Source organism: Lygodium microphyllum, chromosome 8, assembly GCF_053477565.2.
Source record: "Lygodium microphyllum isolate KBCC chromosome 8, Lygodium_microphyllum_v1.1.10, whole genome shotgun sequence".
In the NCBI taxonomy this organism is placed as follows: Eukaryota; Viridiplantae; Streptophyta; class Polypodiopsida; order Schizaeales; family Lygodiaceae; genus Lygodium; species Lygodium microphyllum.
Window position 1 is genome coordinate 66065568 of NC_141142.1, and position 144179 is coordinate 66209746.

The 144179-nt window shown below is 39.4% G+C and overlaps 1 protein-coding gene across 3 annotated transcripts; it reads left to right on the plus strand.

Moving 5' to 3' along the window:
* The first annotated feature begins 50073 nt into the window (after window positions 1-50073).
* On the plus strand, window positions 50074-90387 carry SRX (sulfiredoxin). 3 transcript variants are annotated; one of them, XM_087683054.1, is made up of 5 exons: window positions 50074-50295; window positions 50404-50488; window positions 69456-69489; window positions 89942-90058; window positions 90153-90387. In XM_087683054.1, the coding sequence occupies exons 1-5, from the start codon at window positions 50171-50173 to the stop codon at window positions 90218-90220; spliced, it is 429 nt and encodes a 142-aa protein (XP_087539180.1). In that variant the 5' UTR covers window positions 50074-50170; the 3' UTR covers window positions 90221-90387. The 3 variants fall into 3 exon arrangements, with proteins under 3 accessions (XP_087539180.1, XP_087539179.1, XP_087539181.1); XM_087683053.1 differs by having other exon boundaries at window positions 50098-50258; window positions 50334-50488; XM_087683055.1 differs by having other exon boundaries at window positions 50100-50258; window positions 50334-50488; window positions 89942-90035.
* The last annotated feature ends 53792 nt before the right edge of the window (window positions 90388-144179 follow it).

The window sequence follows — 144179 nt, forward strand, 5'->3', positions numbered from 1 at the left end:
ATTTTTGATTGACTGTGAGGGGGGGAGAGAAGCAATCTTCAAGAATTCTAAGAAATCAAGAAGAGTCTTGATTCCACAAGGGAATAGGATAGAAAGGACATAGGAATTGAATTTGAGAGCTCACAGAGTATCCTCCTTGTCTTCTTGATGAGAAATTCCCGTACTGCTCGCACTTCTCTTGCCCCACTCCCTCTTGCTCTATAATCCTGAGAAGGCCTCTCCTCTCTTGATCTGACTACCCTCAACGGCTCCCCATGCCTCATATTTATAGCTAAATTGGAGAAAGGGAATAGGATAGAAAGGACATAGGAATTGAATTTGAGAGCTCACAGAGTATCCTCCTTGTCTTCTTGATGAGAAATTCCCGTACTGCTCGCACTTCTCTTGCCCCACTCCCTCTTGCTCTATAATCCTGAGAAGGCCTCTCCTCTCTTGATCTGACTACCCTCAACGGCTCCCCATGCCTCATATTTATAGCTAAATTGGAGAAGAAGGGTTTTGGCTAAGAAGAAAAGCTCTTTATGGAAGGGATCTTGGAAAAATCAGCAATTTGAAGCTTTCAAGATACAATCTGATGGTTTCGTCGGCTCTGAAAGGGAGGTAAAACCCCAAGACACCTCTCAAATTTCTTCTAGATCACTCCTTCTTCTTCTTCCCGTTCGGAGTGTTGTTTGTTGCTTGTAAACTGTGATCGTGATGTGCACGATTTTGCCAATCCTTCTTTTTGCATGAAATCTCCAAAACTGGCTAAAAAAGCCACTTGCTTTTTTACATGACATCCTATTCTAAAAGTTTTCGTAGCTTTTTAGGATATTTACAATAAATGATATCCAAAATATCAAAAATATGCTAGTTTTGTCCAAAAATCTAGTATTTTTGGACCTTACATACTATAGACACTAACACTAATGACTAATGTGGCTCATAATTTTCGTTCATGTGGTAGCTTCTGTGACAGGTGGCTACTGTCCTTGTCAATCTGAGAAAATGTTGGATTACAATCCTCTGGTCTTTTTGCTTGAGATCTTCTTTATTTAATGTTTTTAGAGTTCTTCAAGTCTATTCTGATGAGAAGTCGAGAAGATTTTAAATCAAAGTCGAGATATCATACATTTGGTGAATTGAGTGTAGAATAAACCAATTTTTAGTTGTTTGATGATTATGCCTTTGGTGAAACTTAACCCACACACCAATCACTATGCTAGGAACCCATTGACTAGAAGTTTTTTTTTTTAAGAAATGGAAGGATTAAAGTATTTAAACTTAGGGATTGAAGTACCATGACCCCCTACTGAGGCCTGTTGTAACTAATTGTGGACATAGCAGGGCTGCAAGGGAGGGGTCGAGGTCAAGACTCAATATCTCTCTTTCTCTCTCTCTCCTCATCGCTTCCATAGTAGAAACTGCCATCTCTCTCTCTGTGGCAATGGAGCATCCTAGTTACAATGCTTTCCAAGCTTCAATGACTCTAAGCCAATGCACCCAGTGGATGTTGGTCCAAGAACCAGCAATGCAATGGTGTAAAGAGCTACGGCGAGCAAAGAAGCAAAGAAAGGGATCATGGAACCATTGCAAGATCACCAAAAACAAAGACACGGGAGGAGATTTTCTCAGCATTGGCATGGTGCTAGCATAAGCAAACTCAAGTTCTCCCAGGGAGCAAGCAAAAGGATCTACTTCGGCTACAATTACACAAACAACCTCCCAACTCTACAATGGATGTGCATTAGGAGAGTGTACCTCTAGGATATTTAGTTAGATAGAAATGCTTTGGTCTTTTCAAGATATTGCAAATCTCTATCGCATCTAACATTTGATTTTACTTTACAAGGATTATATTTGTTTTTAGTTTTATCCTTTGGTTCTCTTTCACAAACTTGGAGGGAGTTTTGTATCTCTTTTTATGCCTTCAAAGAAACCTACAAAATACAAAGTTCAAATTAAAATGGTATATAGAAAATCAAAAGAAGTAAAGCGTGAACATAGTGACCACACAATTAGATTGCCATGCGATGATAGGGCTTTGAATCTCACATGGAGATATGGCTAGCCAAGCAATTAGACCATCGTATGTTCATGCAATGATTGGACCTCCTGCAGTTCTTATTCTTTTAAGTGTGTTCTCCTTGCTCAGTGAGGACTATTGTGCAAAGGGTTTTGCTTCCTAGCATCCTTTGTGTCTGTTGAAGGTGCGAAGCTTCAAGCTTTCAAGGTTCCCTTTTTTATGGCTTTTATGAGACCAACAGCATGCAAATGCGCACCGATGCGCCGAGCCCAGCAATCATCAGTATAGAAATAGGTCGTCAATGAGGATGAGGGATAAGTAGTCCCATTGTTGCTTGCATGATCACATATAGTTAGTTATAAGATGAATTTTGAATGCTATGTAGCAACTAGCCAGATATAGTTGTTCATTGTAGGAAAAACAAAAAGGATGAGTACCCAAAACTCAAAAAATTTTGCTTTATAGTACTAAATGAGGAGTATAGCTTGAACCGTGAGGGAAATGTCACTCGAGACTTGACCAATATTGATCTCCTCAATGAACAATGGTTCATAATGTTCAAGCTTGAGCATTGAAAGAATGCCAAGATATACCTAAACCATCTACAACCTAAATTTTTGGAGGACTACAAACTACTCTTCCACAATGTTCATCAGGGCCCCCATCATGTGGGGAGATCATGGTAAAGTTTGCCAGGTGCTACATATTTGAGAGGTATAGTGCTGCAAAAGAGGATCCTTCTACACATAAGATTGCATGGGCAAAGATCAAGACAATCGTGCTAACCATATGCAAGAGCAAGCCTAGATGGCTAGAAAAGAAGTTGGATAACTAGAGGAGGACAAATCATGTATTTCAAGGTGGCCTACATGGTTGAACAGAAAGATTGACTACACACAGGGTGCAAGCAACATGTACACTGAGGAGGATAAAGTTTTCAAGTCAGGACCTTCTGAACTAGATTACATTTTTTATTTACAGGGCATTGCTAAGAGGGTCTTGACAAGATGCATATAGAAGTTGAGTAGGGTACATGAGTTCCTGGTGAGTCCACCTTATAGAACATGTAAGACACCACGTGAGTTCAAAAGAAAGAGTATTATATTTAGTAAAATTTATAGGATTATATTCACAAAAGGGGCTTTTTAAGTATAATTTGAAAAAAAATCCATAAGTTTTGTAAAGTTAAAGGGGTCATTGTAAAGAAAGGGTATTTCTTAATATCCTTTGAATGCACGTTATATAGATGATTTCTTATAGGTGGACTCCCAGGGCATGAGTTGAGGGCGTTTTTCCAATGAAAGAAGGAGATCTTATTGAGGATTGAGGGTGACAATGCCATGGCAAAGATAATTAAGGATGACATTACCATGTTTGAGCAACGCCTAGAGGAGCTACACTAGCAAGACCTACCTGATGCTGGAGAGCTAAATAAAGTGGAGGCCAATCCGAATGCGTCAAAGTGCATCCTCCATCGACTTGGAATCACTAAGGATTTGTAGCTTCTTGCCCAAGAGGTGGAAGCTCAGAAAATACTTTTGCCTTACCTTTTGACCTCATCCTTTTCTTTTGGTAGCTACTATAATCCATTGGCCTAGTATTGTATTTATTTTGGCATCTTTTGAAAACTTTGGATTATATTAGAACATTTTGATGCTTTTTGTACATTTTCATCAAACCAATTTCACACATTTTGGTATTTAGGCTTGGTGTTGATCCTCATGTGCATTAAACATTGTTTGGATCACCACCAAGCAAGGGAGGCCCCTCACTGTGGTGGAGGGCAGGCATCCACATTGCTTGGTAGCAATTCCCATATGCATTGAATGCCCTATGAGGCACCACCTGACCCCCTCATGTACACTAATCATTGTATGGGTCACCACCAACAAGTGAGGAAGGCCTCTCATTGTAGCAAAGGACCCCCCATCATTTGGCATATGGGTCACCACCAAGTGAGGGAGGCTCTTCACTGTAGTAGAGGGCCCCCCATTGCTTAGTACTTTTTGGTATTTTTGGAAATGTTTGGTACTTTTTATTTTTGAATATCAAATATTGTTTAGTAATTTTTATCCCTTGGTGGAGGACTCCCTGTTTCTTGAGGAATGACCCCCCATCCCTTGGCACAGAGCAATTATTAATACACCCTCATGTGAACCTTTTCGAAGGGGTCCCCCGTCGCTTGGTGGTAACCCTCATGTGAACTTTTTCAGAGGGCCCCCTATTGCCCGAGGACCTCCCACCGCTTGGTACTTATTCCATATTTTTGCTATAGTTTGGTACATTTTATTTTTAAATAGCAAATATTATTTTGGTACTCCCCATCCCTTGGTAGAGAACCCCCCATCGCTTGGAGGAGTGTTCAAGATGCAAAGGGAGAGAGAAAGACATGGAATGAGGCAATCTCACATAGAGAAGATAGATGTGTATCTTCTTCATTATTCATTGTACTGGAGTAATACACCAAAGCCAAAGTACACTAACCATAGTGTAAACACCTAACCTAGCAACTAACTCTAATTAGGTCATCCTAACTCATTTATTAGCACACAGGAGGTATAGCTAACCTACAATTGTAAAAGTTGACTAAGATTGATGTTGTAACACTCCCTCTCAAGCTCAAGTCACTTGTTGTATCCTAAGTAGCAACCTAAAATGAGTAAACTTATCTCTACGAAGTGATTTGTAAAGATGTCCACTACTTGGTCTTCTGTCTTCACATGGATAAGATTTATCTTGCCTCCAAGTATCATTTCCCTGATGAAATGGTATGCAATTTTTCATGCTTCAATATTGCATGATAAACAAGATTACTTGCAAGAAGCACACTACACATGTTGTCACAGTATAGCTTGACTAGTTTATCCACACAAATGCCCAAGTCATCCAACATCTTAACCAGCCAAACAACTTTGTATGCAGCTAAGGCTACACCTCTGTATTCTGCTTCAGTACTGGACATAGCCACAGTGGGTTGCTTTTTACTACTCCAACTAGCCATGTTGCTACCAAGACTAAATGCATACGCACTTGTTGATCTATTGTGATAGGGATATCCATCCCAATCTGTGTCACTATAACATGTCATTTCAAGAGTCTTACCATACTCATAGAATAGTCCATAGTGTAATGTAGCCTTCACATACCTCATAATCCTTCTCACTGCATCTAAATGAGGTTTCCTTGGCTGTTGCATGAACTTACTGATCAACCCAATTGAATAATTGAGATCCAATCTAGTGATGGTAAGATAAATCAAGCCAACAATCTTTTGTTTGTACATGGTTACATTCTCAATCTCATTTCCTATATCAACTGTTAACTCGGCATTCTATTCCAATACATTATACATGGGCTTGCACTCCAATATATCATACTTCTCCAGCATATTACGAGCATATTTCTTTTGTAACATCAAAATTCCTTGAGGTGTGCATATGACTTCAATTCCAAGGAAAAGTTTTAGCTCTCCCAAATCTTTGATTTGAAACTCTTTCTGCAACATAGACTTAATCTCTTCAATCCCCTACGAATCATCACTTGTAATGACCAACTCATCTACATACAACACCAAAATCACATACACTTTCTCTATCTTCTTGGTAAACAAAATATGATCTACTTTGCAAACTTGAAATCTGACACTCTGTAAATACGAGCTGATTTTTGCATTCTATGCCCATGGTGCCTATTTCAATCCATATAATACTTTCTTCAATCTACAAACATAAGATGAATATTTAGGATGTACATATCGTTCCAGATTATCCATGTAGACTTCTTCCATCAAATCACCATTCAGAAAATCATGCTTTATGTCCATCCGATACAAGTTCCAACTTGGATGTAGCTAATGCAATGACAATCTATAGAGTTGTCATCTTTACAACATGGCTAAGTCTCTTCATAGTCTAGTCCATATTGTTGAGCATAACCCTTCACAACTAACCTAGCTTTATATCTCTCCAGTGAGCCATCTAAGTTGCATTTGACTTTATAAACCCACTTGCATCCAATAGACCTCTTGCCTTGAGGCAGCTGAACCAAATCCCAAGTTCAATTTTCCATCAAAGCATCATACTCTTCATCCATGGCTTTACACCAATTCTCATCTTTGACTACTTCTGTAAATGATGTGGGCTCTTTGTAACTCATAACTTTTGTCATGTATGCATAGTGCTTAGCTCAATATCCACTATAAGTAAATATGTCAACTAGCTTTCTTTCTCTGTGTGATCTCCATAACTGTGGTGCACTATGAAATTCTATTCTCTCATGAGGCAATATATACTCTGCTGAACATCAGGTTTAACAACTGCACGTATTCCAAACTCATTGTCCAAACTATCAATGGAATCATATCTCGATCTCAATGGACCTGTTACATCATCAAGTGCCTTATCTTTTCCTTTATCCATATCCAATCTCCCCCTCATTGACATATATGTGTCAGTTGAATGCAATCCATGACTTTGTAATCATCCTATCCAAGGCCTCACACTAGCAGTTGCATTTGGTGTAGGTCCAGTACTAGTAGTAGTGTCCTATACTACATTTTTAGCATATGTACTTTGTAAAGTATCATCATGAATTGTTACCTGCTTAGAACAATACCATGATGTTAGCTCATCAAATACCACATCACAACTAATTAAGGTCTCATGAGTAGATGAAACATAGCACTTATAAGCCTTCCAATCCAGTGAATAATCAATAAAGACACATTTCATTGCCTTTGGATCAAGCTTTTTCCATTTCTCATCAAGTACATGGACATATGCAATGTTTCCAAATACTTTCAAGTGTCTAATGTCTGGCTTATATCCATAAAGCTGCTCATATGGTGTATCCTCATGTATACTAGTTGTGGATGTCCAATTCATGACATAAAGAGCAATAAGTGCTTCAGCCTAGTAGGAAAGAGGCGTATCATTCTCATTCAGCATTGCGCTAGCTACTTCCATAATAACCCTATTTTTCCTTTTAGCCACTCCATTTTACTAGTTATAAATGCATGTCAACTTCCTTCTAATCCCATGCTTAGAGAAACTCGTTTGACACATATTCACCACCACCACCAAACCATATGCATGAGACATAAGAGTTGAACTCTTTCTCTGCATGAGATTTTGTCAAGAATCATGTGATGAGATTTTGTCAAGAATCGTGCGCCAAACACACATTGTATACACAAGAGAAAGCTCACTTAAGAACACAAGAAGAGAGATGGAAGCCAAAATGTTTTCTTCCTGGTTTCTTCTTCTTCTTCCACACACTATACAATGTACAAAAAGTATAGATAAGATACAACATAAAGGAAAGTGGCCTTCTAAGTCAAATAGTGCATAACTGACTACACTAATCGACTGGCGTTATATCTTTGCTAGCTATAGGTAGGTGTAACAAACGAAATATAATAGGTGATAAGTCAATGGCCATGTGAGTATCATAATGACCACCAATGTGCTAAGTGTAGACGTGCGAACTCATCTAGCCAGGTGGTCCATCATCAATGTCCGCATGTGTTGAGCTTGTCATCTCAACACTCCCCCTCAAGCTCAATTCTATCTCTACAACTCCAAGTAAGCTTCGAAACTTTCAAAGCTTCTCTACACCCAATGCCTTTGTGAAAATGTCAATTATCTGATCCTGTGTGTTGACACATACCAAGTCAATCTCTCCTGCAAGTACCTTCTCTCACACAAAGTGGTAGTGCACCTCAATGTGTTTTGTCCTAGCATGGAACACTGGATTCCTAGCTAGCTGTATGCTGCTCATGTTGTCACAATAAATGACAACTGGACCATCTCCTTGCATGTCCAAATCACCTAATAACTTTTGCAGCCATGCCACCTCACATGCTGCCATAGCAGCACTTCTATACTCAGTCTCTGTACTCAATAAAGCAACTGTATGTTGCTTTTTGCTGCTCCATGTAACTGCTACACTACCAAGGGAGAACATGAATCCACTTGTAGATCTTCTGTCTGGCATGCTACTAGCCCAATCTGCATCTGTGTATCCAAAGACCTGTACGTCCTTACATGCCTCATAAAAAAGCCCATAATGTAAAGTGGAATTCACATACCTCAATATACGTCTAACTACGTCCAAATGAGGCTTTCTAGGCATCTGCATAAACTGACTAACAAGGCCAACAGTATAGCTCAAGTCTTGGCCTTGTGATAGCCATGTAAATCAAACTCCCTACTATCCTCCTGAACATAGTAGGGTCTTCTATCTCATCCCCAACGTCAGCACTAAACTTCACATTTTGCTCCAATGGTACTGAGAGAGGCTTACAAGCTATCATACCATACTTGGATAACATATCCAAGCCATACTGCCTTTGGGATAGCCATATACCATCATCACATCTGATCACCTCAATACCAAGAAAGTAGCTCAGCTCACCCAAATCTTTCATCTCAAACTTCTTCTTCAAGAAGTCATTACCTTCATCAATCCCATTATCGCTGTCACCTGTAATAATCAAGTCATCCACATAGATGACTATGATGACCAAACCTGCATCTCCCTTTCTCGCATAAAGTGAGTGATCAGCATCAGAAATACAAAATCCAATATTGACAAGATACTCTCCAATCTTGTCAGACCATGCTCTAGGTGCTTGCTTTAGCCCATAGAGCACCTTCTTTAACCTGCACACATATGTGGGATGCTCTAAATCCTCATAACCTTCTGGCTGCTCCATATACACTTCTTCTTGCAATTCACCATGCAAGAAAGCATTCTTAACATCCATTTTCTACAAACTCCAACCTTTGGCTACTGCCAAGGCAATCACACACCTAACAGTTGCCATCCTAGCAACTGGACTGAATGTCTCTTCATAATCTATGCCATATGTTTGAGCATAGCCTTTTGCAACCAGCCTAGCCTTATACCTACTAACTGGACTATCTACATTATGCTTGACTTTGTAAACCCACTTATAGCCAATAGCTTTCTTACCCTTAGGTAAGGGTACCAAATCCCAAGTCTTATTGGCTTCTAATGCATCCATCTCCTCATCCATTGATGCATCCCAATGAGCATGACCAACAGCATCCTCAAAACAAGTGGGCTCAATATCCTCAACTAATTTCACCATATAAGCATAATGGTGAGCTGCATAACCTTCAAAATCAAATCTTTTAACAGGGTATTTGACCCAGCTAGATCTGCGTACCACCGGATCACTCAATGGAGCCTTTACATTACTATGAGCTCTCTGTACACCTGGTGTCCTGACTGAAGGAATGCCAAGCTCATCATCCAAACTCTCTGAACCACTAGAATCTCCATCAAATCCCAAATGACTAGTAGATGCATTATTAACATCCAGCACTTTCTTCTTTCCTTTGTCCTTCCTTGCAACACTTATAGATCCACCTGAAGATGTGGGGTTACTCCTTAGTCTCCCAGACCAAGGGCTCACTATAGGTGTAGTACCTGATGATGTTTTTGGTCCACTAAGACTTTGTGATTCTTGTTTATCTTTCTGCACATAGCTGTCTTGATCATTATCATCATCCAAAACATCACCAGCACATGTATACCAACTTCCCATCTCATCAAAGATAACATCCCTACTCACTCTGAACTCACCTGTGACAGGGTTATAACAGCAATACCCTTTCTGCTCTAAAGAGTATCCAATAAAAACACATTTTTCTACCTTTGGATCAAGCTTCTTCCATAGCTCATCTGGCACATGAATGTATGCAACACAACCAAATAGCCTTCAAGTGCGAACATCAGGCTTCTTGCAAGTAAAGCATTCTTCAGGAGTCTTCCCATGAACTGCAGTTGTGGGAGTTCTGTTCATAATGTAGACAGCAGTATGGACAGCCTCAGACCAAAAATGTTTGGGCATATTCTTTTCAGCCTTAATGCCCGTGCAACTTCTACAATATGCCTGTTTTTTCTTTTTGCAACACCATTTTGCTGTGGGGTATACTTGTAAGTAAATTGCCTCTTTATCCCATGAGTCCTCAAGAAGCAACTAAACTCATTAGAGGGGTACTCTCCCCCTCCATTTGATCTCAAGCACTTCACTTTTAAGCATGTTTCTGTTTCAACAGCTGCCTTAAAAGATTTGAAGTGCTCAAACACATCACTCTTTTTCTTTATGAAGTATACCCATAGCTTCCTTGAACAGTCATCAATAAATGTGAAAAAGTATTTGCTGCCACCAAGAGATACATTCTGTGTAGATCCCCAAACATTTGTATGTACTACATCAAGTATATTTCTACTCACTTCTCTATCATGCGAGAAGGGTTGTCTCGCCTACTTACCAAACTGGCATGCTTCACAGACTTTGTGCAATTCTACAACTCTAAAAGAAGGCAACCCTGTAACCAATCCTCTGGACTGCATTAATTTCAACCTTTGCACATTTGCATATCCAATACGTTCATACCATATTTCAATATCTGCAACTAATCCTTTTCCTTTAGCATACATAGCAGCATCCATTGTAGGAATTCCAACATCTAAAGTGATCATTCGGCCAACTCTACTTTCTTTTGCGACCAACCTGCACTTATCATTAAAGTCTTCTACAAAATAACCTTTTGAATTGAATCTGACCTGCAACCCCTGCTCTACCATTTGGCCAATAGACACTAGATTCTTTGTAATTGATGGCATATGTAATACATATGTCAGACAATTTGTCTGGCCATCATACAAGGACAAGCGAACCTCTCCAATGTGTGAAATTGGGTGGCATGAATCATCACCCATCTGCACATAACCTGGTTTTTGTAAGTTATGCATCTCTCCAAACCATTGGACATGACTGGTCATATGATTAGATGCACCTGAATCGACATATCGTACATCATCATGTGTCCCCTTGTAACTGCATTCATCATATGTTGCATAACAAATAAACACTCATTTTTGTATTCATTCTGTCGTGAAGACGATGTATAGTTTCCTTCTTGCAATTTACCACTGCGAATATTATCCTTCTTTGCATAGCAATGGGCTGCAATATGGCCTGTTTTGCCACAATAATGGCAAACAATAGCAGAATTTCCAGAATCTCTATTCTGCCATCCACCTCTTCCTCTAGAGCTTCCCCTGCCTCTAAAGTTTACTCTGCCTCTAGAAACCTGCATTTCACCAAACTGTTGATTGAACCTGTTTTGCTGGTTATCGCCAGCACGTTCCATACCACGGCCTCTCGAAGAGGATCTACCACGTCCCCTTCCTGAACTCGTGTAAAATGCTTGGACCTATTCACCATTTCTTTCAGACGAATCACCCTGCATATTGATCTCTTCAGTAATCATGAGACATCAATTCATCAAAATCTGGAAATGGCTTCCGTACATATACTGAAGTAACAAATGATTTCCATGTCTTCTCATTGTTAAGGCCACTCAGAGTGGATGAACCAAATCATCATCATCCGACATTGCATCAATCGCTGCTAAAGCATCTGCAATGCTCCTCACCTTCAACGCATACTCATTGACAGACATTTTTCCTTTCTTCAAGGCATTCAACTCTTGCTTGAGTTGAATCTTTCGTGCCTTTATATTTACTGAAAACATGCTCTCAAAAATTGTCCAAGCTGTATGTGAAGTTTCTGCATTCTTGATATGTCCCAGCATAGTATTATCAATGACTGCATATAGCCAATACATCACCTTTTTGTCTTTCTCATTCCACTCTTTCCATGCTTTTAACTCATCTGCAATCGAAGGGATACCTAGCTCAAGCTCCTTTTCTTCACCTGAAATAAACTCATAAAGGCCCTTTCCAATGAGGAAGTTTGTCACACGAAACTTCCATGAAGGGTAGTTATTCTTATCGAGATTCTCAATAACGAGATTTCCACTATTCTATGCCATTATCACAAACAAGGATGCAACACAACAAGCTAGTCTTCTGCAATCTTTCACAACACGTGCACAACAATACACCAAGCAACCTTTTTCACTAATTGCTCAATAGTACATGTAATCTGCAACTTGTTTGCAAATAAACCTTATTTTTGCTTCTTGCAAACACCTTAAAAATTACAGATTCACAATTTGTAACCTGTGCACTCACTTTCAATCAATACAGCCGAAATCACAATGTACCCTGAAACTATTGTCTGCAACCTTGCGGCTCTAAAACGGGGCCTGAAACGGCCTCAAACACCCAAAATAATTGTAGGCAAGCCCTAAAGGGCTTGTCTGCAGAATATACAGTGATCTGCTCACACACCATATCTCACAGCAATCTGAGATTTTTACTTGACCCTGCTTCCAGTGCCTCCACAAGCACTATCCAAGAGAGAGAGTGAAAGAATGGGAGAGCTTCTTACCCATTGCTTGCTTGCTTGAACCTTGCTTCTTATCCTTCACTTCAGCCTTCGAAATCAGCCTCTCTCAGTGGTGCGGCTCTAATACCATGTCAATAATCGTGTGATGGGGGGATGTGCTTGAGCTGTTGCGCCAAACACACACTGTTTACACAAGAGGAAGCTCACTCAAGAACACAAGAAGAGAGATGGAGGCCAAAACGTTTTCTTGCTAGTTTCTTCTTCTTCTTCCACACACTACACAATGTACACAAAGTATAGATAAGATACAACATAAAGGAAAGTAGTCTTCTAAGTCAAACAGTGCATAACTGACTACACTAATCGACTGGTGTTATATCTTTGCCAGTTGTAGGTAGGTGTAACAAACTAAATATAATAGGTGATAAGTCAGTGGCCTGAGTATCATAATGACCACCAACATGCTAAGTGTAGGCATGTGGACTCATTTAGCTAGGCGGTCCATCATCAATGTATGCATGTGTTGAGCTTGCCATCTCAACAGATTTGAAATCCATAAAGCTGTCCAGAACCTCATTTTTATGTTTCAGAATGTATATCCAAGTATACCTATTGAAATCATTCACAAAAGTCACATAATACCTAGACCCTCCAAGAGATACATTACATGTGGATCCCCATACATCCGAATGAATAAGCTACAAGGATCTATTGTTGTTCCATGTATGTTTGACAAATGGAAAGTAGGCTTGTTTGCCAAATTGACAAGTTGAACATATGTGTCCCAAATCAACAAATTTAAACTTTGGCAACCCTGAAACAATATATGTTTGTTACATATTTTTCATCCTCTTAACATTGATGTGTCCAATGCATATATGCCAGACATCTATGTCTTTGACACTTGTATCATCATGAGCAAACATTGCAACTTTTAGCTCAAGGATATTTGCATCTGATGTAAACTTTCTTTTATATCTTTTGCCCTTTGAAATCAGCTTGTAACCTCTACCATATTCCTCAATAAAAAACCATCATTGTTAAACTGTACATGTAGGTTTTGTTCAGCAATCTAGACAATAGATAACAGATTCTTCTTGATGGATGGAAAATGCAAGACATCATATAATTTGTTCTTCCTGCCATCAAGCATAACCAACATAACAAGTCCTATATGAGTTATGTCATGTTGGGTGCCATCTCTAGTGCATACATGACCATTTGTACATGCTTTCATTTCATCAAACCACTCACCATGTGGTGTTATATGATTTTATGTTCCTAACTTAACATACCAACTGTCATCTAATTTTTGTTCTCATGCTTTGCATCATTAGATGAAACATGGCATCCTTGTTGCCTGCCTCTTTGATTCACTTACTTCTTTCAACACTCTTTAGCAATGTGTCCATATTTCCCATAGTAGTGATAGTCCTTGTCCTTGTTGGCATCATCATGCATAGTCTATGATTGCCATGATCCTCTGCCTAGAATTAGATCACCCCCTCGCTCAAGAGTATGCACCACCTCTAGCATGATGACCTTGCTAATTTTGCATATTCTAAGATGCATGTTGCTAAGTCCCTCTACCATGGAGGGACCCTCCACCACAGCTTCCACCATGGCCTCTCTAATTTGAGTAAAACACTGCATCTTTGTAGTTCAAGCTACTAGAGTTGGTAGTTAAACCTAGTTTCACCTCTTTATGAATAAGCAATGCAACTAGCTCATTAAAGTCTGGCATTTCAAATCTCACTGATATAGGTGTGTCAAATGACTTGTATTCAGGTCCAAGACCATTCAAGTTCATAGCAACCAAATCATAATCTTCTACTTCTATTCCTATAGTTTCCAACTAATTTGCAATGGTTTTTATCTCTGTTACATAATCATGTATGGACTATCCTTCCCTCTCCATGGTGTTGAACTTTTGTTTTAGCTGAATTTTGCATGCACTAGTGCTAGTGCCATAGTACTTTATCAAGGTTTCCCGAGCATCTTTAAGAGACTTGTAGTTCATTATATGCATGACCATTGCATTCATAATACATATAAGTGAGAGCGAGTGCAAGACTTTACGAGCATGTTTAAGCCAAGCATGGTGTGCCTTCTACTGTTTAAGAGTTGGATCTTTGTCTGGAAGCTTACGTTCAACTTCATCACCTGTCACAAGATCCCCATAGCATTTTTTGATGAGAAAGTTCTCCATATAGAATTTCCACATAGCATAATTGTTATTGTCTAGCTTCTCACCCACCACTGTCTGAGTGATATTGTCAGTCTTTTCAACATTTGCCATGATTATAGCTCTATGTATTACTACGGTCCTTAACTGTCGGTACCTGACTCCCTGCAAACCAAGTTTATCTTTCATTGATCACAATGCTTGTATAACATCGAAGCAACATAGATGTACTTGCAACTATTTCAACTCATTCCTACTTAATCCATACATGTAGCAGACATTCGTTTTCAAATGAGAATCCCAAAACCTTCAGTCAAGTTGCATAGAGAAGTCACTACTCAAACAAGGCAGTTTCATTCCTAAAAGTTATGACAATGAATTTCCTACAATAACCAGGATTTCTAGGGTCAATATCATGCCAAACATCTCCAGACATATGTCATAACTTCTTTGTGTAGTAGTATTCCAAGTTGAGTTCATTTACTGCATATAGTTCATGTAGGTGTCTTCCAAAAGCTTATGTGAATAACCAGTAGTAAATTCCATGTGCAAATTGAAGTATTCTCAACTCAAAACAGCCCTATAACATCTCCGATATGTATTATAATCCCTAGGGGTTCAATGTAGCTACATACAAGCATCAACAACGATTCATATGACCAATAGCAATGCCAAACAAGTTTATGCCTCAAGATCCCACAATGTGTGCACAAGCATTAGATGATCGATGCTCTCCAAATCTCCTGACATTGACGAGGGTTGTGATCTAACACAAGCATTAGATGATTGATGCTCTCTAGATCTATTGACATTAATGAGATTTTGCACAATTTTCTCAGGTCACATGTCAAACTGAATGGTGCATCTTGAATGAATCCACTTTGGTTTAGATGGTGGGACAATGAGTATACATGCTACCAAGAAGCACTTCATAGTGCTTAATGAAAGCTACACACAAATGACCACTAATTGATGGATCTCCATTATATCTACTATCATATTTTTTCTCCAAAAAACATGTGCAAATTGCTCTAAATATGTGGCTAGACAGCTGCAAATGTTGGCCACAAATGGCTTTACAAGCCTCTAAACTCTCCTAACAAGTCTCTTCAAGCTCTAATAGATGCAAGCTTCAACACTATACCTTTTGAGTGTATGCTACAACTTCCTTGTCGTGCAAATCCACTTTAGTCTTCTCTTCAAGCTCCAGCCCCCCATGACTCCAGTCCCAAGCTCACAAGCTTAGGGTCTCATGGCACTCTGATACCATGTTCAAGATGCAAAGGGAGAGAGAGACACACAAAGTGAGGCAATCTCATAGAGCAGACAACTGTGTATCTTCTTCACTATTCATTGTACTAGAGTAATACACCAAAGCCAAAGTACACTAACCATAGTCTAAACACCCTAACCTATTAGCTAATCTAGTTAGGTCATCACGACTCATTTATTATCACACATGAGGTACATCTAGCCTACAATTGTACAAGTCGGCTGAGCTTGACCTTCTAACAAGGAGAACCCCCATCACTTGGTACTTTTTAGGTATTTTTGGTATTGTTTGATACTTTTTGATATTTTTAATATCAAAAAATATTTGTACTCCCCATCGCTTGGTGAAGGGCTCCCCATCCCTTGGTAGAGGGCCCCCCATCACTTGGTTATGATCCTCATGTGAACTTTTTTGGAGGGGTCCCCATCGCTTTGCAAAAGACCCCCCATCACTTGGTACTTTCTGGTATTTTTAATACTGTTTGGCTCTTTTTATTTTTAAATATCAAATATTGATTGGTACTCCATAGTACTATTTGGTATTTTTTGCACACTTTTATTATTTACATTATAATGCATTTTGCACCCAACTATTTGTGCATTTTGATACCTTCTAAAACATCTTGGTATATTTTTTATGTATTTTGATAAATTGTGGTTTGCCTTTTGGGTGCTTTTTGATAATATTGGTATTGTTTGGTACTCTTTATTAATGATAATTTCATGTTTGTTCTATAGATGGAATGTGATTTGCTTATGGCCAAGAATCACTAGCCTTAGGCTCGCATTGTTTCCCAGACCCCAAGTTGTGGATGAAGGCAACACAACCCATGTTTTGGGGACTTGCATTACTTGTGGGGAGTCTTTAAACTCCATCTATGTGGTGGGTTCTTTCATGCTAGCTTGCAAGCATTAGTACCACCCTCTATGTTTTGCTGCTACTCTCATGGCAAACAACACGTGTGAAAGCTGGATGCAATCATCAAATCCCAGAAGTAGTTAAGCATTGGGCTCACAAGGGATATATTTAAGAGAGTAAGTAACTATTTGCTTCTTTTTCATATTGTCTACCTTATTATTCTTTTCCATATTTGTTATGGGTTATCTTGCTAAACTTTGTAGATCATGGGGATAATATGAAGTATGCAAACAACTATGCTATAGACAAGGACCCAAAGGGTCTTAGACATGACTCTAGTGATTTCAAGGAAGAGGTGCTAGGGGACCCTAAACCCAATAATCAATGGGGTGATGCACAAACACACATGAAAACACACGCTAAGCATGCAATCTATGAAGAGCAAAAGGGGGAGTTGAAGGGAGAGGAGGACCCCACTACAATTCTTATCTCTAGAGAGTAGAAGGGGGAGCTAGAGGGATAAGGGGAGCCCACTATGGTTCCTAAAAATGAGCAAAGACCAAGTGAAGATAATATGTAACTTAGTCACTTTTGAGTTTAATTCTCCTGCACACACCTAATTTGTTAACTTATTTTGTAGCCCCAATATCCTAGTGGCTTGAAGAAGAGTGCCATGGAAAGTAAGCTTCCAAGTTATTGCAACCAAGGGTAAATTGATAATCATTGATTTCAATGTGGTGCTCTTGAAGGAATCAAAGGAACCTTTTAAATAGGACTGGCTATTGGAGGGGTCCAAACTAGTCTAGATTAGTGAGGATTATTATTGTATGGTGAGAGGCCTAAAGCCAAAGTTAAGGAGATGCCTCCCAATGGTATTATGGCCCATTATCATTGGTGGTGTCTTACATGTGGTGTCAACCTCACATGGCTCACCACCAAGTGAGAGAGCCCATCCCAATGGTAGAGTTCCCTCCTATTGCTTGGTGGTGGCCCTCGCGGGTGGCAAGGTTAAGAACCACACAGTGCCAAGTGTAGTTATAGTAATGTTCTATCTTGGTATTAGATAGTAGCCCTCTATTATAGAATCCAGCATAACTTTGGTAATCTTTTCTAAAATTGAATATCTATTCCACGATCAAGAAGAGTGTACAAGGAAAATAGGGAACACTGCTTGGGTTTTAAAACAGAAGGTGATGGAAGGAGACAAAAAAAAAACCCATTTGCATTACATTAATGATAACATTTATGCACTAGCTATAGTTTGCAAGCACAAGGCTTGTTACAACAACCACAAGGGTGCTTCTTTCCTACCTTAGAAAAGAGCTCCAACAAGGTGCAATCACCTAGAGATTTTGCAGTCGCACCAGCCATCTCTGGATTAGCATCTACCTTGGCAACTCCTATAGTATGACCATGTAGGCTATCAATTGCACCCTCGGATGTTCTTATGTCTGCACATGCTCTCTAAGCAATCTCTTCACACACCTCTAATCCCACAGCCTCATCCACTAACTTTCTACAACTATCAGGAACCATGCCCTCCTTTGCATATTTTGCCTTCTTGTCAACCCTTTTTGCCCCCCTTCAATCTATCATCAACAGCCCCCTCCCCACTTTTGGTATCAATAGCATCCAAATCTCCCTTGGCCCTAATGGCATGTAGCACTGCCTCATCAATTGAAGAGTCTTTCTCAACCCTAGTGTGCTCCACATATGGCATGTCATCCTTAATGTTCTTAGGTTCAACAACACCAACTCTCGAATCCAAGTCTTGTGGGACATCTCTCACCTGCTTTGTACTATAGAACTCCTTGAACATGGGGCTTGCACCACATTTTTCTAGGCCTATCCCATTGTATTTCACATTAACTATAGTCTTCCCATCTTTGATGACCTTAGCCACATGTTTCTCATCTATGCAATCACCACAGGAAATCCCAAACCCATGAGCACACTGAAACATCATTGTAATCCATATGTAAAATAATTGTGTCAACTTACTCTTCACACTATATGGCCAGTGATCCATGCCTTTGCCACCACAAGTACTTCAATGTTGCACCCTTCTTTCATGCAAAATCCATTGCTATATAGAATTGTACTGAAGCAAAGGGAGTGGTATTGATGTCAGCACTCAAGCATGAAGTTGCCCATGACATGTGCCACTTCCAGTGACTCCCCACTCGCAACACAAATGCCAAACCCATGGATGAGTCTACATTATGTGGCCTGGGAAGAGGGTGAACCTCTTTCCCTTCTTTACGTTAGTGATTATCTAGTCCATGTGGACTTGTCCTTCCTTGCAAGAAGCCTCTAGCTTGTCATATTGTGATTGTCTGAAAGAAATAAAGAGGATTAAACTTATTAAAACAAAACAGCACAGGAACCAAGTAGCAAGTACCAAAACTTCAAACCATAATACAATTACCAACCATTATAGCAATGACAACCAATGTACCAAATGTATCAAAGAGCACTAAATGTCCACCAAAAGATACCAATAATAGCTACAAGCAATACCAAAGAAAAGCTTTATACCAAAAATAGCACAAGGAAGTACCAATAAACACCAAAGGTACTAAAGAGAACAAGAAAACACTTGGTACCAAAGGAACCAAATGGTACCAAATTTTCCAAATTCAATAGCATGCTGCATGTACCATAGAGCTTTAAGTACACCAAGTACAAGAACCACCAAAATATACCTAAAAGAGATAGAGGCAATACCAATTAGCTTTTTAGTAATGAAAATAGTCAGAGAGTACCTAGAATCTCCAAATGGTACTAAAATAGTTTCAAAAGTAACAAATATATTATCGGGACCTAAAATGGGCCTGACATTGGCTCTAAGGCTCTAGTCGAGCCTCTATGCTTAACCAAAACACCCCACGGCCTCTTAGCCAAGAGCGTCCGGAGGCTACACAACACTGATCTAACTTCTAATTTAGATATTTGTATTTGTATGGCTCATAGTCCAGTGGATAATCATTCCCAAACTCCTCATAGGGAGCCCCTACACATATTGGTATTATACACCACATAAAACAGACACAGGGAGCACCCCTCGGCTAATTGCCACAGACCCACTACAACTCTCCTACACTTAAGGATTGGCTTCGAGATGCATCGTGAACACATAAAGCATGTACGATACATAGTCTACTCTTTTAAACAATCATTCTAGGATATAAAATATAATCCTCACTGCACACTTCCTAAAGGAAACGAATAACTAGCCCTATGGCTTAGGATACCTTACTCTCAGCATGGGGTCAATAATTATGAAGACAATTGCCATGCATTCAAGATGATACCATATGGAGAATGCAATGTAAATGTAAATGATTCATAGTGCTTAACCATTTTGATTCATTTAGAACTACATTGTGACAGTGCAAAACCATTTCTTTCCATGCTTTCATTCTAAACATAATTGTTGTGTTGCATAGGGTCAGCAGCTAAAGCCTTAAATTCTCAAAATACACAAATCATATATGCAACATGCATTTTTAAAAAAAAGACTTGCATGTAATCATCACTTATTACCCTCTCCTCTCCCTATCGTTTAAGGTCATGCATTCGATGTGGTAGGTGTAGAGAGCAGTTTGATGTATTTTTCTTCATAAAGAGCAATAAATACACACTTTAACATAAAGATAGAGCTAAAATAAGGCTAAACCTCATGCTTCATCCATACCATACATCCACAAACACATATATTATTTTTTTCTATTTTTAAAATATTTTAAAAAACTTTTTTTTCATTTTCTCTATTTATTTATTAATAAATACTGATATTTATTCATTTTCTAATGTGACCTAATTAGAGTTGCTAAAAATTATTTTCATCCCATGTGAACACTATTGACACATCAAAACCCCCAAAATCCATGATTTACCCTAAACCCGCAATTTTATGGGTTTTACGTATTTATAGAAAATTTAATAAATGATTGATTCTTGTTGATTTTCTTAATGTTTCTCATAAAACATATCATTGGCAATCAAGAACAACCATTTGCAACCAAGATTTATCATAAAACAATAAAATTTATTACTTACTCATAAAATGGCACTTCATCCCACATGCATCTCGTATTCGGAAGGCCGTTGATGCTCATTAATAGCCGGTAATGCTCCTCCAAATATCAATCTAGGCTCCATCATGTCTTAGCATCATCTTCCAATCGAAATCTCTCAAATTAGCCCACCCCCTTCTCTCATAGACTAAGATATAGAGATATGTCTCAAGAGGAAAGACTGAATTCAGAGATTTTCATTCCCTTCATCATATTGCATGTGCATACATTTAGATTGAAGCCCTTGATGCGTAGATTAGAGGGTTGTCTTTCATCTCTGACTGATTATGCCGGCGCGAGAAACCATCATCATGCCAATTGATAAGGCGCCAAAGAATATGTCTCCCTCCCTCCTCCATGCTAATTTTTTTGAGTTTTTTATGTTTCTAAAGTTTAAACATTAACCTTTGGACTTAACTAATTCAAGTCCTACGCATTCACACTTCCCGGAATAAGTGGTTTTGGCTCCATTGACCAGGCAAACGATCTTAAAATCACGATCTGATTGGACGTCTAGCGTTGTAGCATCGAAATCTATCAATCTGGCCTCCATCGTGCTTTTTTTAGCTCCCATATCCTATAGTTGCTTTATAACATGAAATCTTGTAGGAATTAAATGGGGGGTCAAATAGACTCCAATCAATGAATATAGACTTGCGTTGGGTTCCTAGCATCAAAATCTATCTAGAAAAACTCTATCTCATCAATCTACAATCATTTCATTTTCCATGAAATTTTGCTCTTTTATGCCTCCCATGCCACTTTTTGCATATTAAAGTGTTTTTCTAAAAATGCAAAACCCCTAGTTAAGGTTTGATTTCTACTAGCTTAGTTGTTTGCGTGACTGATTACTTGTTGTTTTATAGTTGGATTTTTTGTGTTTGTCTAGTGTAGGATTTTATTTTGTCATTTTGTTTGGTTTGTTGAGTGTGGAAACTTGATAGACTTGGTCGAGTTTGATATCTTTTTGGACAAATTGGAGCTAGATTTTGCAAGGAGTTGCCAAACATTGTGAAACATGTTCGTTTTCTTAGCGAAACTTTTACACATCACAAGGGATTATGGGTTCACGAGCATTTCACGTTGCACTTGTTGATGCACTACACTCAAGGGTCGTCTCTTGATTTTCTCAAATACTTCCATGCCATGGGTTGGGTTGATGCACTTTTTGGACCATCATTGAGCACTAGCACAACATGAGGCCAGTTGCAGCTATATGCAATAAATCTTAGTTGCACATGCACCTGAGAGAGCACCTGGCATTGAGAGCACACATTGTTTCTAGCACGCACGATATTTGGGATATTCATCACCAAGTTAGCAACCCCTGGTTGAGTCCGAAAGGTGGTTGGGTGAGTTTGAGGGTTGCGAAGGATGCCGACAATTATGAGATAGGTTGTTTCTTGGTCAACATCTTGAGGACCATCATTTTTCTTGAGTGAGTGTGAGATTATGGATGGATGGAGCAGAGTGCATTATTTTCTTGATGAGAGTTGAGAGGTGAAGATAAGGATTAAATAATCAAGGAACTATGTTGGCATGATGCACGAGCACATGTAGTTAGGCTAGGTATATTTTTTTCCAATTGTTAACCTCAGCACAAGAAGAAAGTGAAAAAAGTAGAAAAGCGCAAGTCGGGACCTAAGGGAGATGGCCCAGGAGGAAATCAGACACAACAAAAGAGACAAGAAGGTAGACCCGTGGAAATGCGCTCTTCCATATTTAAAAAAGTGCCTCCTTTATTCAAACTGTCACTAAAAGAATAAAGAATAAAGTGACATGACGGGCACCCGCCACCTGCAGTGTGCAGTGGCGGGTACTGTCAGTGTAGTAATACACGGGGCGGCACGGCGGAGGCGCCTTTATCCCCAACAACCTCCCACTTAAAGGCGAATCTGCCCTAGTGAGAGAGAAAAGAAAAAGAAAAGAAAGTACAAATGTACATAGGTACAAGGGATGAGGAAAGGCGACATCTCATCCAACGCCCATCAACCTCCTGAGGAAGGCAAAGTGCTCAGTAGTGAGGCTCTTCGTGAGCAGATCTGCAGGATTCTCGTCAGTGGAGATCTTGACAAGGTCAACAGACCTATCCTCCACAACACCATGTATGAAGTGATACCTCACCTCAATGTGTTTCGTCTTCGCATGGAAGACCGGATTCTTAGCCAACTGAATGGCACTCATAGAATCCGAATGCAGTGTAGGTGTAGCATCAATCCCAAGGTCAGCAACTAGATGGCCTAACCATATGGCCTCCTTGCAAACCTCAGTGGCTGCAACATACTCGGCCTCAGTGGTAGACAAAGCCGTACACTTCTGAACCCTGGACATCCAAGAGACAGCCCCTCCAGCATAGGTGAATACATAGCCAAAAGTGGACTTTCTACTATCTGCATGTCCTACATAATCGAAGTCAGTGTACCCCACGACTCCTGTATCCTGGCTACCATAGCAAATACACATATCTGATGTGCCCTTCAGGTACCTCATGATACCCTCACGGCATCCCGATGTCTGCTGCCAGGTGTAGCCATATAGCGTGCCACAACACCAACTGCATGTGCAATATCTGGACGAGTGGCTATCATGGCATACATCAAACTGCCCACGGCTGATGCATAAGGGATCTTGGCCATCTCGGCCCTCTGCTCATCTGTCTGCGGACAATCGGCATGTGATACCTTCACATAAGAAGGTAATGGACAGCCAATCGGCTTTACGTCCTGCATGCGGAAGTGCTCAAGGACTTTATGAATGTACTCCCGCTGTGAGAGATACAAAAGCCCCTGATACCTATCGCGCTTAATGCGCATCCCAAGTATATGTGAGGCCTGTCCCAAATCCTTCATCTCAAAGCTCTTCTTCAGCTGAGATTTAAGAGCATCTAGCTCATCATGAGCTTTCCCTGCTATCAGCATATCATCAACATAGAGTACCAAGATAAGCAAACTGCCATCACGGGCTTTCTTCGTGTAAAGACACGGATCCATAGCACTCCTGCTGTAGCCCTGTGACTGCATAAAGGCATCAAACTTATGATACCATTCCCTAGGTGCCTGCTTCAAGCCATACAAGCTCTTCTTCAACTTGCACACTAGGTGCTCCCTGCCAGGTTCTGCAAAGCCCTTAGGCTGATCCATATAGATCTCATCATGCAAGTCCCCATGTAGAAAAGTCGTCTTGACATCCATCTGATATAGATCTAAGTCAAGCTGTGCAACCAAAGCCAAGACTAAGCGCAGGGTGGTCATCTTAACCACAGGAGAGAAGACCTCATCAAATTCCACACCATGTTCCTGCTTAAAACCCTTTGCTACCAATCTAGCCTTGTATGCCGGCTTGGGGTGTCCAGGGGTACTTTTCTGCTTGTACACCCACTTGCATGGCAAAGCCTTATTGCCCTTAGGCAAGGCAACCAAATCCCAAGTCTCATTCTTATGCAGGGAGTCTATCTCAGACTACATAGCCCTCTCCCAGGAGTGACTGTCACCCCTGCGCATAGCCTCATCATAAGTGAAAGGCTCTCCTGCATCTGTAACCAAAACATAATGCATAGAGGGCTGAAATCTGTCAGGTGGACGTCTGTCTCTAGCAAACCGTCTCACCGCAGGCTCTGCTGCCTGTCCAACACCCTGGCCCTGTGGAGGAACTGCTGCAGGCTGTACTACTGGCTGTGCTGGAGCTCTAGGCTCCTCCTGAAAGATCACTCTACGGATCTCAACCACCTTCTCAGGCTGCCTATGCATCTTGTCTTCATGGAAGATGACATCATGGGGCTGCGTACTATTTTCCGCACCTGCGGATCCCATAGGCGATAGCCCATCTCTCCTAACTCACCATAGCCAAGGAATATGCATTTAATGCTCTTTGGATCCAATTTACTCCTCTTGTCCTTGGGCACATGGCAGAATGCCTCACATCCAAAGACACGGAGATGCACATAAGAGGGTGGCTTACCAGCCCAAACTTCCTCTGCAACCTGGAAATCCAATCCACTGGAAGGCGATCGGTTTATGGCATGCACTGCCGTACTAACTGCCTCAGCCCAAAAACTCTGGGGTAGGTCTGCATGGCTAAGCATAGAGTGCACACTCTCCTGAATAGTCCTGTTCATGCGCTCAGCCAAACCATTATGGGGTGGGGTGTAAGGGGCGGTCAACTGACGCTTAATACCCCTATCATCACAAAACTGCTCAAAAGCACGTGAGACATATTCTCCCCCATTGTCAGTCCTAAGGCATTTCAGCCTATACCCAGTCTGGTTCTCAACAAGAGCAAGCCAACACTGAAAGACTTACAAGACATCGGACTTTTGCTTTATGGGATAAGCCCACACTTTCCTAGAAAAATCATCAATGAAGGTAACAAAGTACTTCGCGCCACCCATAGACATACACGGCATGGGCCCACAAACATCGGAATGCACCAATGCCAAGGGCTCACTCATGCATGGCCTACCCGATTTCTTATGCGTAGACCTATTCTGCTTACCATAAAGACAATGATCACACGAGTCAAAACGTGCATAGTCCAAAGGCGGAAGATACTGCAAACCAGATAACATTTTCATTCCCTTCAAAGACATATGCCCCAAACGGGCATGCCAAAGTGATACATGTGGGATAGAGCCCACTGCCAAAACATGGTCTACAGAAGATCCAGATACAACAAGAGGATAGAGGCTGCCAGCCTTGGCGCCTCTAGCAAGCACAAGTCTGCCACGAGTAATCTTCCAAGCAGAATCCCCAAAACATACATGAAATCCTGCATCATCCAGCTGTCCTTCAGACATAAGACTACGCGTAAGCGCAGGTACATGACGTACATCCCTGAGCAAAAAGAAACTGCCAGTGGAAAACTGCAACTAAATATCTCCACAGCCCACAATATCAAGAGACCTGTCATCTCCAAGTCTGACTGATCCAGATACAGTACGGTAAGAGTGAAACCACTCACGGTAAGGCGTCACATGGAAGGACGCACCTGAATCCAATAACCAGCACTGTGCATACATACTAGATGTCTCAGTCAAGTGTGAAGCATCAGAAGAACTAGCTGCAAGTATAAACTCATCACCACCATCGGACTCAGTCTGCGTGACATTAATTTCCTCAATCTTGACGTTAGACTTCGCAGGTACTATGCTGTGATCAGAGGACTTCTCCTGCACTTTATCTTTCCCCTTATCCTTGCGCTTCTCATTGCGCAACTCATGACACTGTGGTCTAATATGGCCCTTTTTCCCACAATGATAACAAGTGACATTTGCATTGCGCCCACACGACTTACTACGCGACTTGCCACGAGATTTAGACCGACCCTTCTGCGAGTCACGGCCTTGGCCATTACTACGGTCATACCTATCATTCCTGCCTCTAACTGTCAAAGCATGACTACCACGAGAGGCATCCAAGTTTTTGCGATTCACCTCTTCTTGAAGAAGAGCACTCTCAACATCTGCCAATTTTAGAGTAGCACTAGAGGCACAAAGAGCAGTGCAGAATACATCCCATGACTCATTCAGATTCCCAAGCAAGAAAAGAGGAGTTACTTCCTCTCCAAAGGTGATATCCTGCGAAGTCAGGTTCTTCAGTATAGCATGGAACTGGCTCAAGTGAGCAGACATAGTCGCATTATCCTTCATGCGCAGATCCATAAGCTGCTTCAACCAGTACATCTGACTCGCCGGACTTTTCTTATCATAAAGATTCTTGATCTTATTCCATAGATCCCATGCACTCTGTGCTTCCTCAAATACATTATAATGTACATGTTCAGTGAGAGGCAATACAATCGTGGACTTGCATAGCTCATCAAGTTCAAGCCAGTCGTCATTGTCCATAGTTTCAGGCTGCTCCTCGCTCAACCGAAGTGGCTTAATCTGAGATTTCTGCACCAAAACCTGCCATATTTGACTCTTCCAGTAAGAGTAGTTGGTACCATCCAACTTTGTAATGTTAAAGATGGCACTATCATGCGAAGATGACGCCATTATGCAGGCTGGAAATGCCCAAACAGTCCAAAACTGCTTGCTGTTTTACTGCAAAAACTGCCCAAAAATGACCAAAACGGGGTCCAAAGGGCGAGCAAAGTGTGCCAAAAGTGGCTGCCCACTTAGTACTAGGTGCGGTACACCAAATCAGGATATTTCAGCATGAAAAGTACACCTCAGTCCACCAATAACTGCTTGCTGTAATAAATTGCAGGTATGCAGTCTAGAGAGTAAACTGTCCCAAAATAGGATCCAATGTCAAGCAAACAATGCTAGGTCCAAAGCCGGCATGAAACGGACATAAGCAAGGCCAATGACAGTGAAAAGAACGTGAGCTCAACACCGAAGCATGTCAAAATAACATCTGCCAGTGAAAGGCACACCCCCAGACACTCTAGGCAAAGTGTTCATGTAACTGCCAAAACCTGACACAAATAGGTATCTGCTCAAAGAGAAAGATCCAAATATGAGACTCAGCTCATAAGCATCATGTGAACCAAGAGTACATCAATGCATATCCATAAAGATCGGAGTATGATCCCAAAGTCTCAATGTGTATGTAGCTGCTCAAGACATAAACTGCTCCAAATACATGTAAGTGCTCCAATAGCATGCAACTATCAAAGGTCAAGCAAGCATGTAAAATGCTCCTACTGGCACAAAAGGCGTACAAAGCGAGCTCAGAAGCTCAAACAACCCAAGAGAAAGCACTAGTGATAAGTGACCCTGTCAATGCATCAAGCGCATCCAAGAGAGCATGACGTACATGAAGCATCGGTCGTATTAACCATGAAGCAATACATAAGCCCAAATAAGCTCTCAGTCAACTCAATGACATCCAAATAGCAACCAAGATCAGTGATCAAGTAAGCCGGGAATGCTCAAATACATCCAAATCCAAGCTCCAAATGTCGGTATGGCATACACGAACCAAATAGCATATGTCACGAACCAAAGCATGTAATGCAAAAGCCTAACTGTCAAGCAGAGACATGAGGCATACGCGGTTCACGAGCATGCCAAGTCGGTCCAAATGCCAGTGAAGACGGAGCTAATGCGAAGCTCAAAAGCATCCCATAATCTCATACATATGCTCCAAGTCGTCCCCAAATGTCAGAGACATCATGCCAAAGCTCAAAGCATACATCCGGTATCGGTAGGTAAGTGCCAAAGCCTGTAAAGTACCTTCAGCCCACTGTTATTCCAGCATGTATTTACTATTCTAAATAGTAGATTTCAGCCCTGAATTCAAGCCAAAATCATGGTCAAACCAAATGCATACATCCCCAATACATTCGGATAGGAAGTAGACCGCATACGAGCATCAAATAAGGTAACTGGAGTAGAGTATAAGCATCAAATGCCAATGCCAAGTGTGGCTGCCCTGTTTCCAGCACTGTATAATAGTAAATAACAGTCCCAAATCAGCCAATATTTCAGGCCAAAATCATGGCATAATCATGTGCATACATTCCCAAGGCACTAGGCATCATGTAGACCGCATACGGGCATCAAATAGCACAACCGGAATGGAGTATAAGCAACAAATGCTAATGCCAATGGTGCTGCCCTATTTTCAGCCCGTTATGACAGTTTATGACAGTCCCAAATTTGGAGAGATCAGCCCCGAATGATCAAGACCAATGCCCAAAGCTTGAATGACATCAAACATGAAGTCTATAGCCCTCTTGATCAAGGTAGAGAGCAAGAAGTGATGGCCAAGTGTGGAGCTGAAGTAAATGAGTGCTCACAGCTTGGAAAAAAATGATGCAATCTGCCCTGTTGGTGCTGAACTTGCTGCTGCTCCACATGGGCTGAAAAGGGGGTAATGGGGGGCTCAAGAAGGGCCTATCAAAGGCCTATGACAAGCCTCTTTGAGCCTTGATAGGTGTAAGGCACAATATGAGGGGAATAAGCTTCAAGGGTTTGAAGCCATGGCTGCCCTTGCTGTTTGCAACCTGTAGACTGAAATAAAACCCTGAAAGAATGATCAAATACCTCAGTATCAATGCCTTGAAGGTGCCTCAATAGGCTAGGAAGGTGCTCGGGAAGCCGGGGAGTGACGGGAGCTCAGGGAGATCGGATATAGCTGCCGGGATGGAGACCCAATGCGTGAAGCAAGTCGATGCGAAGGTCGGGAAGCACCGAGTCGAGCTCGAGCAAGAGAATGCCAAGCTCTGATACCAGTTGAAAGGTGAGAAGGATCGAAGCTTGCACGCGAGCTATGGCGGGAGAGCAAGAGCAAGAAAGAGAGAGACAAGAAATGGGAACTCCAACAGTCACAATGTGTGACCAGGCCTTCCTTTATTCAAACTGTCACTAAAAGAATAAAGAATAAAGTGACGTGACGGGCGCCCGCCACCTGCAGTGTGCAGTGGCGGGTACTGTCAGTGTAGTAATACACGGGGCAGCATGGCGGAGGCGCCTTTATCCCCAACACTTTTTGCATATTAAAGTGTTTTGCTAAAAATGCAAAACCCCTAGTTAAGGTTTGATTTCTACTAGCTTAGTTGTTTGCGTGACTGATTACTTGTTGTTTTATAGTTGGATTTTTTGTGTTTGTCTAGTGTAGGATTTTATTTTGTCATTCTGTTTGGTTTGTTGAGTGTGGAAACTTGATAGACTTGGTCGAGTTTGATATCTTTTTGGACAAATTGGAGCTAGATTTTGCAAGGAGTTGCCAAACATTGTGAAACATGTTTGTTTTCTTAGCGAAACTTTTACACATCACAAGGGATTATGGGTTCACGAGCATTTCACGTTGCACTTGTTGATGCACTACACTCAAGGGTCGTCTCTTGATTTTCTCAAATACTTCCATGCCATGGGTTGGGTTGATGCACTTTTTGGACCATCATTGAGCACTAGCACAACATGAGGCCGGTTGCAGCTATATGCAATAAATCTTAGTTGCACATGCACCTGAGAGAGCACCTGGCATTGAGAGCACACATTGTTTCTAGCACGCACGATATTTGGGATATTCATCACCAAGTTAGCAACCCCTGGTTGAGTCCAAAAGGTGGTTGGGTGAGTTTGAGGGTTGCGAAGGATGTCGACAATTATGAGATAGGTTGTCTCTTGGTCAACATCTTGAGGACCATCATTTTTCTTGAGTGAGTGTGAGATTATGGATGGATGGAGCAGAGTGCATTATTTTCTTGATGAGAGTTGAGAGGTGAAGATAAGGATTAAATAATCAAGGAACTATGTTGGCATGATGCACGAGCACATGTAATTAGGCTAGGTATATTTTTTTCCAATTGTTAACCTCAGCACAAGAAGAAAGTGAAAAAAGTGGAAAAGCGCAAGTCGGGACCTAAGGGAGGTGGCCCAGGAGGAAATCAGACACAACGAAAGAGACAAGAAGGTAGACCCGTGGAAATGCACTCTTCCATATTTAAAAAAGTGCCTCCTCTCGTATTTAAAAATGTGCTCCTAAAACTGTGTAAAAGAGCGCCAGGCTCCCTCTTGTGCAAATTGTAAAGGTAGACGGGTGGTAGGAAGGAAGCTAGGAAGATAGGAGGACAATGAAAAAAGGGCATGGTCATGTAAAAAAGGGGATAAGGGGATGACTACCCTAAAGGAATTTAGGGTTTTGTATATAAAGTTGAAAAGTGAATGAAGAGCTCATTCTTTGGTGTGTGGCAAAGTAGACTCTTCTTCTTCTTTCCTTCTCTTCTCTTGCTTACTTGCTTGGGAGTGCTTGAAGGAGGGAGTGTGAGTGAGGGAGGGAGTGAGGGTGCGAGGGTGAGGGATCTTGGAGGTGAAGCCCTCCACCATCTCCTCTCTTCTTCTTCTCTTCTCTTTTCTCATCTCATGCGTGGCTATGGAGAATGGATCTTGGAGGAAGAGGCTTGAGGATGCTTGAGCTTGCATCACGAATCGTGGAGCTAGTAGAGTGCTTGAGAGAGGAAGCAACTCAATCAGGCATCAAGGTAAGCTCACTACACTCGTAGAGAGGGATAGCGCGTCGGCTATGTGAGAGGTAGCCATTAGTGCTCACTTGAAACGCTTGAAGAAATAAGCAGTTCGTGGGTCTTGGCGGTTGAGCGAGAGCTCCCTTTACATTTTGGTTTCGTTGCATGGGACCAACGGATTCAAGCTTGAGTGCTTGCATGCTTCAAATCGAGCATCGAAGTAAGGGTTTCATCCCCAAACCAGAGCTTGAGATAGATAGGAGTTTTTGGGTTTTTAATCCATGCTACAGCTAAGTATTTTTAGTTTTTGATGATTGATTGAGTAGAAGAAATCATTTCAGTACTTTGCTTTTGATTTTTGTTGCATTTAGAGTAGATTAAGATCGAGAAATCGAAGCGAAAAGCTTAGGGTTTGTTGCTATAAAGCCAGCCCAAACATGGCATAAACATGGAAAAAATGAGTGATTAGACGTATTAGAATAGCAAGTGGAGTGATTGGTGAGATTAAGGTTGTGCCTAGCAAGGGTTTAAGACCCCGGGAGGCAAGGGAAAGCCTCATTTGTGACCTGACATTGAGAGAGAGAGAGAGAGAGAGAGAGAGAGAGGTTAGAGGCCCCTACTTGGCAATGGATTGATCGAGCTAGACTGGAGGGTTACATGACATTCAGGTATATGAGACCTTTCCCCCACTTCCCTAGTTGTGTTCTATAAAGTCTAGAGGGCTAGCATTGTGCATATTGGTGACATTTGATCAAATCGCACTCAAGTTGTCATTTCAGCTATCCGATTCTCGGAATTGGACACTCAGACCACCTTGTTCGATTTCTGAAATTGGACACTTAGGATCAGACCTGCCACATCACCACTGGAACAACCACCCCTATCCGATTCTAAGAATCAAACAGAAGGAAATCAGACACACCCTCTCGTCCGATAGGACACACCCCGTTTGATCGTGACAATCGGACCATAAAATCAGACCCAATGACCTGTCTGATCAGACACCTATCCGAATCGGACCAAGTGCCCTTGTCCAATTCCTAGAATCAGACATATTAAAATTGGACCACCCACACTATCCGATCGAACACACCCTGTCCAATCGTGACAATCAGACCCCTATCCAATTCTTAGAATTAGACACAGCTTGAGAGACAAAATCTAGAAATTTGACAAACCCTGACTGACAAAAAGTGTGACCCTCTTCAGGAGAACTCACTAAATGCCTTACAGATAGTTATTCACTGAATGTCCAGGAATCATGCAGCAACACATTTCCACAGACTTGATGTGCTTACTGCTATAGGTTGATTGTAAGATCCCAAATTGACCCTGAACAAGCTAAATGACACAACGAAGACCCTAATAAGCGACAAGGAAGGCTAGGAACCTAGCTTAGAGCCCCATCAGGCCACGAGTTCAAGCAAGAGTGCGAAAGCTAAATAGTTGTCTTATCTTCACACTTGTACTATTTTCAGCACTTGAAGTCCACTTAGTAAGAGCCAAAAGCCTGACAGTGCACAGTGCACGAAAAAGAGTACACCCATGCACACCGAGTGATTATAAGTTGAGAAATGCTTGTAAATAATGAGGAACTCACCCAAACATAACCCAGGAATGAACCCACCAGTAAGAGGCAATATGGAGACATAGTCAGGTGATCAGAACTAGAAGCGTAGCATTGAGCAGAAGACGCAACAGGGAATCCATGAGGAGCAGTCACCATTGGAGGAGTGGATCTAACCGATTTAATCAACCTCATCGACAACTTGGTAAAGAGAGAGACCACATGCATGGCAAAGACAAGCATTCACTAGAACAAGACGAGGAGCTCGATCTAGGAGGTCTCCCAACTGAAATCCAGCAGTTGGTCGCCAATTACGACCTACAAGCCCAGATAGATCACCACGGCAGGACGTCTGAGGATGTCATGGCAGACCTAGGAGAGGAGAGGAGACTAGCGCGTGAAGCTTTGCGAAGCCTAGCGACCTACAATTAGGAACAGCAAGCCAAGAGATTGCGGCAGAACATGAAACTGCATGAAATTCAATGGGTGCTAGAACTAGCAAGCAAAAATAGGACGGGTCTTGATGCCGAGAGGGAAAGAGCGCTAGAGGGAGATCTTGTGTTGGTTACTCAGGGCTCCAAGAGCCATTCTAAAATCCCGATGGTCGCGAAGCAACTAGACAAGTACCAGCCTAACAATGACCCATATAGCTTCATAGAGCAATTTGAGCAAGTCTGCGAGGCCAACGGCCTCATCGATCTTACTTTGTGCTCGCAAGTTTTTGGTCTATGCTTAGGAGATAAGGGTAGGACTTGGTATCCCGTTGCATGTCATGGCCCACACATAGGCAAAGCAGTCTAGCATATCATTGCCAAGGCCTAACAACTTAGATGCAGCCTCAATCAGAAAGAAGAGCCGTAGGAGAAGGAGGAACAAACTGGATGCGAAGAAAGCCTTGGTGGATAGAAATCTGTATGCCCCTTTGGTAGATGACAATGATGAAATTGAGGATGTTTACTCAGATGCTTTTTATGGCCACCAACTCATCTGAGCTCAATATAACTTTTTTGGAACATCCAAGGGCTCTGCTTGGATAGAAGAAAGGCTGCATAAAGACGCATGCTGAGGAGGAGAATACCGAGCATCCTTGCATTATAGGAGATAAAATTGAGCCATGATGATCTAGAAGGATTGAAGGTGGCTAAATATAATATCCTAATGGCAAAGGGAAGAAAGGTTGAGGAGGCACATTAATGCTAGTAAAGGAGGGAATACAAGCTCAACTCATGTGGAAGGAAAGTATTGGTGTAGTTATAGGATTCAAGTTGAATGCAAGGGGGAGCACAATTTATGTATTGTCGATATATGCTCCAAATGCATTAGGCGATTGAGCAAAGTTGTGGGACTCATTGCATATAGAGATTGGACAAAAAGCAAAAATTGTGATAGGAGATTGGAATATGACAACCACACAATTGGATCACTCACCCAACAAGGGGAAAATAATCACACCTAAAAGGAAGAGCTTGCAAGGGTTAAATTAGCATTATGATCTTGTTGATGTCACTCACATGTGTGGACAAAAGGATGATCATCTTCACATGGCATAATAGGCACAAGGATGATTCATGGCATGTGTGGGAAGATTGGATGATGCCTATGCCAATCAAGGTGGATGGTGGATTTTATCCCAACTACAATTTCTTTTGTTGACCGAGGTCATAGATTTTGACCACTACCCAATCCACGTATGCCTTAAATTAGTGGCCTCAAGGAGGCCAAGCAACAACACTCCCCCATTTATGTTCAACAACTCCTTTCTTAAGGATCGGGCTTTTACGTAGAGGTTGAAAGAAAAGCATATTGAAAGTACTACTAACATAGTGGATTCTTTTGGGAGAATAAAGACATGTAATTCAACAATCACAGAAGTCACCAAACTAAATGGTCATGCTAGAGCTAAAGCTAGGAGAAGGGATTTTGATGCAGTTGTCAAATATCAAACATCTCTTCTAGCTATTCTTGCTTGGAACTTGTATAATAAGCATATGGTTAGGGTACTACAAGGAGTTGAGGATTTCATTAAGATGGAGGAAGAGAGGAGAGTTACTGCTATACAGATGCAACCAAAAGGGGAATATTATCTTGAGAAGGATGCCCCTTCACAAAGCTTCTTCAAGTCTCTATAGCTAAAATAAAAGAGGGAAACAATCACTTTGATTGAGGATGCAAAGGGGAGGGTAATGATGATGATGTTTCTATAGCTAATGTGTTTGTTGAGCACCTTGCTAGCATTGTGGGGTCAACACTAGTCCTTGAGGAGAACTATGGGATGAAGCTCAATTAGTTCATGGAATCTGTAGACAAGGTAATAGATTGGGAGACTACAACCATGTTGGCAAGACCATTCCTAGAGGAGGAACTGCTATAACCATGAAGAAGATAATAAGGGAAGATCCCCACGCCTTGATGGCCTATCAACTGAAGTTTATGAGGCATTATGGGACACATGTGGTAGAAACATAACTAGCTTTGCAAATGCATGTATGACGAAAGGGAGCATCCCCAACTTTGCAAACCAAGGAAGGATTAAACGGCTACCCAAAGTGGTGGTGAGGAGCAAGCCATCCCAATGGAGACCGCTAATGATACTTAATGTGATCTACAAGATCATAGTGTGAAAGGGAAGTAGAATCCAGGAGGAAGAAGCCTGGTGGTGAGAGCTATGGTAGATGGAGAGCAAGAGTAAGAGAGAGAGAGAGAGAGAGAGAGAGAGAGAGAGAGAGAGAGAGAGAGAGAGAGAGAGAGAGAGAGAGAGAGAGAGAGAGAGACTCAAAAGTGGAAACTCCAACAACCACAATGTGTGGCTGGGCCTTCCTTTATTCAAACTGTCACTAAAAGAATAAAGAATAAGTGACTATGATGGGCGCCCGCGCCACCTGCAGTGTGCAATGGCGGGTACTATTAGTGTAGTAATACACGGGCGGGTAGGCGGAGGCACCTTTACCCCCAACAACCTCCCACTTAAAGGCGAATCTACCCCAATGAGAGAGAAAAGAAAAGAAAGGGCAGTACAACATGTACACATGTACAACAGGATGAGGAAAAAGACGTCATCTCATCCAACACCCATCAATCTCATGAGGAAGGCAAAGTGCTCTGTAGGGAGGCTCTTCGTGAGCAAGTCTGCAGGATTTTGCTCAGTCAGAATCTTGACAAGGTCAATAGACCTGTCCTCAACGACCTCGCGAATGAAGTGATACTTCACCTCAATATGTTTCGTCTTCGCATGAAAGACCAAATTCTTGGCCAACTGAATGGCACTCATAGAATCCGAATGCAATGTAGGCATAGCATCTGTCATACCAAGGTCGGCAATCAAATGGCCTAACTAGATAGCCTCCTTGTTGCAAGCCTTTGTGGCTGTAATATACTCGGTCTCTGCAGTAGAAAGAGCCATACACTTATGCGCCCTGGACATCCAAGAGATAGCCCCTCCAACATAAGTGAACACATAGCCAGAAGTGGACTTCCTACTATCTGCATGTCTTGCATAATCAAAGTCAGTGTACCCCACGACTCATGTATCCTAGCTGCCATAGCAAATAAACATATCTGTTGTGCCCTTCATGTACCTCACGATACCCTTCACGGCATCCCAATGTTTCTTGCTAGGTGTATCCATATAACGTGCCACAACCCCAATTGCAAAAGCAATATCTAGACGGGTGGCTATCATGGCATACATAAGACTGCTCACTGCTGATGCATAGGGAATCTTGGCCATCTCGGCCCTCTGCTCATCTATTTACAAACAATCAGCCTGTGAAACCTTCACATGAGAAGGTAATGGACATCCAATAGACTTAGCATCCTGCATACGGAAGCTCTCAAGGACTTTATGAATGTACTCCCTTTGTGACAGATAGAGTAGTCCCTGAGATCTGTCGCACGTAATGCGCATACCAAGTATATGAGAGGCCTATCTTAGATCTTTCATCTCAAAGCTCTTCTTGAGCTAAGCCTTAAGAGCATCTAGCTCCTCATGAGTTATTCCTGCTAAAAGCATGTCATCCACATAGAGTACCAAAATCAGTAAAGAACCGTCACGGGCTTTCTTCTGTACAAGCATGCATCCATAGCACTGTGGCTATAGCCCTATGACTGCATGAATGTATCGAATTTATGGTACCATTCCCTAGGTGCTTGCTTCAAGCCATATAGACTCTTCTTTAGTTTGCACACTAGGTGTTCCCTACCAGGGTCTGCAAAGCCCTTAGGCTGCTCCATGTAAATCTCATCATGCAAGTCCCCATGTAAAAAATCCGTATTGACATCCATCTGGTACAAGTCTAGGTCAAGTTGTGCAACCAAAGCCAAGACTAAGCGTAGGGTGGTCATCTTGACCACAGGAGAAAAGACTTCATCAAAGTCAACACCATGCTCCTGCTTAAAGCCCTTACCAACCAATCGAGCCTTGTATGCCGGCTTGGGGTGTCTAGGGGTACTTTTCACCTTGTACACCCACTTACATGGCAAAGCCTTCTTACCGTGAGAAGCAAGGAAACCAAATCCCAAGTCTAATTCTTATGCAAGGAGTCAAGCTCAAATTGCATAGCCCTCTCCCAAGAGCGACAATCATCCCTGTGCATAGCCTCATCATAAGTGAGAGGGTCTCCTGCATCTATAACCAGTACATAATCCATAGAGGGCACAAAATGGTCAGGAGGTCGTCTATCTCTAGTAAAGCGCCTCAACCCAGGCTACGTTGCCTAACCAACATCATGTCTAACATCAGCATGTCTAACATCTGGGCCATGAGCATCAAGTGATGCTGCACGCTGTCTAGCTAGCCGCGGTGCGAGCTGTACGGGAGTAGGTGGCTCCCCCTAAAAGATAACTCTACGTACCTCAACCACTTTCTCGGGCTGTATATGCATTTTGTCCTTAGGAAAGATGACATCATGGTTGTAGATCACTTTCCACGCCTATGGATCCCATAGATGGTAACCCATCTCTCCTGCATCTCCATAGCCAATGAAAATGCATTTGACACTTTTAGGATCCAGCTTATTGCGTTTGTCCTTGGGCACATGGCAGAATGCCTCACATCCAAAGACATGCAAATGATCATAAGAGGAGGGCTTGCCTGCCCATACCTCCTCTGTAATTTGAAAGTCAATGCCACTGCTAGGTGACTTGTTAATGAGATGCACTACAGTAGTAACTGCCTCAGCCCAAAAGTGCTACGATAAGCCAGCTTGGCTAAGCATTCTACGAATCCTTTCCTGAATGGTACTATTCATGCCCTCATCCATACCATTCTAGGGAGGGGTGTAAGGGGCGGTCAACTGACGCTTAATACCCTGCTCATCACAAAACTGCTCAAAAGCATGTGATACATACTCACCCCCATTATTTAGGCATTTCAGCCCATTTCCTGACTAGTCCTCTGCTAATGCAAGCCAACACTGAAATGTGTCTAAGACATCGGATTTTCTCTTTATGGGATAAGCCCAAACCTTACATGAGTAATCATCTATGAAAGTAACAAAATACTTTGCCCCACCTAGTGGCTGACAGGGCATGGGCCCATATACATCTGAGTGCACAAGAGCCAAGGGCTCACCCATGCATTTCTTACCAGACTTTTTATGCGTATTCCTGGTCTACCTATCATACAAACAATGATCACAAGAGTCAAAATGCGAAGAGTCAAAAGGCGGAAGATACTACAAAGCACGGAGCATTTTCATTCCTTTAAGGGACATATGCCCCAAACGAGCATGCCAAAGGGATACATGGGGGATAGAACCCACAGAAAAAACATGATTCAAGGTAGCTCCAAATACAAGTAAGGGATAGAGGCTGCCAGACCTGGCACCTCTTACAAGCACAAGCCTGCCATGAGCAATCTTCCATGTAGAGTCTCTAAAAGACACAAAATACCCTACATCATCAAGCTATCCAGCTGACATAAGGCTGCGAGTCAATGTAGGTACATGGTGTACATCATGGAAAACAAAAGAATTGCCAAAAGGAAACTACAACCTAACATCTCCAATGCCCGTAATGTCAAGAGACCTGTCATCACCAAGTCGCACAGAACTAGAGATGGTACAATAGGTATGAAACCAATCTCTACAAGGTGTCACATGAAATGATGCACCCGAATCCAAATGCCAGCACTGCGCATACATAGAATGTGTCTCAGAAGCTTGTAAGGCATCGCATGAGAAAGCTGCAAGTATGTAATCCTCATCTGAATCAGTGGCCTGCATGACATTAACTTCTATCTTCATACTAGACTTTGCAGGTACAATACTGTGCTCTCAGAAGACTTTTCCTGCACTTTCTCTTTGCCCTTTTCCTTGCACTTATCATCGTGCATCTTATGGCACTATGGTCTAATATGTCCTACTTTCCCACAATAACACTTTCTATTTGCCCTTTTCCTTGCGCTTATCATCGCGTATCTTATGGCACTATGGCCTAAATGTCCTGCTTTCCCACAATAATGACAAGTAAGATCCAACTTTCATCCATGGGACTTATTGTAGTCCTGTGACTTTGACCTAGACTTCTGAGAGTCCTTCCCCTTATGATCATTATCATGCCTACCATGTCTCCCACCTCTAACGGTCAATGCATGTGAAGAGCAGGAAGCATCATTGTTTCTCCTATTGATTTCCTCAGTCAATAAAGCACTCTCAACATCTTTGATTTTCAACCCATCAAGCTTGTTCGTGCATATGGCAGTACGGAAAGACATCCCATGATGCAGGCAAGGTGCCAAGCAGAAACAATAGGTGCAAGTTGTCTTTGAACTCAATACCCTGTGACAACAGATTCTTCATGATAGCATGAAACTGACTGAAATGAGATGATAGGGATGTCCCCTCCTTCATTCGAAGGTCCATTAACTGCTTCAGCCAATACATCTGTGGTGCAGAACTCTGCTGCGCATAAAGCTCCTGAATCTTCTCCCATAAGTCCCATGCACTCTAATTCTCATCTTCAACAACATTATGATGGACCTCTTCTGAGAGTGACAAGATAATGGTAGACTTGCATAGCTCATCAACTTCCATCCAAACATCATCATCCATATCCTCGAGTTTAACACCCTTGAAACATAAGGGTTTAATCAGCAACTTCTGCACCAAAATCTGCCATATCTGGGACTTCCAATACCCATAGTTGGTACCATCCAACTTGGCAATGTTAAAGAGAGCTATGTCTTTCAGATAACTAGCCATACTATCCCAAATCAAAACAAAAATGCAAAATTGCAAGTTGCTATAATTAGCAGAAAATGCAGTAAAACCATTGCTAAAACTGGCTGAAAGGGTGGATATCACCAAGAGAACCACTTGTCCACCAAATATGACCAAGATACCATCAAATAGTAAGCATTACCCTCACACAAGTGCTTGAAATCTGCAGATTTCAGCTTGTTGGAATAAATTACAACAATATCTAAAATTGTCCCAAAGTGAAGCAATCATTGATACAAATGTCCCTGCAACTGCCAGGTAGCAAGATACAACCAACAATGAGTGTCAAGGGGCAAGAAGGTACCAAAAACCGTCAAACCAATAACATGTCAGGCAAGAGATATCTCATAGGTCTAGAACTCATGCATGTAATGGGTCTCAGGGTAAGAGAAGAGACCAAGCACAAGCACAACTAATAGAGCAAGAAGCTAATGCATAACCATCCAAGATGCATACAAAACTAACAAACCTATGACAGAGATAGGTACCTGCCCCAATAGGCATATCAAATCAGCCCACTACAGACTAACTGTAGACATAAAGCTCTCAAGAGAGCAAATGCATGTAACTGTCCCACAAGCTCAAGCTCAAGTGTAAGTAAAACTCTGTGTACATCCGAATACGCCAAAAGGCTCCCACTGGAAGTAAAATCAGATGCAAATAGAGCAAGCAACGCTCAAATACATCGAGTACATAGTATCAGACATTCCAAATCCGAGTAGGGTACATCCGGAGCATAAATCCCAAGCTATCTAAGACCCGTAAAGCATAAGCCTAAAAGCAATCAAATCGCATGTAACTGTCAACCGAATGCAATGCCCAATAGGTCCAAAATGCTCAAATACATCCAAAGACGAAGCTCCAAGTGACTGTCAAGTATGGGCAAACCAGTGGCATCTATATCTGACCGAAGCATAAATGCAAGAAGCCTAAATGTCAAGCAGTGACAATAGGCATAAACCGGTCCAAAGCATACCAACTCAATCCCAATGCCAGTGAATGGCGAGAGAGACTCAAAAGTGGGAACTCCAACAACCATAATGTGTGGCCGGGCCTTCCTTTATTCAAACTATCACTAAAAGAATAAAGAATAAGTGACTGTGACGGGCGCCCGCCACCTGTAGTGTGCAGTAGCGGGTATTGTCAATGTAGTAATACACAAGCGGCTAGGCGGAGGCGCCTTTACCCCCAACATAGTGAAAGCAATAGCTTTGAGGATTAAATTCCTCCTTAGCAACATACTCCATAGGGCTCAATATGGGTTTGAGAGAAAAATTCAAGATGTCATACTAAATCTCCTTGTAGCCATAGAGCATGCAATAAAATCAGGGGATTATTTCATCCTTGTAAAGGTCTATGATAGGCTTAGGTGGGATTTTTTATTGGCTATTATGGAAAAAACTAGATTTGGGAAACCTTTTTAAAGGATGGTGAGCACACTATTCACTAATACAACAGCCAAGGTGGGAGTCAATGGGTTTATGTCAAAACCCTTCAAACTATAGGGGTTAGTTTGGCATGGATGCCCTCTTGCTGTGCTTCTTTTCATAATAGCTACCGATCCTCTATTCAAGGTTGTACAACATAAAGTTGAGAGGGGCCTCATAAAGGGACTTCCCCTCCATGATGGGGCACAAATGTGCACACCTCTTTGCAGATGACAACTCAAACATAATGCAAGCCGAGGAGAAAAAACTCCAATAATTGCTAGAAGTATATGATGATACACTCGAGTCTTAGGTGCCATGATCAACAATCTAAAATTGAGATGTTGTTTCTCAAGCTAGGAGACCACCCAGACCTGGCTGCAAAGGTTTGGGTCCAAGATGATCTAAACGGGTGAAGTTCTTATGTATCTAGGGGCCCCAGTTGGTCTAGCTATGACCATCAAACAAAAGATGGATTGGCTCATCCTAAAGATGGAACAAAAGATATTGAAATACTCCAAAATGGCATTATCATTTGTAGGGAAACTATACCAACAATCATGTTCGTGACTATAGTCACACCCTTCACAAAAATATAGTTGGAAAGAGTACAGAAGATGCTTAGATCCTTCCTATGGGCCTTTGACAAAGCAAAGAAGTGGCATGCCATACCATGGGAGATGGTAATTGAAATCACCTGAAACAAGGGTTAGGCCTTGAAAAGGTGGCAGAGAAAGCCAAGAACACGCCTTCAGTCCAATGCACAGGATAGAGATTGATGAGCCATGGGCAGTCGTTATAAGGGCTGCACTGAAGAAGGGCACTTTGATGGGGGGAAAATAGGACATGTTGAAGTGGGAAGACAAGCTATTGGCATCCTCCATGAAGGTGAAGATGAAGGGATATGATATAATTAGTATGCTAATAGAGAGAGTATATATATACACACTCTCTCTTGTTTATAGAGAGAGAGTATATATATACGAGAGAGAGAGAGAGAGAGAGAGAGAGAGAGAGAGAGAGAGAGAGAGAGAGAGAGAGAGCAAAGGTAATAAAAGACATTGAGAGGAAGAGAAAGATGCAAAGAGATAGAGGGGAGAGAGGTAGAGAGTGAGAGAGAGAGCATGTACATGTGTGTTGACAACACCTAGAAATATGTCATACATTGCAAAAATTTTCAACAACATTGTATACATCTGATACACTATTACCATTGTTTTACATTAATTTAATGCAGATGCGGTGTTCGTTGTTGCTGTCTTTGGAGGCCGTGTCCTTGCAGTCTAGCCAAGAAATGTCGGTACAAAATTTAATCTTTTGGCCTGTGTACAACCACAAGAAACTCTTATATCTCATTTGCAAGGCATAGGCTATGGAGACAAAGACTTAGAGACTATAGGACTTTGCAGAAATGAAGTCCTTTGAGCTTATGCAATCCATATTCTTAGAGTCACTAGAAATCATGTTATTCATGGCAGATTATGTAGTTTTAGGTTATGGTTCAGGTCATGGAGGAAATCGAGGTAGTGAATGTGGTGGTAGTTATTGGGAATTCATTAAGTGGAATGAATATATTTAAAAAGACATAGCTGCAATTGTACATGAAGTACACTGGGCAGCAAGGTTATGGGACTCAAACATTGATTTGCGGAGACCAGTTGGTTCCTTAGGCAACATGTCATGACTTGGAGTGGTGAGCTTGTCGACCACATACCACATGGCTATGGAGTCACCAACTACACAAATGGAGACACATTCGAAGGTTCATATGACATGGGAAAGAAGCATGGGCATGGTGTCTACAAGTTCGCAAATGGGGCAATTTATGATGGAGAACATAGTAACAATCTCAAGGAAGGTCTTGGAGTACAAAAATATCCCGATAATAGCTCATGTGATGGATCTTGGAAAGTTGGTAAAAAAGAAGGCTATGGGATTTATACGTATGCAAATGGTGACATGTATCAAGGTGATTGGTTTGATGATAAAAGACATGGTGTGGGTACATACTATTTCAAAGAGAGCATGAGCCAGTTTTGTGGACCTTGGGCTCTTGGAAATTTTGATAATGGGGAATGGATATTGAGAGATGTGGTAAAAAGAAGGCTTGGGGTGTGTGTTGGGGGAGGGTAGGAACCTTAATGATTGAAAAGAAAGAGATAAGAAAGAAAGAAAGAAAGAAAATAAGAAGAAAGAAAAACGAACGTGATGGGAGAGGGGGCCGTTGGGAGAATGCAAAGGTGGGAGGAGTCGTGAGAATCAAGGGAGGGGACGTGGAGAAGGGGAGAGAGGAGGCATCTATGATCATCGCCTACAATCTGCTCATCTTCTTGATCATCGCCACCTTCTTGACTATCTCCATGTCCTTCGTCATGATCATTGTCCTCATCTTCCACTAAATTATCACCATCTCCCTCATCATTCTTGCGAAACATAATTGTCCCTCTTCCAATCGACATCCCTCTTCCATCATTTCAAGCGCAGATATGGCGGCTCAAATCCATGCATTATTGGCAGCCATTCACGACAGAGAAAGAGATATAACACTCAAGCTCTTTTAAACCTTTAACATTAAAGGTTAATTAAAAGCACTTGGAAGTCCTAGTTCATACGCACAAGGGAGGGGAGTTACTTTGGCAAAGTGCGGGATTAAGTTCGAATGAAGGAAGCAAATAAATATTACTGAGTGAAATATCTGGTAGATTAACATTCCTTGGCTGGACTGCAAGAGGACGCGGACCCCAAAGGCACAACGACAACCCACGGGTTTTCCAAGTACGTATCTAAACCGTTTATAAAAAATAAAGGTTATAGCATAAGAAAATGTTCAATTTAGTATTTTTATAAAATGCTTTGAAACCTATTTTCCTATGTTGAATGGTTGTTTGCATTTATGGGGACCTGTTCCTATTTATTAAAAATAGAAAATAGTCGAAAATGCTCAAAATGACTTAAAAATGACACAAATAATTTTTTATAAAATGGCTGATTGAAAATTTATAAGTTGTGATATTTTTTCTATAAAGTTTATGACTTAGGAAATTTACTAAATTTTTGTCAGAATTTTTAGAGATGGTTTAATATATTTAAAAATTTAAAACTAGTTCATTTTTAAAGCAAAATAGCAGTTTATATTTAAATAAAAATGTTCTCTATCAATAAAAATATGGATCTTTACATGAAAAGCTGAAAAGACAATTCTTGATTGCTAATGAATTTTTGTAAGCTTTAAAATGAAAAGTAACAACAGTTTAATTATATTCTACTGAAAGAACATTTACACGTAAACATGATGTTTTATTTTGAGAAAATAAAATGATACATGATGTACTATTCAATAACACAGGGATGGAAAAAAACAAATGAGAGATACAATAGTATTTTATTGATGCTTGCTGATGATAAGAAAATTATAACCTTAAATTAAATTGCAAATATTTTTTAAAAAAACTTAATAAGATAATCATTTTGATGGCATGAGGGAAAGCCTTAGCATCCGTATTTAGGATCTACACTTTGTGCATATTTATTTTAAAAAAAATCATCTGATGATTGCAAGGAAGAGTGGAAGGCCACTAAGACTAATTTATAAATTAAAAGGGAATATGGGAATTTAAAATAAACTATGTATGTGTTTACGTTAGAGTGCAGAGAGTACCTGGCTTTGTCCTGATTTGTATTTAGTAAAGAAGAAGAAAGAAAAGGATGTTATATTCGCAAAATGGATTAAGTATTTAAACACTAAAGAGCAATGACAAAATTGCAGTATGGAGTTGGGAAACGTTACAAGGAATTAAAGTTATGGGTTTTAGAACTTTAGATTGTTTTGATTTGAATGTTTGTTGTTAATTAAATAAATAAAACGAAATAATTTTAATCAGTTAAAGAAGATAAATATAAAAAGGAATTTAAATGGGGATATTTAAATAGATCCGAGGGATCTATACCTTGAAACAAAATTCTTAAAGTCAAACATCAAAACTTCCTAGATAAACCGCCACTAGTTTGGCAGGAGCAAATTATGAGGAGCTGCCCCTGAGAGATGGGGAGAAGCCTTAGTTTTCCTAGGTTAGTACTCTAGGACCCAACACAGAGGCCTAGTTGTTTAAAGAAATGAAATATGAGGTTAAATAAGCTTACCAAGTTTTGTTCAGATGATTAGTTGGACTATCGCTAATAAGTGTCACGAATAAAAAGGAAGGCTAGACTAAATTGCAAGAATTAATTATCAAGATAATCTGTTTAGTGCAACAACTTTTAGGAGTTGGCTTGACAACCGGGTTAAAAGTGGCTTGGTCTTTGGCCAGTCATGTGTGTTTTCTATAAAGAGAGATAGAGAGAGGGAGATAATAAACATAATAGAGGACATATAGAGAAATAAGATAGGTAGCACACACATGTGCACGCACACACATAGAGGAGGAGGAGGATCTATTGCATGTTGGTGTCTCAAATTTATATTTCCCTCCGTCTTTCAAGTTTGGGAGGTTTTGGCATAGGTATAGAAAGGCTCTAGTGTTTTGGGAATAACCAAAATTATGCACTAGGTATGTTGGCATTTTGAATTCAAATTTCCTCAAAAATTTTGGCTTGGGAGCTTTTAACATAGGCATGGAAGGCTTTGATGGTATAGGGATCACCTCAATCATAGCCAAAATTATATGTTAGTGCGTTGGTGTTACAAATTCAAAATTCTCTTGAGGTTTGATATTTGGGAGCTTTTGACATAGGCTTTGCTGGTGGGGGGATCATCTTAGCCATAATAAAATTTCTATATTTAGTATATGTTAATGAAAGGTTTTGCCCATTGTCACATGCCTAGTATTGAATCCTTCTATAGTAAATATAAATTCGTTTTTGGGCAAGAAAAGTATGCATATCATAGCCAACATATGTGCATGTGTCCACATGTGTGCACATGCACATTACTACCCATCTTACCCCTAAAGCATATATCTCTTTAATGTGCTTTGCCCATATCTATTGGTTCTTGTGGGAGCTTTAGAGGCAAGTAGGGAAAGGATGCACTCTTTGGAGCTCTCTTTAATTCAATATCTTACCCCACTCACACACTTCTCATATGACTCACGTCTATCTATTATTCCTCCTTCTCGATCATCACCATCGCCATCGATGCCTCCTTTTCCATTTGCAAGCAAAGTGGAAATGAAGAGGTGGATGGTCTAGTAGAAAATCAATAATCGATAAGCCCACATACCTTTATTCATCTATCATAGTTATCCAATGTAGTGGAACCTACCACATGGTCACCCAAAAAAACTCAATGTCGAGGACACACATCTAGATGTTGAAAAGGGTCCCATACAACCTTAATAAAAACTTTGATAACAGCGGATAATTACCCTTGGATAGTTGCTTGGTACTACCACATGACTTATGAGGCTACATAGTTGCACCATCATCAACAATAGCATAGCCATCTTGGTTAAGATGCAAACCATACTTTCCATGATTGTGATTTTCCATTTGAAAACATAGGACTCTAGGGGTGAATGACAATTGTGGATGCTATATGGTTATCCTTAATCGTGCTTTAGAATAGTGAACTGCCAAGTTGTTAAATAACCATCCATCTTGATACTCTTCTTAAGCTAATGGAAAATTTGATCCATTGTTTGCAACATGAATATTTTGGCAACAATTTGCCATCACGTGCACAAATTTCCAGGATGTTATTAATGATCATGGAAATGGATGTCAACTCTTCCCTTAAGCCAATCTTTCCATGACTATGAATAAAGAGTAGACTTTGTAATATCTAATCAAGTCATGTTAGCCTTTGAAAACAATCTTGTCCGCTTCAATCATCTAGGTGGGTAGGATAGCCAATCAACTGTGCTACTCGTGTATCACTACCCATCGCACTAGATGAACAATGTGGGCATACCGTATATGGCGAAGTTCATCACCAACTTGGCCCTCGCACTAGGCAGCTTTAAGCCAACATAGTTACTGACTCCTCTTCTCCACTACCTCCTCCTTCTACACTTCCTCCTAAGACAACACCAACAATAATAAATTAGAGCCCTATGATCTCACCCTCATCCCTTTCTTGGTATTCCACATGTCCTCTTTGGCACCCTACTTGATCACAACCTCAACTCTAAGGCATGTTTACCAACACACAATCAACCACTTTCTCCATAGCCAAGTCCACATTCTAGCCTTCTTGTTTTAGAGATAGAAAAATTTGGCATTGATAGGTTGAGAGGAAATACAATGGATTGGAAGATAACAATGAATGCAAGTACAAGAGATAGAATAGGAAAGAATACAAACTCCCTCTTCTATTAAATCAATATAATTGATAGTTGAAGGCTTCGTCCACTTGTGATGCTCTTATGAGCTTCAATGGTAACCTAAACATGTGTTGGATGGAGGACAATAAATGAAGAAGACATGGGTACTCAATAGCTATGTCGTACATGAGTGAAGTAAACACACATGGGTAGTTCACCTTGACTCACTGCCCACATGGTTTGACTTACACATTGGTCACCACCCATGTATATGGTTTATGATAGTCTAGGGATGTAAATGTAGTGCTAGAGGTTGACATGTCATAAACACACATGGGGGGTTCACCTTAACTCATTGCCCGCATGGTTTGGCTAACACATTGGTCACCACCCATGTATATGATTTATGATAGTCTAGGGATGCTCCACAAATATTCCTATCAATTAGGTGGGGGGCTTCTACCCCAAAACCTTCTTAGGGGAGGCCAATGTCATGGCCTTGAACTAGGTTCATCATCCCACACATGCCTTTATTAACTCTCTCCAACTTGACCCAATGGTCAAGGACAACCTGATTGCTACTTAGAAGAAGGCAAACCTCACATATGCCATCTCATAACCTTTTAGTCTTTCAAGGTTAGACCCCTTCTAGTGCCTAAACCCAAGGACCTTGCCAATGCCTAGATGTGATGGCTTCTTCTCATTTGGGGATTGCAATATTTGGCACTCCTTGCATAGGCAAAGTAACTAAGAGATGAGCGTTTGAGTGACCTTCAAGACGACCCCTTAATGTCCACTTTCAAAGTGGACTATCTATTCATGCTAAGTCATTCTTAGTCTCCTAAAATCATTCTTATTCAAGTTGCTTTACAAGTAATAAAGCATTTTGCCTTATACTTAGTCTTTGTTGGGAGATAATGCCAATTTGGGTTGCTTCTTATTTATTTGAGAGAAACCCATGATCCAAGTGAGAAGAAAAATCTAATAATTGATTCTTAGAAATAACATCTCCTATCCAATCTAAATCACAATGTCCAACAAAGGTCTTACCCAATCCATAGGTGGTGCCATAGCTCATCATACCCTTCAAGTACTTTTAGCACTCATATCCTTGCTCTCTTATGGTTCTTCGGGGCTTATTTCAGAACTTGCTTAAAACTCCAATTGCATGACTAAGGTCTACTGGCCTAGTATTGTACAAATAAGATTTCCCATAAGCTTTTGATATTGGATAATATCCGCAATTAGTGATGCATCTTTTGATGAGAGTTTTGCATTTACTTTTGTTGGTGAAACCATCGCCTTACACCTAGTCATCCCAAATGCCTTTAGAGTCTCCCCGATAAACCTTCATTAAAAAATGAAGATTTTGCCATGTTCTTGAAACAATTGAATGCCCAAGCAAAAATTCATAAGCCCTAAGTTGGTCATTTCAAGTTTAAAATTTAGCATCTCCCTATCCTTTTGAAGCATATGTGCACAATCTTCTATGCTGATTAAGTCATCTACATGCAAAAAACCACTACCTAATTGCGGTCTAGCCTAATTACATACACATTAGCATTAGAAGCCCCTCTAACAAACTTAAGGTTGTTGAAAAAACCATATATCCTTTCATGCCACAGTTAGGGTTGTTCAATCCATTTACCTTTCTAAGCTTGCAAATATTACTTTCCTAATCAAGCACATCAGATCTTGGTGGCTAGGCAATGCATATCTCCTCCTTAAGGTGTTAGTTCAAGAATCATGCATATCTCCTCCTTAAGGCGTTAGTTCAAGAATCCACATTGCTCATCCATTTAATAGATTGGCTACTTCTTATGGGCAGCCAAGGTTGTGAATAGTGGTCATCCTATCTATAAGTGCAAATGTTTCTTTTAAACCAAAGTCTTCTATTTGTGAGTAGCCTCAACAAGTCAAGCCTTGTGCCTTTCTAAAGACCCATTTGATTTGTACCAAGTCTACCAAACCCTTTTTGTACTAATCACTTTCTTATGTTCCAATGAATCAACTAAGTTTCAAGCTAATTTTTTATGATAGTGGTAACTTTCTCCTTTGAATCATCCATAATGTCATCCAAACTTGCACACTCCTTTATTTGCATTATCTTAGTCAACAAGGCCATGTTGACAATGTGTTTAAAAGCCCTCTTTGCATCCTCTATCATCTTTGATGTTTGAAGTCCAACAACAAGTGGCTCCTCCTCAACTATAAGAATTGGATTCTCCTCAACAAAGAGTTTCTTTGCCCACTTGGAAAGTGGCCTCCCTTGTGGTACCAAACTAGGCCATTGTGGTCGATGAACTTTATCATTTGACAGTACTCCTCCTGGTTTATCAATACTTCAACATGAGGAGTAGGCACAATGTGGGTTACTTCTTTGATGGTGATAATGTAGAGAACCCTTTCTCCTATATTACACATTGTGCTCCATGAGTACCACATTGTGGCTTGGTCCAAACCTACCATCTAGCTACCTTGCATTGCCTGCCATTGGTTGGGCTTACAAATATAGTAAAACAAGGAGTGAAAAAGTGATTGAAAAACTGATGTTTGGCCTGCTTGGCGAGTCTCTCTTCTTCTTTCTCACACACACACACACACCCCCCCCCCCCCCCCCCCCCCCCCCATAACATCTAGGTTGGTCAGCTTGCTTCAAATTTAAGACAACTTGAAGGCTTCGAGTAAGAAGGCTGGGGTCATTCATGACCTTTGGGCAAGTCTGCTTGCTTGAAGACTTGCCCTCCACGATGAGACTTACACATCTTCTCACCGGCTTCTAGATGGATTCATCCTACTTTCACTTAAGCGTGCCTAAAAACTTACACATGGATGTCGGACTTGTAATGGAGGACTCTTTAAGATGATACTCTATTGACCCCTTTATCCCTCACATGGACTCAAAGACTAGTAGTCGTATAAAAAGATAAGGCATTGCCCAATAATCATTTTAGATGATACTCTATTGGCCCCTCTATCCCTCACATGAACTCAAGACTAGTAGTAGTCTAAAAGGGTGAGGTATTCGCCAACCATCATTTACGTTTTAGTCTCTCGCAAATACTGTGACATTCGGCTCTTCTTCCTTTGTGGAGAATGGTTCCTTTATCAAGTGGCGGCACTATTCATCAGCCCCCTCACGCCTTCGTCCTGCAAGCCTCTTGCACGTCAAAGCGAGGAAACGGTAGAGGTCTCACGGTGTCTTTTCCTGTGTATTACAAGTATGAGCATTCTCATGCCTTCCTTTCCCCTATCTCAGGCGCGCTTACCAACGATGGCTCGGCCAGAGGTCCCATCATCGCTGAAATTCCGTTGAATCAAATTCGCAGACCTCTGTTGAGAACGCGCACCAACGATCCAGAAAAGGTGAAAGCGTTAATGGAGAGCATTGCAGAAATCGGGCTTCAAGAACCTGTACGTGGATTCTTCTTCTCGTGTTACCAAATAACTATCAGATGGATAGAACATTAGGTTTTGCCTCGTGACATTAAGGGCTTTTATGTTATGAAGTTACTCTGAAAAGTCGTGCCTTTTGTTTTATTCGTAACAGAGTCGAGGTAGAGAAACTACAGAAGTTACTGAAGTTTCTAGCTTATTTTTTTGGCAATGAAGGCTGTTCATTGCAACATCAGGACCAGTGTTTAATAATTGATGCTTCAATACGCATCTGCAAGCATTTTGTGGATGATGGAAGTTGAAACCGCACTATATGGCAATAAGCAATCAGTTTCACTCCATGTGTAGCTGAAGAAGAGTATGTCAAGGTGTGTGTAATAAGTGGACTATATGTGTTAACATGGCACTTCTGTATCTACTCACATGACATAAAGGGTTTGCGTAGCAATGCATGCATAGACTTGGACATCATTGGGTGTATTTAGTGTGATTGTCTGTGCTTGTCTTGGGTGGCTAATGGGCCTAGGACTGAAAATATGCTACAAGCATGATGGCAATGCAGGGAATGAAGCCGCTTGCTGTTGAAATGTAAATGTCAGCTATTGGATATGGAGAGAGAGCAGGTTTGAGAATCCCTAATCTTCACCTAATATGCCTAGGCTGAAGGCCATTGCCACAAACAAAGGAACGATGGACATAAGAGTGCCACCAAGGCTTTGAATGTCCTCACTAGACGTCGGCGAAGTCTCACAATCAAGAGATGGACACAGAACAAGACAAGAAATGACATGCTTACTAGTAAGACCCCCACAAAAGGTTCATTGAGATCTAGTAAACTCTACATATGATCGAAAGAGTAGGTATTATTCAACTCCTTAAAATTGTAGTCTAGAGAGGTATCATTCAGCTCCTTAAAATCTTAGTTAATATCTCATGTCCATGTCTATTGGAACTCCTACATTTGAGCCATCTATAAGATGTAATGTCACTTGCACTAGTGTTGCACGAACCTACGATAGAACACTGGCAATCCCAAGTAGGGTGTCATCGAGACATGTATTTTTGATGCTTTGCTTAGCATTTGGCTTAGACATTAATTAGGTTGTATGCATTTGAGGTGCGCATGTGATGTGTAAGTCAATTAAGTCACAATGGTGGGCCAAGGACGCCAAGATGTCGGCAAGTGTCAAAGGCTTAGTTTTGTTGGTTAGGTAGTACGTGATGCTTGGTGACATACTTTTGGCCTTGGGTGTTTATTAGCCTTAATGTTGGTGGTGACATTAGGAACTAGGCATTAATTAATGGCAATTCAGGGGTTGACAAATGCTCAAGATTGCCTGGATGACAAAGTGGCCTAGCGGATCTAATTGTTGATTGGCACAACTAACTTTCCAAGTGAGAATTAATAATCACTTCAATTTTGAGAATCAAAATTCAGAAAACCAATATGTTTGAGATGAAAAATGGATAAGAAAGGTTGCAAGTGGCAAGCCTTTCCCATGCAAGTGAGGAAAGGTGGATTGGGGGACTAGAGAGAGAGAGGGAGGCTAGAATCAATTGTTGATCGGCAGAGAGAAGAGCTTGGACTGCAGAATTGCCTATTTGCTCTGTTTGCAGCCATTGGAGGTGCATTCTGATGCATATGACAACATTTTTTACCCCTGGGAGAGCAGACAATAGCAGTTGCACCACTTTTTGAAGAGGGTGACTACTGCTGGTGTACTTATAGCTATAGACGATTGCTTTTGGGTACTCATTTTTTGTAGGCGACTTCAATAGAGGCCGGAAAATCGAGACAACAATTGATTCCTTTATTTTTTGGCTATAAATCTTTGAATTTTCTCTATAAATCTTTAAACTTTCTCTTTCCTCAGCTTTCTCTCTATTCTCTCTATCAATGGATTAGCTACCTTCTTTACTTCTCTCGAGACCTTTGCATAGGTTGCATCACGTTTTCTATATACTGATAAGCTTCAAAGATCTTCTTTGTGTGCAAAATAGGAAGTACTTTTTTGCCACTTTCCACAATCTCAAATGGTGCTTTACCAATGGAACTATGCATTGTAGTATTTTATGCAAACTCTACCAAAGACAAATTCTGCTCCTACTGTGACTTATGCTCAAATATGTAGCATCTTAAGAGATCAAACATTGTAGAATTTGCCTCTTGTGTTGACCATCTGTTTGTGGATGGAAGGATGTAATTTTTTAAGCATAGTATTCATATTTTCAAACACCACCTTCTAAACAAAAATGGAGCTTCTTATTAAATTTGCAAATAATGGTTCATACCCCATCATTCCTCGTAGGTGTCCTAGGAAGCTCAAAGATAAAGTGCATAGCAATGCTTTGTCAAGGCCTATCTAGAATATGCAAGGGTTGCAATAAACTTGGCATCTTTTGCCTATTATACTTCACTTTGTGACATACGATGCATGTCCTAATAAACTGCTCAATATTATGTCTCCAAGAAGGCCAATAAAAGAAGTGCTCCATTTCTTTATTGTAGTATCAATCTCTCTATGCTTTGCATAAGTAGAAGCATGACTCTCAGTGATCACACCCTAGGTCTCAATTGCTTTGTGACACACAATCATCCGTGTATAATCACAAAACCATCCCTAGGCATAAATTACTTATGCCTTTGGCCATTGCAAAGTTGATCATATATATTTATAAAGTGTGAATAGTAGCATATTGATCCTTCATGGCAGTTTAGTATAATATCCCTAAGCATAAATTGCTTATGCCTTTGTCCAATGCAAAGTTGATCATATATATTCACAAAGTGTGAATAGTAGCATATTGATTCTTCATGGCATTCAATTTAGTATAATATGCCATGATGATAGCTAAAATTGAGGCTAACATGACAATGCATTAGCGACCACATTCTTTTTCCCATCTATGTGCACGATTTGAAAGTGAAACATAGACAAGAAGTTGGCTCATCTCATGTGTTTCTTAGACAACTTAGTTTAAGTTGAGAAATAGCGCAATGTTTAATGGTTCGTTTGCATTGTGAAATCAACCACTAAAAGATAGCGTTTCCATGTTGAAATATAGTCGACAGTTCTTTCTCATAGACTTGCAAATTCCTTGTTGCACCATGGAGAACACGATTTTTATATGCCATAACTTGGCCATCTTGCAATAAAACAACCCCTTTGCTGTTCCCATATACATCACATTGAACAACAAATGATTTTCTTAGATCAAGCAATACAAGCGTAGGATTTAAGTCATCTTTTTCTTTAGTTTTTCGAATGTTGAAATTTCCAATGTTGTCCATTTAAAAGCATATCCTTCTTTTGCAAAGTAGGTAGTGGAGATGCAAATTTAGTGAAATTACACACCTATTTTCTATAGTAGGAATATAGACCCAAGAAACTATGGATCTCGTGCACATTCTTCAAAGTGGCCATGAGCGTAATAACTTAAGCTTTGCTGGGTCCATACAAATGCAATCAGCTGATACAATGTGTTCCAAAAACGAGATCTTATGCAATAAAAACTTACTCTTCTTGTCAGCTATAATTAGCCTCTGCTTACGACATTCATCGAACACAATGTCCAAATGCTTTTTACGCCATCAAAGAAAGTGTCCACAATGTGGCTTGAAGATGCGGTCCATTATTCTATTAAATGTGATAGGAGCATTTGTAAGTTCAAAAGGCATGATAAGAAACTTATACAACACGAAAGATGCCTTGAAAGTTGTCTTAGGCACATTCTTCAAAGCTCGGTCCAATGCGAATTTAATGGTATCCATGTTTTGGGCCTCTTTCCCTTGGGGTCTCCTTGATTTTTTGATTTTCCAACTTGTTGCTTGTTGGGAAAATTCTTAGCCATGTGATCCTTTTGTTCATAAACAAAACATTTATTTGTAGCCCTTAATTCCCTATATTAACCACCATTGCAATGCATTGCCTTTCAAGAAAGTGGTTGCCTTTTGAGTGTTTGAGGATTTACTGAAGTTGCCTCTGAATAGACTGCATCAAACAATTGAATGAAAGTCAAAGCTTTGAGCTTGTCTTGTGCATTGTTGAAGGACTCAAACTTCACCCCTTTCCCATCCCCAACATAATCTTTTGCTGGCCGTTTGGCAGTCAATTTGTCATACATTGTTTATTGCAAAAAGTTTGCATTGGTTGTATTTGCATCATGACCAACACCAGCATTTGCATGACCAGCACTCATTCCTTGAGCCTCATAAGCACCAATGGGTACATATGTATCACCAAACATGTCACTTTGTGCCCTAGGTATCATGCCAATACTGCCATACATGGGGTTATGTATATTACTAGCCGTATTGGGATACATTGGGCCTTACACCATGCATTGGTCGCTGTGTACCATAAGGAGTCGTGGCATACATTCTCGTATACGGTCCTTGATCCACAATGGCATGAAAAATAGTGCCACTACCAAGGTATCTTGGCTGCCCCATCATTGTGTACATGCCCATTTATCCAAAACCCATTGGATTGACACTACCAAGGTGGCCTTACGTTCGGGTATCCAATCCCATTGGTACTATTTTCTTTTTGTAAACGCAAGAAAGAACGTGAGAATGACAATTCTTTGAACTAACCAACTCGATTAATTCTCACTGTGAAATTAGGAGAGAGAGAGAGAGAGAGAGAGAGAGAGAGAGAGAGCGTGTGTGTGTGTGTGAGTTGATACCATGTTGAGAGGGGATCTGGCCCCTCCTTTACAAGAATTTATTGAAAAAAACGATGGGTACTTAGTATCTCAACCATATATCAAAAGTGCCAATTTGTTGCAATTCTGAAAATTAGGATTTTTGAAATCCCCTAATTTCTGTAAACTTTGAGTAGCGAGGTCTTATTAGAACCTTCTCCAAGAGCTTATTTACTTACTTTATAATATTCTCTTGTTATGTTGGACTCAAACAATAGGGTGGTCTATTTAGAGGTGAGCTCCTAGAAATGATATCAATATGATGATCTTTTAGCCTCTCTGGTGGTAACTCGTTAGGTAAAGTATCTACAAAAAAATCTTCATACTTTTTTAAGAATCCCATTCACTCATTTATAAGTAACATGAACTCTTCAATTTTAAACTCTTTGTTAGAATCTTTAAAAAAAATCAAGTACGAGAAAATAGACTTTTTTATTGCTTTACAAATTTGTTCATGGGATAAGATGGGAATAGAGTTTTCTTCCACTTCCACATTAAAAGATACATTTTTACCCTTGAAAGGGAATCTAAACTTATTTTGATTCCAATTAATAGTTGGATCTATTTTTCTATGCCAAGGTATTCCTAATATAATATCACAATGGCCAAGATTTCCCATGGCAAAACTCTCATGATTTATATAATCTTCTATCTCAATTCGTAGTTTCCCAAGAATGGAAGTAACTTAAGACTCCATTCCTTGAAAAGTAGCACCTAATATTTTTGGTGTTTCAAACCTCTCCTTTTGTAGATGTAGAGCTTTAAGAATTTGAGGATGGATATAATGATACGTAGCCCCTTCATCAAAATGGATGAGAACATGTTGATTAGTGATCTTACCCCAAGCCATTAAAAGCTTCCTTTTCTCTAATGGAGTTTCATCCTGTTGCAAGGATTCCTTAAGTAAAACATTCGCGTGAGGTGTCTTTTGGGGCTATTTTTTTTCTTTGCCTTATTAGGACATTGACTAGCCATGTGTCCTTTTTCACCACAGAGAAACATCGTCCTTCTCTTGTATATTCTACTAACTGTTGATATGTTAGCTTTTTTTTGGATGATAAAGGTGGTATGTCTCCATCCTTATGCTTTGGTTCTTATTTATTTGACTTCTTTTGGTTAAACATCTTGGTCTTCTTCCTTTGTGGTTCTTCTTTTGAGGCTTTACCAAGCATCCTTGGCATGTGTAGTCCTTTAGCTTCTAGGGCTTCATCTTGGGTTGCTTCCAAAGTATTAGGCTTTGCCATCTTAATAGCTTGTTGTATTGTTGGATGTAATCCATGGATAATCTGTCGCATCTTCATATAGGATGGAACTTCATTAAGAGATGTAAATTTAAGAAAAATAACTACAAACTTGTTGATATATGTTTTAACGTTGTCTCCATGGCTTTGCTTTAGCTTATCCCGTTCTTGTTGCACATTGATTTTGTCCCATTTCCATCCCTTTTCTCCAACTCAAAATCGAAAAAAAACCACTAATTTCCATTAAAAATGACATTTCCATCCCTTTTCTCCAACTCAAAATCGAAAAAAAACCACTAATTTTTATTAAAAATGACATTTTACGGGTTTTAAAGAATTAATAACGGCTCTAAATCATTACGGGTTCTCCATTTTTGTAGTTACAGGCCTCAAACATAATGCAAACAAGATTCTAATAAAAATTTATCGTATACGAACAACATTTGGACCATGAAACAACAAAAATAAGCAAATTTCTTTGTAAAATTGAAGCATATCGCGTGTCTTGCATGTTGCGGGTTTTTTAATAATTATTCTAGGTAGCCCACAGATCGACCAACAACCATTCTTCAGTGCTGAATCTCTTTTCTCAGCCTCCTCTTCATCTTGAAGCAATCCGATCATAGTCGGACAAGTATTCTTCAGCCCCTCTTCTTCTTGATTTCTTGAATGCAGAAACTTCTTGTTGAACATCTCCTTAAACTCTTTCCAAGACTTGGGTTTTTTTCCCTCTTGAATAAGCCGCCGATTCAAAGCATCATCCTTTAGATGTATTTTAACCATCCTAATCTTTGATTTTTCTGTATAATATTCACCACCAAAAGCATCATCAAATTGTCTAGTAAAAGACATAGCTTTCAGAGAATCTCTCTTACCATAGAAAATGTCAAACTTGACGCTTTTCTCTCCCGGGCTTGAAGTCTCTTTTAGCTTCGTTTTCCTTTGCTAAAAGCATCTTTGGAGATTCAGCTAACATGGAAATGACCAGGTTACCGCTTCGGTGGATCATTGAATGCTAGGGGGTGTTACCTTTCATGGACTTAGTTGCATCAATAACATTGATACCTTTCATGTTGAGGTAGGCCTTTGCAGCTTTGATACCATTTGTCTTAAGAGCCTTCTCAGTAAGAAAATCTTCAAAGATCTCGCTTTAGCCCGTGCTTTAGCTCTTCTCTCCATCAAAGCTTGAATTTTTGGATCGGCTTTCAGCTCCTTGTATATTTGTATCTTTTTATAATCAGAGAAGCATTTAGATATAGAGTGATGGGAACATTTCAGTTGTTCACCAAAATTTGCCTCTTTGCCTCTTAACATGGTGAGAAAGTTAGGCCCAAAGAGCTCGTCACCCTAGAAAAGTTCTTGCAAAGAAGAAGTCCTTGCTCTGAGATCAATGTAAATGTGGAAAAGAATATGAGAATGACAATTCTTTGACCCAACCAACTTGATTAATTTTCACTATGAGAGAGAGAGAGAGAGAGAGAGAGAGAGAGAGAGAGAGTTATATTAACGTCTACGAAAGGCCAAGGTTGCCTATGAGACTAAAACGTTACATACAAAATGTTTGGGAAACTTTCCATGTCTGAGAGAGAGAGAGAGAGAGAGAGAGAGAGAGAGAGAGAGAGAGAGGAAGTATTGTTTTGAATAGGCTGGCTCAATAGCAACTCCGTAGCCGTGGGAATGACGGTTCGGTACTCGTTGCTGTGACTGAGTCTAGGGGTTGTCTTTTTTAATAAGCAAATTTGTAACTGATAGGTGCAAATAGGGTTGTGTTTATACAAGTTCGACAAAAAAAGAAGAGAGTCGACACCACATTGAGAGGGGAACTGGCCCCTTCCCCTTTACAAGAATTTATTGAAACAAACCACGGGCATTGAGTGCCTGAACCATATACAAAAGGGTTGTTTTGCTACAATTCTGAATATTAGCGTTTTTGAAACCCTAATTTTTGCAAACTCTAAGCAATAAGCTGATTTTCTCCTTTAAATTTGTAACTGATAGGTGCAAATAGGGTTGTGTTTATACAAGTTCGACAAAAAAAGAAGAGAGTCGACACCACATTGAGAGGGGAACTGGCCCCTTCCCCTTTACAAGAATTTATTGAAACAAACCACGGGCATTGAGTGTCTGAACCATATACAAAAGGGTTGTTTTGCTGCAATTCTGAATATTAGCGTTTTTGAAACCCTAATTTTTGCAAACTCTAAGCAACAAGCTGATTTTCTCCTTTAGTGCTTGGATTAGATTAAGCTAAGTAGAGTGCTTCTTGGATGAGAGATAGATAAGAGAGTACAAAGCATGTGGCTGAAATTTCAGCATGAGATCTTATTCCGAATGAAGAGACAGACCTCCAATATTTAAGTATGGGGCTTGGATACTCAAGGGTGGAAAGTAGAGGTTATAAATGATGAGTGCTTGCTGAAAATGATAAGTGTATGGACACTTGTCTCTTCAAAATGACACATGTCCTATTTTAGATGCCACATGTGACATGTCACCTTTTTAGAGAAAGAAGCTTCTAAATCTTTTACTCTTAAAAATCTCTCAAATAGTTAAGAATTTGAGATAGCTACTGAAGATGAAATTGTTCCTTGTGAAATTTCGAAGCCTTTGTCGCGAACAAAATTTCCATTTAAGGAACTTTCAAAAATAATAACCTCTTAAATTTTAGAAGTCGCCAAATTTAGATTCCAAAGAGCTTCATTATATAGGTTCACTGGTTCGTGGCTTGTTTCTTTGATCACGAGCATTTGGTTTCACTTTTTGAAACCACTTATTATATGCGTTTGTAGTCAATTTGACTATTTGAGTATAAAAGTCTTAATCTAACTATTTGAGTATAAAAGTCTTAGTCATTCTGAGCTTTTTGGTTGATTTGATCGCCCAACTAAACTTTCAATTTCTCTTGGGCATCTCGTTAATGATGACTTAAGTATAATTATAGGGTGTTTTGGCCATTGGGCATTGGCCATCCTTATATAGAAAAATGAACATTCAATCATATTTTGAAACACTCATGTAAGACAAATTGCCTTTCAAAGTATACGAGTATCTAATTAATTTGAATCATTTAGCCAATATATCTGGGTAGCAATTTATTTACAAAAGTTTGGTTACATTTTGCTCATCCTCCCAACCTTTGGTGCATCTTTGGGTTGCAGTGGTTGTCTTTTGGGAGCTTCTTGCTGTCCAAATGCCTTTGAAGATGATATCTTTTTCTTGCCCTTGCTGTCCTTTTTGGAAAAAATTCAAAAATCTCTTAAAATGTGGATCTTTAGCCAATTGAACAAAGGTATCATTTGCTGCCTTCAACCGAATTGGTTATCATATTCTTGGTCTCCTTGCTGATTATTAGCATCTTGTGGTCTAGAAGGATCTACTTCTTGGTCAACAACCACATTTTCTCATTCCATACTGTAAGCTCGTTTCAAGGTTAGGAATTAGATTTTTTCCTCATTATGTGTATTTTTAGAATGAGATGCATCATCTCATTGCTTGATCCCATCTCAATATAAGAAAACATACGTGTCGTAATTGCTCAACTGAACATAATTTCAGCACTAGAGCAAAGCTTTTGACCTTCAATTATGTGCCTTGGGCCCACCCAGTCAAGGGATTTGATGGAGTCTTGGCAATGGAACCATGAAACCATCCTTCCTTCTTGAAGAGGATGGCAATATCCAGATTTAACAATAATAACAGCAAATAAATAAATAATATAAATTGAAATGCACATTCTATCACTTTAATCTTGGACAATGTATAGCTTGTTGGTCCCAAAACTGGTGCCCCTTGTGGTATTTCTTTATCTTTAATTGCAAATGGATGGAATATAATTGAGGTTCTCTAATCTCCTTTGCTAATCCAAGTGCCACTTGCTGTCATATATGACTAGTAAGCCTTCAAACCAATTTACCCCTTGGTTTACTTGGGGATTGGCCTTCACTTTGCTCCTTGTGAGACAAATTAAATTGTAAACTTGAGATTAGTTGGTTGGCCTTTTGAATCTCTTTGAAATTCTTCAATTTTAGCTGTTGGAATTCAAGTCGTAGGCCCTCAATTTTGAGTACCCATCTTAAGGCGGCTTTAAGATCCTCACATTTGTTGCAAAAACAGAGTTTATAACAGAGATTGATCAAAATCTTTAGCCTTGATGGCTCACATGGTTGGATTTTATTAAGATAACTTGAGAAATGGCCAAAGGATGAGAGAGAATGTTGAGAAGAGAGAATTCAAATTGCGTTCGCGAAAAGATGGAGGAAATCAGTTGTTGCTACTCTGTCTAGAGCGCCTCAAAAGTTGTCTCTATTAATGGAACACCTTGAATATGATGTTGCTCGATTGTTAATGGAACACCTTGAATATGATGTTGCTCGATTGAAACCACCCTCAAATTGCTACCATTTGTTGCTGTAGTCTCTTGTAGGCATATCACCAGCTCTTGGAGGGTCTTGTGCTAGTTGGAAATGGTATGTTAACTGGTGTAGTAGCAATGGGAGTCTTCTCTTCCTCTCTCTCTTTCTCCCTCTATCTCGCAGCTTACATAAGGTTAGAATGACCCTCTCTCTCTCTTTGTCCCAGTCTGAAAAATGTTTTTTCCACTTGCATGGCAATTTTGCCAATGGAAGCCTTCTAATTCCATTTTCTAGCATTATCTAGCTTATTAAATTAATTTTTAGAATATTAATTTTGAAAATTAATTTCATAAATATTTTAATGCTTAAAAAAATTGTTCCACCAACCAATAATTAAACCGGCTAGGCCAATTTGTCTCCCAAGTATTCTTGAGTAGTTATTAGCCCTTAGATCGGCATAAATTAATTAATTAATGTCTAGTCTCTAATGACACAATTGACATTAGTGGCCAATAAATTGGTCTATGTCCAAAATTGACACTGAGTACCACTTAGTGTTAGAGATTAGTCATCCCTTGGACTAGCATTTCTCAGGCTATTATTGGTGCAGTTAGTTCTCTTGAAGGCACTCTCGGAGAGCATTACATATTTTTTCCATCAATTTGTGGATATTTCCAACAGTCACAATGTATGGGCACTTTTTTAGGTAGGCGACTATGCCATGTGGCAGGGAGGCTGGTTAGCGCAGATTGTTTTATGCATTTATGATGCTGTCTGTTGTTTGTTGATTAGGTTGGCTAGTTTTTGCTGGCTGACTACATTATTTTATGGTCTTTTATATGGGCTACTTATGTCCCATTGGCAGTGTGCCCTCACTTACTTTCAGGTGTTGGTGGGAGAGATTTAGATTGAGGAGATACATCGACAACCCTTGTATATCTACCTTCTTTATTTCAGCATTCATTGACTGTAGATTTTTGCATTCTTTTGTCTCTTTGCTCTCTCCCTTTCTCTCTCTTTTAATGTTGTCCATATGCTTTTGTATTTGTTGCATTGTGACTTGGTATCAGAGCAGCATAGAAGGGTTGATTGATTGTGGGCTGACCTGATTGGAAGGATTCTTCATGACGAAAGTTTGAATTTTCAGCCTTTGGAGGCTGTGGTGAATAGGTTGTGCCCAGAGGAGTAAAGTTGTTGTTTTTGGCAGGTCCTTGCTGTTTGTGAAGGAGAAAAGGCTATGTTTTCAGTCTTTTACTATAGATTTTGAGTTTTTCGTGGAGTGAAACTCTTTGAGGATGAGTTGAGGAAGCCCTAGCAAGCACCGACACTGTTCATCGAGTTAGAGGGGGTTGCCCTTGTTTTTTATGCAGGTCATTCCATTTACAATGTTGATTGAAAATGATGTAGAGTTTTAGGCTATTATGGACCGTAAGGTCCCCATGTTGCTGGCTCTTCCTTCATATGAAAAGCTTCATGGAAAAATTACCGCATATGGCACGTAATGATGCTTCCCATCTTGGAGTTTTATGATCTAGCGGAGCTCGTGGCCGAAGCTATAGACTTTTCTACAACCTCCAAGCTTTCTTCAAATGAGAGAGCCGAATTGATGAAGGTAAAGGCACATTAGGATAAATTGAATGCCCACATCCATTCTTTTCTCTCTCTCTCTCTTGCACTCCAGTTGTCATTGCTCATATCGAGCACTTGACTATGGCTTGGGAGATGTGACTGGAGCTTGATTAAATGTACAATTAGATGACTGTGATGAGGTGGTTGTCTCTGGAGGTCTAGATTAGGACTTTGAGTTCTAACAAGTCTTCTTCTATACAGGAGCATGTCAATAAGCTTTAGCAATTGTAGATGCAAGTCTAGAATGCAGGGAAGGTGATAATCTCGGAGCATGCGATTATAACTCTTCTCTCTTGGTTATTGCCTCGATTCAGTGTATTTTACTTCTCTTTGATTGCTGTAGGGTGGACAAAGGCTTTACGTTGGAAAAAGTTAGTTCGTATGGTTTTGGACTAGCAGGAGTAATTAATAGGGTAGAATGCTTCCAAATCGAAGGCATTGATAGGTTAGTCCTCTTAGAAGAAGGGAAAGGCCCAAAAGGAAAAGGAGGGGGATAAATCGAAGGACAAAGAAAAGGATTCCACTAGTCACATATGTGGCAAGCTAGGTCATTGGAAGAAGGGTTGCCGTGACTAGGATAAAAAGGACAAGGAGAAGTCTTCAAAGGATTCAGGATTGGTGGCTACTGTAACTAGCCTTCCTCCTCGAATAGGGTGGTAAATAACCTAATTAAGCACTATTCATAGCAATTAACAAATTTACAAAATTGCAATGCACGCTTTGCCATATAATCTTAGACATTGGACACCTTGTTGGCCCCAAAACTGTCGCCCCTTTTGGTATTTATTTAACTTAATTGAAGAAAGAAGTTGATGTACAGTGGGATTCTTCCAATCCCTTTCGGTATTCCAGCTTTCCTTGCTGTCCAAAATGATTAGCAAGTCTTCAATCTGATTTGCCCCTTGACTCGGGCAGTCAATTAATATTTATTCGCTTTGATGGAGATGGAAAATGCTCCAAATTCATTGATTTGTTGGTCCCTCCACTTGAATTTGACAAAAAACGGCTTAAGCCTTGTTGAATCCAAGTCTTGGAGCTTCCAATTTCTGCCACACTTTTTGAGGTTGTTGCTAAATCCTAATTTCTGTTGCTGTAGATCAAGGTTTACAGTAGAGAAACCTGAAATTTCTCAGCCTCTGGTGATCTCAATACTGTAATCTTTAGAGCAAGGCAGTAAAAAGGTTGGGAGATAAGAGAGAATGCTGAGGAGAGAGAAAATTTAGACTTTCTTCGCGAAGAACTGAAAAGAATATGTCATTTACTGCTGCTACGTTGTCTCAACAACTTGTAGATGCAAAGAACTGAAGAAAATCAGTCATTTATTGCTGCTGCTTGTCTCAACAGCTTGTAGATGTTGTCTTCTGCTGTTGATTGGTCTTCTCCTACCCCTGGTTGCCTCAAAAGGTCCTCCAATGGCTGCAAATTAGACCAACATCTCCTCCCTTTCTCTTGTAGGCTGAATACACTAAAATGCCTCTCTCTAGCCTCTAAAGACGTTTTTCAGTCTTGCATGGGCATTTTTTACAAGTGACAACCTTCCCAAATGGTTTTTCTAGCATTATCCATAATTAAATATTAATTTTGAGTCTTTAAATATTGAAAATTAATCTAATAATTATTTCGGTGCCTTGGCAAATAATCAGACTGGCCAATAATTAAATTGGCTAGGCAACTTCCATTCTCGAGTGTGTCTGTGCGATCTTTGATCATCAGATTGGTGCTAGGTATCATTAAACGCTACTTCTCTAGTGTCACCAATTGACACTTATGGCCAAATGAATAACCTAGGCCAACAATTGGCACTTGATACTACCAAGTACATGTGTGACATAACTTATAGCAACTCGTCTTTGACATCTCGTGATTTCCTCGAGTATCGGGCTCATAGATTTACTCTAACCCAAGTTACATCTCACATGTGCAACATTTACTTAACCATGTGGTTAAAAATTAATCCACATGTTAAGTGAGGTTTCAAAAATACATGTCCTCATGACAGTTACTCTCTCATTAGCTGCCTTCTTCCACTTGGAGGTGATTGAGGCATTGACCCCTAGGGCTTTTGATGCTACATTGACGGCCCCATATCCTCGTGAGTGGATTATTGGTAGTGGTGCCTCTTGGCACATGACTCCTTTTGTAGCGAGTGTTATCCATTTGTGGCATTTGCATGGATAGATTCTCATTGGCGATAGCTTTATGTTCCTATTTAGGGGAGGGATAACATACAACTTATTTTAGATGGGCAAGGTGGTGCTCATACTTCAAAGGTGCTTTATGTGCAAGGCTTAGGTTACCATCTGCTTTGGGTTCACAAGATTTGTGTCCTCAGCCTCTTGGTTGAGTTTGATGAGGATTCCTTTCGGATTCTCGATCATGGATTGAGATAGGTGCTTACTTTTAGTTATGAGGAGAATGGAGTCTATAAGCCAAGGCCTCCTTTTACATTTCTTGATTTCTCTTTTTCTTACCTCTCAAACACAATCCGAGCTTTGGCATGCTCGGTTTGGTCACTTAAGTTATGATTACCTTTGGAAGGCGTTTAGGGGATAGCTTGTTCTAGGCATGCTAGACATTTTGGTGAGCTAGCAGCTGTGTGTATCTTGCATTTTATGGAAAACAACATCGTGATGCCATTTCCAACAAGGCTTTGAGGCGGTCTTCAGCACCCTTGAAGCTTGTTTCTATATATCTTTGTGGACCTATGCGGATGGAGTCCCTTAAGGGGAGCTTGTATTTCATGTTGATTGTGGACGATTTTAGTAGGATGACATGGGCTTTCTTTTGCAATTGAAGTCGGAGGCTTTCTCCCACTTCAAGGATTGATTACTCTTTGAGGAGAACCGATTAGGTTGGAAACTAAAGACATTATGATTGGATAAGGGAGGAGAATTTGTTTCTAATGAGCTTGCTAGGTTTTGTGCAAATCGTGGTATCCACAAGGAGTTTGCAAACATAAACACATCTCAAGAAAATAGCATATTGGGGTGGAAGAATTGAAATGTAATCGAGATGGCTCGCACCATGATGGAGCATAGATAGACACGTTAGTGTCTCTGGGCTGAGGTTGTGGCCACTGTAATCCACATCCTTAATTGATTCGCCATTTCAGCGCTGTTGGTATGGCATGCTATGAGGCATATTTTGGGTCTAAGCTTGATGTTTCTTATTTCAGGGTTTTTGGGTGTGACGTCTATGTTCACATTTTGAAGACACAACGTGATAAATCTGAAGTGCCTTTCCAAAGATAGGTGTTTGTGGACTACAGCTCACAGTCTAGGGTTATTGATTGTATGATCTTGTTAAGGGGGATGTCTACATGAGTCCATATATTGGTTTGTGGAGGCTCCAGTCTCAGAAGGGCGGGGGGGGGGGGGGGGGGGGCGAGGAGCACCTCGTGCTTGGAGATCCAAGAGATAGTTGGGCGCTAGTAACTGTACCTTTGGAGCTTGTGGCTCATGGAGGATGCTTCATCTTTAGATGAGGATACTACTTTCCCATCAACTTTCCCGATTGAGCCCTCATCGGTGGATGTTCAAGAGACTTCAGCTGATGGAATGCGACGCGTTGGCCTTCTCCTCTTTGGGCTAGTAACTGTACCTTTGGAGCCTGTGCCTCATGGAGGATGCTTCATCTTTAGATGAGGATACTACTTCCCCATCAACTTTTCCGATTGAGCCCTCATCGGTGGATGTTCAAGAGACTTCAGCTGATGGAATGCGACTCGGTGGCCTTCTCCTCTTTGGGCTTGAGACACACTTCGTGATTTAGGGATTGAAGGAGTCTTTGAGGAGTGGCATTCATGGGATGGTCCGCGGTGGTCTCGAAGGAACCTGACACATACTACCGAGCTTGTTTGTACTAACGATTGTTTGATGACCTTTACCATACAAGATAGGGAGCCTACCTTTGTGAAGGAGACTTTGTAGTCACAGCATTGGAAGAAGGTTATGGAGTAGGAGTTGGATGCTATTGAGCGGAATGGCACTAAGTGATTGGTGTGAAACGGGTCTTTAAGACTAAATATTGTAGTGATGGTACTTTGGATAAGCACAAGGTGCGGCTCATTGGAAAGGGCTTCGCACATTGGCTAGGGGTGGATTTCCATGGCACCTTTGCACCTACAGGTTAGATGGTTACCATTAGAGCCGTTCTTGCCTTCGCTAGCCATAGGAAATGACCGCTTTATTAGCTTGATGTGAAGTCTCCCTTCTTGAATGGTGATTTGAAAAAGGAGATCTATGTTGAGTAGCCTCCTGTTGGCTTTTTCTCATAAGATCGATAGGTGTACATGTTGAAGGCCCTTCATGGCCTCAAATAGGTTCCATGTGCTTGGAATGAGAAGATAGACGCGTTTCTCCAAGGGAAGTTGGGGTATCAATGTTCCTCTTCCAATCCCCAGTTGTATGTCCACACCTTAGCTGGAGAGCATGCCTTGTTTATGCTTTATGTAGATGATCTTATTTTGATAGGTGACCATGCCCAAAAGGTCTAGGAGACTAAGGGAGCACTACATGAGGTATTTGAGATGACTGATATAGGCCTTCTCCATTTCTTTTTAGGCCATGAGATTTACTAGACTCCAAGGGGGATTTTCATCTCCGAGCAGCAGTATGTGCAAGAGCTTTTGGTCATGTTTGAGATGAAGGGATGTAAGGCCATTTCTACTCCTATGGATCCGAACCAGAAGGCTACGGCCTATGCAGATTCTCTGGTGGTAAATGCCACCCATTGTAGGTAGTTGATTGGGTCCTTGATTTGGCTTCTTAACATTTGGGTTGATTTGTGCTTTCCTGTAGGTTTGTTGGCTGGGTTCATGAGTGAATCCAAGATGATACGTTGGAAGGCTGCTATGTAGATTTGTGGTTCTTGTGGGGGTCCCTCGATCTTGGTAATCATTATCTAGTAGGTACTGGAAATTTTCCTTTGGTTCTTATGGGCTGGACGAATTGAGATTGGCCTAGAGATGTTGACCAACAAAGGTCAATGACAGGATATTGGTTTACTTGGGTAGCAAGCTGCCGCCCACTATTGCCCTTTCTTTCATAGAGGCAGAGTATTGAGCAATGTCTTCTACCACATGTGAGTTACTGTGGTTTCAAAGGTTACTAGGAGAACTTGGTTGTCTTCAAACTAGTCCGATGACACTTCATTGTGACAATGAGAGTTGCGTTCTTTGGCACGGAACCCTGTGTTTCATGTTGGATCGGAGCACATTGAGATTCAATACCATTTCATTCAAGAGAAGATCTTGGATGAGACCATTGATATGGTTAACTGCAAGATAGAGGATAATCTTGTAGACTTGTTTATGAAGGAGCTTCCTCAGGTTGTTCTCGGACAGCACTCCAGATCCTTGAGCCTTATGCCATGTCTAGGATCTGAGAGGGGATACTAGAGCTTAGTCGTCCCTTGGAAAAGCATTTCTTAAGCTACTATTGGTTCAATTAGTTCTCTTGGAGGTACTCTCGAAGGGCATTACACATTTTTTCAGTCAGCTTGTGGGCATTTCCAGCAGTCACAATGTATTGGCATTTTTTCAGGCAGGTGACTATTCCACATGGCAGGTAGGCTGGTCAGTGCAGATTATTTTATGCATTTATGATGCTATCAGCTGGTTGTTGATCAGGTTGGCCAGTTTTTGCTGGCCAACTGCATTATTTTATGGCCTTTTATATGGGCTATGTATGCCCCACTTGCAGCCTGCCCTTCGCACTTGCTTTTCAGGTATTGGTGGGAAAGATTCAACTCAAGGAGATACATCGACATCCTTGGTACATTCGGCATTCATTGATTGCAGATTTTTGTGTTCTTTTGTCTCTTTTCTCTCTCCCTTTCTCTTGCGTTCCTTGTCTTTTAGTCTTGTCCGTACGCTTCCATATTTGTTGCACTGACACTTAGTTCCTGCCAAACATAACTTATTACAACTCTTGCCTTTGGCACCGACTGATATCTTTGGGCCCTGGGTCCCACATTATGGAATACTTAACTTGCACCTCACATGTGCAAGTCACATTTCCACAAGGCATGCATGGGTAGCTTGAGCATCCATAAGGATGTGCATGATTGTACTTCAATCATTAGTCCAACAACTAAGCACATACCGTGAATTGCAAATAGATAAATAAGTGGTGGGTGCATGTGGGGAGAGGGGAGTACTTTGTTGCAAGCCTTCAAAAACAAAATAGTATGATCTGCTGGCAACTTGAAAATGTAGAGAATGATTGACGACAAATCCATCTAATTTTTCCTTCTGCTTTTGCATCTACATTTAACAATAGTGACCATTTTGTGGGTGAAGCTATCATGTCCTTGGACATATGGATGGGTGCTAGTAGCATTGATCACTGTGGTCATGAGGTGACTTAGTGCGAATGCACTAAGGGCACTTTGGGGTTAGGGCAACCAAGTCCTTTTATAGGACCCAAGGCCCTATTGAGCACATTCATTGTGTGATTACCACTCTTGGACTCTTGGACTCTTGATTTGTTGGTCAGCGCATCCGTAGATCGGGATGGCGTTGGTTGGTGGTATGGGACACCACCCTTTGGGATGCAGTCGTGACTTGGAGTGTTGCTAGCTCCCAGGCTTGGGGTGAGCTGTTTGGCTCTATGGATGGGGGATGAGTTTGATGTCAGTCCCTTTAATGGTGAGTTTGGCTTGCATCCTGTGAATGCTGGATCTTAGGGGGATGTTTCAGAAGCTACGATAGAAATCCTCTTATTTAGGATCACAAGACTATTGGTGATCATCATCCTCTTGGACCTCCTCAAAATGAATCAGTATTAAGTTCTTGGCCTCGGTGAATGCAATGACAGAGGACCAAGCCTTCTCTCATGGTTACCTTATTTAAAATCAATTCTCAGCTTTTAGTGCATTATTTACAGGCTTTCAATTGTGTTTCTTTTGGTATAGTTTTTCAACTATAAGTATACATGGTACAAAAACATTCCACTTTAGTTATAGTCTGCTCTAATGGTTACTAATTTTTGCAAGAATGTTAAGAACTTGAAGGATCATTCCTTGCTTGGACTCAATATTTGATTGCTTTTGCAGATAGATGTCCTTGAGGTGGAAGGGATTTACTATGGTAAGCTCTCTTGATGCAAACATTTCATTTTGCTTCTTTTCTTTTCAGGTAGATCGACTACACCATCTTATTATTACTCCATCCAAAGCTCTGGCATTGGCTACCATGTCCTTAATGCTCCAACTCATCATTGGAAAAGAATGATTGAATAAGATGGATAAACTTGTGTGTTTCAATATATACTGAATTTGTAGGGAAGCATGATAGTATCCTGTGCTGTAGTTCTGCAATGATGTTTGTGTCCTTAATTATACAGCTCATCGATGATTCAATAAGATGGTTAAACTTTGAGTTTCAATGAGTGTTGAGTTAGCAGGGAAGCATGACAGTATCCTGTGCTGTATTTCTGCAAGGATGCTTGTGTATAACCAAGTGCTTCCTTTTGCATCCTAGTAATGGAACATGCGAATGAATCAAGTGCCATAATCTATATAATGTGTGATAAAAAATGAAGAGAGAGAATGGAAAAATAAAAAATTGCTGCTGCAATGAGGACATCTCTAACATTCATTGTTGAAGCTTCACCTAGGAGAGAGAATGGGAAAACGTTGCTGTAAACAATAGTAAAACATCAGTTATAGTGGCAGCACACTGGTATATTCTTATTAGTGGCTGTTGTGAGAGAGCTGAAGGATGAAAGTGCTTCAATTTTAAAGAGTACAGCAAGTTAGCTGAACTCCTGCCTGCTTGAAGCACAGTTCTGTACATTTGCAGTGCTATCCGGCACATGTGGTGTACTTCCCAATAATTTTCAAAGTTTCTTGAGTAACTCCAGCTAGAAAAGGAGCTCATAGACCAATGAGCAACAAAAATTGACCAGCTGTACAAATCAAATTTACTGGTGGCACATGTATTTGCCATGAGGTATCTTGCACTATCACTGCTAGCGAACGTGGCATATTGAGTTTACAGTCATTCACCTTTACTTGACTACTGCGACTTGTGTGAATGATTTCTTTTTCTTGTAGCACCTCTCCAACCAGACATCTTTCTTATTATCATAAGCAATGGGAATTAGAACAAATAACTCATTTTTATATTTCACAAATATGACATGTCTAATTGCGTTACTTAAAGTTAAACATGGAAGTACATGGCTGAACAGCATGCCAGGAGAAAAAGAGGTGATGACACACACATGTGAGTCCCCTCAAGACTGTCTTGAAAGAATGGGGGAGAAAAGCCAAGGCTTTTTTATTTGTTGGGGGGGGGGGGGGTACTGTAACCCTACTGAGGGTTACTACCCTGATCAGACTACAGTAACTGTAGACGAGTCGCTGTTGAACTGCTCCAAGCGCCCATTGAGTGAGTGAATAATGGAAGATCAAAGCTTAGTAAGAGCAGCGTATATGGAGGGGTGCTCCCCATGGCAGAAGGTTTTCCAAATATGCCACCCCACAAGGCTTTATGACCTCCAATCATGATTTAAGGGCTAAAGAAGATGCCATTTGTGTAGACCTCTATGCCAAAAACTGCACAGTATCCAGCCTTAGTAGTGAAGATCATCTCCTACATCTCAGTCTCATAGAGCAACCGTCAACCTTTGCTAACTGCTACTAGTAGAAATGAAATGTCTAACCACCATCCATCTTACAAACATGATGTGATACAAGCCATACAAGCACATAGAATAAGCATACAGGAATGGACATCATTCTTACCTCCCAATCGTAGAGTCAATGTGATTTTTGTTAGAATGGTATGAAGCAATGGAAGCAAAGAGATAGAGCTGATAGAACTGCTGTAAACACAAAGAACTGAATGGAGGAATAAAAATACATAACATCAAAGAGAATAAACTTGGGAAATAAAGTGTACAAAGGCACGGGCTGTGGGCAACTAGCAAAGTGCACCTGGTCTCGCTCTCTTCAACAAGATGTAGTGTGCTTATATGAATAAATAATGAAGTGAAGGAGAGGGAGCCAATAAATAGGCTGAGTAAATAATGAGTATGTCAGGCAGCACTTAATATGACCATAAATTCAGGTCGGCCAGTATTAAATGCACCACCTCAAAAGTACAATGCACTTTGGCTATCAGCCTGTCAACTAAGATATGTGCAATGCTGACACCTCTTAGATCATGGGTAGTAAGTATGATAAGATCTTAAAATGATGGAAGGCACACCATAGTACATATAACAATCAATTTGGTACGACCATGGATACCCAAGCAATGGGTGATCAAGTGTCATGAGGATGTCCATTTTTAATGCTTAGCTTTGGCATTATTAAGTTGTGCACATGCAAGGTGCATATTTGAAGTGCAAAGTCAGTTTAGTGACTGTGAATACCTTAGTGACCCAAGTGATCAATGGGGACGCTTGGTATGAGTTTGGTTCTAGGCCATTAATTGGGCCATTAAATGTCCAGTGGCGACATTGGGACTAGGCATTAATTATTTAATTAATACTAGACCTAGGCCAATTAATGTGAGGGATGATTGAATGTCCAGCCGAGGTGGTTGTTCAACCCTAATTTTTGTTGTAAATTAGGATTTACAATGGAGATTAGTCAAAATCTCCACCTTCGAATGTTTGATTTTATTCGAAATTGCTGAGGAAGGATGAGAGAGAATGGTGAGGGGAGAGAATTTAAAATTGCATTACGAGAAGATGAAAGAAATCAAGTGTTGCCTTGTCTAGAGTCTAGATCGCAATGAAAACTGTCTGCATTGATGAAACACCTCTAATATGATGTTGCTTGGCTGAAATAGCCCTCAGATTGCTGTCGCCTACTACTGTAGTCTCTTTGGGCATGTCACCAACTCCTGGAAGGTCTTTAGGTTGGAAATGGCTTGTCAATTGCAGCAACAACAATGGCAGCCTTCCTTCTTTTTTTTTCGTAAAAGGTAATTGTATTAATTACGAAAAAAAGGTACAAGTTTACATGATTACAAGATACACGATGGCTCTAAGCCAACGTGTGTAAAATCTCAGTACGAAACCATGAAAGAGTTACACAAGTCGTGGCAAAGACGGAGAGGAAATTGCCATATGCCAGGGAAGTAAGTCCTCCCGAGGGAGCAAGTCCGAGTGCCGAATGAGATCTATTTGCCAATGCAAGAGACCTTTAAGCCTGGCAATGTGTCTTGGAACATTAGAGGCCGAATCAAAAAGAAAGGCATTCCGAGTGGTCCAATTGTGCCAGCATCCTGAGTATCTAAAAAAGTGGAATAAGATCTTCATATGCAACTGTGCCAGTGTGGGGTATTTTGGGCGCACAAAAACCAAATCGAAAGAGCTTAGTGAGAAACCCACCACAGCTCGCCAAACCTGTGACAAGAGCGACCATATATTCTTAGCGAGAGGGCAAGAAATAAATCGATGACAGGCCGATTCCACAGTAGTGGTGCAGAAGAAACAATTGCCGTTAGAGATTCGACGCTTGGAAAGGGTTGAGGCAAGAGGAAGACCACCAATCATCACCAAAGAAAGACCTTACATTTGAAAGGTGTCTTATTCAACCAGCCCTCCATCATAGTTGCCTTTCACCATGACCGAGATTTCCGCAATCCCCATACAGTATTAGCTTTAGCAACCAACCATTGATGATCTTTAATCAGAAGATGGTACACTTGGTTAGCTGAGGCCTTTTCCAAACTCAACCGACCTGCAAGGTCCCAGTCCTGCCAAGGACGATCCACAGCAAGGGCAGGAAAGGGTTGCCTGCTCTAGAGCACTAACAAAAGCTGTTCCCATAAATCACGGTATCCATGAGGGATTTTGAAAAGTCTCCTGGCAGTATGAAACGATATGAAGACATTACGACTGGCAAGGGTGGCATCTGCAATTGAAGTTACGCCCAAATGGGCCATGCGGTTAAGTTTTGGTTTGAGCTCATGTTTGTTTTCCCATGACAGTAATCTCGAGGCTGCCAACAATTCCAGTTGAAAAGAGGTAGTATGCAAGCGGTCCTCCTCTGGATGCTAACGCGCCTTTTGGAGCACCACTTTCCAGGAGCCGACCAAATGAACTAACAGGGATGAGAAAGGATTGGAAAACCGAGAGTCTGCATTAAGAACATGCCACCAGGAGCTCCGAATTTGTGTATTACCATGCAGAAGCCCGCGCTCCTCAAGAAAATAACGGGCTATAATTGCCCACGGGTGATGATCCACACACATGGCACGAAAAAGAGATCAACGAAGTGCCAACATATGAGTTTTGGCATCCAAAATAGCTCCACCACCCAGGCGTTTGGGGGTACATGTATGTGACCACGAAATCCACAAAATACCTGCATGCAATGAATCCTTCTTCCATAACATGAAACGAATGGGCCGAGTGAGAGTATTCAAAGTAGGAGTCCAAGGCAGCAATGGCAAGGAATTTGTGAGCATTGGCAGCATAATTGTTTGAGCCACTTTGAGGCGAACATGGAAGGGAGACGCTTGCGACTTCCAATACATAAACTTAGCTACCAGTTTCTGTGAAATCCACTCTAGTAGTTGCGTTGGCCGAACATCAACACCCAAAGGGTACCCAAGATGCTTGACAATGGAACCACGGGGAACAACTTGACCTTGCCAGCCCAATTACTGTAAATTGGACTCCGTGCAACTGAGAATGGCTGATTTGAAAGCATTGATACGAAGACCAGAAGCATGACCAAAGAGCGTCCAAACATCCAATGCCTTACGAGGGTTGTCCTTGTCCGCATGCAAAATCATAAAGCTATCATCAGCCAAAGATTGGCTAATGAAGTGCTGTCCCAAAGGAAGAGACAATCCGGCCAGCTGAGTAGAAGCTGCCATTGATGATAACATCGAAAGAACCGGATGAGTCGCCAGGGCAAAGAAGAGAGGACTCAAAGGGCAACCCTGTCTCACAGAGCGTACAAGGACAAATGGCTCTGTAACACCACCATTTAGCATAACTCACGAAGAAGCCATAGCACTAATGGTGTAGATCAAGCGGGACATCCGAGTACCAAAATCCATAGTAGACATAAGTTTTGCAATGAAAGACCAGTCTAAATAGTCAAAAGCCTTTTCCAGATCCAATTGAATCAATACCACTTCCTGACTAGAGTGCCTTGTATAGTCAATAGCCATTTGCACATTTAAGATATTATGCAGAATGTTGCGGCTCTTAATGAAACCATATTGAAGAGGATGCATGATAGCTGGAAGATGCTTATGGAGTCAATTCGCCACAGCACTTTGGAAAAGATTTTATACATCGAACTCATCAAAGAAATTGGTCTCCAATGTTGCAATATTGACGGCGAAGGAACCTTTGGAAGCAGTTTGATAAGACCTTCTTTCCATGAGGAAGGCATGAACCCTATTTCCCAAACCTGCTGAAACATAGTCGTCAATGGCTTCACCAGTTGGGTAGCAGAACTCTCAAAGAATTCATTGGTGAGACCATCCCAACCGGGACTTTTATCCTTAGGCAGGCGTAACAAAACATCCATAACCTCCTCCTCACAAATATCTGCCTCCAAAGTAGTTTGCATATGAAGTGGAACTTGATGGCGGACCAAATCATAGAAAACTGAGCGTGCATGTGTAACCTGGTCAGAAGGTGACGGAGAAGAACCAAGAAGATCTAGAAAATAATTCCTGCACATATTGACAATGGTCTGAGGATCAATGACCATTCGACCTTCTGAATCCTGGAGTCTAGTCATATTTTCTCGAGCAGGAGAAACATGCAGAGCGCAAAAGAACTTATGAGTCTGACAAGCAGTATCTTGCAAATTCTTAGTCAAATTTTGCAATTTGGCCAGTTGATAAGATTTCAACTGAAACTCTTTAATAAGATCAGCCAAACGCATCGCCAGTGATAGTAGAAATTCATTATCTGGGGTGTCCACCAGCAGAGAACGAACCAAAGCCAGTAAGTCCTCTACTATGTGTCGACGCTGCCGACAAAGAGAGGCATGATGGATTCCATACTGCCAAGCAACCCGCTACACATTAGAGAGCAATCGTTCAAAGAAAGCTGTGCCCTCAGAGGCAAAGTCCAATAAAAATCTATCGATTAATTGCTGCATATAGTCCTGAAAGATTGAATGCTTCAAATAAGATGAGTTGAAACGTAAAGGGAGTCTATCCAACAATTGCATAAAAGGTGCAATGGGTTGTACAAGTATCTCAAGCTGGAGAGGGAAATGGTCCGACAAGGCATATTGCTGCAAGACTTTCATTTTCAGCATCTTAAGAAGAAAATCATCATCCTGCATGATGTACATTCGGTCCAACCGCGATCATGTAGTTGCATATTGCGCCGAATGGAAAGTAAACCCTGTAGAAGAAGGGTGTAGCCAAGACCATAGATCTTGCTTAAGTACCGCAAGAACAAAGGCATTCCACACCCGATTTTCCGGAGCATCCATCACCGAATGCCCTGAAGTGGACTGTGAAGAATCAACACACATATTAAAATCCCCCATAAAAAAACCCCTTCTGCCAAGTGACAAGGAGGTCTGCAAAGTATTCCAAAGATCCCGGTGGGATAAAGGGTCATTCGGAGCATAGAGGCCGAGCAACCATAAGATCTCTCCTTCAAATAAAACTTCAATTACCACAAAGCGGCCATGTACATCATTTTTAATCAGAACAGGTTGATATTTCTCATGTACAATCATAAGCACACCAGAATAATGCATGGCATGTGTCCCTGCATAAAACAAGCGAAACCCATGGCAATCCACAACTTTTCCGGCAGCCTTCCCTCTCTCTCTCTCTCTCTCTCTCTCTCTCTTTCACTTTCGACTTGCACAAGGCTGGAATGACCCTCTCTCTCTTTTCTCCCCACTTCAAAAACGTTTTTTCTACTTGCATGGGCAAGTTTTGCCAAGTGCTAGCCTTCCAAAATTTTTTTAGCATTATCCAGCTTTATTTAATTAAATTTCAGAATATTAATTTTGAAATTGAAAATTTAATTTAATAATTTTTAATGGCTTAGATAATTAATTTGGCTGGCCATTGGCCAACAATTAAATTGGCTAGGCCAATCACCCAAATGATCTTGAGCACTCATTAGCATGGAATTTGCAATGTTAATCATGTAGTGTCACCACTGACACTAATGGCTAATTAAATGTTCTAGGCAAAGTTTTGATACTGAGTATTACCTAGTACATGTCAGACATAACTTATTACAACTTTTGCCAATGTCACCATTGATCGTCGGGGTTACTAAGGTCTCACTGTCACTTAATTGACTTGCATTTCACGCGCATCTCATATGTGTACAACTTAATAATGCCAGAGCTATGTCTTAAAATTACATGTTCTCGTGACACACAAATGAGGCTTTCATCATGGCACTTCAAGTTAGATAATTAGGGCCTTTAAGCTTGTCATCAATTGAGGAATATAGAGGAGCCAATAATAGATGATTTGTGGAGAAGATAGGTGTTGAGCTAAAACATGCTTTACAACTGATTAGGATCTTTAAACAGTCCCAAACATGCTTAATTAATGAAAAACATGAATTTGGTGCATGGTTTGAGATAGTTTCGGGGCTCAATTAAGTTAAGTAGAGTAGAGGTCCAAAGCTTTGCGTAATGGGGAGGTAGCACTTCCATTCCTCTTGTTATGGACAGCTCTAGTGTATAGTGAATCTTGGATGTACTCAACATGCATCCAAGGTACTTTGTTGATAGTATGAAGCTCTAAAACTATAGACGATTGCTCTTGATGGATGGCGATAGGTTGGGCGATTGCAGATAGGCCTCCTCCATTGATGGTGGTGTCCCCTAGTCAAGATAGCAGGAGAGTTGATGATGGCAATAGGCTGAGAACTAGGTGATAGAGGCTCCACATGGGGTATGTGCAACAATGGGAGGACAGGTGGATGATGGTTGCATGTGGCATTGACAAAGTGGGATAAAGGGATGCCCGCAATTGACTCTAATTGTAGATGGTTTTGATGCGTTTGTACTCTTGCTCAAAAGTAAAGCCATTTATTTTTGGTAATTAGCATCATTTACTTTTTGGGGTTGTTTCAAGGAAAATAAAATATGAATTAATAAATTGTAATTTGGAATAGTGCTAACCCTAACTTTAGTGGCTGAATGCCCCCTCTCATGCTCAAAGGGATTTCAAAACAGAGAAAGAGACACTTCTCCACTAACCTTTGTAAAGGTTTCGTCCAAATGAAACCAAGGCATTGAACCAAAGAGTGCCTTGATGGGTTGTCGAAGGGCTTACCATGATCTCTTGAAGGGCCTACCATGATCTTAGAGGCAATAAGTATCTTCTTTCAAATGGCCTAATTTAATGGATTTTACAGTTTCTTTTCTTTTCTTGACAATATATGAACAACAAGATATTAGGATTTTATTCTCCATGAAAGAAACTGTTGCAAGGCAAGGGCGGGGCTAATGAAGTACATACAAGGTAAATGATAAGGGAGATGAGGGTTTGTGGTGGAAATTGCCATGATGTGACTGGCATAGTGAGACATTCACAAGTTTTTCCTCCATTACAAGAGCTCCGTTTCACATTAACACAATGTTGATGCATGAGAGATGCCAGGGGTAATGCAAAGTATCATGCTAAATAGGATGAGATGCAAAGCACATTGGGACCACTTGAGCAGTGCCCTCATGGGGGAATTGTTCATTTGCCCAGTGCCCTTTCACTAGTATGATCATTAACATCGAATATAGATAAGAATAGGAATACATATGAATAAATGAAGAAGGGGAATCAAATTTTTGTTATCACCAAGATAATTGGATGCCGCCATTTTTGTCAAGATCCTCTTGAAATGTCTTCAATGGTAGTTGCGGTTAACTGTAGAAGCTTGACTTGTCACAACAACCAAGAATGTACCTCCAGTTACTTGTCACAATTGTTGACACCATGTATGTAACTAGAAAATAGCCTATTACTAACCTGTGACAAGTGCTGACACCATGTTTGTAACTAGAAAATGGCCTACTAGTTGGATCTAACTATAGCTCTAATACCAATCTAATGGAAGGATCCTAACTTAACCTAACTTAGCTTAAATCTAAATAGAAAATTGAATTATAAGTAAATTGACTATTAGAAATGGTAGGAAGCCATAGCCTAATTGTGCTAAGCTAAGAAAAATGAACAAGAAAACCAAGTTTTGATTGGTGAAAATGATCCAATGATATTCACAATAGCATTCTCTCAGCTACTTATAGTTCTTCTCCAACCTTGCCAGTTACAGTTATTCTCCCCTCATTTACAAGGCATTCATCTAGCTTTAATATAAAGGTTTAAGGTCTATGGATCAATTTCCTATATTACAACACCGGACAAGGGTCACCAAAGAGCGATAGAGGCTGCCCTGGGCAAAGGGTTGCCTCGGACATGCAGTGAATAGGTCACGACAAAACAAAATAGGTCTTTACCAATCAATAGGTCGTGATGGGATGGGTGTTGTCATATAGTCACCTCTTTTGGGGTGGCCTCATAGTGCCGATTGGCCCAATGGAGGGTACGAAAGGTTCTGCAGACAATCGGCGAACATGCAATGTCCGTAGGTTTGGCTGGCTTAGTGGAGGGCACAAAGGCTCAACAGATGGCTGGGTAGGTTAGAGTTAGAATAGAGGACCATGCGAATGTGATAGTAAGAAAACAACCAAATACTTGCGGAGTCTAGTTTAATGGAAGAGCTAGTGCATTAACTGGTTTAGGGTTTGGGGATCGAGTACTAATTGCTTTTGCATTAATGGATTCAAGGTGAGGGGATCGAGTATCGAGCGCTTTTGCATTAATAGGAGTTATTTCCAAACGATTAAAGCATTTTTTAAAGTGTCCCTCCCACAGGTTGTTGCAATGAAAGTATTTTTAATGATGCAAACAACAATTTGTATTAAATGGCAGCTATGGGGACGCCTCTCTCCATCGTGTGAATATTGATGACTTTTGCTTCTACATCCTGTATGAGTACGGTGAGATGTGTAATTGTTATGGCTGCAAAAATTCATGCATATTTGGCCAACAAAGGGTTTAGAAATAGTCCAATTGCTCCCACTCTATACATTAAGAATGAACTGGGGGGAAACTTGCTGATTATCATTCTTTATGTAGATGACATGCTACTTATTGGACCTTTTGAAGCAAAAATTGTAGGCTTCAAGGCTGAATTAAAACATGCATTTGTTATGTCAGATATGGGCTGTCTACACTATTATTTGGGGATTTAGTTCACCCAAAATCAGCATGATATCATTGTCACAGTCACAATATGTGTATAAGTTGTTACATAGGTTTAATATGCAAGATTGCAAACCTATATGCACTCCTATGGAGCTAGGCTTAAAGCTGTCTATGCATGATGGTGAAGAGAGATTTGATGTTGCAATTTACAACGAGGCTACTATCTTATTTATTTGCAACACACGCCTTGACATTCAGTATGTGGTATCTCAAGTGAGCAGGTATATGCATAGCCCATGGAGTATACATTGGCAAGCTGTTAAGCGGATCTCTAGATACTTGCAAGGTATTGAGTCACATGTATTATTATTTCCCAGGGGGGAGACTTGCAATTACAAGCTTATAATGATTTAGATTGGGCTGGTGATGCAGACACTAAGTAGTCTAGTAGTGGACATTGTTTCTTTTTGGGCAGTTCATGCCTTTCATGGCTAAGCAAGAATAGCCTACAATGGCTACCTCGTCTTGTGAGGCTGAGTATAGGGCAGCCTTTACGGCAACAATGGCATGTGTATGGTTGCGTAGATTGTTGGCTGATCTACATTTACCATTGAAGGGTCCTACACCCATTTTTTTTGACAGTTAGAGTGCTATTGGAGTGGCACGAAATCTTGTGTATCATACTCGCACGAAACATATTGAGTTGCATTACCATTATGCCAAAGAGAGATGCTATGTAGGAGAGATCAGCTTGCTGTATGTTCCTAGTGAGAAGTTTGAGGCTTTTCACAAGTCCTTAAACTTGCTACCGTTTAATGATTGATCATTCTTGTACTTTACCACATTGGCACTATAGGGGGTTGTTAGAATTTGCCAATTCTATGGGCAGTGTCTAATGTTTTAGTCTTTAGTTCATTTCCACTCCTTAGTGTGAACACAACTAAAGTTATAAGTTGTGTCACCACTCTTAGAGTTAGAGTTAGAGTCAGTTAACTCTAGTTGAGTCAGAGCTAGGTCTATCTTAGACCTATCTTGTACCTTTCATTCTTATTCTTTTAGTTTAGTAAGTACACTCTATCGGGGGCAATTAAGCTTCTTCTTGGAATCCTTTGAATCATCCTTTTTGTCCTTCTTTTTCTCGGCCTTGGGCTTCTCCTTGTTCTTCCTTCCCCTTGAATTGGTTGTAAAAGCCTTCATGGAGCCGGATCCATTGACGCCTATATTTTTGAGTCATTTGCTATGCTCCAAGACTTGCGGGGCAAGGTCCTTCCAATTAAGAGTATCTCGGGTTCTCAAAGCTAGAAGACTGGTATAGAATACATCAAATTGTGAGAGTGGGTAATGGAAAGAGGAAAGTGAATATGGAGAGGAGACAAAGAGAGAATGTAGGTGAGAGAAGGAACAATGTGATTGCAATGGTTGAAGGTACAAGGTTGCAATAGTCAGCCCCAACACACAGCTCATGTGTCAGTGTGGGTGCCAAATGCTAGCAGGGGGATGAGAGAATGAGGGCTGGCTGATCACGGAGGATCAATGATGGATAATGAGAATGGGAGAGTAGGCCGCCTATATATAGGCAATTTGGGGCCACACTGATTATAAAGTGGCTAGGCCTAGAATAAGATGCCTAGGACAAGAAATGCACTAATGTGCCCTCCATTTAAAGTGCCTAGAGCACATAAAATGACATAAAATAAAATGTCAGAGCTCCTAATGTTCTCGTTTGAGAGGCTCACAGGCAAGAGATGATCATAGGAGACAGAATGATAGCTAGCACCCCCTCTTAGATCTTGGATGTGGTGAAAGGAGAAAGAACATGCGGGTCTAAGGGCGGTAGGAAGAGTATCAATGTCGATTAAGTCTATTGATGAAGAAAGCCAACCAAGGAGCAAGACCTCCTCTCTATAGAAAAATCTGATCAAATGGAAGGCCGCTAAAGGGCAAGGGAAATGAAGAGGCCTTGAACAGATCACTCTTGAAAATGCCAGTTAGGGAGGAGTGAGCCAAGCCTCTAACCCAACTAGGAGGCAATAGTGAGGAACTATTGAAGGCATTATAAGTTGCATAGAAACAACAAGGTCCAAGGGCGAAGCGGCAAGGGATAGTGTCTTGATGAGGAAGAAAAGAGGTAGTTGCATAAACAAAAGGCCCAAGGTAGACTGGAAGCCTTAAAGAAACTTCTCACAATCTTGGGAAGCCCTTTTTGAAACACAAAGGGCCAAGAAATCCATAGCCCCATCATTGGTATTGTTTCCCTTTGAAAAGGATGGGAGGTATGGGAGAACCACCAAAGGAGAGGGTGGGGGATGGGAAGCGACTTTTGGGATAAAGGGTGTACAATTAGGAATGGATGCAACTATAGAAAGCTGCCCTGAAGGGCCTTGCCCAAGGGAAGGGAAATGGAGCATAGGTAGCTCCCTCTCTTGCCAACCTGTCACAAAAGTGGCTTGTGTAGAATAATCATTAACAAAGACTGCCAGCTCAGTGAAGACAACGTAGGTTCCAAGTCTAGGAAGGCCATGAATTGAGAGAAGATTGAAGCCCAAGTTTGGAATATGTAGGGTCTCAGAAACAGAGCTTAATAGACGGTCAGAGACAATAGAGGCAAAGGTGTCAATACCACTAACAGGCATTGAAGCGATGTCATTAGCAGTGACGATATCCTCTAATGGATGGAGATCTTGCAACAAATCACCTTGGGGAGTTAGTGTTGAAGCTTAGCTGTACTATGGAGAAGTTCGAGGAGTGAGCATGAGTGTGATGGCTGAAGAGAGAGAGAGAGCAAAGTGAAAGTACTATTCCATATGAGTACCAACACATTGAATAAAATGTATTTATACTTAGGGCATGTAAGGGTGCATTCACATGTACAACTAAATAATGTGCGTGTACTTTACACGGAGGTCAAATGAGCCTTTATCCCAAAACAACTTCCCACTTAAAGGTCCGAAGCGAACCTCTAACCAACACCACTAGTCGTATGTAATGCTCATGTTGAGCTTTGCTTAGATTTTTAGTGAGAACATTTGTAGGATTGTCTTGTGTTTTGATCTTGGTCAATGTGATTTGACCATCTTCCAGAATCTGTCTGATAAAGTGATATTGCACATCTATATGCTTTGTCCGTGAATGATACATGGCATTCTTAGCCAGATACATAACACTCTGGCTATTAGATCTCAAAACTGTAGTACCCATAGACATGCCGAGATCCTCTGCAAGTCTGCTCAACCATATAGCTTCCTTAGAAGCGTAAGTAGCTGATATGTATTCAGCTTTAGTGGTACTGAGTGCAACGATGTTCTGCAACTTGGAACACCAAGAAACAGCCCCACCAATAACCTTAAAGATATACCCGCTGGTGGATCTACGAGTATCCAAGTCACCTGCCATGTCTGCATCACAATAACCGTGCAAATTAAGTGCATCTTGCCCATAGCAAATACACTTTCTTTGTGTATCCTTTAGGTATCGAAGAATACACTTGACAACCTTCCAATGTGTTTTGCCAGGATTTGACATAAACCTGCTAACAACTCCCACTGCATGAGCAATGTCTGGACGATGTCATGCCATTAGCGGACACGGTGTAAAAAACTCTGGAGTGCATCATCATTCGACTTTCTTATTGATCAAGAGAGTCAATGACATCTGAGTCATTAGTGCTAGTGTGAGTGGTATGGATGGTCAAAAAATACTAGATTTTGAACTAGCACTAATGACTTCTGAGTAGTGTCAGACAAAGGATTTCAGGTTTTGTCAATATATATTGATTCAATTCATTGTGCTTTGTCTTTATCATGTTTACCTCTTGTCTATTCTTTTTCTTCTCTTTCATCTCTTATCTCTACTTTCTTCTATCTCTAATTCTTGGTGGATTTGACCTTTCAACTAAAATTCCTTCGACATTGGTGAACCCGATGTGAAAGGTCGTCAAAAGGAAATACAAGATGGGGGAACCTTCGAACACAATTTTCAATGATGTTTTGCAGCAGTTAGTGCAGAATATGAATATGCTTATGTAGGTACAACAACAACAGGTGATGCATGCTTCTGCTAAAACAGAAACTGTTGTGATGAATGCTTTGCAAGCAATTGAGTGTGAGATGAAGTTGTTCAATGGCAGGAATGTATCTGCATATGTACGTACCTATGCTCAAAAGATAAAATTCTTTGGAGTGGCTTAACTTGCATGGAGTTGGTATTTTGTTCGGATCATTGTATATGAATTGAAACAAGAAGACACTCAGGGAAATTTTTACATTGAAGATACCAGTTTGATTACACGTAAGACTTTTCAGGAGTGGGTTTTACAACCCAATAAGGGTCTTGTGGCTAGAGAATTGTTAAGAGAATTTGAAAGTCAATTTGAGTAGTTAGATCTTGCAGAACAACAAGCTCTTGCAAGTTAGAAAATTGAATTGTTTTTATAGGTAGCCGATCTTGAGCTTCAAGAGAAGCTTGATGATTTACTAGAGGATCAGATTACAGAGATAGGTCTTAAAACAGAGTGGAGGTATATCAAGGAAGCTGTTACTGCACTCGTGAAAAAACATAGAAGAAGAGAAAGATTGCATGTTTTAAGCTTGCCCACAGTTACGGAAAAAACAGTTGATGTATCCAATAAGCCATCCACTTTTGTGGCTAAACCTTTGGTTGTATCTACTCTTCCCAATGTTAGGGAAGATGTATTAGATGAATTGGTCAAAGGTATGCGGGATCTTCAATTGAAGGTCACAAAATTGGATGAAAAAGGACAAGAGGAAAGGGGATGGGCAGCAAACCCTAAGCCAGGAAAGAGATGTACGTGGTGTGATAGTTTGCAGCATGAGAGAAAGGATTGGGCTACCTATTAGGAGGCCTTGGTACGATAACTCATCTTTTGGAAAGATAGCAAGATCCATGCACAAGAAACAAGATTGCCTCTTGCTTTGAATTTTGGAAAGAGAGGTATGCAGAAAATGCTTATGCGGATGTACATGCTTTTACTTTTGGTCTACAGTTGGATAGAATGCATGGCCAAGTGATGGTTGGTCCAAAGGCTGAAATATGGACACATGTTTTATATGCAGTTGAAAAGAGAAAAGTTATTGATAGTGAAATGTCTCATGCAGAGCAAGACATTCGTGACATAAGTGGTTGGGAATCACTGGTAGATGCATATTCAGTGTATGCATATTTAGCAAAGGTACAAAACATGAATGTACTTGTGGAAGAGAAACGAAAGAGAAATGAAGATAATGCAAGGATATCTAAAAGAGTGACAAGAAGAAGCGTGGATCAGTCTAAAGCTGCAAATCAGCCACCTCCTGAGCATGTTATGGAAGAGGTCAGTTAGGAGTAAAAATAGGATAGCCAACAAGAGGGCAAATAGAAGGGCAAGCAACAAGGATATAAGTTGCAGTCTGATATTGAGACAGCCACAGGTCTTAAGAAGGTTCTTGAAGAATAGATCTTAAACAGTTGGGTGGAATTCACCTTGGGAGAGGTGCTTGGCATCGCCAAGTAAGAATTTCCTGATGAGATCATTGACATAATTAAGAGGAAGCGTTAGTTTCTTGGTGATACCACTAGTGCATTGCTGGAATTTGAAGAGAAAACTGGTTTATTGGGTATTCAGACTGAATATGAGTATGAAGTAAGTATTGGATTATCTATGCAGAATGCTACTAATGAGTGGACAGTATGTGGAAAAGAGAAGAAAGTGGTTGAAAATGCATTGTCTTGTAGCAATATGCATGGTGGAGTAAGGCATATGCAACAATATGGGAAAGAGACTCCAGGATTTATTCCTCGAAGTCATTACACAAGAAATCACTGGGCCAAGGCTACCACTGAAACAGTAGTGAAAATAGGGGTGCGAAACTCCTTTTGTTGCTTTGCTTGACCATGGGTTTGAGATTAATGTCATTGAGTATGGATTGTATGAAAATGGTGCATGGTATGTGGACATTGATCATGGTTGGCGTATGAGGGCTGCAAATAATTCTTCGAGAGAGCTCTATGCTGCATGTTCTAATGTAAAAGTAACGATTGGTGATGTACAAGAAGAGCAACACTTCTTTGTGCAAGATAATTCCTCATATGTAGTGATTTTGGGATAGTCCTATATTACAAGAATATGTATGGAAACAAAGGTGCTCGATGATGGTTCTGCTTATGCAAGAGTCAGAAGCAAGGATAGGAGGAGAGCAGTCCAATTTCTTACTGTTTATGTTAATCATCCTAGAAATCGGGATATGCTTCAAGAGTCTCCTTTAGCTCCAAATGCAAGGGAATTCAAAGACCTGGATTTTCATTAAGCACTGCTGTAATGCGGAGATACAGTAGTGTTGTTCAAAAGATATATTTGCCTCTTGGTGGAATGAAGGCTAGGCCCAAAATAGGGCGTAGTAGAACCAAAGTGCCCAAAAAGAAATGCACTAATATGCCCTCCATCTAAAGGGCCTAAAGCACATAAAATGACAAACAAATACAATGTCAGAGCTTTTAATGTCCTCTTATGACTCAAACTAAGGTTCATAGGTAGGAGATGAATGCACAAGACACACATGATTGCTAACACAGATTTCAGAGATGGTAGCTAAGTCAAAAGAATCATGACCATGTCCTTAGAAGATATAGTCTGTTCAAGAGATGCAAGCTCATGTCCTCCAATTTGTTAATGTGGTTCTTCCATGGAAGGAGAATTATCGACATTGAGCCTCCAAAGCTTCTTGTTAAGGGATATATGGTGGGCAAATGTCTTTTGATGGTACAAAGACACTAGCTTCTTCCATATCTTGTGGCAATCTTGAATCTACGAGAATAGACACTAGGATAGAATCATGTAAGTTCATAAAAAGAAAGGATCTGGCTTGGGGTAGGGCGGCATAGTTGGTTGTTGATCCCACCTTGTGATCCTCCATGAGATGGGGTATAGGATGGGAAATAAATTCCCAAAGGTCAAAGGTGTCAAGAACGCACTCCACCTTACACGGCCACAATGAATAGTTAGAACCATCCAAGTGGTCCTCTTTGGGCAATGAAGGAAGTACATGCACCTCCACTAAGGGTGCCATAGGGGGCATCTTAAGACTAGGGTGATGGGTCTTCTGGGAAAAATGGAGGGGAGGGGGAGGAGAGGGCTGCCGCACAAATGGACTTGTCGACCTCCATTCTTCTTGGTCTTTGCAATAATCATCGTGATAATCTCGCCACCTTTTAGAGGAATGATGAGAATGTTGATCCTTTGAATCATCAAAGCCTGCAAACTAGTGATAATATATTTTTTTGACTTGCAAAATACCTAGAAAATCTGCATTTCTAGCAGATAGGTCCTCGAATAGTGGAAATCAGCTATAGGTTTGCAAGGAAATTGATGTAGATGGTCTGCTTAGAGGAGACCAGCTGTCGCCTTCACCAAAAACTGCCTGATTGTACAAAGTGCTGATGCAGATTTCTGCCATACTGATTTGGACTGTCGCTTGCAGCAAAAACAGTTGCGTTTGCTGATGGAGACTATTGTCTACAGGAGAACAGCTGTGTTTCAGCAAAATGATGATGTAGATGGCTGTGATTGCAGTCTGGGAGGGTCATCTCAGCTCCAAACAACTTTCTCTCTTCTCATTTGGCGATGATACCATGTGAGAGTGCATAATGGAAGAGGAACATAGTCACAAAGAGAAAGGAAGAGATACAACAAGAAAAGGAAGAAAGAAATCTGCAATGACTGAAGATGAATGCTGAATATGATGGTGTGGACTGATCAGTCCTTGCATGCAGCTCAAGGCATTAGTGAGGGCACCAGATCAGGCTGAGAATGATGGTGCCAGCACCAGAGTCGGAGGAATATGCTGGAGAGTGTGCACAAGAACTTGCAGAAGAGGATGATTTGCCAAGTGTGGGGGGCATCTAAGGTCATAAATCTGACCAATTTGGCAATAAATGGCTAGTGCATGCAAAATATGCCGGCCAATTGCACTAGAAAAATGCTAAAATAATGTCAAGGCATTTTGGGGCAATTGGAGTGAAGCAAGGTAGCACACAAGCTGGCAAATCTAATACATGCACAAGAAATATGCTCGAAATCAAAGAAATGTGTGGAAATGCACACTAAACTGTCAGAGCTTCACTGTCTTCATCAGACTTTGATAGGAGCTCACAACTAGGAGATGACAGATTGACAAACCCTAAAGCAGGTAGGCTTACAACTCCCCCCTCAGGAACTGCAGTATCTATAAGTCTACTTGATCAGGTCTTGACTAGGTAGGATCAAGAGCTCAGTGCTTGGTGGGCTTGGGGGAGAGATGCAAGGAGTGTGATCACAAATTCACAAGATAATGCATATAATGACATGATTAAGTAAGGCATAAATCAAAGCAATAAGGTTGTGCACTTAGTAACAAGAAATACTACACAAGACAATATAAAGTTACTCAATGATGAAGATGATCACACAAGTTACTCCAAAGCAAGCCATCAATGTATACTCATAGTAACAATAGGAAGGAGTGAGGAGCATAGCATCAACAAGAGTGCTAGAGAGTTGGCGATGGAAAAGGAACACTTGTGCAAGAAGAAATGATGAGGACAATGATGAGAGAATTCAGCTGAATAGTAGATGAAAGCTGAATACAATGATCAGCACCTCTATGTAGTACAGTGTTGCTGGAATGAGGGTGCTGGAAGTGAGAAGGCAAGAACTGATAAGGATCATCTGATAGGTGTGCCTATAAATAGGCAAGAAACCCTAAAGAAATACTAAAGTAGTCTCAGGAGGTGTAACCATGTAGAAACCTTGAAAATTACTCTTGGGTGGTGTTGCGGGCCAAAAAGATGGACAGGACCCAAAAGTAGGGACAAAGGACAATAAGACCAAAAGTAACCAAAATGAGTGGATCTGGACAGAGCTCCTAATGTCCCTCACTGATTGAGTGTAGGGTTCACAACCAGGAGATGACTATGACCACTAACAGAGCGAGCCACCAATTGCACATAGGAAGGAGCCAATTAGGAGTGAGTGTCAATGAGTGTAGTCTACAAATGGACAAGATTGGAGAGAGTTTTGGAGAGAGTCTGCATGTATGAGAACCAAGAGGATTCAGTATGAACTCCTCCTTGAGAAATCTTAAATCAATGTTCAGAGTAGTGGACATTTATCATCTCTCTGTCACAAAAGAAAGACTCCCACGATCTTGGAGCAGCACTGTCATGTTATAACACTGTCCACAAACAGGAGTTTAGGTTGTAATCATGTAGTGAAATCACCCGTGACGTGACAAAAATGGAATGTATGTAGCATATGCTGAGCTCATTTTCTAGGGCCTTGGTGGTTTGTAATGATTGGCTTTGCCTGGTCAATAAGGCCCTATCCAAAGTCTGTATTAAGTTCAAAGGTACAAGCTCAAGTCTTCTCACCTAGCCCTCTCCTCCATCACTTGCTCCATGACGAGCCAAATCCATTGGAAGTATCCTAGAGGGTGAAGCCTCTTAGCAACCACTAGAGTCGTCATGCAGCCATTGGATTACCTTGATTTCTCCGAGCAAGTTGCACTCCTTTGGCATAGAAATTGGAATGGCACATGTGGGTTTCATTGGCACGTGCACTTCCTTGAATGCTACCTTCAAGTTGCGCATGGACTGGGTTCTGTCCCACAACTGAGCCACATAGGTCGCATTCATGAATAGCCAATCACCCTGATCCATTCACACTTGGAGCATTCAAACTCTCTCTTAGGGCCTTATTAAAGATTGTCTCAAGAGAGGAGTGCATGGACTGTCTGCAAGACTGCACTGAAAAGGAAAACTGATATGTACGAGTTCTGATCTGCAAGTTGAGGGTTTGGTCAGAACACTAAATAGGATTCCTAACCATGGAGAAGCTGGTGGTACTTGATCTGAAATGTTAATGCTTATTCCATCAGGTCAAGTTGAGTGAGATTTACTTCCTTGCTTTCATAACCTTAAACGAAGTACCTTGCGAACGGTGACATTTTTGGTGCATCTGTCTAGACCACTTGTTGGAGTTAGGCATGATGGCCTGTGTTGATGTAGCTGGCTTATCTGCAATATGTCTTCTGTGTGGCTCAACATTTTGGATTCATACCATTGTTTGTGCTTCTGAGCACTAGGAACACAAACTCATGTTGGGATATATGGGCATGCATGGTGGTGGTGATGAAGGGCTGTCTCCACTTTCTCCATTGCTTCTTATGCCTCCCCATGTACAAGGCAGACTTACAATGCTATCTTGTATTGCCATGCCTTCCATCTTGGATGTTTTGTGCATTATTGATGCAGGCTTTTCTGTTGTCATTATTTTTCCAGTGCTTCTTAAACCTCTTCATGTGCTGACTTTGTGTTATCATTCTTGCAGGTTTTTCTGGTTGTCATCGATATGAAGCTCATCAACGTCTTGGGTTACCCACCATCAGATGCAAAATCCGCAGGGGCACGAAACAGACCCTAAGGTGGCCATCCAATAATAACATAAGTAATTAGTAATTTTGTTTCATAAGATTGTTATATAATAAAAGTTAAGATTGTTTTAGTGACTTCTGTCATTCTAACAAGTTACTTATCTGAAGGCATCACTTGCGCTGAGCTGGAGACATTGGCAGGTGGTCAGATTACTTTGTACAACAGATCCATGTAAGATACGTAAATATGACAGGTGGTCAGATTACTTTGTAGCACAAATCCATTGATTGTAAAGATAAGCAAATATGGGACATGCTGGAGAGAGAATTCATAACGATACAATGAAAGTTGTAAATTAATCTGTAAGAAAAAATATAAACAATGTAGTGAGGATTGGTTAAATGGCCATTTGCTACAGTTCTTGAAAAGCCTTTGTAAATATTTGAACAAGTGACATGCAGAACAAAGGGATTGCAGCAAAAATCTAGCCATATATGACAACTGTTTACATGTAGGTGCTTCGTAAATGGCAAGCATATCCACAAACATGCATGGAAGTTGGAACGTATATGAATGCAAGCATTCTATTCAGACACAATCCAACATCATAAATAGTTGCAAGTTTTCAAGCCTTGCTGCTATTTTATGGCACGATAGGAGTTATTTCCATGTGTTAAGTTGTCCGGTTAGTCTGCAGTATCATTGTGAATTTATTTGGTGTTCGTTGTGTGATTAGATTGAATTGTTTGATACAATGGCATCATGCACAGGGAAATAATGGATTTTGTTGAGTAATTGCTACAGACCTATGCCTAGAAATAGTCCGTTTCACAAATGCGCAGGGTTCCTTCTGAGGCCTCTCTCTTTCTTTCTTCCACTTTCTAGGTTATACCCCATATCCTGTTGCGATGATTAATATTAATAGAGTTTGGTTATGGCAGTGGATGCTTATAATCTTTCTTTCGTAACACCCTTATTTATTATTGCATAAAAGGCTGAGTTTCTTCATCTTTGTTATTAGTTTTGTTTGCTTGACTTGCACTCTATTTCGCAATACCATTTCCTATTGATATAGTTTTTGCCCCTTGGCCCTTCTTGCGAAGAGGACATGTTCCTTGATTGCAATTCTTTTTCTTTGATGCACCACGATATATCTTGCAAGCTGATGCATTGTCGCAGTGTGCCTATAAAGGCACTCCAAGCGTCTCCACTCTCTTTCTTTATGTCCTCTTATCAAGTTTGAACCATCAATTTTGTAATTGAACATAGTTTACTTGTTATGCCTTAGTTTTGCTATTAGCTATTTATGTTTCCTTTTGAGGCTATTTAGCTGAAAAGACTCTAGGGATAGGATTTTTGAAGCATGATTTGATAACAAGCATTTGAAGTCCCCTTGAAGAGTCACTGTTGGTGGTCCTCTTGAAGGTTGTACCATTGAGCTAGCCTTGCCCAATAATTTGGATGGCTCAATGAAGGTTAGTGGAGTTTTCTCCAATTGCAGATAATTGTTGATATCTATTAGGTCTAGGACATTGTATGCTTGCTGCATACAATGTCCTGCATGCTACCTCATCTACACCCCTTGAAACCAAGAGGTCATAGAGGATGCATCATATGCGTCCATAACCATACTCTACTTCTAGCATCATTGAATCCTTGAATATATTGATAAGGTCCTATGAATCACCTTTTTATTTGATTGTCACCTCTAGAATCCTCCAACTTCCGGTGTTGAATTTGAACTTGGGATTGTACTACGCATTGATAATTGTGAGATAGCAAGATTCACCTTGAGTTTCTCATTTTGCAAAGAAAACATACTCCATGAAAGGGTCTATCACCTTTCGCATGCATTCGTGTTCTTTCATTGATGTTGTATCCAAATCATGTTGATGCACCTATGTCCATTTAATCCTTTAGTGCTAAAAGTAGCTTGTTTAATTTGATTCTCTCCATCCTTGATTCCAACAACATCCATTTTTTCATATCCTTTGCCAAAATTTTACAAGCTGCCTTGCTCATTTAACTATGCATCCATTGATACACCTTACTTCCCAAGTTGATCATAATAGGTTTGTGTAGTGAACCAACCATGGTTGCAAGCTCCATACACTTTTATGCCCTTCAAGTTTGTGGCCATTTGCATTTTTGCATCCTCGCTTGGATATTCCAATCCAACTATTTCAAAGATACTTCATCAAGATGAGTAAAGGCATTTGCTTTGCTCCTACAATACATTGGAATTGCAGCCTTATTCGAAATGCTCCTAAGATGTGATGTGATTGTTGTGCTTTTTGCCTTTTGTTTTTGCAAAATGTTTTCCCCCTTTTGAATTTTGGACTTCTTGCCATCCTACTTTTGTCTTGGTTCTTTGGTTGATCATATCTTTTCTTTTCCCCTCTATTGCATGGCCATTCTTGATTAGCTCTGTCCATGTGGTTTTTTTGCACACCTTTTTCAGGCTTCTCTTTTATTCTATTTGAATATTCCATGTAGGAGTGTCTCCATAGGCTACAATCATAACATGCCCCATTGAATTTTCTCCATACTAGTTTCTATCCAAGTTCACCCATGTACATGATGTCTATGTTTGGATATTCTAGTTGGCCTTATGTGTGCTCCATAAGAGGGAGAACCTATTCTTGAAGGGGCTTGCAAGGGGTGGTATGTATAGTAGCTTCCCCAACCCTTGTGTGTTCCGTAAGAGGGAGAACCTATTCTTGAAGGGGCTTGCAAAGGGTGGTATGTACAATAGCTTCCCCAACCCTTTGGTGATGTTAGAAAAGAGGTTTCACAAGTAGGTTGGAAACCTAGGGATCTCCACTCAAAATGGGCAATCCTTGTTAAGGATGGGTTGCCATGGCATAATGTATACCAAGTCTTTGCCCCAAACTTACATTCATTGAGCACACTTTTATTCGATCGAAAACAACCTCAAAAAACCCTTTCTTCCCATTGTAAATATGCTTCATTGCACCTTCATTGTTTGAGTATGGCATTGAACCATGAGGTGGTCTCCATTGCCTTTGGCGCACAATTGGTAAGAAAAGACAAGTGCTACATTATTGTTAAACTTAAGTAGGCTATCGCATACCTTCTCTAAATCAAGAACATTCTCTTTTGAGGTCTCTTCATTTCATTTTCCATTCTTCGCTTGATTGAATCAACCAAAATTTTTGAGACGACTCCAGGGTTAGCTTGGATTTTGAGTGTAATGTTTTTTTGTATGAATGGAAAATTGTCTTAAAGCTTGTGGCATGACTAATGGCTTTGATGAATTTGTGCTATCATCCTTTCAAGTCTTGTTCAAGAACATGGAGAAAGCTATGGATGTAGTTTAGACTAATGAAAAGCATCATGCTTCTAAAGGAACCTTGGAAAGTTCTTTGCTGGTGAGTGTCACCAAGAAGGATCTAACAAATTTAGATTGGGGAAAATAATTATCAGAGGGCAAATATTTAGGCACTTGGGGTATCTAGTGGGACTAGATGCGAGAGGATCAGTCAAAGTGGTGTGGGTCTTGGAAAAGACAAGGAAGAAACTAGAGTTCCACCATGTGGCCAGTTCATATTAGGCTCAAAATACTAAAGGTACTTGCATGCCTAACTTTAAGATGTTAGCTTCCAACAACTTGTTTGAATAAGAGTGCATAAAGAAAATGGGATTTCCTCATCTACAAATTCCTATAGGGCAAGAATGGCGTGTCCAAATACTTAGCTCCCATAGGAATGGATAACCTAAAAAAAAATACTAGTTACTAGGAGGATTGTAATTGCTAAGCATTCAAGTAGGGAAAAAGGTTTTATGTGGAAAGTTGTTAAAGAGGTGTTAGTAGCAAGATTTGCCTCAGGCTTAGATGTTGATCGATATCATTATCGTATAGCAGAAATAGAAGGTTCTCTAAGATGTAGCGTATATTTGGTTGGAAATAGTTTATTTTTATGTGTACTATTTAAAATGCAAAGATTACGTTTGATATTGCTATCAGAATATCTACAACGCATCCTTTAAGATGCCACAAGTATATCAAAAGAAAAGAATGATTGACCAAAACTTCATGCCCTCCCTTTCTTCATGTGCTTGTATGCAACCTTGAAGACATACTCTTCCCTCCTAATCTTTCTTGAGATACCCAAAACATCTCTTACAATGTATGCAAAAAGAACATCAATTTTTAATCTAGAGCTCTTATCCATGGCCACTTTGTTCTTATTGTGCCAAAGAGCTATAATAACAATTGCTCTAATTTTTTTCTAGACCTTCAAATATTCTTCATAAAGCTTGCACGTATCTCCAAACAATGTTGTTTTAAGTTTGACAATAGCATTCAAATGTGTAGATTGAACCCAAAGCCTTGTTTACTTCCATACCACTTGGGCTGATAAGCAATGCCAAAGGGCATGTGGGATAATTTCTTTGCTCTTAAGGTAGAGTGGGCATAGAGGAGAAAGCATTATAAATTTCACAACCTAATATATAGTGCTTAGCTTCTTGGTACATATCTTCCATAGTAGCATGTTAAGTGTGTTAGATGAAGTGCTTTTCCACACTCTTCTAACCTTGTAGTACCAAATTCTCCGATAGTCCCTAGGAAAGATAGACTTCTAGTTTTCTTAAACAAATTGTGATTTTTCTTTTTTCTCAAAGTCTTTCCTATTCTTGGAGATGTTGATTAGCTTTCCATTGGTTGTGTCTAGTGTTTTGGTTAGCAGTCTCTTTGTAAGAACCTTAGACGTAGATTATTCTTCTCTCTTCTTTGAGCTAGGTTGCCTCTGTATCACCAATATTAAATTTAGCTTTGGTATCATTCAAATCCATGAAGTCTGCCAAAGAAGGCACCCAAAGGTTATGCCACCGATGTATGCCCCTTTGATCCACAACCATGGAGAAATTGAGATTCTTGCACATTGGGGCTATTGAGAGTATGAAGGTGTAGAGCTTGGTAGCCAACTTGTTAGAATCATGGCACAAGATCTTCAGTCTAAAAAAAATGGAAAAACAACTTAAGAAAAATTGAGATAGAGGATCTATTCATTGGCTTTCTCACCATCTCTTCTACAGTACTTGGAAGGAGGTGGGAATTCTTGAGACAAAGGTGAAACTTGCCAAATGGATGTAGGCTTAGTTGGGGAGGTGATTACATGAAATTTAAATGGTTTGGAAGTTTCAAGGACTAGACAGGTGATCACAAGAGTCTTGCAAGTTAAGATAGCATGAAAAGAATTTGTGGTAGGGTTAAATGCAAATTTAACTAGAAAGTTTGCTTGGTTATGGTAGACAACCAATAGTGTTGCACATAAGGAAGGCGTGGGAAATTCAAATCATGGAAGCATAATTTACAAAAGTCATAAAAAAGAATGGGAATCCATTTTGGATTGCCTTTCAAAGAAAGGCTCTTTATGTGACGAGTGATCATAAGTGCTCTACTAATAGGAGGGAAACTAGAAGAGGTTTTTTCGATGGAAAATGTTCATGTTGATGCAAGGAGATGTTCAAGCACTTACTCTAGGATAGATGTTTCATTAAGAATGTTTGGTTGGAAATCCTATCCAAGTGAGGGTTGGGAGAAATGATGACCTCATGATGCTATGCATTTTTGGTGTGCATAAGGCCTAGAGTAAACTAAGGGAACATGCCATTCAAACAATTAGCTTATTCTTATTGCATAACATCTTGGAAGCTAAACCAAGCTTAGTCTTTGAAGGAACAATGAAGTAAACTGGGAGAAAGTAATTTATAAGGTAAATTGGTATGGGGTGAATCTAGTATGATGGGTAGACTAGATAATGATAGCATGTTAAACTTTACTTGACCTTTTGGCCTAGCATGGTCCACTTTGTAATCCATGATGCTACTTTAATATTAATACAATCTTTTCACGTTTGAGAATGAGCACAAAATAAACATTATAAAAGTTCAAAAATGAAATTAATTTTATCAAGATGAATGAATGTGTTCTAATTGAATGGTGTTGAAATAGGATAAAGGCATTGATGATGACATACATAAATGTGAACAAAGCATATAGAGTGGATTTAATGCATGTTGAGGTAGGTTGGTGAAGGACACAGGACCACAGCACATGGATACAAGGAATGTCATGAGTTGTGAATGATTGATTCAAAAATTTTAACCCTTAAGTTATCTTGGTGAACTCCAAACCAAAGCACATTGAATCTCATTTGCACATACCCACAATAGGGCCTTGATGACAATGCTCAACTTATTGTTAAGATTGGATATACTTGTCGTTGGTACACATTGTTGGTTTTGAGGGCTTTCTTACCATTGAAGGAATTCATCCATTGAGATTTTGAATACATTGGAATAGCTGTGTGTGTATGCTTTGGTATGAAATTCTGTTATTGAAGTGCAATGTTGAGGTCTTAATAGCAACATTCTAACAAAATTTTATCGCCGCAATTCCATCTCTCCAAGTCTTTAACTGATGTATTTTACCTTAATGGACAATATCTATCTAGCCCAAATTTGACCTCTCCAACTTGTGATAGGATCATAGTCTTTGTATGTGCACGTGTGTATATTTTATATCTAGTCCAAATTCTTTTCTTTTAGTATTGAGATTATGCATATTGTAGATAGTTGAGCTTGAGATCTAACTTATTTGAGGTTAATAATCTTTGCATTTTTATATCATACTCTTTCAAACACTTCCTTATGGCATTCTCTCTTCTCTCTCTCTCTCCACACACACACACACACACACACACACACACACACACACACACACACACACACACACACACACACACACACACACACACACACACACACACACACACACACACACACACACACACACACACACACACACACACACACACACACACACACACACACACACACACACACACACACACACACACACACACACACACACACACACACACACACACACACACACACACACACACACACACACACACACACACACACACACACACACACACACACACACACACACACACACACACACACACACACACACACACACACACACACACACACACACACACACACACACACACACACACACACACACACACACACACACACACACACACACACACATTTCAAAATTGTTGCCATAATAAGATGGAAAAAGAAAACCATGCATGCACTTACAACCATGACCGAGTGGCCAAAAAAGGTGTGTTATAGACATATTCCTATGTATGACATTATAATAGTTTTAATAGGAGGTAATAAGGACCTTGGCTGCAAGTGGTACAAATAATAATTAAGGGCTTCATTCATAGGTATACAAGGATACAAGAAGCTTGCCTAGATGAGATAGAATTACATTCCTATGGTGATAGGTTATTAAATTGTTGTCTTTTAGACCTTTAAGAAAAGAAATTAACTTTTACACCATGGTGCGTATGAACCATTAAAGGTTCAAAAGTTTCATTCACTAATCTTACTAGTGTCAATTTATGGGTCCTGGGTATATGCCTCCATCTGTGTGTGTGCATTGAGATTGGAGATGAGGAGCTTTAATGCAAGATGGAGGTCATTAAATTGCAAGAAATTTCTATATACATAGTTTTTGAGTGTCAATGAAAGTTGTCCAATAGAAAATGTCAAGGAAGTGTTTGACCATGAAAGATAGATGTAGCTCACAAGCTTGTAGGTCTAGCTTATCCTTTTTGACAAATAAGTAGCATGAGATTGCCTCAAAGATATGCACATCACAATGATATGATTTTCATTTGTTGGGTTATTTTTGTTGTATACACAAACAATAGGAGATGGCAAAGAAAATATAGTAAGTTGCCTTACTATGCTAAGGTAGGGATGAGGGCTACGATGGCAAATAGTTCTTAGGGATCAATGTTCTAGAGAGAATCCATGCCCATTTAACGTTTACAAGGATGATCTTTGTCCAAGCATGAATTATGCATTTCAATCTTGTAGTAAATGTTGGGATACATTGCACTTTTGTAATGAGCTTTGCTTCAATATTGATCTTTGTAAAGGTTGGCAACTTGTGTTTTGTGCACATGGTATATCATGAGGGACTACCTAACATAACGCTTATGAGATTGAACTTTGGAGTCTCACCTCGGAAAACTTTGTCTCACAAAATCTTTGATCCAAAATCTCACATGTATATTTAGAGTGTCACATCACCAAATTCAACCATGTCCAAACCTATATTTGATTGATAGTATCCTCTTGCAAGTAGCAATGTTCATAGGTTCTTACATGCGTAAAAAATAATAATATGAAGCTAGATTTTGACATCAATATGTCAATGTATGTAACTCATGTACCTAGGCACATAAACGTGGTGATTGTGGCAACGTAGCCATTCACTTGGTATTTGATATCAAACACCCATGCATCATAGGAATCACTTGTGTCATGCAATGCTAGTAATTTGTTGAGATATTGAATATGAAGTACTTCCCTTGGTAAAATATGGCTATTGAAAAAATAATAAATGGAATGCTTTATAACAATAAACAAGTATCCATCACTTGTGGTATTGTTGTCTTATTTCCTATTGTGCACAATAAATCTCACACATATTTTGAGTATTGTGGCAAACTAGCAAACTATTTTCATAAAAAACAATTTGTTACCTTTTGTTCTTGATTAGGGGGAATAACTCATCCAAGAAATTGATATGCTCACAACCTCTTACATCATGAACATTTTGTTTTCATAAAAAACAATTTGTTACCTTTGGTTCTTGATTAGGGGGAATAACTCATCCAAGAAATTGATATGCTCACAACCTCTTACACCATGATCATTTGCACTTTGCCCTCTACTCGTCAAAGACTTCACTACAAGGTCTTTGGCCACATTCATAATCACTTTGTGTGGTGTACTAACATTGATGATAGTCAAGACATAAAATGCTACCTTTTGGGTCTTTGATACTATCACTTTCATTGTGAGTGGTTGCATTGGGTGTGTGCACTCCCTGATGTAAATAATCAAGCTCATCACGACATGATCATGACACATACCATAGTACCTTATTTTATTGCATGTGTAAATGAAAATATTGGGCTTATGATAATAATATCAGATAATATATTTGTTCACATCTTATGTGAAGTAACCTAAGCTAATTTCGTTTCTGTTAGGGACCCTTAAAAAATTGTAGTAGTGTATCTTTTATTGTTGGTATAGTAAGGAGAATTCACTTTATGTCATTTTAAATCCCACACACAATAGCTAAACCTTATGTCATAATGTTTACTATTGTAGTTTCATCTGGCGTGACCATTGTACTTCAACTCCATACCATCCATCCTAATAAGCTTTTCATAATGTTTCCTATTGTAGCTTCATCTAGTGTGACCATCATACTTCCACTCCACACCATCCATCCTACTAAGCTTTTCATAAATAATATCAAGCTCAAATAAAATATCTCTATTTTAGTTGGAGGAAACTCTACCACACTTACCTTGTTTTTGATGGAGCCTTGAGCATGCTTGATGTGTTACTTTCCAAAGTGAATGGTATTATGCCATAGTGCAATCCTCTTAGAGTGTTCAAGGTTCAAGAAATCTCTAGGATTACTTATAGCTAGGTTTTACACTTGATCCCAAGATCATGAAGGGATGTTGATTCCTTCAAGCATTCTCCTCATTGATGGCTTGATCTACCTCTAGATGGCACTCAAAGCTTTGAACTATCTAGTGTTCTCCCTCGTCTCTACTATGAAAGAGAGAAAGGACAAATGGCTTAGTAAGCTAGTTTGTATTGAACTTACTATTGTATACAACTGTTGTTGTAAGTCTAGCTAGCTCTAATAAGCACCATAATCCTTCTACATTATCCTTTAATTCTCTAAGCCAAGAGTCTCCTCTCTTCAACTGCAACCATCACTAATAGAAGATAGAAAGAAGATGGAAAAAAAGAGGAAGAAGAGAGGGCAAGCCTCTCCCATGCTCTCAAACTCTCTCACACTCACTCACTCACTCTCTTGCTCTCAACCTCTCTTTAGCACACAAACAACGGTATAAGCAACAGAGGATTACGTTGTACTCTCAAAGTGTGCACACACATGAATAAGCTTGCTTTTTGATTTTATATTGTATATAGAAAGAAGATGGAAAAATAGAGGAAGAAGAGAGAGCAAGCCTCTCCCATGTTGTCACTCACTCACTCACTCACTCACTCTCTTGCTCTCAACCTCTCTTTAGCACACAAACAATGGTAGAAGCAAAATAGAATTTTGTTGTACCCTCAAAGTGTGCACACACAAGAATGATCTTGCTTTTTGATTTTATATTGTATAGCTTCTTTTTGTGTGGGCACCCTTGATGTCTCTCCACTTACAATACCCAATCTTTAGTTTGTTGGGATTTTGTGGCTTCTCTATAAGATTTAGAATTACATGCATGGGATGTTGTGTTTAGCTTGTAAAATTAAATAATCCACACATAATTTGCAAGGCTTTAGTTTTTAGTTTGCAAGTGTATACGATTCATACGAGTGAGGCCATCAATTGGATTTTACAATAAACATTTTGTACATGCTGTGGGTATTACAAAAGAGATTTAAAAGCATTGCAAAATCATCACGTGACTAAAATTTGAAGAAAGTTACAATTGGGAGATAATTGGCCTAACATATGTTTGAAAATTATTTTGCTACTTTTTGTCTCTTGTGACCCAAGTCTCTTCTTGCAAATTTCAAATGATGGCATTCACTTGCTATTTTTGGCACCCTTCTTTTTTAGTACTTTCTAGTAGTTTTAGGATTCTTTTTCTTCTTTTTCTTCATAGATTTCCTTCACATTGTACACTTGAGGTGCCCTAGAGTGTAAAAGTGGGTTAGGGAAGGAGTGCCAAAGTGAAAAATTGGCTCTGAAGTGAGCATACTAATTGGCCATGTATCCTCTATCTCCTCTTAGTTCTTCCAGTTGGCCAACACTATAGGTTCAAATAACATACTTCCTATTTATAAAACCTAATGTCTAAAACGTAAAGTGCCCTAAATGCTTACACATCCAGTAACCCCTAGTGGCCAATTTTGTGGGTGCAAGTCCATGATGTCTCAGGATGTAACTTCCCTCCTAGTGGCCAATTTTGTGGGTGCCCATCCATGATGTCTCAAGTAGCAACTCTTCCCCCCTTATGAATGTTTTCTATTCTAAGCCATCCCCATGGACAAAGTGAAAATTGACTCTCACATGAGCATACTAATTGGCCATGTATACTTGTATTTGTAGCAATTTTTCCATCGGCCAACATTACAAGTTCAAATAAGTCAATGGCATTGTTTGTCCTAGTAGAGAAGGAACAATAAGGTTTGAGTGGAAGGTATGAGTTGTATTTCCTTATGGGGCTTTCTCAATTGGGAGAACTAGTCCGCCTTGCCCCAAGTGTATTGTCAAATGACTTACATGAAAACATTGACACGGTGTTGTGATATCCAATAGGGTAATCCAAACCAAAAAGAAACTTTATAAAGACAGTAAATGACACTGTGTTGTGCATTGAGCTAAAGTCTAGTAGTACCTTCAAGTACAATCACAAGCCTTTGAGGAGCTCAAAAGGATAACAATGATGACTAGCAATCATTCCCATTTGTTGCATGCCTTCAAGTACAACCGCAAGGAGCTCAAAAGGATAACAATGATGGCTAGTAATTGTTCCTATTTCTTGCATACCATCAGAAATATTAGACTATGAATCACATGCTCACTCCTTGGATTCCAAGGTCAATTGGCGATCTTGGTTCATAACCATGCATTGACAAGGATGCAATGGATCCATATCCAAGAGCTCATTATTGTTATAAGTAAGATCAATATTTACCAAGGAACATAATGCTCCTTAGATAATGGAAGACATATGCTCAACACATACTATCCAATGTATGATTATGCATTTTGGTCTACCAGTTGGTTTCAAGATGGATAGACCATCAGATACTAGCATATGGATGCCTGTTTTCTAGAAGTGAGAAAAGAAAAATAGACGTTGAAAATTTCATTCCATAAATTTGTAATGATCGTCCCTAATTGCTAGAAGACCAATTATTAGAAATAAAAATAGAAAAATAATGATTGCTAATTTTATAGTGGAAAAGCAGGGGCACGATAAACAAACAAGCCCATTCATGGCTTTTCATGACTTTTCTAGCAAAGGTGAATTAGGCCATTGATGGCAATTGTTTCATTAAGACAAGAATTGCATTCATGATGAAGGCCATATACCGGATAATCTTACCAAGATCCATGGATATGTGGTGATTAGGAATTGGTAGGGGATGTAAGAGTCCAACTTATTTGTGTCGTTCAGAGTAGCATGAGGTTGACACAATGCGTATTTGTGTACACATGCATTCACAAGATGTACATTAGGTGTATGCAAAAGTATCCAACACAAAGTGCATTGGATACTAGCTTGTAGAGATCCTTATCAATGGACGCACCAACTTTGCCTTGCTAAAATGTAATTGATTGCTCATGGAATGCATTGCACTATCTTCAATATCTTGCTCACACACTTTTGGACCTCCTAAACCCTATAGCCTACATGTTTTCTTGAATTAGGTGGACACATGTAGGTAAGACCCAATCAAGAAAATTTAGACTTGTCCTAGCCTTCCATGCCAGTATTTTGAGTTCATTTTAGTAGTGAACTTTGTTATAAGGGAGATATTGAAATATTGACACATGAGAATAGGTTGAAACCCATCATATTCACATATGTAGCTTAGTTTACACTTTTTTGGTAATACAATTTGAAACAAAAAATCAAGCATTCATCACAAATATCAATATTTTATGATATTAACAATATTATTAAATTGATATAATGTTTTTATGGTCTTACAAGTAATCTAAAATAATTTTATATGTAACATGGAGTGAGAGAAATGGCAATGTAAACTAATACTATATTTGATTGATAATGTCATGGTTAAGAGCATTAACAAGAGGCTCAAGACATGAGAAAAGAAAGACAAAGGTTAATGAAGAAAAGCCAAAATGATAAGAGAATGTCATGGTTGAGTACATTAATAAGAAGCTTGATATCAGTGTTCACAAAACCCCACACAAGATATGAGCAAAGGAAGACACATGTTAATGAAGAAAAGCCAAAATGATAAGAAATTTATAGGCACAAGCACGTAACAACAAGCCTGGAATATAGAACCATGATAGCATGGTGGAGAGTTGGCATGGTGCTCTCCAAGAATTCATAATTATGGGGGAGGTATTGTTTCCCTATATAGCAATTGTATTGTACTTTAATGTACTATATGCTTTGTATTATGGAAGAAAGCAAGACAAATAATAGTAAAGGCACCTAGATATTCAGTGTTAAAGTTGTCCATATAGTGGTTATTTGTATATTGGTTTTCATTCCAAAATAAAGCTTGGTAATCTACAAGTACACTAACCCAACATCAACATAGATTGAAAAATATGACTTACTCATGTACATTTATTTATAGCATATCGTTTTGTACATTAAGGGGAATATTGAAAATAACCTATAGTCTTCATTATTATGCATGATGTAAAAACAAAAAATTATCTTAAGCTACACATGTGAAGATCCCTTTGTCATAAACAATAAAAAATATTTGTTTTGTTTTTTATAGCGTTCCAAACTATGCTTTTAGAATAGAAAATAGCTTTGCTTACATATATCACAAAAGCTTCTAATTTTACTTTTATGTGTTGAGGTGTTGTTCAATGTGGCACTTACTTGTTCGTGGAGGTGTTTGTATTGAGGTGGCCTTTTGTTGATCTCTAATATTTAGCTAGATTTCTAGACCTGTAGCATATTATTCTCATCCTCACTCAATGTAAGGGTGAATGATATCAATGTTTGCACCTATTTCTTTTCCAATGATGCTCCTTGGGTTTGATTGATATGCCTTCCATCATGAACGCTTTGCAAAATGCTTTTGCATATAGTAATGAGCAAAGAAACCTTGAGATCTATCTCAATCTTGTAATCTTATGGCTAGTATAGAGTGTTCAAGTGATGGCTCAATTCTTTGTAGATGGTAATGGTCCAATCCTACAAACAAAAATGTCAAATCCCTATGAGGTTTACTTTCCAATATTTGAATCCTTAACCTAGAGTTAAGTTAGAGACATTGAGACCGCGCCAAAGAAGCATTAGTGGAGATGTTTCAAAGGTCCTTGTGTGTGCAAATCCTAAAGCATGGTTCCAAATGCTTTTGAGGAAAGCTTTATTTTATGACCAAGGCTCATCCCCATTTCGAAAGATAGTATACCAAGCTTTTAGATGTTTGAACTTCTATATATAAGCTGACAAGAACTAAGCGCAATTTGTGTCAATTTCCCATGCAAAGCTATTGAAATGCCACAACTTAGCTTGAAGGTCATGTGCTCTATAATGCAACTTTTATTGCACCAAGCAAAAAATTGCCTTCATGCTTGAACAACAATGCCTTCATGTGTTGTAGCATTAGCTACATCAATCAATTGAAGGAATTCTTTGGAAAACTTGATAATCCCCTTTATGGCATATGTTATATTTGTATTTGGAGATGGTAGGATTGACAAACTAGTGGAATCATTTGATACATCCATTTCTTGTCTAGTATTTATGTTGTTAAAGTTAGTAAGCAATGCAGTGCTATTTTTAAATAATTTCTTTGTAATACTGAATCAATTTCAAGCTTTGCAATTCTACAAAATATCTCTCTAGTATAGGTACTTCATTGGCGGATTGTATGGAGTATTTTTTAGACTACTAGGATATAACAAGTCTTTAACAAAAAACACCACAGTTTGGAGAGTCTAGGCAAATGGATGGCTTCAATGAGGTAGAATCCATTCCCAACATAAACTGCACCAAATCATCATGATGCTCTCCACCTAGCGTCAACACCGTAACAAAACGATAAAAAGCGAGTTGCTATAGTTCACATCAAATATGAATGATTACATGACAACTTGTGGGATATGCGATTTCAAAGCATTGATAGCATTAGTATAGGTAGTAAGGCACCTTCAATAAGTTTCAGGCTGGCCCAGACCAATGGCACAACCAACCATATACCTATTAGGAATGCAAATGTCAAAATATATTATTGAAAATAAAAGCAACAAATTTGATTAAGAAGCATGCCCTTAACAAGTAGTAGAACAGGTTGGAGGCCCAGCTAGTCTTTCAAAATTTGAAGGATAGATTCCTTAACATTAGTGCCACATTAGGGAAAACTTGGACTCACTTTTGGGCCGTTTAGTCTCTTTGGAATTCTAAGCAATATTCCATATGGACCAATGAGGGTGAGGCTTCACTATTAAGGTTATTTTTTGGTGGCAAGGCCATAGCTTGAGCATAAAAAAGCTCCAAATTTATTAGATGTTGGTAGGTTAGAACCCTCTCATTAAGCTCTTTCTAATAACATGCTAAACATAGTTTCGAGATAGGATAGATAGATACACTTATATGTGAGCCCCTTATTATTAATAAAATGACGACTTGCCATTTCTTAGAGGGCTCAAAATTGAGTCCAAATTTAGGCTAGTTACACATTGGATGTGAAGCCCCAACAACCCTCAAAACTATCCATACTTTTGTTGAAACGCACGATGCATTGAAGAAAAGCATGCATGGTCAGTGGGCCAATGCTTTAAAATCTCAATTCAAGTCGTGTCACAAATCCTTACGTTCTTACATAAAGTTCAAGACGAGAAAAATCAAAGTCTGCGTGACATGCTATGGGCTCTAGAGGATTGCATGGATGTTACAACCATGTTTGCCTTGCAGAAATTGCAAAGGAAGAAGAAGCAAGAAAAGAAAGAAGCAGCCAGAAGGAGGAAAAGTTCGAAGAGCGGCACGAAGAAGAACAAGGATGCAGTATAACAAGCAAGAGCATTGCCCTTTATTATTTAAGTAAAAAAAAACCCAAGGAAAATACACTCTCAAGCTGCATGCGTAACTAGCTTCTAAATCCTCTTTAAACAAGGATCTCTTTTGGCAATGCCCTAATATAGAAAGATTGGTTAGTGAATATTTCCATAAATTATAAAGCTTAGTTCATGTAGATGCTACTAAGAGCATCAACAACTTGGTTGTTGAGCCTTGAACAACATTATCTCTATTGAACTCTATGATGAGTACCATCCACCTCGCCTAGTAGCCCCACAGAGGTTGGGTTGATCATGGAGAAGATACACAAAGTGGTGGTGCCTCTATTGTAAAGTTTAAGCAGGTGGATGGCCATTGATATAGTCCTTCCTGGTGCGTTGTGATAGGCCTTGGTGTTCATTAGCTTATGAAGCTTCTAATAAGATAGATTGACAATCTTAATTGAAGATGGCTCCTGTCCAATGATATCGTTGTGTAAACATTGATCAACCTCATATAGTCCAAGTCATTAGCTTACTTTGGAGAGCATGACATACAATCTCAACAATGTCTATTAAGTTTGTAACTTTCAAACAATAGTAGTAAAATTAATAGTGATTTCATAATTTGCATGAAACTAAAAATATGCCTCAAGCATACATCTTACCTTCTTTGAGCTAAAAGCAATGTCACTGATGGAAATTACATGGAAATAACACAAATTCATGCAAGAAAAGTTGCAATAGATTGTTTATAAATCCCTTTACTCATAAGAGCATACAAAGAGGTAGAAGAATGTGCCTTTAATGACGTACTCTATGAGCATATCCTTGGATGACACAACAATTGACTTTCCTATAGGAATGGATGAATTACAAATGTTGATCACATGTGGGAAAGTAACAAAGTACAAGTTAGCCAAAGTTATGATTGGATGCATATTGTGTATGGTGATTACATAGGACAAGGAAACCTCAACCATATGAACATACCACACTATTAAACCAAGTGAAAGTTCAAGATAATAGTGAATAAATTTAATGATCTGATGAAAACACATCTTGTTTCCATCGAACTCGAAACTTGAGCTATTTGCAAGTTAGGCCAAATAGTTGAGGTCAATGGGACTACTTGGGGTTTCCATGCTTGGACTTACCACTCAAAAGATCAAATAACTATGGTTAGTTGAAGTCACCTAGCCTTATAAATTAATTACACACAAGAGAACGAATAATTTTATGGATAAATCATATGTCAAGTAAAAAACTTAATGGTTTGGGCAAATGTGTGGGCCAAACAAGGAATTACCATTGTGAGAATTGGGTATTTATATTTAAATAGAAACTCCTTATAGTCTAAAAAAAAGAAATATTTGGGAAAACCAATCATGTGAGGTCGGTATAGAGTTGATTGTAGCCTATTTGAATTGACAAACACTTGGATTTACTATTATTCTTCAACAAAGCATCCATCTCTATTAAATCTCACCTACAGATTCTAATTCTGCCATCTGTCCAACTGACAAAAGATTCTTGGTTATTGTAGGTACATCTAGTACATCATGCAGGCTCTTTTTCTTGCCATCAGGCATCACAACGAAACAATTCATGTGTGCTGGGTGTCATCCCCAGTACACACATAACCATGTGAACCTGCAACCATCTCTTCAAACCATTCTCCATGGGGTATCATACGATTTGAAGCCCCTGAATCAATGTACCATCTCTCATCTCTGTTCTGCCTAAATGCATTCTTAGACACATGCTACGTGACAAAAAATTTGTCAAACTACTCATCATGAGCACCACTAGAAGATGCATAGTGCCCATACTCTTTGCCCTTTGCCTTCATATCTCCCTGCTTCTTGTAACAATCCTTTGCAATGTGTCCATGTCTACTGCAATAATGACAGTCCTTATCTCTGTTTGACTAATCACTTGATTGCCATGAACCAAATCCACCACCTCTACCACAATATCCAAGAATGGCACTTAATAATCCTTCTTAGGTCGTGGATGCACCTCCCAAGAGATATGGGAGGTATGAAAGGGCACCAGAGCCACTACAGTGTATCTTCATAGATCAATACTGTCACTATCACTTCAGTCTTCTCTTCAGCCTCTTCAGCACCTGCTTCTTCCATTTGTTTTACCTCTTTTGAACTTAGATTCATCCTTTCCAAAAGTTATAAAACTTTCCCAAAGTCACACATACATTCTACATAACACTTACAGAAGATCTACAGAACAGAACAGAACAAGAATAGAGCAAAGACAGAGTAGAGACAGAGCCTCTACAGAAGGTCTACAGAGGGTTACAAAAGGTCATCAGAGAATGGCAGATCCTTATAATTCATACTAAAATCATTCCAAACTATCAAAAACTATTCAATAATCTTTCAAAAAACTGCAACCTTTATCAATCATCAATCCATGCTTCATACAAAAGAAAATCAGAGCAAAACAAATGCTAACAAAAGGTATCAGAACCATAACAGAACCTATCAGAACATCACAGAGCTTCATATTTCTACTAAGAATCATCATGAGCTTCCAAAACATAATCAATATCGTCCCAAAAACTCTCAAACACTTCCAAAAACAACCAAATATCACTCAAAATCCATCAAAAATCAACCATTTAGACCTCAAAAACAACAAAAATCAGTAAAAAATTCAATCTTTTTCCTCTCTCAACATATCCCCACACTTAGAAAGGAAGCATCCTCGTGACCTAAGGAAAATAAGAATATAAGTTCAGTAAAGAGCTCATTTTGATCTTCTTTAGTATCTTCAATAATCACCCAATCACGATCCCAACTTATCACCTGTATCTAAGAAAGAATAGTACTAAAGGAAAACATTGTTATGCATTAACGCATTTTATAAATAATAGAAAGTCATGACAAATTTGTAAAGGATATAAGAGGTTTCTCAGCTTTGCATCGTAGGCTTGCCATCCACCATCACCATCAATGTCAATAGTCAAAAAGAGAGCTCTCGAATAAATTATTCAACTAGCACATCACAGACACAAAACAACCATGTAAATGGCACCTCCAAAAAATATATATTACTAAGAAGCATAGAAGATACATTCAGGGGTATCAGTGAAGATGATCCCTCTTGAAAGCTTGATGATTACGAAAGCAATCCATGATAAGGATTCATCTACAAAAGATTTTGGAGGATTCTGAAAGAATTGAAGGCAACACATCCGTTCTAGCAAAACAAGGTATCTACTATGTAAACAAAGGGCATGAAAATATAGGACATCCAATTGTTGGAAATCAATGTTCACATTGACATTAATACAAAGCTTTGGAATGGCCTTTTGATCATTATGGGAATGCCTATGCATATATGCTAGGTACCAAGCAAAATGGGATGTCAATCTCACTGAAGGATCTAGAGATTGTGAATATTGTTGGGAAAAATGGAGATAATTTTGGTACGCTTGACTAGCAGTTGTCCAGTCCCTTGGAATTAATGGTCAATTAATCTATGGTCCCATGAGAGAATGAGTTGAGCTCCATCCTCTTCTTCTTGGAATTTGCTGATTAAATCCTTCATACCCACTAACCAACTGAGGGGGTTGAGAAATAGAAGTGGTAGGAGATGGAAGAGGAATGAGTAAAAGAGGATGAAAAGATGGGTAGGAAAAATCATAAAATGAGAAATAAGCTAAAGAAGGATTAGTTGAAAATTTAGGCGAATCAGTTTTAGGAAATGTGTTAATTGATAAGCAGAAAAAGTAGAAGGTATATGGATAGATGGGGAAGGACAAGGCGGAGAAGGGGAAAAAAACTTGATCTTCAATGAAAGAACAATAGGTAAAGATTGGAATTTCAGAAAAACCCTAAGGTTGAAAAAGGAGAGGTAAGATGGCTACTAAGTTGGATTGATAAAGGAAAAAATAAGCATCATAGCGATGGGCAATTTGTTGATAATACAATAAGCTAGGAACATAGGGATCTAAAACAGATCATCAATGGTAGGCATCAAAGAAGGATGAATCAAAGGGATGGTTCTTGGAAAGATAAGCTAAAAGATCCACCCTCAGTTGATTAGTGTTCTACACATGAGTAGATGATGTATTCTGTCATTGGTTCAACACTACAGAATCAATCATTGAATGCCATAAAGTTCAGGGCAAGTAGCCACTTTATAAGAATAGCACAGGAACATTTCATCTATCCTCAACTTCAAATGGTTGATATATAAGGTAGCTTGTAAGACCACATCCCCTACATACCAAGCTAGATCCACATCATCTGGAATTAGCAGATCACCTCGTAGATACATATAAGACAGCAACATGGTATCCGTCATCACAAAATCTTCAAAGACCATATAGACAACTTCTGTCAGCAAATCAGAAGACCAGGCTCCACTCCAACCATCCTCTGGAAGAGGGAGATCCATCATTGAGAGCTTAATATAGAAGGCCAACTTCAGCTGATAGTGGACAAAAAAGGAATGGTCAGGAGGAACATACTCCTAAAATTGCTCAAATGTAGACCATAATAAATCCATCCATGACTGCAATCTTTCCACTTTAGCTTGAAACAATTTGGGAAGCTTGGGATTCCACTGTATTGTGAGCAGTCTACAAAGCTGACAGTTTCATATCCAGAAGAGTCTTAAACTCTTGAGCTTCTTTGGACATTTTCTCTTTCTCTTTTGAAACTCTAGTGACCTCTGACTGAGCTTCTGCTAACTGAGTTTTCAAAGAAGATATTTCTTCTCTCTGGGTCTCAATCATTTGTGTATGTTGCTCCATTTGCTTAAATAGATAGGAAAGAGTGTCTTTAGCAGAGGCTATCTCTATGGTTGCCTTATGCATCTGGTCTTTGGATTGCATCAATTCTTCATAGAAAGAAGCATATAACTGTTGAACACAAGCTATCATTGAGAGTTCAATAGAACTCTAGATGTCGTTACAAAGGAAAGGAATGGCATCTCCTGTCACTAAGATGTTCAGCAAAGGAATTGATATATCCAAAGAACCCTCGCGATGTGCCCTAAATAAGTTGTTGCATGTGAGGTAGGCAGGAAGGTCACTTCCAGAGGTAGTAGGAACTGACACTAAAGGAATGACTGGTGGAATTGTCTCTCCTATGTTGGCTCCAACCAGTTGGTCTATACTCAACAAAATAGAATCAATGAGGGGCTTTAGTCTCTGGAGGATTCTTTGGCAAACATCTCTTCTACTTCCTTATTTTCAACATCTCTAAATTCGTCTTTCAAACCACTATAGAGGGGGAGATATTCCGTTCTAAAAGTATCAAAACTCATTCTTATTAGGATCGTTGTTATGCCATCATTATAATAATTCCATCTTCTGATGGTTTCGATAATATATGTTGTAAAGAACACTCTGTCTACCAACTTCCAGTGGGTTGCTAATTGGACAAACAGAAGATTGTTAGAACACCAAGCATCCCACGTATCTTGCTGTTGAGCATCCATGAACAAATTCCAACTCTTTTCTTTCTTGTTTTCGTGAACCTCCATTGACCACGACTCTTGAAGCTTCTTTATGATCTCCCACTTGATGATGTCTAGAAACTTCTCAATAAATGCCAAATTTTCCATGGATAATCATTCTCTCTATTTTTGGGCTTCAGTTCATTTCCAAACAATTTGCCACCAAGATGCATGTCTCTATTGCCTCAATAGAAAGAGGAAATAGTCCACCACATAGAGCTTGCATCATGACGGTAATATGTTTCCACCATTGTGGGATGAACTTCTTGTGGAAAGTGGCTTTGGCAATAAGAATCTCCAACTCTTCAGTGGAAGAAGGAACTTTGCAAGCATCCATTGAATTCTTCTCTTCTTGGCAATGCCATTTCCTTCATTTTCAGCCTCTTCTAATGCTTATTGATGGCAAGTTTCCCCAGCTACGCATCAAAAATATGGAGCTGCAAGAGGAACACCAAGGAAAAGGAGATTCTACTGTAAGAAAATCTATCTTGTAACATCAACAAGCTTTTGTTTCATTCTTTTGATGACCAAAACAAGGAAAACAACAAATCTTTACGCATCATCATAGTAGATATCTCCACCGGATTTGATAGAATCAACCATAATCTTCAACATCTTCACAGAATCCATCAATAGAACAAGAAACATAAAATAATATACCATTTTTGAATGGAAATAAATCACATAGTATTCATCTTCAATGTCTTCATAGTTTTGTCTCTCAATCTCTCATAGACAGATACATTGTTTTGATAGAATTGGCTCTCTCTCTCTCTCTCTCTCTCTCTCTCTCTCTCTCTATCAATAGTACATCATCTTCTCACTACAATACTAAATAATAACACTTAATAATCCTTCTTAGGTTGTGGATGCACCTCCCAAGAGGTATGGGAGGTATGAAAGGGCACCAGAGCCACTACAGTGTCTCTTCATAGCTCAATACTGTCACTGTCATTTCAGTCTTCTTTTCAATCTTCAGTAGCTGCTTCTTCCATTTGTTTTAGCTCTTTTGAAATTAGAAATAATCCTTTTTAGGTCATGGATGCACCTCCCAAGAGGTATGGGAGATATGAAAGAGCACCAAAGCCACTACACTGTCTCTTCATAGCTCAATACTGTCACTGTCACTTAAGTCTTCTCTTCAATCTTCAGCAGCTGCTTCTTCCATTTATTTTAGCTCTTTTAAACTTAGATTCATTCTTTCCAAAAGTTAGAAAACTTTCCCAAAGTCACACATACCCTCAATAGAACCTATCAAAACATCACGGAGCTTCATATTTCTACTAAGAATCATAATGAGATTCCAAAACATAATCAATATTATCCAAAACACTCTCAAACACTTCCAAAAACAACCAAACATCACCTCAAAATCCATAAAAAATCAACCATTCAAACCTCAAAAACAACAAAAATCAGTCAAAATTTCAGTCTTTTTCATCTCTCAACAGTTTGGATATCCAAAAGGGCAAGAAACCCTAAATCTTTTGCATAAAATGGATAATATATAATGGAAATGGCTATTCTTGTGTTAGCAAATTTGTAGTCTTCATGCTTGTGCTATCGTTTCTTGTATTGGGGGTTAAATACCACCTATGCCTAACCACCCACATTTACTTTGTACTTAGTGCTAGCACATCTATATACTACAGGTGGCAATTGCCCATCATTGTCACTGTATTTTTTATTCTATATTATGCCAATAAAATAAGGAAAGGTTAGAGTTCCCACTTCTCTCTCAAGTTCTTGCTCCAACCTCCATAATTCTTAATTCTTGTTTCAGCTTGGGCTCTCATTCTTATTCATCCTTTCCATCTTTCAACTGGTATTAAATTGGGCATTTGAGGACCTTCATAAACATTCGTCTTAGCCTAGGAAGAGGGCTTCACTTGTAGCTTCTATAGCAACCCCACTTTACTCAATTTGAGGTAAAATGAGCTTCACCTTATTCTCAGCTTGTTTCAGTCTATTCTAGAGCCTTCCTAGGACTTATTACTTGAATGCTTATGTATTTGATGCCTACATGTTATTCAAGGATGCTACATAGACATATGGATGCTTACCAGTGATGTATATATATGGCTATGCTCTTGTTGAGCTTTGAGCTTTGGTTTTGAGCTCAGTTTGCATACTCACCTGTAGTGGCTACTTGCTTTCTTGGTTTCATAGTTACAGGCTTGAAGACCTATTGTATATATATGCTTCTAGATGTATATTTGATGTACTGGGCTTTCTACTTGTTATGAGCTTTATACATTGAGCTCATAGCATCCAGATTTTCTCCTTTAGACATTCCAAAATTTTTTTAGTCTATAAGTAAATATGTGACATTTATGATAAGCAAAACCCTAATTCATAGTTGTTCTGGTTGAAGAAACTTATGGACCTTTGTATGAAGGAAGGCATGCCTATGTCTACTCATTTGAATGAGTTTCATTCTATTTATAGCCATCTTATTTCTTAGAGGGTTGCCTTTGAGGGCAATGTCAAGGATATGTTCTTGTTTGTCACTCTCCTTGAGTCATGGGATACTTTCCACATTGCCATAAGCACTAATGCTCAAGTAGATGGTTTTACAGTCAAAGATGTATAGGATGTCTTGCTTATTTAGGAAGTAAATTTAAAGAATATTGATGTAGTGTGTGCCTCTCATGCACTCACCTCTTAGAGGCCATAATGATGGTTGAAATGGTAATGAATACAATGGTAGTGATGCATAGCAAGGCAAGTCAAAGTCTAGATCTTGTGGGTAGGGTCACAGTAAATCTAGTGGCCCTAATTCATATCTTATATATCATTAGTGTGGGCAGCATGGTCATTACAGTGCCATAAAATATACTAAGATAGGTGTGATAAAGGCAAGGAAAAAGTGCAAGACAATGCTAAGAAATTGGATGATCTCAACATCACAAAGTCTACTATCAAGATTAAGGAGATAAACTCAATGGAGTATAATTCTAATGAGTATATTCTAGTTGCTTCTTCACTTGATGTTTGGTTGAATATTCAATCCTCTTTCTCTTAGTGTTGGTTGCTTGATTTGGGGGACTTCCTTTCATGTAACCCCACATTGTGCTTGGTTCTATACCTATCATCCTATAACAAGTTCTATGAGATTGAATGATGATCATGTTTGTAAGATTATTGGCATTAGTGATGTTCTCTTGTAATTTGCTAATGATACCTCGTTTTTTTTACATGACATACACCGTGTGCCAACTTGGCTAAAAGCCTCATTTCTATTGGACAATTGGATAATGTCAATTATCATGTCTCATTTGGGTATTCTACATGAAAAATCAATTGTGGCAATTTCATTTTGGCCAAAGGTGCCAAGAATAGTAGTCTTTATCCCTTACTTATATATGGCATTTTTAAATCATATTTTAGTTGTGACTAATCTTCCACATGTATCTCTTTGGCATTGCCATCTTGGGCACATGTCCCTCAAAGGAATGAAAGTCTCGACTTGTTTGTAGTATATTGCACTCAATGACTTTTCATGTCATCATTGTTTATACAACAAAAAAACTCATAAAACACATAAAAAGACTCGCTCTATGCACATGGATACGCCTTTGGCTCTTGTTCATTCACATGTTTGTGGTCCCATGTCTTGTTAGTCCTTGGGTGGTGCTAAGTATTTTGCTACATTCATTGATGATTGTTCATATAAAGTCTGGGCCTATCCCATCAAGTAAAAGTTAGAAGTTTTGTCTACTTTTCAGTGCTTTCTCACCATGGTTGAGATCAATTTGGGCATAGGATAAAATGCATTAGATTTGACAATGGGAGGTGAATATATCCCATATGCATTTGAGAAGTTTTGCATTGAGAGGGGTATTAACTTGTCACAAGAGTACATTCACAAAATACTTGAGTGGTTCCATATTGAGAGCTGAATTTTGGGACCCGTTTTTGAAGTGCAAAAGTGGTCGAGAGGCCTAAAAGACCAAATTTTCATGGAAAATTAAACGGTGGTGAATGGCCAAGCTAGAGTTTTCCTAGGTGGATTTCAATGCCAAGAACCCAACGCAAGTCTCAGTTTGTCGATCAAAGTCCACTTGATCCCCCATTCAATCCCTGCAAGGTTTCGCATTACAAAGCAACTATGTGATTCAAGAGCCGCAAAGAGCACAACAAAGGCCAGCTTGATAGATTTCGATGCCACAAAGTCAACTGTCCAGTCAGATCACAAATCAAAGTTCATTTGGGCCTCCGTTCTTGGTAAAAAACCACTTATCAAGCAATGTGAACACTCAAAAGTGAACTTGTTATTATAATGTTTAAAAAGCTTAGTGATTTGCTTAAGGACTAAAAAGCCCAAAATTCACACGACATGTTGGGGGGGGGGGTTGTTTTTTTCGGCACCCCATTTTTTCATTAAAAAATGGGTGATTGCACTCATTGGCATCTATTTAATTACCTAGCATGGTTAATGTAACAAATAAAAGAAAATTCTTTAATTAAATTTGTTAGCATGAGGTTCTTTCACATAATTTATGCATAAACACAAAGACAAGATCAAACAATCTTTAGAAGATAGTAATAATAATGCATTTATCCACACCTTCTCTAAGGTGCAGCACTAATCTAATATACCATCCCTTACTATGGGACTTGTGTCCAAACACCTAGATACTCGTGTCCAAGTCCCATAGACACATCCATAATCCACCCTTTTTCTAGAATAAGATCTTTTAACATCTGTTGATGCTAGGTAACGAAGGTTCTCCATCTCCATCCTAGGCCTAACATGGGATGTCCATAGCCTCCCTGACTCATAAGCTACCATAGGAATGAAACAACATTCCATAGTGGCATTCACACTACTTGACCTTCAACGAGTGTATCAAGTAGTGCCTCTATGGGTTCCTTGCCTTTATCAACATCTTTTTTTTTTTTCATAGCGCGATCATGGAGTTGATCCACCCATGCATCAAACCCCTCACTCAATAATCTCTTGAAGCAAATATAACTCTCCCCCTTAGGGGATCAAAAAAATCAATCAAGAACAAGGCAAACAACCTATCTCAACAAGGAAATCATCTCTTTCCAAAACCAATAACATAACTTCTTATTAACAACTCAAACAAGTCATTTTTAACATTCCTAGTTTAGGAAAATAAAATCATACGTCCTCTTTTAAAAGAGAGCATAACATTTTACCAAGTATATTTAATTTATTTTTTGCAATTTTAATGCATAAACCTTCAAGGATTTTATTTTGTCCTAAGGCCATCAAGTCCAAGCCCCTTGTAGCCTTATCTTCATGTGTTTGCAAGTCATAACTTGATGACTTTAGAATTGAGTTATTATTTCATTGCTTTCAACGGAAATATAGGATTATTTCTTTTCTTAAGGTAGGTCTTAGTTGAACATATCTCAAAACACTAACAAGGCTTTTCATTAGGGCTCGGTAAGATGACCCTTAATGGAATAACAATCGGTAATAAGTTTATAAGAAAAACCTTATGTTCTTTCTTGAACCTTAACAATACTTGTGCTTATCTTCAAGCTTTGTTTGTCTAATGAGATTAATGAAAGAACAAGGCAATTAATGGGATTTCTGAGTTTACAAAAAGCTTTAACCTCATTAGTGGGTCTGAAATATATGGGTGAAGACCATGGTGACAGGTGTGTTAATGCATTAGTTTAACCATTAGCCTCCAATTTGAAGCAACTTGTCTTATAGTAGGCAGTTCTTAGTGTTGATGGCCATTCTTGGCTCCTTCAACATTGTTTCAACCTAGAAACTTTAGAGGTTCTGAATGACATTGGTGATGAAGGTCTGGAGGTTGTTGCTACCAGCTGCAAAAATCTTACGTGACTAAATGAAAACTTCAGTTTCTAGTCTTTATGTCTCCTCTCTCCTCTTGATGTGTGTTTCCATGGGTCAATTTATATGAGAAGGGGGTGGACTGAGATGTGAGATATGGATTGTGGATGATGCTGGAACATGAAGAAGTGTAGATCGAGGTTTGGAGAATCATTAGCAACTGTTGGGAAGCATTGGCAGGCCTCCAATCACGAGATACGTCTGATATAAAGTGCGGTTCTATGAGTAAGTCATAAATTTAATTGTTATATTATAAATTTTGTTGTAAATGGTTAGAAATGGTTGTTAATGATGTGATATATCAGAAATGTTAAGGAAATCAAGAAAAATTAGTCATCTAATAATTTCTTTATAAACACACAAAACCTGTAATATTGCAGCTTTAAGGAAAATCATGAATTTTTGGGGTTTTGTTGTGTATATGGTGTTTGCATGGGATGGGATGGGATATAAAAATAGTTCTCATCTAGCTTAATCATTCCAAATCATAAATTTAAAAATATCAATATTTATCAATAAATAAATAGAAAAAATAAGAAAAAAAGATAAAAAATGGGTTTTTGCATCCAAAAAATAGAAAAAAATTTCATTTGTATTTGTGAATGTATGATAAGACTGAGGCATGAGGGGAAGCCTCAGTTCAACACATATTTATGTTAAAGTGAGTATTTACTGCTTTTATGAAGGAAAAATACATTACAAATGATCTCTAAACCTACCACCGAATGCATAACTTTAAGCGGTAGGGAGAAGGGGGGTGTTACAGGCTAGTAATACGCTGATTTTTGATTTTTTTTCTGATGCATGGCATATAGGACACGTGGTTTTGAAACTTAAGAGGATCTAGTAGCATGAGCATGCTTGGTGTTGAGCACCCTCCTATACAACACAATAATTACGCTTAGAGTAAAGGCATAAAAAGAAATATTTTTTCACCTTCACAATGCTAGTTGTTGATGAAAAAAAAATTGTTTGAGCACTATAAAATATACACAATCGCATTGCAGGCAACACATGGCATCATCCTTGATGCACATCATTTATTTTCATGATCATTGACCTATGTTGAGGAGGTGAGGTACCTTAAGCTGCTATAGGATTAGTTGTTCATTTCCTTTGGGGAGTATTCAGTGAGGAATATATTATATTTCTTGGAATGATTCATTAAAAGAGTGGAGCATGTATTGTATGTGTTCTATGTATGTGTGGCGCATCTTGGGGCCAATTCCCAAGTATAGAAGAGTCGTAGTGGAGCCACGACAATTAGCCAAGGGGCATTCCTTTTGTTTGTGCTTACATGGTGTATAACATTGATATGTGCAGGGACTCCCTTTGTGAGGAGTGTGGGAAGGGTTATCCATCGGATTACAATCCACACAAACACGAAGTTCTACATTAGAGGTTAGGGTAGTATACCCCTTAGATCCTCCTGGGGCCATGACATAGAGGTGTAGTTTGGTGTGTAGCAGAGACTTGGCTAGTGCCATAGAGCCAATGTCAAGCCTATTTTAGGTCCCAACAGGTTGTGCATTTGGCAGTCTTAGAATCTCAGTTGATAGCGATGGTTTATTAGTGTATGCCAAAAGGCAATGAAATAGATCCAAAAGACCGTCAAGCCGAGCTTCAGAAGCAAGAAAGAGCTTAATAGGCTTGACGGTGGTCTGAAATTATTGGGAGATATTGTCCACAAAGAAGTGGTCTCGTATCCCTACAAGGGAGGGGTCTTAGTAATCCTGGCCCCTCGCATAGCCCATTAGGAGGAGGAGGAAGTTCTAGTGCTTCCCCTCTCCCAATTAGTTAGCCCACTTCAGGTGCGATAATAGTTCCCATCGTTCAAACTCCTTTGGTGAATATGATTGTTATCATGGTGCAACTCATTGCAATCCCAATAGGAATGCTAGACTTGCCAGCCTTAGGATTTCCTCTACCCATTTTTAATGGTTTAGTAGAGGAAGATGTGGAACTTCATATTAATGAATTCCAAAAGTTAATGTCTAACTATCAACTCCAAGATGAAGGACACTTAATGATGTTCTTTAATATTACTCTAAAAGGATGAGGTGTAGTATGGTATCACAGTAGCCTAGAGGCTAGAACCATAACTATGATTGATGTATTCTTTGTGGCCTTCTGGAGAGATTTTGCTCCTAAAAGGGGAGGTTAGTACTGGCTACGTGTTCTCAGTGTAACACATCAAGAATCTCACGAGGATGTTTGACGCTATGCCAAGAAACTAAACGAACTATTTTGTAAGTTGCAAACCTATATTCCTATTCCAGTTGTTGCTCAGTTGCAATACTTTTTTCATGGGCTAGACTTTAATATTCAAGGTGCAGTTGAGCAATGTTGCGCTTGCTGACATTGATATGACTATTACACAAGTAGAGGAGGTAGAATCGCGATTACAAGTGGCTTATATCTCTAGGGCCAGCTAGAATTTGAGTCTAGGTGTTGGAAATACTTTGGCATTGACAAATGGAGATCAAGAGACACCCATGAGTACTTCTAATGGAAGAGGAAGCAGAATTCAGAATGTGCCCATGTTGCCAGCTCCACCCAGTGTGACCATGCTTATGGCTAGTCAGATGGCTCCACCAAGTGTTGGAGGCCAAACAATAAATCATAATGTTATTCTAGGGAATCAACAGCCAAATCCTACTCAAGTGGTTAGGCCAATGGAACCACACGTAGATGATTGTGGCTATGAGTCAAGTGCCTCAAATGTCCTTAGTGAAGTTAAGGATATGATGAAGCACTATACTGGCATGATCATTGAAAAATATAGACACATAGATGTTGATGTCAATTTCCTTAAGAAGCAAGCAGAATTTGATAGGGAGTTGATACCCTCCATAAGAGGGTGTCCCCTCAAGATTTAGTTGTAAGTGGTGTGGTGGCCAACACTTTCCTAGGAATTGTCCAAATGTTAAATTTGGCATATGCAAAAAGTCCAACCACTTAGCTAGTACTTGTTGGAGCAAGATTAGCTCTCTCCAACAAGGAAGTAAACAACTAGGTCCAGTCAACCATCGAGCACATGGGAATAATCTCTAGCAAGATGAGGGACTGAAACAAATATTGCAAAGAGGGAAGGCTATTGTAGGAGGAGCTACCTAGTGGCGGTGGAGTCAACCTTACTGAAGATGTTGCGTTAATGGCATTGAAGCTTCTAATTTGTGGGTCATTAAAAGAGGTCAAAAGGGTAAAGTTGGTGACAAAGGCAAGTTGAAACCTATCAAGGGAAATCCTAAGCAAGATGATAAGGGGACACAAGTCCTTAATCCTACCATGGAAGGCAGACCTCTAAAAGCCGTTGATGGTAAAGCTGACGCCAAGAAGGATAAGGGATTGCCAAAGAAGAAGAAAAAAGCTAAGAAAGAGGCACCAAAGCCTATTCAAAGACCGAAGGAGAGAATGGTCTAGTGAAAGAAGAGAGCTATTGATAATTATCATGAATTTGATTTAGCAAGTTCTCTTTGCGAAGTTAAGATGGATATAAACCTCCTATAGTTGATTAAGTTGTCTCTAGGGGTGTGCAAGGAATTTAAAAAGATTCTGTGCATGGGGTATATCATGGAGCCCTTAGGCATAGCACATGCAGGAGCTGATTGGTTTGAGCATGCTGAAAAGCATTGTCGAAGGGTAGCAACATATGTTGATGGAATATTAGTGGATCATGCTATTGTGGACACATGATCCTATGTCAACATTATGAGTTTAGAATTGATGGAGAGGCTAGGTCTAGAAAGAAAAAAAGATTCCTCCACGATTCTCCGAATGGCTGATGATAGTTTAAGACAACCTGAAGGGTGCATTACTAAAGTCCATGTGACCGTTGCCAATGTGGAATGTATTATGGACTTTCGTCTTATCAAGTTTGTGGAGTGGCCTAGCTATCAAGTATTGCTAGGCAGGCCATGGATCGTACAAGCAGATTGTCAAGTTGATATACCTGATGGTAGGTTGATCTTTGGCAGAGGTGCTAGACATGTAATAGTAGATGCCTATCCCGAATCTCCTCAAAGTGAGAGAGTTCCTTTATCCTCTACAAAGATAGATACATTGGAGGATGCAATTAGTAGTGAGACATCATCAAAGGATAAGATATGTAGATGCAATTGAGGACCTTGGTACACTAAATGATGCACGACCAATTGAATTAGGGTCCATGCTCAGTTTGGAAGAAAGGAAGAACTATGTGTCCTTGATTCATGAATTTCGCAACATCTTTGCTTGGATTTATGACGAGCTGAGGAGAGGTATTCCTCTTAGCCTGGCTATTCATACCATTCCCCTAAAGGAAGGTAGTCACTTGTGTGACAAAAACTAAGGCATATGCCTTTCAAATTAAGGGATGGGCTATTCAAGGAGTTGAGAAAATTACCGAAAGATGGCATAATATTCCCGATACAACACACAGAGTGGTGTTTTCCAGTTGCTATCGTTAGGAAGAAGAAAAATAATCAGATTTGACTTTTCTTAGATTTCACAGAGCTTAATAAGCAGACGGTTAAGGATTACTATCCATTACTAATTATTGATCAAATTTTAGATCTATTCATTTATGGATTGTTTTGTTGGATACAACCAAATGGCTATTGCTGAGGAAGATAAGCTGAAAATAACATTTATCTCTATCTTCAGTACCTTTGTGTATCATGTGATGGCCTTTGGGTTATGCAATGTGCCTTCACAACGTATAGCTGCTAATAAGACTTTTTGTGACATTTCCCAAGAAGAGTTAAAAGTCTTCATCAATGATCTAGGGGAAACCACCATAAGGGAAAGACAACTAATTATTTTAAGGAAATGTTTTGAGGGTTGTAGACAGTTCTGCATTGCTCTTAATCCATGAAAGTGCACATTTGGGGTGCCCTATGGGTTGTCACTGAGCCATGTGGTTAACTCCGTTGGTATCACAAACAGGCCCTAAAAAGATAAAGGTTATAGTCACTATGAGCCCACCACGCACTCCAAAAGAGGTGCACATATTTCTGTCATCTGTGGGATATTATCGAAGTTTTATCAATGCATTGGCAAAAACAATGTTGCCATTGATGAACTTGTTATCTTTCAACTATCTATTTGATTGTTGCAAAGCTTGTCAGGTATCTTTCAAAGATGTGAAGTAGGAACTAGCGAAAGTGCCAATCCTAAAAGCACCCAAAAGAGGTGAGTTCTTCTATATATTTTTAGCAGCAACAATGCATATATCAGCTGCTACTACTGTTTAGCCCAAATTTGGGAAGAGAAATGGTATCATCTTATAGCTTTTGCTAGTCACATGAATTGGGGATATCTAAAATCAATTCTACTTATATGGAGAAATTGTGCCTTGGAATGGTTTTCAGACAAAGAAATTTAGGCACTATATTCTCTATGAGAAGGTGGTATTTTTTACGAAAGTAGAGGGACTTAGACTGTGATGAACAAGTTGTAGCCACCTGACTCCATTTAGCAAACTGGTTAATCACTTTGCTGGAGTTTGATTATGAGATTAGGAGTAAGCTACCAAAGCTACATGGCATTGTGGAATGGCTTGTGGATTTCAGGGAGCCAAAGGAAATTGTGGCTAAAGGGAGTGACATCGAAGGTCTATTCAAAATCAATACAGCTTCCATCCCTTCCTAGTATGTAGCTATAATGCATTACCTATCTACAGGAGAGGTTGGGGTTGCTCTATCAAAATATGAGAAGAGAAAGTTTAAGCAACAAGCACTACACTTTTTTATTATAGCGAGTGTCTTATATCAAAAAGGTATAGACGAGATTTATCACCGATGCGTGTAATATCTGATGAGGTACCATTCATTCTTGAGGAATGCCATCATTCAAAATGTGGGGGATATTTTGTTGGATGGGTTACCGCCCTAAAAGCTCTTCATGCTAGATATTGGTGGCCATAAATTTTCTAGGATGCTTTCAATTATGTTAAGCACTATGATGTCTGCCAAAGACACGATGCCAAGGCGAATCATAAGTTGTTGCTAAACCCTATTTTAGTTACTTTTTCCTTTTTTAATGGGGTATTGATTTTATTGGACCAATATGCCCTTCATTGACTACACGAAAGTGTTATATCATTGCAGCAAAAGACTACTTTTCAAAGTGGTCTAAAGCTCGAACAACAATGAAGGATAACGCTAGGAAGAAGGTCAGTTTTATTATGGAGTAGATTGTTTGTCGTTTTGGTCCACCTAAGGAGTTAGTATCTGATCAAGGGACACACTTCCTAAATAAGGTTATAGTAGCTTTTATATAAGCTCTGAAGATTAAATACAATAAAACTACCCCATATAGTTCGCAAGTAAATGGTCAAGTTGAGAGTACAAATAAACAACTTGTAGGGATCTTATCCAAGATAGTGTCTAAAAGTAAGCAAGATTGGGATAAGAAACTATATGTGGCAGTTTGGTCTTACAATACAACATTCAAGAGAGCTACATGCCACACCCCATTCAAGCTAGTAAATGGGGAAAAGTTTGTCTTACCATTGGAAATAGAGCTGCCATTGTGCGATTTGCTCTCAATCATTCGCTAGATGAGGTAGAAGCATTACAGGAAAGATTTATTTCTCTTGCACATCTTGATGAAATTCAATTGCACACTTTATTACATCAAGAGGTAGGGAATAGAGAATGAAGGCAGTTCATGGCCTTTAGGCTAAGAGAGATAAATTTGTAAAGGGTCAGTTGTTAGTGTTGTACTATGATGCTTGTTGTGAGCTATTTCTCGATAAACTAGAACCCAAATGGAATGGGCCATACAAAATTGTTCATATAGGAAAGAATGGCCCTACAACCCTTTTAACAAACTTGAAATGGGTAGAGTTTAAAAATAAAGTTAACTTTAGTAAGCTAAAGTCTTACTACGTGTAAGGGCTAACATTGGACTTGGTGCCTATGCAGGTCCTTCATGATTCAACTTTAACTTGTAATAGGTACCAAGACGATCGGATGGGAAGAATCATTCCTTATCTTGAGCATCGGTATTTAGAGTAGCGTTATCACCAAGGTCGAGTGATCTGGTGGAGTAAAGGTTATAAGGGTACTGAGTGGCAAGACAGATCTTTTACATGGGATATTAAGGTATGATGACATCACTATCATAGAATTTTGACTAGTGTTCCTATCGAGTTCAGTAAGGAAGGAGGGATTGTACCTATCATACATCCTCTCTCTTAGTTTGACTTTGATTATCACAAGTATGAGTAAGGTAATTAGTATGGCATGGCCTATCAATGAAGATTGGGTCTATACTTTGTATTTTGACAGAACTTCTAGAGGGTCTACTAAATATGTGAGTGTTGGTGTGGTCATTAAAGATCCTCTATGTAGGGTTGTTATGAAAATGGGAGTATATTTAGGATACTCTTTTACTAATATTATGGCAGAATACAAGGCCTTGATTATGGGGCTGAATGTATCCGGATGTGGTGGTATCCACCAGTTATTGGTCAAAGGCGACTCGTAGTTAGTGATCAACTGGTTGAATGGGACCTATAGTGTACAGGATCCCATCCTATGCAGATGTATCATTGTGCAGCCTTGGATATGTTACATATTTTTGAGATGGCGACTTGTCAGTTAGTTCCCTGACAATAGTGGAATCTGGCCAATTATGCTTTTGTTGAAGACGTCTTTTTCAATTGTGGTTCGGGGGAGCTCTTACAATTACCTTCTAACATTAGCCTAGGAATACTTTGGGGTCTTCTTAGTGGCACATCCTATTTTGGCCGTCGATGGCTAGTTTGGGTTATGAGTCGGGTAGCAATTGAGCACCTTCCCATCCTATCATGACACATAGGATCATTTATTGTCATATTTGTCAAACATCCCTTGCTATTTATGCAAGGGGTTAGCCAATAAACTGATGCATTTAGTGTAGGGCCTGAGGAGCCCTTATCTTTGGTCGGTCTTGTGCTTCAATAGAGTTATGTTGGGACCAAGGGCTTGTTTCATCAATATGCTACCAAATGGTTATTTTAAGATTTATTTTGTTAAGCTAAGAGGCCCATGTGTTTCTTTAGTGTGGGTGTGGTTATTGGTTTTGTTTTAGCATTGTGCTATACAAATTCAGTGGGACACACGGAGGGAGCCTCTTGCTACACAAAAGCTTCTTGTGGCCAAGTTTAGGTGATGTTCTTCCATTATGAGTACTTTTTTTAAATATTATATATGTTTATATACTTGGGGAGAATCGTTATTTTGTTAAGGATCGGCACTTAAGGCATGAAGTCCCAAGGTTAGGTTAGGTATATCTAGGGGAGGTTTGAGTAGTTATCAACCTCCTGTAAAGACATTGGTAGGCATTGTAAGACCTATTTTTAGAAGGCAATCCTAGTGACCATGTTCTGCTAGCCTGCTAGAGGCAGTTGTTCTAGGAGTCCCTACTGCTAGTGTGATGTAGTTAGAGAAGCCTGCCAAAATTGAAAGAAGAGACAAGCATGAATATAATTGAAATATAAAAACATAGAGGTATGTAAAAAGGGGTTCTAACCCCTGAAACAGAAAAACAAAACAAAGAACAATTTTAAGAGCAGTTGTTCATTGCCTTGTGAGGGCTTGATAGGTTCCTAGGGACAAGTCAGATTGATGCCTTGTCTTCCTAGGGATGGCATCTAGCTGGTAAAAGCAATAGTAAGGAAGGTTGGAGTGAAAATAAAAGTGAATGGAAGAAAAAAAGATTGGAATGTCGCCATGCGACGGCTTGGTAGGTTCTTGGGTGCCAAGTCAAGACGTGAGGCTGATACCTTGTTCTCCTTGGGTCATTACACTCAGGTCCCTCCTTTTTACATGCCCAAGTATGGAAACCTTGAAAGAAAAAATGTGTTAAAAGAAAATATATGTTGACTAGGCTGTAGGAGTCCTCACTTAGTAGTAGAAATTCCTCTGATCTAGTTGTCCTAAGTTGGGTAGGTACTTTAGGCCACCACCTAAGATAACTTCTTTGATGGTTCTTTTTAGCCAGTCTATGTTGGAGTAATTGGTTAGCGACTTGCTCCAAAATTTTGTTAGATTATGCTAGGCCTATCCCTTGAGGATTTTCTTGCCTTGATTCTGTTAGGAGGTAGGGTGAGAGATGTGCTCGTGCTTTGTTGTGTATTATGTTTTGTGGTATCTTGATGCTTTTTATGGTTGTTGTTTGTGCTGATCAGTTTGTAGGATTCGATAGGATGAGTCACCTCTATCTCGTGGGTTGCTAATGAGAGCTGAATTTTGGAATCCTTTTTTGAAGCGCAAAAGTGGTCGAGAGGCGTAAAAGACCAAAATTTCATGGAAAATTGAACATTGGTGGAAGGTCAAACTAGAGTTTTCCTAGGTGGATTTCTATGCCAAGAACCCAACACAAGTCTCGGTTTGTTGATGGGAGTCTATTTGACTCCTCATTTAATCCCCACAAGGTTTTGCATTATAAAGCAAAATTCACAAGACATAGGGGTGCTATTTTTTAGTTGCCCTATTTTTTCATTAAAAAATGGGTGATTGCACCCATTGGCAGGCAAGAAGGGATTGAGATGTTGAATTTTCATGCCATCAATCATTTCAAATTGATTAGAAAATGACTGAGTAAATGAAAACTTCAGTTGCTAGTCTTCCTCTCTCCTCTCTCTTTTCTCCTCTCTCCTCTTGATATGTGTTTCCATGGATCAATATATATAAGAAGGGGGTGGGTTGAGATGTGAGGTATGGATTGTGGATGATGCTAGAGCGTGAAGAAGTGTAGATCAAGGTTTGGAGGATCGTCTCAGTGGTAGCTATTGGGAAGCGTCAGCGAACCTCCAATCATGAGATACGTATGATATAATGAGCCGTTTTATAAGTAAGTCGTAAATTTAATTGTTGTATGATAAATTCCATTGGTAAATGGTTAGAAAAGGATGTTTTTTGTTGTTAATGATGTGATCTATTAAAAATGTTAAGAAAATCAAGAAAATTTAGTAATCTAATATTTTCTTTATAAACACACGAAACCCACAATATTGCAGTTTTAAGGAAAATCATGAGTTTTTGGGGTTTTGTTGTGTATATAGTATTCGCATGGGATGGGATGTGATATAAAAATAATTCTTAGTAAGCTTAATCAATCCAAATTGGTAAATCAAAAAAATATTAATATTATTAATAAATCAATAGAAAAATAAAAAAGGAAGAAACATAGGTTTTTGAGTCCAAAAATAGGAAAAATTTACATTTGTGTGTGTGAATGTATGATAAGACTGAGGCATGAGGATGAGCCTTGGTTCAGCCCCATCTTTATGTTAAAGTGGGTATTTACTACTTTTATGAAGGGAAAATACATAAAAAATGCTCTCTAAACCTACCACTAAATGCAAACCTTAAGCAGTAGAGAGAAGGGGGGTGTTAAGGGCTTGTAATACACTAAATTCTGATTTTTTTAATGCATGGCATATAAGACACATGGTTTTGAAAATTAAGAGAATCCAATAGCATGAGCATGCTCGGTCCTAGCCCTATACGATGCATCAATTACGTTTAGAGTAAGGGCAAACCATACACAATTGCATTGTAGGCAATACACAGCATCATCTCAGATACACAGCAATTATTTTCATAAACATTAACTTATGTTGAGGAGATGAGATATCCTAAGCTATAGGATTAGTGGCTCATTTCCTTTGGGGAGTATTCAGTGGATGAATATATTATATTTCATGGAACAATTCATTAAAAGAGTGGATCATGTGCCGTATGTGTTCTATGTATGTGTGGCACATCTTGGGGCCAATCCCCGAGGTATAGGAGAGCCGTAGTGGGGCCACCACAATCAGTCAAAGGGTGCTTACTTGGTGTATTACACCAATATATGTAGGAACTCCCTCTAAGGAGTGTGGGAAGGGTTATCCATTGGATTACAATCCACACAAAGGCAAAGTTCTACATTAGAGGTTAGGGTAGTATACCCCTTAGGCGCTCCTTGCCACAAGACCGAGGGGTGGTTTTGTTGCATAGCAAAGGCTCAGCTAGTGCCATAGAGCCAATGTCATGCCCAATTTAGGTCCCCACACATATGCATGGTGGTAAGCTAATTGGCACCCCTTTACCTTCTTATGTGAAGTTGAGTCAGTCAAATTATTCCTAGATAGATGATGAGAGGGCCGAGATAACCAAGTTCATGTATGCATTTGCAATGGGTAGCTTGGAAATCTTGATGTATGCCATGATAACCACTAGATGTAGCATAGCATTTTCAATGGGAGTTGTGGCTCACTATATAGCAATACCTAGCAAAGGAACATTGGGATATCGTGAAGGGTACCACGAGATACCTTAAGGGCCTTATAAACCTGTGCCTTTACTATCGCAGCCCAGGACACTGGAGTCATGGGTTACACAGAGTCAAATTATACAAGACATGTAGATAATAGGAATTCCACCTTTGTCTTCACCTTTACTAGAGGTGTTGTTTCTTGGATATCAGAAATGCACTATCTTGTCTACTATCGAGGCTGAGTACATTGTAGCCATTAGGGGAGTTTTGAGGTCTCGAAAATGCCTTTTAGGATGTGGAGAGAGAGTGCTCTAGACCAATAAGAGCAAAGCCTCCGTAATGGAACTTCTATTTAAAAAAATTAAAAAATTATTTTACAAAAATATATAAATATAATAATATTATGAATTTGTATTTTTATTATGTATTTTTAATCTCTTATATTCGTGATTATGACATCTTTTGCATTAATGGCATAGAGTCTCGGCTACTTTTATTTAATGATGTTTCTAGATTAATGATAATGATTGATGTAATCGAAATTCAAATTGGTGAAAAGCATGGCGCTCAGTTTTTTCCCTTCTTTCTTTTATTCCTCTATTGTTTTTCCCTCCGTTATGGTAGCCTAGTCTTCTCTCTCTCTCTCTCTCTCTCTCTCTCTCTGTGCATGTATCTCTCTCTTCTACCATGGATACAGAAATTCGACCTTCAACAAGGCGTCCAAGCTCCCAAATCACATCCATATCAGTGTTTAACTCATTCCAAACTGATGGAAGATGGATTCCTATTATCATTAGCAAAGGTAGTTGGATCACCATGCAACAAGCAAAACATGGAAAAAGGCAAAGACATGAGAGCTCATTTATCTCTGCTTGGAAGGGAAAAATCCGAGATTTTAAGCTTGGAGCAAATAAGAATAGCATCAAAGAGGTACTAGTGCAACATGTGTTCATGCATAGAGAGCTGTGTTTGGAAACCTGGATCTTCAAAGCTTCCAATGCATAGACCAAATTGTAAGAATTTGATTCTTAAAGTTTTTCCTTTCTTAAACATGGTTTAGGTTTTTCCATTATAATATTTGTTTGTCTTGTAGATGTCTATCCCTCTAATCTTGAGGAATGGCAACAAGTGGAATCTATTATTGATGCTATTGATGTTATACATGGTTCAATTGGAGAAGAAATGTATAGAGGCAGAAAGAAGACACAGCTTGCAGAGAATGGAATATTCTTTTATGACCATTCTTATGTTATTCCTATGCGGCGTTGCCAATGGGGATCAATAAAACTCCTTCCTTTGCCAGATTTTTCAAGCTTTGAGTGGCCTTTGCCAAATCCAGCTACTAGTGAGGGCTATAGATGTAAGATATTTTCTGAGATCCAAAAAGCACTAAAATCTCAAGTAGGCTAAGCAAAGTTACTTTATTTATGCCTATTAATATATTTATTGATTTCTTCTCTAATATGGAGATAAGAATAACAAAAACCATGCTTTCAGTGAAGAGACTAACATATGATCATATCATACAATTTGTTGATGAATGATGGGATACAAGGACAAAATGAAAAATTATATGTAAGATAGATCAAGACTCTATAGCTTGTAAATATATGATTGCTACTCAAAATTTTATCCTTAGCTTTTACTATAGTCGATGGCATTTTGTTGGTAGTAGTCTAGTTGCTTTAGACCAGAATCTTAATGATTTCAGCAAAGATCCTATAGTGGATCTTGATATTTGGTTCAACGAGGATATTATTGCAATCTTAAAGATCAGAAAATCATGTACGCTACATCAAGTGAGGATGGATTTACAAAATGAAGACATTGAACTACCATGCTCCTTTGTATTCCAACTTGACAAAAAACGAGTAAGTTTTCACATCATATTATATCTACTTAGATGTATATCAAGATCTCACTTTCTAACTAACAAACATTTGTAATTTATTTTTTGCAGATATCGAAAAGGAGAGAAAATAATATACACTGCAAGGACATTCAAGAAAAGATATCTTTACTATCAATATAAAATATATGTACAAATTTTGTAGCAGATGTCTATCTGCCATCTCTATGAGATATACAAGGGCTGAAGGGCAAATTTGTATATATGAAGGCTTACAAGGCGATATGGCAAAGCTATTTCTTTTTTGGAGAACTATCCTTTCTAGGAGTCCTTTTTCCTTTCTTTGATGTCTTGGGTATAGAAGGTGTTGAAGCTGTGGCTTTGCCTTCCGTGGTTATAGGCGCCGCATCTCCTTCATGGTGCAAATCCCCACCAATCTCTGTTGTTGGTTGTATACAATTGACCATTATATACTTCAAGAGCTTTGCTCTGACGTACCAAACATACTCAGATGTATAGCAATCCTTCGAAAACTGTCACACATTTATAGAAAAAAGAGTTTTAGTTCATTATTGTTCTTACAATAGACTATATTTTTATCATCAATGGACTATTTGCAATTAATATCTATCTTAAAGTTTAGCATCTTTCATATTACATTTACATGTTTATCATCATTAAGATAAACAAAGTTAACCATTCTTCTAACATTTGCAATCACCCTCCAGCCACAAGAATGGCTATCATCTTGATGGGGACACTGCAACCACCAACACAAAGTAAAACTATAAATAGTTCATAGAATAAACTCATGTTTTAATTATTTTAATGAATAACTTACCGCAACTTGTCTATATTGCATTGTTGCAAGCGAATCAGACGGCATAGGGGGTCTTTTCTCTAGCTCTTCAATTAATCTTTTGGCACCTCTATATGTAAAATATGTTGAAATTTAGAGTACTTACAAGAAAAAGAATTGAAATATCAAGGAGCCCTTGGATAATATAACTTACAATTTAGCATTTCCATGGCTTCCTTTCATAGAGTTGATTAAAAAACATTGCTTATCCACAAGGTCTATTGCAATCAAGCTCAAATGAGAACTAAAAGCAATCATATCTCAACAAATTAGTAGGATAACATCTCAAAAACTCTAATAGAATATTGAATCACTTACTTTTCATTATATGGAATTATAAGGAGCTCCAAAGTATCGAAGTCAATCAGATTGAGTCAGTGCTCAATGAAACTTGTATCAAGATCGTTCCTCATAAAGAATGAGATAGATGGATCAAGAACCTCAATTTTTTGTTGTATATCCAAAGGAAACTCATGCATTATACACCTAGAAAAGGCGTAGAAATAGTGAGTATAAACAAGAAAAATCTTATTGTTAAAAAAATATAAAAAAGTATAAGTAATTATGGATGGATATACTTTAGGCCAACAAGAATAATATTGTCATTTACTTCTCTTCTTTTATCCTTAAGAATCTGAACACATGCAACATCAAAGGAGATAACCTCAGTTCTTTTGCCTAAGTCACCAGGTAAGAAACAAAACACATTGAATCCTTTTGGATTAGCTGCTTCAAGAAGGGTGGTTAGCTCATTTTCAACGGACTCTAGTTGCTCTGTTTCCCTTTCTTAAACCCTTTGCCTCCTATACTCTCTCCATTTATCTACCTGTTCCTCTTTAGCTTTCTTCTCTTTTTCATGTTGCCTTGTATCCTTCTCAAGGGTGACATCCTCAACCCTGAGACTAGAATCATCTTTCTTTCTCCTAGTTGGGGGCACATTAAGGATATTAAATGTCTTCACATCAGTGAGGGGAATTGGCTCAAGGACCTTTGAAAATCTATATCTTAGCCTCCTAAGAATTACCATATCCTTGTCCATGAGTGTGAGCCTATGAGCATGAGCAGCACAAATATAGGCATCTTAAAAAAACTCAACTAAAAAATCCTCTGTGGCTTCTTGTATACAATTAAGAGCTGTTCTTGTCCATCTGAAACTATCCAAACTATATCTGTCACAAATTTCCTTGACAAGCCTCTAAAAAGACAACTTTGGAATTGCATTGTCAAGAGTCTTTACTGCCTTCCTAATCTCCCTTAGGCACCTGACATTTTGAGAAAACTTTCTCTTTGGCTTTGACTTTCTAGAGAGCTTCTGAGGCTTTGAAGACTCATGAATCTTTGATGCTAAATCCCTAGGATCAATCTTCTCCTTTCTTGCTGTTGCTTTAGTCCTAGCCATCTGCCAAAAAAAGACATGTTACTTCTTCTCTAGCATGGCCAGCGAAACACGAGTCCCAGACAAGAGGTATCCATGTTGCATGTCGTTTTCGCGTTTCAGTTGAAATTTTCTCGAGCTTGTCTAGTGAAACGCAAGTGTCAAGCAAGGCGCCTCCTTGCAGCTGCTTCTTTTTGCGTTTCACCGGACTTGTTGTCCATTGTGTCCAATGAAACGCGAATTTAAGACAGGAAGCCTCCTTGAAGCACGTTATTTTCGCGTTTCACTGGACAACTCATGAATAGCATAGAAATCGACAAAACCAAGAAAAAAGAGCTTTGATCTAAGAAAAGCTTTTAAAATTACATAAAATATCCACAGATCTAGGGAAGAAGTTTGAAAATTTCCTTAAATATCCACAACATTAAGGAATGCTCCCACTGTGGAAAAAATTCTTTTGTAGTGCTGATAAGCTCATAATAATATAAAGGATTAAGGAAAAGTATCAAAATAATGCATTGAATGGAGCTTGTTATTGAAAAGCAAGATGTAGAAACCATACATTCTTTTTATCTTGTTCTTCACAATCTCAGCCTAATGACTAGAATATGCTCGAAGGTTTCCTTTGTTGGGGAAGTAGTGAAATGCTTGGAGATTGGAAGGAATACCAAAGGTAAAGGCGGAGTAGAAATGTTTTCTGCTCGCTGGAAATGCGGTAAAAGGCGAAGGTGGTGAATTTGTATGGACTCAACGTTCTTGGCAAAGTGTTAATAATACACGTGTGACGTATTCTCGCTTACCGGAATTTTTTTTAAACTTGGAAAAGTGTTATGTAACACACGTATGACATATTTTCGAAAAAAGAGAGTGCGCACGTCTTCTGAGGAGTTTGATACGGTGTGTTAAGTGAGACACGTGTGCACGTATTTTTCCATTATAACACAAACTTTTTCATTGGAACTATCACCACATGCTTAACGGTCAATATAAAAGCATTTCAAAGCCATTTCTTCGACATTGTCTTCTTTTCTACCGAAATTTCGTCTCGACTTCCCTTCAAGGTCCTTGCTTCCTGTGTGGAGAGCAGTTCAACAATCTTTGATAGATAATAATTTTTTTTAATTACAAGTATTTTAACAAAATAAATTTGATTAATATAGAAAGAATTTTTAATAACACTTGAATAATCATAGATGTTATGTGCTTCGTATCTTTTAAAAGCAGCATAGCTTTTCCGGAAAGGATTTTATTATAAATTTCTGTGTTTCCATAGAATTAATTTATAGTTCATGTTTCTCTTCTTGATTTGCATCTTTTTGCTAGTGAAACGCGAAATAATGTCCATGTTAGTGATATTTTGCTAAGTATCGCGTTTCACCGGTGAGATATTGAAAAAATTTTCGTCTTCAAGGTAGTGTCCAGTGAAACGCGATTTCTTCACAGGATTTTGCCTTGGACACTTTAATTTTCGTGTTTCACCGGTCAACTAAAAAATTTTCTCATTTTTTGATTTTTTTGTCTTGAAAAATACAATTTTGGGGCCTCTTTCCATGGTTCCATCTTGTTTTATTGGATATTGGTTCTATTCTGCTTTGTTTTCAGGCATAAATTTTTTCCTATCAAGATGACAAAGAGGAAGCTATCTCTGGAAGGAATGGATGAGGAGGAGATAATTGAGACATCTGATGATAGACTCTTTGATTTCTTACACACCACTGGAAATTCTTCCAAGTTTGGCTACATCAGGGAAATTTTCAATGTTCCTTTTGATTTGAAGGAGTTATCGGAGGATCTTGAAGATAAACTTAAGGAGTATAGATGTTTTTATGATAGACATGTGCAAGGTTTGGAAGTCAATGAATTTGTTCATTATAGTGATGTCATGGGAGCCACCAGTACATCCAGGTCAACTTTTCTAGGTAGGTTCAACCTCATTGATGAGGAATTCAGAAAGAAAGAAACATGTTGCCCTTTCCACAGGTATCAACACCAATGCCTTCTGATCCACAAGGACGTTGGATTTATTGTGTATCTTCAGTACATGAAAAATTCTTCTCCAGATATAGACCAATAGAGAAAGCTAGAGGATATTGCAAGTATGGATAAGGAGGTTGAAGAGAAGGAGGAGATGTTCCAAGAAGATGTTGAGAATCAACTTGTCCAAGGTTTTGATGTAGGTTTGTTCAAGAGTGACAATATCACAATGGTGGAAGAAAAGGAAATCAAGCCAAGTGCACAGGTTGATGAAGAAGGTCCTCTTGCATGTGTTCCAACATTTCTCACTTATCTTATCAAGAAGAGATATGTGTTGCTAAATGATATTCAACATCTTTTTGATCTTAGAGAAGATTATTGCTTAGCAATCCTTGCAGGTTGGGGCAAAAATGACATGAATTTTATAGGTTATGAACAAGAATCACTAGCAAGTCTTGATGTTGAGAGAGAGAATTTCCAAGATAGCTCTATAGCCTTACATACATGTATTAATCAGATCATAAAATACGAAAAGGGGGGGCTACCTACAGAAGAAGAGTTCTTGCAGGTCCAGAAGAAACTTCATATTGATGATGTAGGGTATGAAGAGAGATTGAAATCTCCATCAGATGAGAAGCCCAAGAGTTCAATAAATCTTTATGATGATAGTCTTCTTGGAGAAGACGAACACCCTAAGGTATGAAATATAATTCGAAGTTACCCATTGAGTTTATGTTAGACTTTATTATGCATTATAGATAAATATCTTATATCTTGTACTGTTGTGGTTTGTTCTATAGATTGAGATTGAAGATCTGGACAACTTTCTTGGAAGGGCCAAGGGCTCTAGGCCAATGAAGTTTGGAAAAAATCAAAGCCTTGGCCATTATATTGGAAACTTAAACAATCAAACAATTGTAATATATCATAGTAGATTGTCAAGCTCTCCAAGTCTACCAATGATGGCTTTGAGAGCTATCTCAAAGGTAACTGGATCTCAAGTTTTCAGCAGAGGTTTGGATAAGATCATTTTAGTGGAGAAGGAAGAAGCCATAAGAGTTTTTGGCTTTATGCCTAGATACAATGGATCTAGAACTGGATATTTTGGAGTTCTTGGCTTCTATTTTCTCTCTTATGTAGGAGATAGTAAGAATTTGAAGCTTCTTCCAGGCTATCGAAAACAAGAGTTTTTGAAATACAGAGGTGTTATTGAGTGGGATGAAACAAAAGATTCCTCTAGAGGCCCTATCAAGCTACCTAAAACCAAGGACTCCTCAGAAGGCCCTGTTGAGGTGCCTGAAACTAAGGACTCTTCTGCAACACAATCATACTAGAAGATGCCAAAGATTAAGGGTTTCTTGAAACCCATCTTTTCCCAACTCTTTGTTTGGTTTGTAACCATTCTATAAATCCTTGCTTTGCGCAAGAATTTAAATATCTATCTTTTCTTCTTTGGGTAACAATTTGTATAGTCCTTGCTAAAGATGATGTATTTCTTGATGTGATTGTATCTTTAAGCTTGAATTTATGCCAAATTTGTCGATAGAACCATTGAAAGACCTCTAATAAACTGTTGGCTTTGTGTCTTCCACCTCCATGTCTTGTGTGTCTGAAATATTTTGTTCTTGCCTGATAATGTGATTTTTCCATACCTTGGGTTGACCAGATAGATAGAGATCCATATTGTTTAATAAAGTATGGAGCATGGTTGTATAATGCTGCATAGTCAAAAAATAAAGAAAGTTATTAAAAAACATTATATGAGTTCGACAATGAAGAAACAAACATACACAAACTTCTTACCATATAGTGAGTAAAGTGTTGATCACCCCAAGCTTGTGTCATCGCCTTTTTGAAAAGGTTCAATTGGTTTTTAAAGTCTTTGAGATCATCATCATTCCATTCAGTCTTATCACAATAAAAAAACGCTTTGTCTAGTGTTTCCCAAACTTTAGCTTTTCTATTTTGAGCTTGTCCATTATCAGTGTGATCCTTAACTGTATTATGTAGGGATTTCCACTGATTAAATTTAATAGTTGAGCCACCATTTCTCGAGTTTATCTTGCCAAGTCTCCCATGAAAGCGTAGAAACCTTCTAGCCTTCATTCCACCAATAGATAGTTTTTTTAGGACACAATTACCATCCTTAGACTTTTGAAGATCTGGTTCAATAACAACATTGCCACCATGCAAACCAATTGCAGAGAGAACTTTTTCAACATTTTTTATAGCATCTGTTCTAGTTGATAATGGTGCGCAGATCGGACGCAGATAGCTCACGTGGTGAATCCCGGAAGGTCCCCAAGAACAAAGTACTCTACTTTTTAGCACAAAAACCCATGTAAAAGCAAGCACGACATGAGACAAGAGACAAATTGGGTTCAATCTCCCCCATGCCTTGTGTGAGCGCTTCACAAAGCATGTATTTAATGTATATTTCCAATCTTTATGCTAAAAAATAGCCCAATTACAAAAATATGACAAGCTTTTAGCTTTTGAGTTTGCTTTCTACCAAAAATAGGAAAATAAAGCTAATGGACGGTGCCCATAGAGTCTGGCACGCCCAATCTCAATGTCCGAATAGAAATAACATATCCAGGCGCATAAGCGCATACAAAATAATAATAAATAATCGATGTCTCTATAGACATAACAAAATATAGGCGTGGCGCCTATCAAAATATAGTCCAAAGGTCGAAAACCCGCTAGACTCCAATGCTTTCCTTCGCCACTGCTGCTATCTCTACACATCAACTGAAGCATTCACAATCGTTAGTAAAATAACACAATTAAACCGACAAAAGTGAATACCTAGCAGTCTTCAGCTACATAAATAAATCAACTGGTTAGAAATAAATCCTAACCTTAATTTATTACGAGTGCGCACTCTAAACTCATAAACGTTTATTAATTTAATATGCATTTTGCGGAATCACCCGCTATGGAATCACCCATGTACACACTAAATTAATGAAACGCCCGAAAAGGACAGGCGTCCCCATCAACTTCTCGCACAAAGAATCCTCTTTGCGTATGAGCCCCGGTCATCTAAGTTTACGGAATCCACCGTAAAACCTCACGGAATCCACCGTGGAATATGCCTCCTGGCATCAGATAATGGCTTCAGCTTCCATGAAAATCCTATATAGAGATGAACAAGCTTTTCAATTATCCTACAAAGTGCATGAAGTGTACAAATATGGGCATTCGCTAAAGGAATGTCCAAGTCTGGTTTAAACTGTGGATCCTTATTGTGCCTAGAGGGAGCTCTATTCCAATTGCTTGAGTTTAACTCTGCAGCTAGTGACATGCAGTATAAGCAAGGAGATCTCGAGTTAGCTCCCTTTGATACATTATACATACATTTGAGTGTCTTTAGGTCACCAGCTATGTGCCACTCAATCTTGAAGTTCCCAAATCCTTCAACAAATAGCTCTTCTCCTGCTTGTTGCCTTTGAATAACATTAGGTATTGATGTTTGATGAAAAATTCAATATAGTATATCAAAATTCTTAGTATCTACCTCAAATGCTCCTAGCCACCAGATGTTATATTCAGATTGAATACTAAATGATGTTGAGTGATTGCAATGACTCGACGAAAGTGCTCTATTCATCAAGGTGATAGAGATTCTCTCCAATTTTTTACATTTCAGAATCTCACTTTCATCAAGTTTAATCACAAATCTAGCCACTCCTTGTGCCTCTGCTCTACTGACAAGTCATAAAATTTGATCATTAAGCATTGTAGGGTGGGCAAGTCAAGGAAAATATTGTTAAATTCATTGCATATAACCTCCTTTTTCTTCCCCTTGAAGCTAGCCTTGATATGAAAAGGCTCACCTAGAATCTCCATCACTTTCTTATTAACTCTTTGTCTGATAGTCCTAACCACAAATGGCTTCGGAAGTATGCAATTGCGTACTTGTCCTTGCTTCATATTTGATTGTAAAAGCTAGAAAAGTTGCATATAAGCATCTCGACTGATACCAATGCTCTCTAGTGTCTTTTGTACTAACTCAGAATCCAAAGAATGATCATTTACAAATGACTCCAAGCATTGTTTCTTTGCCTTTTTAAATTTCTTCTTCTCCAAAATATCCTTTGAAACTACTGAAGGAAGAAGATGATAATAAAACTGAGCTGCTTTTAAAGAATCTCTTTCACTTGCATTTGGTTGTAGAAGAGATCTAATCAAAATTAACATCACAAATCAATGCAAGTAGTTTAAATAAAGCCATATTTAAGATTTTTCAAGTGAAAAAAAAATATACCTTGCTGCTTGGATTCTTTTACCACAGCCTCCTCCTCCTCGTTTGAGATTCTCAATATTTTTAAGAGCTCTTTGTCGATTTCGAAGGCCTAATAAAGTTTTCTTTCGTTGATAAGCTTTGATACGCTTTTCCAATGAATGAATTTTTTGTTGACAAGCCTCTAGCTTCTGCAACAACTCTATATTGTGTTTCATCAAAAGATGATTCTCTAGTCCAAGGATATTCTTTTCTGCAACAAGATTAAGTGTATAACCTAAAAATCCATTGTAGCCATCACCAATAAACCTCATTAATGATGAGCTATTATAGAAAGGAGGAGTGCTATTTCTGCTAGGATCTTTGGGATATAGCTTTCCATCTAGCCAAAGATCAATATTCTTCTTTCCTTCAAACCTCAGTATATGTTTCATAGACTTTGTAACCGTGATAGATTTTGTTCTCTTTCTTATTGGTTTGTACTCACTGTCCAACTCAATATGAAGATGATAGAGAGGTCTTTTATGAGAGCTACAGAGATCATTAGATGATTGATCCATAGCTGTGTTACAAAGATCATTGGGTGATTGATCCATAGCTAAGGATATGATTAGAAGCAAGAACGAAAACAAAGAAGAGACTACTAAGGAGGAGAAAAAAGGAAGAGAGAAACGATGGAGAAACGACGGAGGGAGGCAATCGAGTATCTACCAAAATTCAAATTGAATATTACTTTTCACTTTAATGAGGAGAGGTAAGATCTTCATTATGACAACCTTGCCAACTTTATGGCGACCTAGATTTCTAGGTTTGATGTGACCACAAGAATATCACAACAATGACTTATTAATGAATTTCGATATTTTAACTTACCAAAATATAAACCTTTTAAAAATTCTATAAAATGATTCTATTTCTTAAATTGTTTTCTCTCTCTAGGATCTCTTACAGGGCATTTTCGAGACCTCAAAACTCCCCTAATGCAAATTGAGACTTGCAAGGAGGCCCTATGGTTAGGCCACTTGTTTGTAGACCTTGATATCATAGATGTGACTCCTACATCGTATTGGGACTCTATCAGTGCCATCCAATGGGCGTGTAATCTAGTCTTTCATGCAAAGACCCCAAGCATATTGAGGTCCATTACTAGTTTATCAAAGAGGTGGTTGAGGAGAAGAAGACAAAGCTTGTTAAGATCTCTACAAATGAGAATCTTGCTAATTTGCTTACTAAAAGTCTCCTAGTAGAATATCATGTCTTTATTAGGAAGCTAATGAGCATAGGATGAGATTATGTATATTATTATACTTATATATACACATTGTACTTTGTCACTTTTTTCTTGTTTTCTCCTCACTCAAGCACATTCACCTTTAAGTGGGAGGTTGTCGGGGGTTAATGGCTGCCTATGCCTAGCCACCCGCATTTACTTTGTACTTACTGTCTACATACTTTGTACATTGTAGGTGCTGGCTACCCATTATTGTCACTTTATTCTTTATTCTTTACTATGACATATAATAAGGAAAGGCAGGTCACACATTGTGATTATTGGAGTTTCCCCATATGTTGTTGCTCCAACCTCCATAGCTCTTTCTTCTTGCTTCCAAGTCTAGTGCTCTCATTCTTGCTCACCTATTCCATCTTTCATCTTGCAAGGGGGAGAATGAGAAAGTTGAGGAAGGGAGTAAGTGTGAGAGTGCAGGAAGCTTTTGCACCTTTATCTTCTCCTTAGTCTATTTTATTGGAGAAACTCAAGTGATAGTGAGAGCTTGTGAGGGAGAAAGAGTGAGGAAGCAAGGGACATGGCAAGTGAAGTTCCCCCCATCTTTCTTCTTCCCCTTGAGCTATCATTGGTAGTCATGCAAGTGCAACAATGGCACAAACTATAATTCCAGAAAGTGGGTATACATGTGGATCATGGAGCAAACCTTGTCAATGTATTGTGACTGCAATGTGATAAGTATTGGTAAGCATGCTCACTACAAGAAAGTGGGTTTACATGTGGATCATGGAGCAACCCTTGCCAATATGTTGTGACTGCAACGTGATAAGTATCGGTAAGCATGCTCACCACAACTACCTCAATTTGATCTATCATAGGTAGGTTAGCTTGTTACATACCATGTGTGTGTGAGTAGGCTAGGTGGGAGATATTTGTGACTTCATGAGTCAAACCCTTGAAGCAATAAGGGTGTGTCGATGGTCTCACCTTTGGTGTGTGAATGCTATATAGGATGCCTATGTGGTTTTAAAGAGATTGATTGTGTGGGATTCTTTGGGAAAGAGAGTAGAGATTTGTTTATCGATGAAGATGTAAGAGATTTCAAGATTGACCCTGAAAGGGGGTAGTTATTTTTTATGAGGTGCATGGAAGCAATATGTTTCCTTCTGCCTTGAGTTGTGTAGTTTCAAGTTCCTTAAAGAAGTGTGTAACAGAGTTATTTTCTTTTGATCCATGATGAGATAATTTTAAAGTTGATGCATGTATCTAGTGAGCATGAGTGCTCCATTGGATTTTTTGTTGGCTAACTATTTGAGGATTTTTTTGGGATAAGAGACCCAAATAAGAAGGCTCGGGAGAGAACCCCATGCATCTAGTCATAAGATGAAATTCTCAATAGTTTTTATGCTTACAAAGTAACGCAAGATCAAGGAGAGAACATTAGAAGCTCATCAAGAAATAGCAATCATGACTCATGTTCATGATAAATGTTTCAAGGTCAAGACAAAATGAGATTTTTGGCATCCCATAGGTGCATGCCCGATTGTCAATTAAAATGGGATGTTTCATCAACATACAAGAAAGGAGAGACATCATAACTCTTTGCATAGGAACATTCCCTATATTATAAGGTTTAATAATATAAATATTACTTCTAGTTTGGAGATTGGTATGGATCCCAATCGCCAACAAAGTGGATGAAAATGGAGGAAAAGGTGATGATAATGAAGGAAGAGGATTTAGTGGAGCACCTCTTTTAGAGGACTTGGTGCATCATGCTTGCATGCTCATGATTATCATGCAAGAGATGACAAATCATATAGAGAGGCAAATTGGTGTTTTACAATGTTGGCATCCATGTGTAGATTGTGAGTTGGATGAAAGGGCTATGAGGGCCTCTAAATGGCCATAGTTTGCACTATTTCGGAGGACATAGGGAGGATATAAAGTTGTGATTCTAAGGGGGTAAGGAAGAAAGTTTAAAAAGGAGAAGAATAGAGGAGAAATAAGAGGAGCCATTTCTTAGTTGAGAAGAAGAAGGCATAGATAATGATTGCAAGAAGGGGAGAATACATATAGAGAAGGAGTTGTTTTGTGAGCATGGTTGTTGTATTTTATGTACATTTGTACTTTGTCACTTTTTTTTTGTTCTCTCCTCAGCAGGGACACATTCGCATTTAAGTGGGAGTTGTTGGGGATAAAGATGCATGTGCCTAACTATCGTGTATTCATCTTTATCCCCACCTATAGGAAAGGCTAGTCACACGTGTGTGCCTAACTGCCATGACTAGTTCTAACTGTCGTGTACCCATACACATGTGTACTATAGGTGGCAAACAACCATCATTATCACTTCATTCTTTATTATTTTAATGAAATTTGAATAAGGAAAGGCTAGTCACACATTGTGACTATTGGAGTCCCCACATCCTATGTCTCTTACTCTCGCTCTCTTACTTCTTCCACTACACCTCTATTTGTTCACATGCTTCCACTCAAGTTGAACTGCCATGGAACCTTCAATTTGAAGCTTTTCTCGAGCTGAAGAAAATTTAAGGGAATTTTAATACAGTGTAGGGATCACATCAGTAATACTGAGGTCTACAACTAGATGGCGTAACCAAAGTGACTCCTTGTTGCAAGCCTGAATCTACAACATGCTCTGCCTCTATAGTGGATAGGGTCGTTCATGCACCCTAGACATCCAAGGAATAGCACCTCCAAAAATGGTGAAGACATAGCAAAACGTGGACTTCCTACTGTCTACATATCTTGCATAATTAGAGTCATTGTATCCCATGACTCCTAAATCCTAACCACCGTAATATATGCACATATCTACAGTTCCCTTAAGGTACCCTGTGACTCTTGTATTCTTGCGACCATAATATGTTCACATATCTACTGTTAAGAATCACGTGGTGGGGGGAGTTGCTCAAGATGCTGCGTCGAACACACACAGAATGCACAAGGAGAAGCTCACTCAAGAGACAAGAAGAGAGATGGAGGCCAAACGTTTTCTTGCTGATTTTTTCTTCTTCTTTCACAGTCTTTACAATGTACACAAAGTATAGATAAGATACAACATAAAAGGAAAGTGGCCTACTAAGTCAAACAATGCATAACCGACTACACTAGTCAATTGGCGCTATAACTATGCCAGCTGTAAATAGGTGTAACAACCTGAATATAATAAGTAATGAGTCAGTGGCCATGTGAGAGTCATAATGACCACCGACATGCTAAGTGTAGACGTGTGGACCCATCTAACTAGGCGGTCCATCATCAATATCCGCATGTGTTGAGCTTGTCATCTCAACACTCCCCCTCAAGCTCACCTGCATCTCTGCAACTCCAAGTAAGCTTCGAAACTTTTGAAGCTTCTCTGTATCCAATGCCTTCGTGAAGATGTCAGCTATCTGATCCTGTGTGCTGACATACACCAAGTCAATCTCACCTGCTGGTACCTTCTCTCTCACAAAGTGGTAGTGTACCTCAATATGTTTTGTCCTGGCATGGAACACAGGGTTCCTAGCCAACTGTATACTGCTCATGTTGTCACAATAAATGACAATTGGGCCTTCCACCTGCACATTTAATTTAGCCAATAGCTTTTGCAGCCATACTACCTCACATGCTGCAACAGCAGCACCTCTATACTCAGCCTCTATACTTGACAAAGCAACTATAGATTGCTTTTTGCTGCTCCAAGCAACTGCTGTACTACCAAGAGAGAACATGTATCCACTGGTAGATCTTCTATCGGACATACTACCAGCCCAATCTGCATCTGTGTATCCAAACACATGTACGTCTGTACCTGTCTCATAGAAAAGTCCATAATGTAATGTGGACTTCACATATCTCAATATGCATCTCACTGCATCCAAATGTGGCTTTCTAGGTACTTGCATAAACTGACTCACAAGACCAACATCGTAGCTCAAGTCTGGCCTTGTAATGGTCATGTAGATCAAACTTCCCACTATCCTCTTGAACATAGTAGGGTCTTCTATCTCATCCCCAACATCAGCACTCAACTTTACATTCTGCTCCAACGGAACTGAAAGTGGTCTGCATGCTGTCATACCATACTTGGACAACATATCCAAGCCATACTGTCTTTGGGATAGCCATATACCATCATCACATCTGATCACCTCAATGCCAAGGAAGTACCTTAGCTTACCTAGATCCTTCATCTCAAACTTCATCTTCAAACAGGCCTTGACTTCAGCAATCCCACTATCACTATCACCTGTAA

Coding starts and splice junctions, on each gene's coding strand:
- SRX (XM_087683053.1), top strand. CDS start 50,171: ATGGTTCCTTTATCAAGTGGCGGCACTATTCATCAGCCCCCTCACGCC. Junction 50,259..50,333: donor CACGTCAAAGCGAGGAAACG/GTAGAGGTCTCA, acceptor CCCCTATCTCAG/GCGCGCTTACCAACGATGGC. Junction 50,489..69,455: donor AAATCGGGCTTCAAGAACCT/GTACGTGGATTC, acceptor TTGCTTTTGCAG/ATAGATGTCCTTGAGGTGGA.